This window comes from Vulpes vulpes, chromosome 9, assembly GCF_048418805.1.
Source record: "Vulpes vulpes isolate BD-2025 chromosome 9, VulVul3, whole genome shotgun sequence".
Lineage (NCBI taxonomy): Eukaryota > Metazoa > Chordata > Mammalia > Carnivora > Canidae > Vulpes > Vulpes vulpes.
Window position 1 is genome coordinate 8,904,497 of NC_132788.1, and position 144,179 is coordinate 9,048,675.

Consider the following 144,179-nt stretch of genomic DNA (forward strand, 5'->3'; position numbering starts at 1 on the left):
TGCTTTCTCAGAAGCACCTCGCGTGCTGTCCCAGGCTCCAGGGGCCCTCAGTTGTCGGTGTCCCCTCCGCGCGGCCCCCACACAGGCCGCTGAGCGCGAACTGGGCCTCCAGGAGCACCTCAACCTCCAAGCCAGGAGGCACCTGTGCTCCTGCCTCGTCTGCCCGCATTTAGGAGGGACGCAGAGATCCCTGCACCATGGGAGGCTTCCCCCGGCCAGACTCAGACACCCCGGGGCAGCTCTCGAACGTGCCCCCCTTGCCTGGTCCCTGGGCGGTCACGGGCCACGGGCAGAGGCCCCCTGGGAAGGTCCGATGAGAGGGTGGGCGCCCACCTGTCCTCCACCAGACCTGGGCCATCTTTAAGGCATCCCCGCCTGCACCTGCTCCCGGGGTTTGGTTGCTCGGCTCTGGGACCCAGGAAACCTCAGGTTCCCAGCCAGGGGTGGGCGGCCTCCTCCCTCTTCAGCCCCTGTGGGTCCTCTTCTTTTGGTCCATCACTGAGTGGCAGCCCTGATGGTGTTTTGTGGACATTCGTCCCTGAGATGCTTCCCTGCCATCTGCTGGGAAACTGTCAGATTACATAGACAAGCCGGAACGGACAGGAACGTGACGGTGCCCCGGGAGCGGTGTCCTGGGCTCCCTCGGCCTGGCTCCAGTGATGCCGGACCCCTGACCTCCCTGATGGCCTAGTGGGGGGCTAGGGACAGACCCAGAAACATAAGGTGTGATAGGTAGGAGAGGGATGGACAACAAACTGGGAGCCCAGCTCAGACCCACAGCCTCTCTGGGGGCCGCGTGGCTCAGGATCCCACCTCTGGGTGCTGGGTCCAGGCCTGATGCAATCCCCTGGTACCCAGGCTGGTCCACACCACGTGCCCCCCCCCCCCCCGGTCTCTCTGGTGGCCATGGTGGGTGGCCTTAGGGAGCTCTCTGAGGCCTGGCATCACAGCCACACCGCCCGGGCCCCCTGCCCACCCTCATCCTGGGGAGGCCCCTCCACCCCACACCCCAGCGCTTGCCTGGGGCTGCTCCTCATTCTTTGCGTGGAAGCCCAAAAACCTGGGCCGAGTCTGAGCCCCTGCAGCCCACGTCACCTGCCCACTCTGGCTTCCAGGTGTGGCCTCGGCCACTGCACCTCTGAGGAGAGTGAGCGCCAGGCCCACAGCCGCCCCTCTCGTGCATTTCATGTAAACAGTTGATCAGAGCGGGTGGGGTTCTGAGACCCCTTCGCCACCGTCCCTTGTGTCACTGAACCGCCATGAGTTTGCTCGTTGGTGAGTCACAGGTAGAAACGACAGCAGGCAGGGCTGTCACACAGAGGAAACTTGATTTGTAGGGAATGAAATGATCGAGGGGAGTCATTTCCAAAGCTGGGCCTCCCCAGCAAGAGTGAATGGGATTATTTAGGGTTAGGGTGACGCTTTAGAAAAGCGGAGTCTGGGGCAGCCTGGATGGCTCAGCGGTTTTAGCGCAGACTTTGGCCCAGGGCGCGATCCTGGAGACGTGGGATCGAGTCCCACATCGGGCTACCTGCACGGGGCCTGCTTCTCCCTCTGCCTATTCTCTGCCCCCCTCTCTCTCTCTGTGTGTCTCTCATGAATAAATAAATAAATAAAATCTTAAAAAATAAAGTAGAAAAGAAGAGCCTGGTCCTTGTATATAGAGGCAGGTGTAAGGTCATACACACGCCTTAGGCAAACTCGCCTATCTGCACCTTGTCTTCATATAAACGAGCCTCATGCTCCTCCTCGGGTGGGGATTTTAGTGCTATAATGAGGTAAAGGTGACTGGGTCACCCCCTGGGTCCCTGATCCGGCCTGTCTGCACAGGCATAGTCAATTGGGGGGTGGGCGGGCGGTGAGCACCACCTGCTCTGGGTGGTCTGGGCCCACAAGCTCTTTTTTTTTTTTTTTTTTTTTTAAGATTTTGAAATTTATTTATGAGAGCCACACACAGAGACAGAGGCAGAGACACAGGCAGAGGGAGAAGCAGGCTCCACGCAGGGAGCCCGACGTGGGACTCGATCCTGGGTTTCCAGGATCACGTCCTGGGCCAAAGGCGGGGCTAAACCGCTGAGCCCCGGGGCTGCCCCCACCCCCCACGAGTTCTTCTGGGCAGTTATTGCTTGCTGGGTAGTTTCGGTCCCGCCTGGTGATGCGATGCCCACCAGGGTTTGGCCTGAGTTTAGAGATTGGTGGGAAAGAAGAGTTCGAGGAACAATGTGGGATAAAGGCTGATGGGTGCAAACAAGCAGGTGAGCAGTAAAGGTTGGGTGTTGGGGTCTAGCTGGCGACGGTCGGGCCTCAATGATCTGCTTGTTGATGATTTTTGGAGGAAGACCAGGCAACTGGAAGAGGGTGTAGGGCGTCGGACTAAAGAAAAGAGATCCTGCCTGCGGGGTCCACTTCTGGCTCTGCTACCTACTGCCGTGTGGCCTTGGCCAAGTGGCTTACCCTCTCGGTGCCTCCGTTTCCTCATCTGTAAAGTCGGGATCCTAGACCACCTATCCATCTGGGTGTCATGAGGATTGAGTTAACCCTTGTAGAGCACTTGGTAATCACTCAGTCAATATTCTGAGGATGGTTGGCCATTAACCAAGAACCTTGAAAGAATGGGGTTCTGTTGACTTGGACGCTTTAGGAGGACTTAGGTGGAGAAGGTCCGCAAACATTTACCTGCCAGTTACCGCAAAATGTCCATTAAATCAATACTGACTCCGTATTGCATCCTCACACCACTGAATTTCTAAGTCCGTCTCCTAAGAGGGGGAGAGAGAGCTTTCTTAGGATTTTTAGAAGGCTTGTCATAATTTTTCCAAGGATGTTGGATTTGCAACCCTGAGACCAACACATTTCAAAGCAGAACAGAATTTGCCCCGGATGGGATGGGAGGAGGGGGTGGGAGGTGAGGCACCAACTCAGGATGGTTGTTGCCTTAGGGGAGCAGAGCCGAGGTGGGGGGCCCTGGCAGGTGGGCCCCCGTGTGTTCGGGCACGGGCCTGGTACCCCGGGATTGCTGCTGGACATCCACGTGGCGGTGGAGAGCGGACTCTGGAGCAGTGCTGTGCATGCGGCCCAGTCTCCCCCAGACACGTGGCGCTTCGCCTGGGGTTCAGCAGGATCTGCACTTGGGCATATAACATCCCTTTTTGGGTCATTTATTTTTGCTTCCACCCCATTTTATTTTATTTTATTTTTTAAAAGATTTTATTTATTTATTCATGAGAGACACACACAGAGAGAGGCAGAGACACAGGCAGAGGGAGAAGCAGGCTCCATGCAGGGAGCCCGACGTGGGACTCGATCCCAGGTCTCCAGGATCAGGCCCTGGGCCCAAGGCAGCGCCAAACCGCTGAGCCACCCAGGCGTTTCCCATTTTATAACGTCCACCCCACTTTATAACGAAACATTTCACATGGGAAGAAAATTCTACAAGGAAAGTTTATAGGGGAAAATGGACACAATGGGGAGAAGAGACAGATCTCTCATGCAGAAAAACTCCAACTAATCCATATAGACCCTTGCTACTTGCTCCCAAGGAAGCAGAGCCTGATCCCCCCTCCCGGAGTGGGGGCTGACACGGTGACTTCTTCCGAGGACAGACTCGAGAGAGCAGCTTCACAGAGAAACCCGACCACACCGTCTCCGCCAGGTGACCAAGGTCAACGGCAAGGGATAAGTCGTGGGGCTGCGTGCACCCTGATAAATGCGGCGAGGCTGGCACTCTATCTGGGTCGTCTCCCACCCCAAACCCCACAGTCTCATTCTAATCAGGAAAAAACACCCGACACGTGGCACCTGCGGGAGATCTTACAAGATGCCCATCGTGGCAAACAAGGGGAGTCTGAGAGGTTGCACCACCAGGAGGAGCCGAAGGAGACACGATGACCAAAACACGTCACGTAGGGTCCTGGGTGAGATCGGGCCACAGGGGAAGGACATTAAGGAAAAACTAAGGACATTAGAGGACAGCATGGACTTTAAATAGTAATAAAACTTTCGAGTATTAAAATGACACATCGATATCGGTCCGTGAATGATGACCAGTATGCCGCGTTAATTTACGATGTAATAGGATGGAAACTCTCTTTGCCATCTTTGCATTTTTTTTTCTGTAAATCTAAAATTCTCAAAAAAAAATAATAAAAATAAAAAAAATAAAAAAAAATCTAAAATTCTCCTAAACAATAAAGGTGCTTCAAAACAAAACAACCATATACCCATCCCCTAAATTCTATCCTTCATACTTGACTGTCCCTATCACATGCGACATCTGTATCTTGCATCTGTCCCTCCCCCTCGGGCACTTTGTTTACCTCTAGTCCTTGCCTGCCCTCTGGTTTTTTTTTTTTTTGGTTTTTGTTTGTTTTGCTCCGAAGGGCACTCGGGAGGCGGGACAGGTGGGCACTCAGGACCGCGGGGTCTGGGGGGGGGGGGGCCTGTATCCTCCTGGATGCCCGGGCTCCAGGCTCAGCTGCTGTTGGAAACCAGGAGCTCTACTGCCACCCGGTGGATCTTTTGAAAAATCTAGTTGCGCGCAGGGTGGGGGGAGCGGAGGAGGCCCTGCAGGCAGGGGGCCCCTCCGGGAGCAGCTCTGAGCCCAGCTTCGCCGCACCCTAGGCCCGGGGCTGATTTTTAGCTAAACCCAGACACTTGCTAATTCCGGCCCCAGTTCCCAACTGTGCAGTCATTTCGTAGGGTTATGCGTACCACACTTTTCAAGATTTTATTTATTTATTCATGAGAGACACAGAGAGGCAGAGACACGGGCAGAGGGAGAAGCAGGCTCCCTGCAGGGAGCCCGATGTGTGGACCCCAGGATCACACCCTGGGCCCAAGGCAGGCGCTCACCCTCGGGGCCACCCAGGTGCCCCTATACTACACTTTTCAAAAAAGTCCTTTTGGGAGGGACACAGAGCATGAGGGGATTGGGAGTTCTCGTCTCGCTAGTACTTTTGACGACCATGAAGAGTGATTTGGAGCAGCAGCAGGGCCTGCCTACCTGTTTTTGAAAGAGAAGTGTCTGGAGGCTTCAGCTGACTGGGGCCTGGGGCCTGGGGTCTGGCCGGACGGCAGGCCTGGGGCTGCAGCCTGTCCCGGGCCACGGGTACCTGGGGTCAGGCCTTGACACACACGCCGTGGCCACAGCCTCCCCTAAGTCCTGAGGCGGGAGGGACGGAAGGGCAGGCGGCTCTGCTTGGCTTCGCAGGCCCCACGCGTGACATGACAGACGACAGGGGAAGGAGAAGGAACAAAGGAGCGTGTCTTAATTCGGGTTTCTCCGGAAGCGGAGCCTGGGAGCAGGGTTCCAGTGCTAGTCACCATCTGGGCCTTGACCCCAGGAAGCCCTGGAGGGAAAGAATCAGGAGAGATGTGCCATGAAGCCATGAGCATTGTGCTTTTGGGGCTCACTCCTCCTGGGAAGCACCTGTCCCAGCTGAGGTCCGGGTGAGGAGGCTGGGGTGAGGGCTGCTTCTGGGGACAGTAACGGCCACCCTTCTGGTGCCCTGGGCCACAGTGGACAGCTTCTAGAGGGCAGAAGTGGGTGCTAAGGAGATGGCCTGGGCACTGCTAGGTCTTCTTAGTGTGTCCGTGTTGGGGGTTGGCACCCAATCCCACTCTACACCCCTGGGGAGAGGGCCAAGGTGGGGCAGCCTGAGGCCCGGGAGAGCACAGGAGCCCACGGAGATTCAGTTGAGCAAGAGAAGGTACTACTTGGGTTAGGAGAAGGGTCCACACGAGCGGACCCTCACGGCCTTCTCCACACAGGTGAGACTTTATAAAGTGGGGAGATGCAAATGTCTCTCAACATTGAGAGGGAGTATGCGGGGGTGGGGGGCGCCCACCAGGGAGGAAGGAGAGGGAGCCAGCGTCCTTGTCTGGAAGCTTCCCCTGGGCTGGCCCTGAGGCTCCTGCTGTAGCCTTGACCCGCACCCCTACCCCTGCTGAATGTCCACCCAATGGCAGACCCAGGTCCTGAAACACACAACAGGACCACGCTGTTTCCACAGAACACCAAGCACTTAGGGGATAAAAACCTATTAGCAAGGGGCTAAAGCTCATCTTGTGAGGAATGTTGAAAAACATGAACCTTCCCCCCAAATCTCTGGCGTCTGTGTTCCCGGGGTATGACCTAGAAAAAACTATTTCATTGATTACAGAGGACATGACCTCCTGCTCAGAAACCTGGTGGCCACTGTACTCGGTGACCAGGCCCTCGGGGCCTGTGCTCCACCTTCTGGTTGTCAAGTTCCCACCCGATGATCACACAGGCGACCTGTGTGAGGCCCCATCAGTGGGGCCTTAGAGGTCAGCGGGGACAAACACACCACCAAGGCCTCCTGCCAGCTGTGGAGCCACAGGCCGGCCTCGCTTTGGTCAGCGTGTGCTCCGGCAGGGACAAGTCTCCGTGAGAGGCTTGGAGGCCCGTGTCCCTGTTAGCCGCGTCCTGGGTCCTCAGGGCCTGGTGGGGGCAGGCGGAAGCCGATGGTCCTGTCACAGCAGAGCTGAGGGACGCGTTCAGACGGCTCCTGAGGGACGGCTGTCCGTGGGGGCGGCTGCTGGGAGCCAGCCGAGAGGGCTCTGAGGGGTGTGGGGCGTCTAACCGGGTCCTTCACACCTTCTAGAAACAGGACGGTCCGAGAGAGGGTGTCGGGCTCCGAAAGCTGCTGTAAAGGACACACGTGGCCGGTGGGGAGAACATTCCTTGGAAACCGAGCAGCAGCTGAGGCCAGTGTATGGGGGGTGGGGGGGGGCACTACTCCCTCATCACCTCAGAGCCTCTAGTCTCCTGAACGAACAGGCATGGAGCCCGCAGAAGCTCTTCCGGCCCCCGCCCTCTGGGGCTCCTTAGGATTCCGTAGCGAAAGAGCAACACGTTACCCCCGGGGCCGAGGCTCCGTCTTCCTCGCGTGGGAAGTGGCCCCCGTGGGTGCGGGGTGGGGAGCGGCATGTGCGCTAACGCCTGAGGCCAGCCCTCAGCGTGGCCACCTCCTCCTGCGTGGTCAGAGGAAGGGCAAGTCACAGGTCCTGCCCTTACGGGACCCTGTCATCTTTGGAGATGAGGGACTCCACTCCCCAGAAGAGAGAAGCAGGAGGTTGTTTGCGTCCCGTGCCATCGCCCCAGAGAGCGGGGTCCCACATAGACCAAGGTGGAGGGGAGGACGGACGGTCGCTCGGGCGCCTCTGTGGCGATCTCGCCTTCGCTGTAAGCCACCCCGACTTATAACCCTCCTGCCCAGGGGTCCACTCTTATCCTCGTACGTTCCCAAGAGGTCAACAGGGACGTGGGTGGAGGATCCGCTCCCCAAATGCGAAGGTCTAAAAAAGCCATCACACAAGGTGCGACAGTGCTGACCCGTGAGAGGCAGGGCCAGGGAGCTGGGAGCCCCAGCACATAAGGGGAAGTCGCATTTGACACCAAAAATAAGACCCTGAACAGGAAGAAAGACTTGGCAGAGGTGTGCGTGCGGTTTCCGGTTAGGCTGTGACACAATCTGTGCCGGTGTGTCTCCTGCCGGGGCTGCTCGCAGACACACAGAGGCAACTGTCTGTGAGACACCATAAACACGGACAATGCTGTTTCTCCAAAATTTTATTTTAATTTAAATTACAGGGCCAGCCAGATATTCTGATAAGAAATTTGTTTCCTCAGGAGAAAGGAAATGCTTTCACGGCATTGCTAACAATTGTATACATCTCCACCTTTTTTATTTTTAAGGGTTAAAAATCACATTGAGTAACTGTAACTGACATGTAAAATTAAACCTTTATAACACAAAAAGAAACCACTTCCAGTATAACAGTTTTGGTAATATGAATATATTAAATCATAACTTCAAATGCAACTTGTCAACTTTGAATGTTTTCACATTTTTGTTGAAAAATGAAAACAAAACGAGTCTTAACTCTGCCCGGATCCCAGTGCAACAGCAGCGTGTGGGTTTTGACAGGCTGCACCCTCACTGCCTTCCACGCGGAGGCGCTAGTGCTGCGAAGCCAACGCCCCAGCGGAAGCCTAGTTAGGTTCTAGTTTCAAGTTCGAAGAACGAGCCTGGCAAGGAAACCTTTTGTCCACTTGGTGAAACTAACGTTTTCACGCTAAACCCAGACTTGGAGCACTAGACCACGAGAACCGGAAGGCTGCATCACGGTCAAGTCCGCTGCTCCCTTCTTAAACATCTTGGATATTTTCACTTTGAGGAGCTTGGATCGCTTTCTGTACTTCCGATAGAAAAACGTCAATTATTCTACACAGATTATGGAAAAGACAGCCTCAGAAAAACCAATTGTAATGTAGACTGCCTTTTTAGTGAGATGGAATACAAACACAGCTATGTTTTCTGGATCTATTTTCCCCACTGGTATTCCTAGGAGGTCTGGAAACCTCACGCTTGAAACATCCACTGGGAGTCTCATTTTGCTGGCTGATAATTCAATTAGTGAGAGAGGCTAGCAAAGAGTAATTATATAAATTTCTTAATCAGCTACAGCCATGCTGAATTCAAACTGGCAAACTCTGATTTGTTAAGTTGTTAGTTGTGATCTTTGTATCACTAAGATGAACAGAGACCATTCTAGTAACTTTACACAGATATGTTCTAGGAGACGTTGTTCTGCTGTGGTCACAGTAACAAAAAGTGGTGCAAAATCAGTTACTTCATAAATACTGATCATTTGCAGCATTAAGGAACAGGACATTAAAAAAAATAAAATTTCCCCATAGGACACCTAGGACTAGGGACTCTTCTTTTCCTAAGAGAAGCCAAAGTTTTAATTATTCAGTTTCACAACTATTGTACTGGATTACTTAGTCTAAGAAGGAAAAGGTGCTCTACAGAGGCTTCCCCCACACACGGAGAATCAGCAGTAATTTAGCATAATCGGGATCATCCATATCTGGCAAAACTCACAACTCATTTAAATGAATAAGGCCAACATTGCGCAGGAATACGTAGCCGGACTGGCGGCTCCCCAGTAGGTAACTGAATACAAAGGATTGGTTTCCATTTTTTCTTTTAATGCTGTGATACTTAAATGTTAAATCAGCATTTTCATGTGATCGGAAGTATTTCAATTACATATGAGCATTCATTTTTTTTTTTTTGCAAAAACTCAATATTAGGTAATAGTTACATACTAATACAGTAACATTCCTCTGCTGTACAAATTAAATCATTTAAAAGAAATGAGCATTCTAAGAATTATATACAAAAGAAACCTGTAAGCATTGTTGAAATGAAATGCAAGGTGTCACTGTTAGCTCTACTGGTTTAAAATACCTTCCAAAAAGTAAAATTAACAAATACCCTTCAACATATCCAGGTTTACAAGTCTCAAGAAAATCAAATGTCAAAAAATTCTAGAAAGCTGTGAAAAGCATATATACATTTTTCCTTATGACCTTATGAAGCTTCACACCTTTGAGAAGTTGCTATCAATTTATTTGCACGTCAACTTTATCCACCCAAAAAGCTCATATCTTGGATACAGTTGCCCTCTGATTCCAAATACAGCTTTGCTCCATCTTCCTTTAGCGAAGGCGTATAACCTTCCCATGAATCCACGCTTGGATCTTTAACAGAAATCAATGCAAACACGCAGGCTTAATCTGATAACAGCAATCCCCTTCTTCCCTAAACCACACCACCATCTACACATCTGCCTTCAGGAACCTAGCCACGTTCAGAACTCCTACAGCGAACAGAGTCCTTGAACTCTGAAACGACACAAAGATCAAGAGAAAGTCCACGTGTGCTCTAGTGTGCAAGAAAGCAGCAGCTACGTTCTCCAACTCGGACTAAAAAAAAACAAAAAAGGTAAAATGAAAAACCGTTCACTTAACAGCAGGATAGCAGTATAGTTCCTCATGAACCGCTAAGAGCGCCTGATGCTGAATAGCTAACAGCAAATGCTGAATTTGGATTTAATATTTTAGATGTTGATTGGAAATTAGGCTTCTTGCTGAGCTGGTCTCTTCAAATCCCTGATCTGTTTCACTAAATAGGTCTTCTCATCGTTAAATTGTTCGTCCTCGGTCCTGTCATTCTGGAACTTGCTGAGGAACTCTATAAGTTTGGTCTGGTTCTTGAGGAGGATGTCTAGGATGGGCTGCGTCTTGTTGGGGTTGGCTACAAACACCTGTGTAGAGAGAAACTGGTGTGAGTCACATGGGAAGGACAAGTGCCCAGCGATGGCCCCGCAGTCAGCAGAGCTGCCCGCCGCCCGTTCACCTCATGGTCCAGAGGCTTCTGCTTTGGAAGACCTCGTTTTATAAGAGGGGTGTATGGTGGGTGGTGGGGAGGATTTTATGTTTTGGCACAAGAAGGACTGACGCATTCATTCATGCTCTGAAATTCAGTAGCTGGTATTAAACATAAACTGATTTTAGAAGAAAATGGCCAGATATTATTTCTGGGTACAAAAAGTTAGAATGGATTGTAAGTATTGAAACCTCCAAGAAAAGCAGTAAGAAATGGATTGATTATCCTTTACTTTGTGATTAATAATATTCTATGCCAAAGATAAATGACATTCCTCTCTAATATATAATTTTTCTGTCCCCAGCCCAGATGATATACCATTTCTGGGTCTATTTTTGTTTAAATGTTATACTGCACAAATATAAACATTGACTGAACTGTATCACTTAGATCACCAAAATGAGGTGAATATTCCAGTAACTGGTAAATGAAAGGAGATTAACAATTCTAGAGGAAAATATTGTTTATGGTTCTAGTACTCTACCTTAAAAACGTGGAAGGCCTCAAACTGGATGTTACGACTCTTGTCTCGTAGGAGATTCATCATTAATTTGAGGTTCTCTGGTTTACTGATGTATTTTGTCATAATTGTGAAGTTGTGTCTATCTAAGAGTAGTTCACCGAGAAGCTGAGAAGACATTTAAACAATTAACTCTTACATTATCATCAAGATTTCAAGTAAAATTAAAGTTTAAAAAAATAGTTCACTTTACAATCACCACTGTCAAACACAGAATATTAGTAGGCATTCAAAAGACTGATGAGCTAAGCGAAAACTATGACCTAACGTTACCGAGTGCCCGCTACTGGCCACTTAAACACACGGCCTTTCTTGTGGGGGTAAACCTACTGAGAGTCCAGTAGTGCTCTCTGGTCTTGACACATTTCAAGGCACATTCGGCCCAGAATCTGAAACTGTCAGAGCCTACTCTTTAAAATATGCATTTACATTATCTCGTTAAAAAACAAACAAACAAACAAACAAACAAAAAACCCAGCAAAGAAAATGGTCAGAAGTTGATAATTCTTTTTTTTTTATAAGTTGATAATTCTTGTTTAAATACAAATCTTAATTAAAAAATGATTTATCTGGACTTCCCAGGACAGAGGGTTCCAGGTCCAAAGCTTCCATACACTTATCCTTAAGCTTGCCAAAGTTATGCATTCATATCTGATTCAGGAAGGTTTATAAAAATGATATTTCTCTGTTCTTTCTTCAGCAAAGTATCCTGAAGATACTCCAATTTTGTCTTTATGACTCTTTATCATCTAATGACATCAATTAAGCTAAAAACAGTCTGTCTCCGGGATTTATTGGGTTCTAAAGAGTCTCTTATACCATATCAGTCTTTGATTTTCAAACTGTCACTGCTTGTTCTAGTTTTCTTTTTCTGAAACCAGCAGTCACCCCTTCATGTCCGCATGCCAACTTCTAGACTGCCTGCCATGGGTGCAGGGGTAGACTTGCAGTCCTTAGGGACAGAGGCAGAAGCAGAGTGGTAGACAGCTTGGCCCCGATCATCAGCCTGTCTGGGTTCAAATCCTGGCTCCCTGCTCCCTGTGAGCTATGCAACCTTGAACACATTATTTAATTTCCCTGCACCGCAGTTTCATCATCCACGGTGGGAATGGATAACAGACTTACATCTCACGAGAGTGTAGTGAGAAATGAAAGTGTGACTATGTGCCATGCATGTGCGACCTAAGTCTGAACAGAGACCAGAGTCTGACAGAGGTCTGAGGGCAGCAAAGGGCGTGAATACAGTTATTTTGGTAAATTCCTTTCTGGATTCCTGGCCATGTTTTAGATACTTGGAAGTTTCCAGACAACTGATCTCTAGATAAGCAACATGTCATCATATTAAATCAAGACTAACCTGACATGCAGGAGAACAAACCTATTCTACTTAGGATTTATAAAGAAATTATAGAAAGAATGCAAAGGTTAAGCTCAGGCTTCACATTAATCTGAATCACGAAATACACAACTTTCAAGGTAAAAGAAGCAACAAGTATTTACTCTTACGAAGACTCAAAAGTTATTATTCAGTATGTGAAAGTTACAGCTTTACTGGTGTTCATGTTCTATCATAGAAACCAAAGACATACCAAACATGGCTCATCTGGTTATCTGGAGAAGGATAATTGGTAATTTAAAAAATTTCTTTGGATATAAAAATAAAAGTCTGAGGTTTTGAACAGGGAATTCACATTTGCTGGTAAAATAAATATAGGGATAATAAATGCCAATGTAGCTACAGAAAAGGAAGTACAAATTAAAATCCATTTTTAAAGGACTACTGGTCCTTAAAATTGCTCCATGCATTCATGAGGTATTACGAAACTGTAGGAGCCGAAGCCTAGCTTCATGCCCACGACTAAGGTCTTGCAAACAGCAGTCTTAACTTTCCTTTTCATGCTGGCAATTCATAAGTGGCAGAAAGGTCTTGAAAGCCCTTCTCCTTATCTAAGCAGCCCAAATATTCAGAATTTGGTCAAAGTCTATTGATTTGCCAAATAAACTACCCTGCTCCCCCTTCCCGGGAAGAGATACTGGCCCTAGACGCTACTACCCTAGGCAATCCTGCCTGGCATCCTTGGCCTCAGAAGATACAGGCTCCATCCACCTGCTCACGTCCACGTGATGCTGGGAAGACAGGGCGTCATGGCCCTTGGACAGAAAGGGGGTGTTGGCAGAGGCTACTTTACTGTGTTTAGAATCACAGCGAAGCCTATACTAGATCACAAATCTTACAAATATATATTACACTGATGTACAGGAAAGAAAACGTCCTTAAACAGCTGCCAGAAGTACCGTAGCGCCCCCCCCTCCCCCCGATGAAAGGACTGACCTATCGCAGCCATCGCTAGCTAGCACACCTGGAGAAGGGAAGGCATTAAGGATCCTGGATGCTGGACTATGGGCCAGGCTGGGAGGCGAGGTCCGAACAGCAGCAATGAGTGGGATGTGCCCCAGCCTGACCGGACCATTTCAGCAGGGACACATTTCCAAACTGTGACTATGACTGGTCCCCACTGTAAGAGTTACAGCCTTAAGGGAAAGGAAGGAAGTAGCTGGCCATACGGAAAGGACTGCTTTGGAAATGTGGATGGTAGAGAGTGTTCTTATCAAAGGACACAAAATATAAAAGATGCTCCTGATGTCCTTTAGTCCATTCCCACAAAAAGACAAGGTCTTCAAGAGTGTTCTCTCCCTGGCAGGAAGGGAAGCAGGAATGCAGTCCTGATCAAATGAATTCAGACAGCTCTGACAGGAAGAACTCTGGGCAGAGTAGAATTTAAAGTGGACATGGCAAAAAGTATAAATGGAATTAGGATGTCCCCCCCAAATCCTCTGTGATTTCCTCTATAGTTCCTGTCAGGACCACTTACTGACAGAGTGAGGCGTATGCTTTTATTAACTGCAATGAGAATTTTCTAGAGCAGAGGTCAGCAAACTTTCTGTAAAGGGCCAGATAGGAAATGTTTTAGACTTTGGGGGTCATATAGTCTCTACGGCAACCATTCAAATCTGCATTATTCTCTGAAATAGCCTCATGTAAATAAATGAATATATCTGTGTTCCAATAAACCTTTATTAACAAAAACAGGCAGGGACCTGGATGTGGCCCATGAACTATAGTTTGCCAGACCCTGTTCCAGAGTTTTAAATCTTAAATTTAAATTTCAAATGGAACCATCCCTACCCTAGTTTGATACAAAGTGGCCAAAGTTCCCTGTGGGTCCCAAAGGTCAGCACCCCCTCACCCCCAACCACCCTCATGCTACAAGCCTGTGCTGTCCCACAGCTACTGGGCCTTCATCTGGTGGATGCAATTCTAAATTCCAAAAATAGGCTTCCAAATGTAAAATACTGCACTGCTAAGAGGTAGAGACCTCTTCAAAATTCTGTATATTCCATTCTGGTATCCCTACTTAACAGGCAGGTGGCCAGGTGGCCTGTGTGGACCACGGCTGAACTCCTTCCTTTCCACAAAAATCTTGACCATGAACAAATGTATTCTCCTCTCAAAGGTGTGGGACTCACACCAGCACATCTTCCTTTCCCCACATCAATTTCAGACACAGGGGAAGAAAAGTTAACTACGTAAAATAAATGAGTCATACCTTGAGTGACTGTCTTTTTGTCACGTAATTTTCTGAATGAAGTAACTTCTCATATTCACTGAAGAACTAAAAGATAAAAAAAAAAAAAACATATCAGTAGTTACTATTTTAAAGATTGGTAGAGAACATTAAAAAGCTTGAGCACACTTTTTTTTTTTTTTTTTAAGATTTTACTTATTTGAGAAGAGCAAGAGAGTGTGAGTAGGGGAGGGGCGGGGGGACAGGGAGAAGCAGGGGCTGAGCAATGTGGGGCTCGATCCCAGGACCCCAAGACCATGACCTGAACAGAAGTCAGGTGCTTAACCAACCGAGCCACCCAGGTGCCCCTGAACACAAACTTCTACCACACGAAGGCTACTTGCTGCTCATCTGTCTCATGCACTCACACAGCCTTCCTCAAGGGCACCCGAGGATGACCTCCAGGAGGACGGCTCCTGGGACCCACTCTTACCCAGTGCTAGCCAGGCCCATACAGCTTAAATCTGGTCCTCTTTTGTCATCCAAACTCCATATGCATAGAACATAACTCCTACCCTCCAACTGTTTCTCAAAGTGTCTCAAAATGTTTCTCTCATTTCTTGATTAGAAAATTCCTATTTTTTTTTTTAATACTTCAGTGAGTCCAAAGCACAACCACAAAGAGAAAAGTTACCGGGTCTGTCAATGCATCAAGCAAGAGGAGAAAATAATTAAAAACAGATGAGGAGAAATTTAGCACTGATGAACAGGCAGGGTAACCTAGGGAAATTGGGACTTGGGCCCAATCCTGAATAATGGCAAGGATTTCCTTTAGAAAGGGGAGGAGTATTCTTCAGAGATAAAAGGGGAAGGACACAGCATGAGTGAAGACCAGAGAAAGCACAACGTGACACACTTAGGAAGTGACACATGTCCACCAGATTTACAAAATGGTGCTCACTAACAAGCGTGGCGTCACTGGCATGGTAAGAAGCTGATCGAAGCAGGAGGTAGGGAATGGAAATGAGGGACACACAGGGGCCAAGACACACTTGCTAAAACTATTTGTACCTTTGCTTTACCAAGGGTCCTTATCAGCCATTCATCTGTGACTTAGAGCAGGTGTTGGCAAACTGCAGCTCCTGAACCAAATCTAGCCTGCCACCTGCTTTTATGAGTAAAGTTTTGTTGGAACACAGTTGTGCTCACTCACGTATTGTCAGTTTATGTACTGCTTATGGCTGCTTTCTCAACACAACAGACAGGAGAGCCTAGAGAGACTGCGTGGCCAGGAAGCCTCAAAGATCTACTATCCGGCCCATCACAGAAAGGGTCTTCTGACCCTTGCCTGAGAGCTAGCCTACAACTGCCTACGTATTCTTTCTTTTGCTTCTCTCTCGGCAGAGGTGGGATGGTAACTTCTTCTTCAGAGGATGTGAATGCTACCTTCTCCTCAAAGAATCATCAAACCAATGATTAAAACTAGAACTGCCTTTAGACAGTGACACAGAATATGGACCTCTCAAGTTCTTTTTTTTTTTTTTTTAAAGATTTTATTTCTTTATTCATAGAGACACAGAGAGAGAATGAGAGGCAGAGACCCAGGCAGAGGGAGAAGCAGGCTCCATGCAGAGAGCCCGACATGGGACTTGATCCAGGGTTTCCAGGATCACGCCCTGGGCTGCAGGTAGCGCTAAACCGCTGCGCCACGGGGGCTGCCCAGACCTCTGAAGTTCTTGACAGAAAATGCAGGATAAAATTTTCTGCTGCCTAATTCTTAGTAAGCTTAGGGGCGAGAGGTTCTCCTGACAGAGAAGCGCCTGAAGAGTACACATGTAATCCACGTGCTCTCCAGGGATGTGTGATTTTGTCCTTGGGTTAGGAGTCTGGGGCGAGGACAGGCACCGCTGGGGCTCCTTGAAGATCTGCTCAGGGAACTACACTGCAGTTCAGCCTTACAGTCACCCCGAAGGATGTGTCCACTACATGCCGTGCTGACTGAATTCCCCTGAGAGCGCCAATGGGAGAAATTTGTTTTATTTTATAGATATTGTGATTGTTTAACTAATTCTGTTTCCCTCTATGCTTTTGGTTATTAGGAAGCTCAAGGCCCAAGTATACAGGATTTCTGATCACATAGTTTTGTGTGATCACACTTCCTTGGCTCCTCACTCTCCTACCTTCCTCAGATCTTTTTTTTTTTTAATATTTATTTATTTATCTATTTATTTATTTAATTTTTTATTTTTCCTTCCTCAGATCTGACCACAAGGTCTACACACTTCTGTTAGCTGCCTCCCATAAATTTTCCTAAAATTCTTTTAACCAATGTCATTCATTAATAATATGTAGAAAAATATTTTACTACAAAACTGAACCACTGTCATTGTTAGTTGTATCTTTGATGGGCTTTAAAACTAAGACTCCAGTATATTAAGTCACAGAATCTTTGAGGCCAGTCAATAAAACAATCTGGCCAATGTTTTACTAACTGCTTACCGTGTTCAAGGCACTGCTGTCATGCACGCGACGCACCCATTCTTAAGTAATCCTCACAACCCACAACAACAGTTAGGGTGCTACTACAAGCCTTCTTTTAGGGCGGAGGATTCTGTAGGCAGCCGCCCAAGGTGGGGCTGGGACTTGAAGCCAGACTCTGGACAGTCTGGTGCCAAAGCCCACACTTCTGCTACAGAAAGGTACCCCTGAGATAACCATGCTAACATTTTAAACCAACATGCATGCAAAGAAACGTACTATATCCAAATGGAAAACTGAAAATATATGACCAGCAATGTTTAAGCCACTCATGAGGCTTTCTATGAGGAACTTCCTATGCACTCAGCATTACATGATGGATGTTACTGAGTGGGAGGGAAAGAGGAACAGAAAAGAGTTCAAAAGCACAGATTTTGCCTGCATAATCTTTGTGTGAACAATGAAGTATCAACAGTGTACACCTAGAATTTCCAAAATTCAAATGACTAAGTGGGAAGAATGAAAACCTAAGCCAAATCTCATGGGTTAGACGGGAATTTTAAGTGGATTGTCAGTGTCCTAACTTCTCTAAGAGCATCCACGAGACTGTGGACAGCACATCAGTAAAACCAGTCTGGCAGAAGGAAGCACCCATGGGCAGAGTGGGGGCGGGGGCAGAGCTGGCACGCAGTGGAGGAGAGCATGTGATACTATGGCCTGAAGGCTGTTGTGCGGATCAAGGGCACTCGGAATTGTTCATGAGCTTCCGGGAGTTTTAGTACCAGAAGTCTGACATCAACTCAGACTGGAAGGGACCTTCCTGCTGGGCTAGTCCAGTGTCCTCACTTTATACGGAGGATGGACTTCTGAGTCTCTGAGCCTAGTGTTCTTCTTACCCTCGCAGCTGCCACCCACCCTTCACTCTCCTGGAAGCAGGAGGAATGTAAGCAACTGATGGAAAGGAAGAGAAAGTTAAGTCTGATAATAAGTTTCTTTTTGTCTTAACTGTATATTGTCATTTGGCATCAAAGCACTTTTATTTCCTCCCCTAAAGCAAGAAAAGATGCAAAGGGTAGTGTGTCAATAAAAAAGATAAAATTCTGCTTCTGACCAAGTTAACACTCTATACCTTGTTTCAGTAGAGAAATGATCATAGCACCATTTAAAACCACCATATATGCAATATAAGTAAGTACCTGGCATAAAAATCTAATTTAAATCTTTCATTTCTGGTACAGAACTTACAATTTTATTTGAGAGAGACAGAGAGAGAGAGAGAGAGAGAGAATATCTTAAGCAGGATCCACGCTCAGCAAGGACTGAGCCCAACTCAGGTTCAATCTCACAACCCTGAGATCATGGTCTTAGCTGAAATCAAGAGCTGGACACTTAAACAATTGGGCCACCCAGGTGTCCCAAAACGTACAATTTTAAAATAGTACTTCATATACTTACTTTATCATAATGTTGTTCCAAAAATTCTGCACTGAGCAATTTATGTCTTGTAAGTAAATCCTAGAGAAAGAAAATACACTATTTTACAATTGTTTTGCATTCAACTTCTTTTAGAAATGAGAATCCTAAAACATGCCACGCCATTTTACCTGATAAAAACTGTTGTTAAAAATCACTATACTTAAAAACATTTGAACATAACTATATTGAAAATGCTGATTCTAGGTAAGAGCAAATAAAATCATTAATAATTTGAAACTGTGATTGTAATGAGTGCGATTAGTCACAGGTCTACAGTTCTTAGAAGGAAAAATATTAAAAAAAATTCAAAGAAAGGGAATAAAGCAATAAAGTGAAATAAAAGTAAACGATTGTGGTAAAATGTCAAATAGAGTACTGCTCCTGGTAGAGAAAGAGGAAATTTCTTTCATTAGAAAAAGTATTGGTGGTTCCCTTTTCTTCCTCCTAAATTCTGTTGTATTCAGTTTCATATCTAATGCAATCTTGTTTTCAGAGACAGAATGGTTTTTAAAAACCCCATCATGTTATAAACATTAGCTCCTAAGTAAGTAGACTAATGCTACAAAAACGTAGATTCAAACATCAGAATGTCCTTGAGTCCAATTCTGCATGACTACACACTAGAGCTGATGCCTCACCATATGGCTAGCCCAGGAAACCACTTAAGGGTCATTCATTCAGAAAATATCTACTATGTGCCGGGTAAAGTTCTGGGTGCTGGGGCTACAAAGACAAAAGGTGTGGTGGTCTCTGCCTTTCAGGACCTAGAAGTTAGCAACGAACTAGCCTTTGGTCTCACCAGGTGGGAAAGAGAATGGGAACATGTGGTCCATCCACTACTTGGTGAATTACTGAATACAACTCCTTTAGAGCCGCCTACTGGAAAGGTTAGTGCCAACGATCCCCTCTCTCTGAACCAATTCTCCCTGTTTCCTTAGCTGTTTATGTTTGAGGGTCCCAGGTGACAATGAACTAGTATTTCTTGAAATATGTCCAAGTGTAATGTTGGTCCTGAGAAATGCTCTAGGAAATGCTGCACAAACACATGTGGGAGGCACTAAAGTTTTGGTTCCCTCGTAGGGATCTGGCAGGTCTCAAGAGATCCTGCAGGGAGCTCTTCCGTCACCTACTTTGTGATTGCCCGTTCCTGAAAGCCTTTCCTCACACAGGCTTTCCCCTCAGCTGACCTAACTACCACCCTGGAATCTTTCTCCTACATCATTGTCATAGAGAAGCCTTCCAGACTGGTCACCAGCACCAAAGCATGGACAGAGTTGTCTCTACGTCTGCGGGATTATCTGATTACCATCTCTCTCATGCTAGACTGTAATATAAATATAACGGTCATGTCTATTTTTTACTAATCTTTGAATTCCCAGCACCCATGCAGGGCCCAGCACATAGTAAGAGCTTAATATTTAACAAATAAATGAATGAACCAACAAAATCAGGGAATAGGTTTGGGAAAACATCACAAGTCATCTTCAAAGTATGCTTTTAAGAAGGCTTCTAAATCCGCCCCAAAGATTTACAGGTGTTCAAACTGCTGGATAGTGTACAGACTGTATACCCAGGAAAGACCTATTTTTTTCCAAATCTCCCTTGGGGATTAAATCGACAATTAGATTTTCTGGAGTTTGAGCATCCTTAAGAAGCTGGAAAAGAAATGCCATGAAGCTTCCCTATGTGGGGTAGGAGATGGAGCAGAGAAGGGAAAGGAGACTTTATATTATCTTAGTACACTGGCCCACAGGGGTCAGCTATCAGGGGCAGAGGTACACAAGAACTCGAAGGGAATGTCAAGCAAGCCTGTGAAGGGCACTTCCTCCTTCTATATGTGACTGTAATCTGTGTGTGGTGATCTCCCCTGTGTAGGAGCCTCAAGGGCAGGGGTGTGCATGGTTCATTGCTGAATCCCACTGCCGAAAAGAATGGTGCCTGACATGGGGTCGGCACTCCGGCTTGTGGAGTAAGCAGAATGAACAAGTGAATAAGCGAATTAAGGGATTAGTGTGTCAGGATCCATGCAAAACTAAGTGTCATTTCTACTTTTTTTTGTGGCTAAATCACTCTGGAGACCAATATGAGGAAGTACTGCAAAAGGAACACAGTGTTCACTGTTCTACCATAATCTAACAGAAGAGAACACCAAAGACTGGAAGGGACCTTACTGCTGGGCTAGTCAATGGCTACAATGGCTCCTCAACTCGGGTTGATTTTAGGGACAGGCAGGTAGAAAATACTGCTCTAGAAAGCAAAGTCCTAAACCCGTGGTGCAACAGATTTTTACTAAAGTTTTGAGTAAGGAAACCACTCTGAAAGGTCTCAAGTAGGAGCAAGAGCCTCAAAGTTGGGCCACAGAGGAAATGGGGGGGGGAGGGCCTCTAACATCTCTCCATCTAGGAAAGATTCTATTACCATCTGGTTTCAAGAAACCAGGAAACTTCAGGAAACCACTGTCAATCTAGGAATCAAATCTGAACAGCCTTGAGTTAGGAGAGACCGAAGGGGTACTCTGAGACTGCTGAAGAAAGAGCTAGACTCCAATGCACAGCAGAATGAAAGCTCCTTGTCAAGATGGGCCACACCAGGGCCTGGAGAGGAGTGACATGCTGGCAGGAAAGGAGCAACTGCTGACAGTCAGTACCCAAAATGGCCAATTCTAAGCAGGGAAAGAGGAGGTGGGGACCTGGGCAGAGCCTCTACCTACTGAGAGATGAGAAGGAAACCTCACCCCACGGGTTAGAGCCAAGAGCTTCAGAGAGTTCAAACCATGGTGGGGGCAGAAATCAACAGAGCAAAGGGAAAAGGTCAGGCAGTCATTGGTCAGAAATGTGCAAAATTTCCAGGGTGCTATGTGTCCCAGAACACGAGGTGCTGGGTCAGCTAGCAGTGGAGAGGAACAAGATCTCTGCTTTCTCACCTATCTGAATTCTAGTATATCCAAGGCCTTGGGAGGACTGGGAGAAAGGTAGGGGTCATCTCCCGAGCCCAGCAGATTGAGCAGCCAACTTTTAGGGTACGATGAATTGAAAAGGATTCCTAAAAGTCAGTAAGTTGGGGCCTCAAACACCCTGTGGCAAAGATGGCCCTGGGGTTTTCAAAGAAATGCCACTGAGCTCAGGGCTCGATTTCACAGAGCCTTGGCAAGCTGTACGGCCCAATTTCATCCTTGATGCTTGACCATGTCCTAGGATAAGGGACTCAATTGTTCCAACTGTGTGGCTCACCTATGGAACTCTTAAGGGTTAGAAAGTTCTCCCTGTGCTAGAGTCAAACCTATCCCCAGATTATTTTCAGAAACTGTCAGAGCCGACAGAAATAGGTTCAACCCACTTTCTATAGGATCCCACTTCACATACATGTAGTGCTCTCACGGCAAGTCCCTACCGAGTCTTCTCTTCTCCAGGCTAAATACGTCCAAGTTCCTTTAACCACTCCTCGCATGACAGGTTCTGAGTCCCCCTCACCATCTACTGTCTTCTGAAAGTCATCTATTTGTCTATGTGCCTCTTAAAGTGTAGCGCCTGGAATGGAACACATTTATGTGTTGTTACCTTAATGGCTTATAGTGCGGTGAGACCATCATCAGCTCTTTAGGTCACACACTATGTGGTCACATGTAGCTTTGGGGCAGCAGCATCACACTATTTAATTTTACAGGACATATTTAGAATTTTGTTTCCTCAGAGTGGGCTCTGGAGGCAGACTGCCTGGGTTCAAATTCTGGGTTCCCCATTTTACAGCCTGACTTCACCCAATATTTCTAGACTCCTTATCTGTAAAGGAGATGGTTGAGTAGGATATGAAATTGCCTACATTAGTAATTATTATATTTGGTAATTACTGTATTTAATAATAACTGTATTACTATGCCTTATTCCCACATCCCTTATTTACAGTTAGGTCCTCAAGTGGAGGGACCTCAATCATCGTCCCATTCCATTCTGACCTCTCTGGATCTCTACGAAGCCTTATTTTAGGATCACCATTGTCTGCTATCTTTTCCTTCACAGCCATCACCTACACATTTGATAAGCAGGCTTTGTCACCCTTTATCTAAGTCATTAACAATGTTCAGCTGGGCTGAAACAAAGCCCAGTGGAAATCCACCAGAAAATTCTCTCCAGGGTGATGGCAATCCATTCCCTAGCACCTTATGGATGGCATTCAATTAGATGTAAATAACTACACTGAAACTCCAGCTCCTATCTTCACTGATTCCATGAAAATACAATTATTCAACATTCAGCATATCCTCATGGCCATAAAGGAATAATTCTAATAGCTACTGTTTGCTGCACACATATTGTGTGTAGACACAATAACCCTGACATACTAGCATTATCACCTCCATCTTAACAGATGAAGAACTTGAGATGAAATCCACAGCAGAGCTGGGAAATGAACCCAGGCAGCCACACACTCTTAGTCCCCTCATCTACTGGCATCTATGAGATTAATATGACTGAACTTACTCTCTTCGTGAATCCATGCTGGCTGTGGGTACACGGTTTCCTTTCCAAAATGCTCAGAAATCATCTCTTTAGAAATACTTTCTAGAACCTTACACAGGTATAACATCGAGCTCCAAGCTCCACCAGCCTCTCTGGGGAATCTACCTTCTTTTATTCTGGAAAAATTGGAAATATATTTGTTGGCCTTCTGATGCCCCTCCCCATCTCCTTAAGTCCTCAAAAAAGAAAACACGAACAACATTTGGCCACTGATTTACTGTCTTAGTACACATTCATTCAACCTACAAATCCTGGACACATTTACAGCAGGTAGTTTTTTTTTTATATATATTTATTTAAGTAGTCTCTGAACCCAATGTGGGGCTTGAACTCACGACCCCAAGATCAAGAGTCACACACTCTTCCAACTGAGCCAGTCAGGTACCCCTGGAGCAGGTAGTTTTAATTTCCTTTTGAGGCTCAGCACCTGTTCCACAGACTTTAAATTTGGGTTTGTGGGTGAGCTGCATCTGTCTGAAAGTATTTATGTGCAGAGACCGTTTTCTGGAGAGCGGGGTATGGTCATATTCTTTGAGGACAGTATGAGACACAGATCTATCCCCCTTTCCTACTGTCATCCTCTCTCTTCCCGAGTCCATCCTTCGAATCCTGCACTGTGTCTGCAAGTTTCCTTCCTTAGGTCGACACCACCTGCCTGGCACTGCCCCATTCTCCCCTTCTCTGGCTAATATGACCCGGCAGGGTTGCCTGACCCACAGTGATTCCATCACCACCACTTTCTCCTTAGCGAGGATGTAATTCAAAGCAGCAGCCCTAACCAAGGGCTGATAACGAAATTATCAGCAAGGCCAAGCAAGACTGTCCAACACTGTGAATCACATCTCTGGCAAGGCGTTAACACAACTTTCCCACCTGCTGGCTGGGTGTGCTACCTTGGCCAGAAGCGTGGCATGGAGCACGCCCCTCCCCGGGTCAGGGTCTGACTGTGCTCCCAACACTGTGGCCGCTCCTCTCCTCTTCCTCCACCTGCCTCTCCCCCAGAGAGAGCTCTTGGCTCATGGCTTGCTTTCCACACAGGAAGATCTCACCACAACACATGGTGCTACCATACTTCCCTCTGTTAATAGGCCTGCTGCTTTTGAATGGGGCATCCCCTTCCACCAATATATCCTAATTATGAGTCCTATTCCCAAAATGCAGATACAAAAGACACCATATTTGTTACTCTGCTATAACCTGGCATTCAGTTCATTTAGCTTTGTACATTGACACATAAACATCTGCGATCTTACCTAGGGCTTCCGATATCCTCTTTAATGGTTTCAGGAAAATAAATCCTTAGGCACCTCTCACACTATTACCATATTCTCGTTCCATGTGAAACCCTAATGGCCAAGTCCCCAGATTTTCATCCTGTTTCAAGGGTGTTCATTCACTGTAAGGAACGTATTTTACCCAGAGACCAAGGTGTGTGCTCATTATCTCAAGGGCTCTTTACCTTCATAAAACTGAACCCTCAGGAGAAAAGTGGCTACTTCTCACTAAAACAGTGTTCACGGTTTCCTAGCAAAGTAGTCTTCAGGTTAGTATATTAAATTCTGATTACAGTAAAGTAGCAGTTCTAAATATTTACTCATAAGGTCATTTTACATAAGAGAATGGAACATCTAAAGGCTTACTTTCATTGTGAAGAACACTAATAAATATTACTGCCTATATACCACAAACAGCATAGAACCTTACAATTCAAAGCAAAAATGTGCATGTTGTACAGCAGTATCATATGTGTATTTAATTTATACAAATACAGAACAGGAGATAAAGTATACAGGGAAGGGAGGCTACATAATAATTTGAATAGGGCAGGTGATTCTGCTCCCCTTTCCTGAAGTATTTGATAAATAAGTTTTGGCATGAGTATGAAGTAGGAGAGCTAAGTCCATTGTTCCTTTGGGCCTAACTACAACATAATCTCTTTGCCCTGACTGTGGTTCTAGTATTAAAAGACATGCCTCTTCCAAATCAGCATGGCTCTGAACAGATGACAACTTTGTCTGGTGTTTAACCAAAGAAATTGCTGTAGTATGTTCCAACACAGGAGAAAAACCTGTTTATTAGACGTACTGTTTATCAGTATACCACACTTGGTAAGTAATTTAACAGAAAAGTGTACTTTTGACCATACAGACCATACTTTTAGATAGAGGTTAGAATCTATCTCTGCCATCCTTTTTAAGCTGTGGCTCCACTGCATTAGCCTAAGTCACACGGACACACATAAAACATATCTTCTCTCTTCCCGCTAGAGGGCAGCCATGTATAGACTTAGAGGTTAGAAGTTTAGGGAAAAACCGCAAACCAGTTAACTGGACTTACAAGTATATTTAGAATTCTATAGTTTCATGTTACCTTGAATGTGGCAAATGCATCTGAAGCTATGTCAAATGTTGACATTTCGACATATCTGAAGAAATCATAAAATTGTTCTGACCACAAAATGATTTTTGCAAGTGGTTCATGTCTGATGCATTCTCTCAACATTATTCCACAATTTAGAGCTATTTCTGGAGATTCATACCTACAAAAAGAAAAAAATAAATCATGATTGCTGTTTTAAAACTCCTCTAATGCTGAACAGTTCAAATTTTTCAAATAGATGTCTCAGATGTGTCTTAATTAAGTGACTAGAGCAGGTTACAAAAGACCTCTCTCTCAGAGTAGGATATATGCTCAGGTGAATTTACTCTAGAATGCACACACACATTAGCTGGTGACAACTGCTGCAGCCCAAAGGAAAACAAAAATATAGAAATAATAATAATAAATAAACATTTATTACTTAAAGCTAAAAGATTTGAGAAGTATTTAGGGTCACACCTCCAAACAGGGGTTAGTTTTACATGTGGTGCTCTAAGACTTCAGAAATCAAAAACTATTATGAAACAAATAAAATCGTTTCCCAAACTCATGGTACCTAAATAGGTCTAACAAATATATAGCATTTAAACCTCATTGTTTCAATTCTATACTCAAAATAGAACCTTCAAGACTCTTGGCAACGTGAACCCCACAAAATTGAAAGCCTAATCCTGAGGAGGTTACCAGGTGCTTATCAAGGAGAGCCTGGAGAACTCTTGTGGTGGGTGTTGGGGACATCCTGGCATCAGTCACGCACACACGTCTGTGGCTCAGCTCGGTCAGAGAGGAGCCCCCACTCCCTCCACTCCCGTCTTCCCCTTAGCCCAGCCGCCTGCTCCTCTCTGAGGGGTGCAGACTGGCCTTGGCCCCTCCACTGCCTTTTGGGGCTGCAGGTGCCAGCTTTGTGTCTTTCGAACATAGAGTCTCCTCCAATCCTCCTGCTGCATTCTCTCTGCCTTTCCCAACATTCTACTTGCAAAACACCTCCTCTTGGCTAAGCCAAACTTCTCTCACAACATAAATTTTACTACTTAGTGTCCCAACAGTGCCGACCTTTGCATTTATGTCTTCGAAAAAGGAAAGAGAAAGCTCTCTCAGTTCTTCTTTCTACCCCTCGAACTGTTCTTATTTCTTGCAGGGCTGAGGGCATTCCTCCGGGGCTGCCAGCTTGCTAGTGAGCAGCCACAGCACTTCATGGCTCCCACCGGGACTCAATTCCCCTACTCTCATCTGCTCCTGGACTCTAGTTAGGCATTTTCTGTTGCCTCTGGACAACTTCAGTTAAAGGTCTACCATAAGCACTACCCTATCTAAATTCAAATCTTCTCTCCCTTTGCAAAACAGCCACCCTCCCCTGCTTCTCCATTTCTCTAATTTGGCACCATGATTTTGTTTCAGATGCCCAGGTTTAAAACAGGTCTTCCAGAACTTTCTCATCTGATAATGGAAGTGTTCTATACCTGTGCTGTCCACTTCGGTAGTTACTACTAGCCACATGTGGCTACTAAGCACTTGAAATTTGGCTAGTATGACTGAGGGATTGAATTTTAAATGTTATTTGATTTGGGATCCCTGGGTGACGCAGCGGTTTGGCGCCTGCCTTTGGCCCAGGGCGCGATCCTGGAGATCCAGGATCGAATCCCACATCGGGCTCCCGGTGCATGGAGCCTGCTTCTCCCTCTGCCTATGTCTCTGCCTCTCTCTCTCTCTCTCTCTCTCTGTGACTATCATAAATAAATAAAGATTAAAAAAAATAGATAAGTTTAAAAAAATGTTATTTGATTTAAACTCATTTAAAACGAAATGATAGAGTATGGTTAGTAGGTACTGCATTGGACAGAACAGTTTACATCTTCTCCCCTTCAGCACCTCCAACCTTCCCATCTTCGGTGTCCCCACCCATCCTTTTAAAGACTTCTCTGAAATATTTTAATTTCGTTTCCTTTCATCCATCCCCACTGCTGCATTAACTCACACTTAGAAAAGCAAGAGCTCCCTAACCAGCATCTTGGTTTAAGCTCGGTTTTAACCAATTTACCTAACACACCAGTGTATCAACAGCACTTCCAGCTTAGGAGTTCCTCTTGCCATCAAATAAAGACAAACTTCTGGGCTTAATATCCAGGCTTCTCCTCATGAGATATGTTCCTACCATACAACGTCCTTTCCCACTCTGCCATCAAGCACTCACTCCAATTATCTCCTTATTGCTTCCCATCACTATGTTCATTCCTGTCCCTGGACTGACTCTCCTTTTTCCTAACTATGCAAATCCCAGACCCTCTGGAACTTCAATCATTAGTCTCACCTCTTTTATCAACTCTTGCCTTATTGACTAAACCCACATTTTATTTCCTGAAATCCGGCAGTACTAATCATTCTCTAGCAGTGTTGCCCTTTTGTTGTATTTGGGTTCATCACAGAGCCTCAAGAAGATCCGAATGGCTCTTCTGTATCACTTATGGCACAGTAACTAGAGCGCTGACAGGCGCTTAGGTGATTACAATGTCTGTTCACAAAATGGCTGCTTGTACAATTCACCTTCACTGATCTTAATTCAATAAGCAGGAGACTAGAAAGACAAGACTAAGACAGTTTGGTACAACAAGTTGGGCAGGTTTTGATGGTGGTTTGTCAAGCTCGTCTTAAACGATTAAGCCATAAACCACCAAGTACAGGGCAAACAGTTATGCTGTACAACCTGTTAGCATTACAGTAGAAAGCACACGAACATTTAAGTCACCAGAGGAAAAACGACTGCCTCTGATGCATCTAACACTAGCTACAAGATTATGTTTGGACGCACATGGTCACCTGCAGCACAACATTCCCTAACAGCTGTCACTGAAGTGCTTACAGCCTACGTGGGTCGTCACACCACATGAGAGTCGTTGGATGGACTAAAGGTACAAAAATCTTAAAAGGCAGCGCACAAGGCTCCTTGAAGAGATGGCTGCTTCCAGGTCTGGAGCAGGAACCTGTACAATATAGTAAGGGACACCTTGTGCCAGAAAGCAAGGAAGCTATCAAAGACTAATGGGGTCTTGCCAAAAGGACATAGGAACCACTTGAAGGAGCTTCCCAATTGGCCAAGATGACACAATTTGGATATAAAAATTTGGACATAATGGCTACAATGGACTGAAACACGTCAAATATATTTTTAAAAAACCCCAAAACTTGAGTTCATAATGATTTACCAATTTAAAAGAACAGAGGACAAAGGAACATGTTAAATGAAACCACAGGGATGTAAAATCCAAAATATGTGATTTTTTCTATAGAACAAATGACCCAGTTGCTTCAACAAGTAAATGGTATTCAAAACAAAAGGCATAATAGTCTTATTAACCAAATGCAGTTTATGGGCCTTGCTTGCTTGGAACTGGATTTAAACAAATTAACTGAAAAATGACATTTTATGTGTGAAAGGGACATCTGAACAGTGAGTATAAGATAACATTGGGTTTGTAAATGATATCATGACTATGATAAGAAAAAAAAGGGTCCTCAAAGTGTTATGTACTAGGGATGCATACTGAAGCAATATTATGTGTGTGAGGGAAAGGAGGAGGCCAGGGGCATGAAGGAAGAGACACTGTCAGAGCTGAAGGATGAGTACAAAGGCTGGTTATTTTCTTCCCTCCAGTTTTCTGTATATTTCCCACTCTAAGGGCTAGAAAGGATGGGGAGATGGGCGCTGGTGGAGACCAACACCAGCTGCATTCTCCAGGCTTCTCCTCCTCTCCTTTCTCGCTGACTTTCCTGCTCTGGCCAACTCATGTGAGAGCTTTCATTTTTCTTTAAATCAGACCTTAAAATTCTGACTTTACGTGATGTTTAACAATGTTTATCATTCCTCTGGCTACTCTCAAGCCAAAACATAAGCAAAACTAATTTATGGATTTTAATAACCACTGCTTTTTATGGAAAAGGAAATAGTTTAAAAATACACAAAGGCATCTGGAAGGTGCTCTAAGAACACAAAATTTCAAACTACTCATTACATGTTTACACACGCAACTGTGGATTGGTAACAACAAAAAATTAGATGCCAAAAGTTCTGTATGGCAACGTCTGAAGAAGCAACATAGATATTTAGAAATAGAAAGAAGGAAATAGAATGCTGGCATCAAACACATGCACTGACTCATGCTTTGTCTAAACAAGTTTGAACTTGGGGGAAGTGTTAAACCACAGAGATATGAATCAGAGGGAGGCAAGCTATAAAGCAAAGGGGTAGGAGAGCAAGCTGATTCACGCCAATAGTCATGCTACTAAAACGCCTGTCCGCCAATTTAATAGAACAGCACCAATGCTGGGACAAACAGATGCACACCAGACCCAGAGCTGGCAAACAACTCTTGTGTGAAACGACAGGGGGTGACCTTGCCAATCAGGAAGGCTATTTTTTTTTTTTAAGATTTTATTTATTTATTCATGAGAGACAGAGACACAGGCAGAGGGAGAAGCAGGCTCCCTGTGGAGAGCCCCATGCAGGATTCAATCCCAGAATCACAACCTGAGCCAAAGGCAGACACTCAACCACTGAGCCACCCAGCTGCCCCAAGGGTAGGATCACTATTGAGGGAGGAAAGGATTTTTCTTTCGTTTTAAAGTTTTGAGTTTTTAGGCTTTTTTGGTTTTTGTTTTTTGATACCAACAGACTTGATACCAACAGACTACCAATAAATGCCTTCTCCTTAGTTCCTGGAAGATGCACTGTGAATTACCAACTAAGCAGGTTAATGAGTGGATACACACAGGTAAAAAGCAAAGGGTAGACTTCATAAATGTGTTCTTTGTTGATGGAATAAAGTAACGCTACATAGTACTCAAGATCCACCTCCTAGGCAGCTCCTACTGCCTCACAGTGTGCATGTCTCCCCGAACAAGAGGTCTTTTAACACATCACTTAACTGATAGTTCATATAAATAAACTTTTAAAATCCAGAGAATATGAATAAAACCACAGAAGACTTTTTTCCTTCTGTTATATAGGATCTGAGAATTTAATTAAGGGCTCACAATTCACCCACCTTGAAATTCCCATGGGCATTTTCGAATTCAATTTAGCTCACTGGCTGAATTTTAAGGAGGGAAATGTGTTTAAGATGTATGGAAAAATGGACTGACTGAACCATAGAGAAAACACATTCCCACATTTACCATCCTGTTTTTGTCCAAGACCTCTTTCCTTTTTATTTTTCAACTGAGAATATACATTTGTTACATTGTACATACCCTTTCAATAACATGAACAAAATATTCTGTTGAGTGCAGATGTATTCAACAGTAGGAGTTCTTGTACCAATTTGTCTTCTGAGAATATTGTTGAAAATTTGAGCCACGTCTTTTTTGCCCTATTAGGAATACAATCATTAAAATGTTTACCCGACTAACCACCAAAAAGCCCATCCACCCTCCCAGATAAACTCAAATTAAGGCACTGCATATTTTTAATTATGACTGAATATTTGACTTTAAAATGCTCAGATATTAAATTTTCTTTATTTACAAATCCGAATTCGAAGTTTTTAATAGTACACTATTTTTAACATGAGCAGAATGTTCACAGAATGAAATCTTACTACATATAAATTTCAACCATTTCTAACCCTTAGAATCATGTGGACTCAGATAGGAAAAATTAAACTTTGCTATATGCTTACAATGTTCAGGGATCCAATTCCCACCCATATGGAATAAGCAGCTTCAAATAAAATGCTCACGTTGTAAACAAGACATATAATTTCCTTTTATAGTGATGAAAGGAAGAGAAGCTGCATTCTACTAGTATACAAAAGAAGAAAGATTCTCTAAGAAGCTGAGCTTTCATGGCAAGTAGACATATCTCATTAAGCTAGGTCTACTTAGGAGAGATTTTATATAGATTAGTAATGAAGGCTCCAAGTACCACATGATGAAGCAGTTCAGACATCAGAATTATACAACTGTACTTTACTAAACAAAAATAGGACATTACTGCTATACAGTGAATTTTATAATCAGAAAACTGCACAAGAAATTACCAAATGGAAAACAGAACCCCATGAGATTTTTCAGAGTGGCTACCTGTTATGAGGCTGACAAGCCTGTAGGAAAGTGAGTGAAATGCTAGCTTTCCAGGGCTAGAGATCATCCTGGGGCCTGTGCTAGGTGAGGAGAAGCAATAGCAATCTTTAAGAACACATCTCAAGGACACACACTTCTTTTAAATTTAAGCCTCTAAAGTCCTGAATGAATATTAAATTCAGTGTTCAGGTCGGGGAATGAGAAGGGTGGACAAAGCTGAAGGAACTGGAGGTTCTAGTGCATTGCCAACTTTGCAGAGGAAATCAAGATTGTTGTTGGTGGAATCTGATACACTATTAAAAATACATAATCATCCATATAAAGGGAAATATTTTTATCTGTTCTATAGAAGTCAATTTTTACTGTCCTTTATTATCAATATTATTCTCAAGTAACCTAGGAACCACATCCTCCCATCACTCTCCAAAACTGAATCTGACTATACGTCTGCCATTCTCTCCCCTGGTTTTTCAAGCACCTGCACAGACATCTAATTGGTCACTCAGGAGGAAAAACACTGGGGCTTTAAAAACAAAGCCATGACAAAGACTCAGAGGAACCTGCTCATTCATAACCATGCTAGAGCCCTTCATTACCATATATACTTCATTACCATATACTTCTCAGTCTACCTTTCAGACTGGTATCAAAGACCATTATTCTCACTGCTAAATTCACTAAATATCTGATATGACATGATTCAGCTATATAAACTTGGGTAATAATATCAAATGCTCACCAGGGCCAGGCAAGAGACAGTATGCTGGGTAAAGCAGGCCCTGAGACAGAAAAGCAAGCTGCTCTCTGCAGCACACTGAAGTGTGCCCATGGGGTGGTAGCTGCTCTGTTCCAGCTGAGGGGCCATATAGGCACACTGACTCAATGCTGCCAGAATCAAAATTTTCAAGGGAAGCCAGAGAAATTCAAAACTGCATAAAAAATCTCCTGCTATTTAACCGTTATGCTAATTTAAACATTTAAAAGCAGAGCTAAGCACAAGCAAACAGAACATATCATCTCTGCTGTAATGAGTTCTCAGCAGGTTAAAAAAACAAAACAAAAAACCCTAAAACACAACTGGGTATCTCCTAAGATCTCTCTACCTCTAACATTCTATGGTCTTCTTTAGGTTGCTGGCTCCCTGAGAACCCAAGGCCAGTGAATTACGTAAAACAGCAGCTATTTATTAAGTATAATGTAAACAAAAGGGCACAACGAATACCTAAGAAACTTCATATACAGTGTGGTGAAACAGGAGGCGACCTGGCCTAAGCCTGAGGCGGCCCTGAGCTCCTGCCCGGCTCTGCTAATTAGGCAGGCAGCCTGGGCATGCTTACAGGTCAATAACCCCGGAGCCAAGAGCCTGGCAGGAATCTTAGGATCTTTCAGAGGAGAGAACACCTCTGAAAAGGACCATGAAGAAGGCACCATTTTTGAAAAAAAAAAAAAAAAAAGAAATTGATTTCTTACCTCAAAGTCAATGAGCTGTAAATCAGCTACCAGGGTGCTCAGGAGCCCACTGTTATATAGTTCCTGAGCGAGCTGTGCCACTGCTTCCGTCTGCGGCTCTTTTTCATTCGTGCCATACAGGATTTCTTTCATGGCAACCAGATTTTTGGAAACTTCTTCTGTGGCCTAATTTTGAGGGAGAGGAGAAAAACCATTCATTTAAAAAAAACATATGTAAGAAACCTACCTTTGTAAAATACCTTCCCTCTAGATTATATACCCACAGAGCTATGTAAAAGACACAAAGGTGGTCAAGCCCCGTCCCAGCCCTTGGAAGCTGAGCACTGTGCACATATGACACATGTGGAGACTGACATATGTGTTCAAGAGGAAAGGCCAGCAGATACACAACATGTATGCCTAAATGCTGCCAACAGTGTTATGGTAGAAACTGACCAGGGAGAGAAGGTTCGACTCTGCCTCCCATGGGAGAGCAATGTCACAGAAGAGGCCAGAGTGGAGCCTGAGAATGGAGAGACACTGAAGAGCAAGAACGAGGGAGGAGGAGATGGACAGGAATGGCATGAGCTGGAGATGAGGGAGGGGACAAGCACAGAGACTGCCTGAGGAAAGGTGCAGAGGGAACAAGGGAATGACAGAAGGTGGCTGTGAATGCAGAGTTGAGATATTAGCAATAAATTAAAAAAAAAAACAACACACACTGAAGAGTCTCCATGTCTGGCTAAGAGAGAGGAACAAGAGCCAGATTTACCCTCCTCCATGAAAAAGATGAAAAAACAGGAGAAGTGACATGAAACAATGCATCTTAAACACTGAACTTCAGACAGCACAGGATGGTGAGCCTTGAGAGAAGGGAAACAAATGAAGTCAATTCACAAGTGCCCCGGCTTACCACCTGGAGAGCTTCCAGGCCACAGCGCAGGGAGGGCACGTGGTCTCCAGGGGTTGAGACAGCACTGGGACTCGGCAGGGCAGAGTACCAGAGAGGAGAGAGGTGTGCAAACACACACTGTTTCTTCAGCAGGGTACTGAGAAGCCCGTGTGTGTGAGGAACACACCCAAGTCAGAGAGCAGCCGAGCTCTTTCAGGGTGACCTGCCCATCTCTTGTCTTTTCCAGAAAAACTTCCTCTCAGCTTCTTTATTCTTTTAAGAAAAGGAGGGCTAATGTTCCAATCCCATTAGGATGGAATGATGCACAAGACACTAGATCACGATTTCCCTATAAATGTCACAAATGTTAATGTAGCCCGACGGTACCATCAAGAATTTCTGTAATTAACTCATAGAATTCATTCGAAGCCAGGTCTTTGAGTGACCTGCAATGGAGGCTTTAACTCTTTTCATTATTTCATTTAACCTCATTAACAGCCCATCATTCAACACTGTGGCAGTATTTCTAGATTCTGAAGGACATCCAACATACCAGCTATCATTCTCATATCTGCATTTTCTGCAAATCTGAGAGTATACCTCCCACGGCCTCAATCATTAACCAAGATATCGAAAAGGAAATAACTCTAAATGGAACCTACCATTATGCCTTTGAATCATCATGCTTTTCATTAACGATCTACTAATAATCTTTGCATACGGTTCCTTAGCCACTTACATATAAACCTATTTCCAAATCAAATTCAAAAGGCTTTTTGTTAAATACTTGGATATAAGATAATTTAACATTTGACCCTCGAACAAGGTGCTAGCTCACTCATACGTATGTTTTTCATAGGTCAATACTATAAATATATTTTCTTCTCATGATTTTCTTAACATTTTCTTTCCTCTAGCTGACTTTATTGTAAGAACATAGTATACCGTATACGTAATGTACAAAATGTTAACTGTTTATGTTATCAGCAAGGCTTTTGATCAGCAGTAGGTAGGCTACTAGTATTAAGTTCTAAGGTAGTCGAGAGTTGTATGTGGATTCTGACCTGGTAGGGGGCTTGGTGCCTCTTACCCCTGTGTTGTTCAAGGGTCAGCTATATACTATTTCTTTCACATTTCCTGAATATAAGACAATGAAATAAAATTAATTTGGTAGCCCTTTTTCCTAAGCATATGCTTAGGATTATGACTTTCTTTTCTAAATGTTTAAAACCATCCCAATAATCTTATGGAGAACCTTCCATTATCAGTGTTCAGCAGAATCTTTACCTTCTCCGGTCAAGCTGTTACCACCCTATTCTTTCAACACCTTAGATTTCTTTCTTTCTTTCTTTTTTTTTTTAGATTTTATTTATTTATTCATAAGAGACAGAGAGAGAGGCAGAGACACAGACAGAAGGAGAGGGAGGCTCCATGCAGGGAGCCTGACGCGGGACTCGATCCCAGGTCTCCAGGATCACACCCTGGGCCGAAGGAGGCGCCAAACTGCTGAGCCACCGGGGCTGCCCAACACCTTAGATTTCTAACAGCAGTTCATCCCTTATACCAAGTTAAAGTACCCCAAAATGTACTTTTTGGGAGCCAGTAGATAAAATCATTTATCAACAGAAAATGTTCTCTTATAAACTATTACATATGTTACTTCTGTAATTTCATTTTATCAACTTTATTCTTAAGATGATTTTCTCTGACAAGGAAGAGCCTGGCATTTAGTGCGTTTCCTGTGTGTATTATCTGTTGATTTTATACCAGTGACCCTAAGTAGTAAGCCTCAGCCCCCTGTGCTTCTCTGACTAGATCACAGTTTTGAGTCTCTTGGCAACCTTTCATATGCCTCAGCTTTACATAGCCTCTTCTTTGAAATCATGATACAATTTTATTATTATTATTTTTAAAGATTTTATTTATTTATTCATGAGAGAGAGAGAGAGGCAGAGACACAGGCAGAGTGAGAAGCACTCCCTGCAGGGAGTCTGATGCAAGACTTGATCCCAGGACCCCGGGATCATGACCTGAGCCAAAGGCAGATGCTCAACCACTGAGCCACCCAGGTATCCCAAAATCATGATATGATTTTAGATCTGAATTCAGACCATATTCTGTGCTCTCTTCTGACAGCAAGATGAATAAGAAAGGAGGGAGGTGATAGGTAAAAGGCTTGAGGTTTCTTTTTGAAGTGATGAAATGTTCTAAAATTGACTGTGGTTATGGTTGCACATTATCTGTGAATAAACTAAAAACCACCGAAATGTACACTTTAAATGGATGAACTGTATGTGTGAGTTATCTCAATAAAGCTATTAAAAAAATAGGGAGGAGAGAAACAAGGAAACAGAAAGCAACTTATGGTATTTCTCAGATGAATGGCCACCTGGACCCCCATGTAAAGCCCTTTTCTTTCCTCTCAGAAGACAACACTGTCACCTATATTATGGGCTGGGGGGTTGGGACACCAATAGCATTCCCATATCTGCTAACCACTGTACTATGTCTGTTTTTGCTGATCCTCCTGGATTCCATTCACTTTCTGGCTTTCTTAGGACCTGACCTGTTTTCTCACCTCCTTCTCATATAGCCAACTCCCTCTCACTTAATTTTTCCCCCTTCAATCAGTTTTAAATATGGTCAAGACTCCCATTAACAAAATCAAATAAGCTCTCTCCCTTGATAGACCCCATGGCCCCCTTCTGGCTACTTCTCGCTTGTCATTAAACCGTTAAAAAGCATCTACCTGTGTGTGCTCTAGTCCACATCTCCTTCCCAGTCGCTCCCAGCCTAATCCCACGTGGTTTCTTCACCTAGTACTTTACAGCTGTTAGCAAGTCACCAATGACTTGCCCGCCAGGAAATACAATTCTCTGTCTTTAGTACATGTTAGCTCTTGGCAGCATCTGAAGGTGCTGATTACACCCTTCTTTTAAAACTGCTCCTCCCTCGTCCTCTGTGACTCACCACCATCCTCATTTTTCCTGCCTGTCTCCTTGGTTGCTCCTTTTGCCTCCTTCTTGGCTCATCCCTCTTGATGAGACCATTTAAATATTGGGAATTCCTCAAGGCAGGGTACAAGGCCTATTCTTCTCATTCTATCATCTCTCCCAAGTGATGTCATCCACACCCACAGCTTTAATTAACACCTCAATGCAGATGCCTCACAGATTCCTATCTCTAATCCAGTTCTCTTACTAGTACATTCAGCAGCCTACTTGAAATGTCTCCACTTGAATGTCTCAAGGTACCTCAAACCTAACGCAATCAAAAACAGAACTCATGATCTTGCCCTAATGCCTAATACTCTTCCCTTGGTCTCTATTTCAGGGAACGATACCACTACTGATGCTCTTATGCATGTCAGAAACTCAGAAGCCATCCTCAACCCTTCCCCCTCTTTCTCACTCCACCCCAATACCTAATTCATCACCATGTCTCCCAAATCCATTCATTTATCCGCACACCATGACGCCCCAAGTCAGAGTCCCCACAACTCTTGCCTGGACTACTGTAAGTAGTCCACTGACTGACTTCCTTGATTCCCTATAAGCCATTCTCCATATTAAGACCAAAATGATCCTTAACACAAATAGGATTGTTGTTACCTCTGCTTCAAAAATGCTCCAATTACTTATTGCTCTTGGGATAGAGAATATTTCTTAACACAGTCCGTAAAACCCTGCAATGTCTGACCTTCCCTGTCTGACCTTAGTCTGCACTACAATTCCTCCCCCACTATCTCTAAGCCACTACTCTGGTCACACTGGTATCCTTTCAGGATCCCTGCACATGTGGTTTCCTAGGCCCATGCCCTGCCTCCACCTCCTGGCCATTCACATTCTTCCTTCGTTGCTCAGGTCAATGATCACTTCCTCAGAGAAGTCTTTCTTGTTAAATTCTATAATACATTCGACACTACCACATACTTCTTTTCTCACAGTTGTAATTCTGCTTTTCCTTGTGATTTCTAGGTTAATGTATTTCCTCCTGTTCCATCAGGAGCCCAGTGCTTGCAGTGTCGCCATCCACGCTTGACGAATGGTTGAAAATCCGCATACTCAATCACTGAGATATTAAAAAAGGATCCAGATGAAAACTGGATGTAGAGAAATGTGATGTTATCACACCATGAAGGCAAGGAATTCCTAAAATACACAGTGTATCCAAGCAAGGCAATTTACGTGACAGCTACAGCAGCAAGCAATGAACATAAATCCTGGTGTTCTTACAGAGAATAATCTGGAAGACGACACCCCAAACTGAGCATAGTCTTCCTATTGTAGACAGGTAAGAAGAATATTTTGTTTTCACTTGCTCTACTTCAGATGTTATGTTTCACAATTCACATTTTACTTTTACATCCATGGTTAGTTGTCATCTACAGAAGATAATCAGCAGCATGATATAAATATCTAAAACTCATCAACCTTATTACTTATTAGCAGTCCTGATATACAGGAGATTAAGCTCATATTTCAAATGATGACTTTTAATTTTATGCATATTTCAACTACTTCTGTGCTTTCTGTTCCCCATTACATGGATAATTATAAGCTGATTAAATAAAATCATCAAAAAATAAAAAAGAAACATGTCCAAATTTTACTAAAAGATGATCAGAAAACCTTAAGAAGTATTTTACCAGAAAAGGTGATGTGGCAAGTGTCTACTGAATGAAGATAGCCGAGAAAACAAATAAACTTGTCTGTTCTTGTGTAGGTCTGGGTTGGCATCCTTCTTCGACATTCACAGCAGGGAGGCTGCCTCGTCCCTGGTCTCTGGCCTGCTGGCATTAAGTCAACACGTTCTCTGCCTTTCTGACCACATCCCCTGATTGCACCTCCCCGTCTGTCCCCTCACACCTAATGAATAAGCGAGTCACACTTACCGCTTCTCTAAGCACTATGCCTTCTCAAGATGCTGAGCCCATCATGTCACCTAGTCCACTGGGCTCCTTAACGAACACATCACCTCTCCTGCTAAGACACCAGGTTTCAGTGCTACCCATGCCCACAGCAACAGTCTCTTGTTCCCCTATATGTTGGATGTCCTTCATTGAAACGTTCTCTACTTCAGCTCCCAGGGTTCTGAGCACTGTAGAGAAAGTGCTGGAAACTTGTGCACACTTAGTTTGCTAAAATCCATGCTGTTCGACAGCCTTCAATCCAGTCAGAAACATTTCTTCAAATTGGATTATATCCAGCCAGTAACTCCTAGCAGCAGAGCTTTCAAAATTACTCTTATTTTCCTCAAGAGACTTCAGTCTCTATCTCTGCTCCCTAACTGAACATCTAGCTTCACTCCTTCCATGTTGTGACAAGATTTCATAATGAAATCATCCTCAACTTCCTCCATCTCAACCCTGGACACAGACCAGAATAACTTGGGGGTACTTTTTAAAAAGATGCCAAACCCCCTCAAGAGACTCATTAATGACAAAAGTAAAAATAGTACTTTCACATGCAGATACCACTGTAACCATGGGATCAGAGTAAATGGTAATGGGACCAATGACCTCACAAGCCTCCTGGCACAGCAAAGGGTATAGATAGCATTACTTCTGTGATTTTCTCACCGAAAAGGCATTACCTGCATTTAATCATGAGAAAACATCAGCCAAACCCAAACTAAGGAACAGTCTACAGAATTAACTGGACAGTACTTTCCAAAAGCGTCAAGGTCATGGGTGCCAATGGAAGACTGGGACACTGTTTCGGATTAAAGGAGAGTAAGGAGATGTGACAGCTAAACACAGTGTGTCATCCTGACCTGGATCCTGGGCCAGAAAAAGGACATGAGTAGGACAACTGATGAAATTTGAAAAAGACCCATGGATTAGTTAATATTATCATAAACATGTCAGTTTCCTGATTCTGATCATTAGACTGGTTATGAAAAATGTTAACATCTGGGGAAACTGGGTGAAAGGTATTCTTTTTGCAATCATTTTATAAGTCTAAAAAGTTCACCTACTCTCTCATTTAGCTTTTTCTTCACAGGTGAGAGGCAACCCTTCCTAGTTCCAAGGCTCATGGCTCTATACATGTGTGCTGGAGGAAAGGGCCCCTTGCTTCCAGGTCTCCCACATGCAATTCTGCTAGTTGTGTGGCCTTGTGAAGGTACAGATTCCACACCTTGAGATCTCAAATTCCAAATAAAGGCTCTCCTAATTCTCTACTGGACCATCCTCTCTCCTCTCTCGCTGGCTCTCCTCAAGCAAACCTGAATGCTCATGCTACTCCTCTCTACCTGGGAGCCCCTGCACCCACAAAGCCTTCCCTCACTCTCCCCACTCTCCTCTGATGCCACAGCAGCTTCTACCCTGGCCTTGCAGGGTCAGATCTTCCCATTTTTACCGCTCATTTCCCTGCCTTATTCCAGAGCTTTGGAAAAGGCTTGCTTATACTCTTTTATTCCCTCCTCACTCCACTAAGATGGTGACTTACACGTGGTTCAACCTTCATGATTTCGTTAATGGACTAAACTGTCCAAGACATTTCATCAGTTGAACATGGTGTTCTGGGACACAGATGCTTCCCTTAGGTGGCCAGTGAGCTGGTCATATTAAGTTTCATGGACACAGATTACTAACAGCAGCCAATTGTTTTACAAATACATGGTCATGAAGAGAAACACATCAAAGAATTAGCCCCCCTCATGTGCCTGGGAAGCCATGTGGATCATGCCTCACTCATCACATTGTTGCAAATCCTGCTGTTGCCCTGTCTAGGTAAGAAGCACAGAACTCTCAGTTCTTAGTTGTTTTCTTGAGGCATTTGAGCCACACACAGTGGGAATTTGGGGATACCCAACAGAGCAAAGTCACAAAGAAAAGAATGTGGGGCTTGGCAGAGCTTCTCAGGGTCAAGGATTCAAGGTGAGAAGCTCTGTCGCTAACTGCTGAGGACCAGGCATATTGATCCTATGTCGGAAGCCTCGCTGACTTCCACATACAACTGACTGGTAACAAACCTTATTTTCAATTAATATCTTTAAGAGATATGTATTTTTAAAATATTTTATTTATTTATTCATGAGAGGGGGGTGGGCAGAGACAGGCAGAGGGAGAAGCAGGCTCCATCCCAGGACTCCAGGATCATGCCCTGAGCCGAAGGCAGACGCTTAATGGCTGAGCCACCCAGGCGTCCCTTACCCTCAAGTTTTAATAAGGTTACTAGGTAAGCCTAGCTTTAAATATAAAGCACACTTAAGGATAAACACAGCAAAACTAGTATGTTTAAAGTACAGATGTGCCTGATTTAGAAATTAAAAGGCAAAAAACCCTTTAAAAAAAGATATTCTATTTCATAATAACAATAAAGTTAAAAATGATACAATATTTTTTCCCTCCCACCAGAGGCAAAGACTTCTAAAGGAAGTCTGGTGAGTGAAAAGTGAATTGGTACAACACACTAGATGGCAATTTGGTGAAAGGTATCAAAAATCTTTAAAAGGTGAAATCTCTATAAATCACACGTTATACTTCTAGGAATTTATCTTAGGGAAATGGATAATTATACAAAGATATAAGTATGAGCAGTATGATTTGTAAGAGCAAAGAATTAGATGAAAAGTTATCCCACTGAACCGGTTAAATTACAATGTGCCCATAAAATGGAAGACCATGGCAAGCTTTAAATATAATTAAGTAGATCTCTACTGACATGCAAAGATGTTAACATTAAAACTGCAAGACCAACAAGGTTACAGAAGAGTATGATCCCACATTCATTTACTTATTTGCCCCGGAGTGAGGGAGAACACTGGAGTATGAATGAGAATCTGTATGGATATCCTACCAAATCAACAGTAATCATAGAGAAATCAATTACAATTTTAGGCATAATGGAAGGAGCATAGTTTTCTCACACACCTCCCCTGATGCCTTGCACCTCTGTGTGATCTACAAAGTGTTTAGGAAAAGAGAGAGAGAGAAGTTACAGGTATCAGCCTCCTTTTCCCCCACCAAACGACTTCAGATGAACACGGCTTTGGCAAACAGACGCTGAAGTAAGGAGAAAGAATATGACGACTAAGCTTGTGAGCCAGGAATATAAAGACAACACTTTTTTCTTTCTTTCTTTCTTTTAAAAGATTTTATTTTTAAGTAATTTCTACGCTCAACATGGGGCTAACTTACAACCCTAAGATCAGGAGCTGCATGATCTCCCGACTGAGCCAGCCAGAAGCCCCAAGACAACATTTATTTCTTAAACTGGTCCTGAGGAGAGAGACCAACCAATTCTCTTCAGAGAAAATGAATTAGGAATTGAAATGCTACGTTTGAAGCAATGTTGCAGTACGGAATGAGAGCATCTTAAGTATTGAAAGGAACGTCAGAGGTCATCCAAGTAAGTGGGTTTTTAAAAAAGATTTGTTTGAGAGAGAGAGAGAGAAAAGGAGCATGTGGGAGTTGGGTTGAGGGGAAAGGGAGACAGACTTTTGAGCAGACTCCATCACCATTTTTCAAAATGAAAATCTTATGTAGAATCTCAATATACAAATGAGGATAAAAGTAAAACTTAAAAAAAAAAAAAAAGACAAAGGAAGAAGAAGCACCTGAAACCATGGCCGGCTTCTCTAGAGCACACCTTTGGAACATTAGGTTTAAAAGCAAACAAACACATATACAAAACACACACTTTCCTTGGCCTCCATTTCTAACCAAAATAAGAATCCGTGCTTTAATCTACCTCATCGGAAATATCAAAGTTCCTCTAGATAAGTAGGCAGCAAACATGGGTCATACAGTCTCTGTCACAACTACTTAACTGCCACTGTAGCAGGAAAGCAGCCACAGACCACATGCCAATGAATGTGCATGGCTGTGTTCCAATAAAGCTTTATTTACTAAACCAGGTAATGGGCTGACCTGGGCCACAGTTTATTGACTCATGCACTGGAAAATATTTGGTGAGTAGAAAATAGGCCAAAGGGTATGTGACCCTAGAGTTAGCTGTATACAACCATCAAATCCTCTCAATCCTCCCTCAGAAATCTAGTCTCATATCTTGCTTCTCTTTCTTATCCTTTAGCTTTCCTTGTCATCAGAGTTCTCTCACCAAGTTCATCTGCCATTACATCCATCTCCAACACACTTCCAGTCTCACCCCATCGCGGACTTGAAATATTGCTAGTGGGAATGAAAAATGGAACAGCAACTCTGGAAAAGAGTTTGGTGGTTTCTTGCAAACTAAACACACAGTTACCTTATGACCTAAGGATTGTACTCTTGGGCATTTATCCCAGAGGAATGAAAAACCTACGTTCACACAAAACCTGTACAAGAATGTTCACAATAGCTTCTTTTGTAATAGTCAAAAACTGTAAACAGTCTAGATATCCTTCAGTAGGTGACTGATTAAACACAACAGTAGGGTACATCCACAGAGTGGACTACTAAAACTCAACAGTCAAAAGGAATTATCACCACTCAAAACTACATGCATTGATCTCGTGGGAATTAAGCTAAGTGAAAAAAAGTCAGTCTCAAAAGGTTATACATTGTATGATTCTATTTATAAAATATTCTTGAAATAACAAAATTATAGACTTGGAGAACAGATTTGTGGTTGCCAGCAAGGGTTAGGGAAAGGGGAGAGGAGATGGGTGTGGTTATAAAGGGACAGCAAGGGTGATGGATTCTGTGTCTTGATTGTGGTGGTGGTTAGAAAGAAACCACACAGCTACACATAAGTACGCACACACGTAATAGAAATGTGAACAAGGCCTGTGGACCAGACCAACATGAATTTCCTGGTCTTGAAAACTGGATATAGTTATGTGCCATGTTACCACTGGAGGAAAATGGGGGAAAGGCCCATGGGCTCTCTCTGTATACTTTTTTTGCAACTTCTTGTGAATTTATAATTATTTAAAAATGGATTTAAAACAAAACAAAGCGAAACAATAACAACAAAGATTTCTGCAGCTCCCTCAGTGTGTATCATTAGGTCGTGTATAAGGCCTTTTTCAAACTACCACAGCCTACAGTGGTAGCCTTACTTTCCACCACTTCCCTCTAGTCAGTCACCCCGATAACGTCACCCTGAACTTATCACCATGTTCTGGACAGACATACCATAAACTGTTTCACAGTCCATTCCCTCTCATTCTTTGCCTAGCAACACCTTAAAATCCAGTTCAAATGTCACTTCAAACTTAATTCTGTACCTGTATTTGTATCTATCTCTGACAGAGGTAGTACTGTTTTATCCTCTTGGCTCCCACAGAATTTCATTCATGAACTCCAAGTCTCTCTACATTACATTATTTATATACCTATATTCTCTAGTAGATTATAAACTCCTTAAAAACAGGGATAGAATTTGATATATGTGTCCATGTATCTTCCCACAGAGATGAGAGCACTAAAATGTCTGTGGATTCACTCCAGTTGGGAATCTTTTTTTTTACCAAGATGACAATGGAAGTAACAATTCCACTGTAAGAGCCTGCCCTTTCAACCACCATGTACATGAAACTTGGCATAAGGAAACATAATTCAGATGGGAATCATTGTTATAAGGCCATCTTTTTTAGAAACAATTTTGAAGTGATCTATTAAGCAGAATTTTCCATGCTTCTGTTCACCACCTCTAGTTTATATAATTGAATTTATTATAATTTACACGTGACTAGTTATTATTGAGAAGTACCTCAAAGAGCTTGGATTTTTTGGTGGGGGGAGAAGGAGGCTTAAATCATTTATTATTTTGTCTTATGTTTTAAAGAATTTTTTATTTCATTTTACTTTATTTTTAAGATTTTATTTATTTGAAAGACAGAGAGAGAGTATGCATGAACAGTGGGGGAGGAGCAAAGGGAGAAGCAGACTCCCCACTGAGCAGGGAGCCCAACGCAGGGCTCTATTCTCAGGACTGTAGGTCATGACACGAGTGGAGGCAGTCGCTTAACCAACTGAGCCACCCAGGCGCCCCAAGATTTATTTATTTTTAGAGAGAGAACAAGAGAGCAAGAACACATGCAGGGGGAGGGGTAGAGGGAGACAAAGGGAAGGGAAGCAGACTCCCCACTGAGCATGGAGCCCGATGTGGGGCTCAATCTCAGGATCCTGAGATCATGACCTGAGCCAAAACCAACAGTCAGATACTTAACTGACTGAGCCACCCAGGTGCCCCTTATGTTATATTTTTCTTTTTTTGAATTTCTTTATACCCATTCTTTAGCAAAAGAATCATTTTAAACAAGGGTCCTCTAAATATGTACCGATCTATATTTAATGCCTTAAATATCAATTCATTCTCAAAAAGGGACCTAGTAAATGACCTCATTGAAAATAAGGAAGTTCTTAAATCAAAGTAACTTAAGATAAAGGATGTGAGATGGAATCTAAAAGTGAACTGAAAAATACTGTTGGTGCCAAACATTTGACAAAAGTAATTCTATTTTTACATTAATCCTTGTGTTAATTAAAAAAAAAAAAAAACTCCTACGAACATACACACACACACACACACACACACACACCTCTCTACTAAAGAAAATGTCTGAGTAGTCTAAGCTGAAAGATCATGGACTAAGAATAACCTATTAATAACCTCCTGGTGTCAAAGATTACTCTAAACAAGTTGAGTAACCATGAGTCACTGTTAAATGGCTATGCTAGTAAAGGCTACTCCCTTCACCCCTCTTAAATATGCCAAGATAGAGCAAACTAATTCCTCTCATGAAATGAGTGAATATAGCCATTCAACACTATGAACACATGCATTCACAGTGATGAAGAGAACCAAGTATAAGCTGAACAAGGCAGTCCTACCTTCTTTATATAGCATGCAGTGGGCAAAGAGTGTGTAAACAGTTATTACATACACAGATTTATGTGGCTGTTAGCAATGAAAGAACAAATTTCACCCCATCCCACTCCACCTCCATGCCCCAGTCACCTAAAAATAAGAGTGGTAAGATAAACCATTTTTTCCCCTAAAAGTATATGGAAAGTCGTTTTCAAATACTTTTAAAATGGTGTGGCATGGTTCCTAAGGGACTAATCTTTTTTTTTTTTTTCTAAGGGACTAATCTATTTGTATTTTATACAATTCTTAATATGGCAACTGTGTACCATATAAAATGAGTAAAAATACCAACATATATTACAAATAAGGGAATAAGCATTCAAATATTGTATTTATCATTTCATCTACAAAATCACAAGAAATGAATGAGAAAATGCTCATGGATATAATTAGTAAGGCATTAATAGGCATAATTCACCCTGGGTTTGGCAGAGCTGGGAGTGAATTTCACCCGACTCCAATACAATGGGTTATACTAGAAACAACAGCTTTCTTTATATGGATTATGGGAATAATGACAGGAAACTATTATAACTTAAAATAAGATGGATGCCTATTCTCTATGAAGGCACCTTGCAAAATGTTGTCTCAATGTAAGGATGTGTCAACCATGTAAAGCTTGTATTCCAACTACAAGACCTAAGTGGGCTCTTAGGCTGTGCCAAATACATATTCAGAGAAAGAAATCTGCTCTCTTGCAGGGAAGCCAATTTCCACCTATTATTTTTCCAAACAGCAAGATGAAATTGGACTCCCTGTTTTACTTCCACTTACAGGTCTTAATTCTATCTCCTGCCACTATCTGGAACCTTCTCCTTCCTCATATTAGACGATCCTCTAAAAACATTTTACTAAGAACCTAGGGCTCACATTTTGTTCTTTCTCTACTTCACATCTCTGGTTCATTCAATTATTCCTCATGGTAGAGTTCTTAGTTTCTGTGCCAACTGGTCATTCCTCTCAACACATTCTAGTTTCTCTAGATCCTCAACTATGGACTCTACAGAGAAGTCTATACAGTCTATACAGAACAAAAGATGATCACTTTGATTTAAATAGAAATATTTCTATTATTCCTACCTAGGCTTTCAATGGTCTTTCTGGGTGCTTTACTACATGATATATAGTCTCAGGGCAAATATATATGGTTTGTAAGCCACTTCTAACTCAGTTGGTTTATGGATAGTCTTTTCTTACTCTCTTTAATGAATTATAATCGACATACAAGAAACCACACAGATTTAAAGTGTACAATTTTATAAGTATGGACTTATGTATACACCCATGAAACCATCAAGACATTAAACACACCCATCGCCACTAACAGTCCTCCGCAGTCCCCTACTTTGCCAACCCTACCCTGACTATTCACATCCCTGTCAATCCCAAAGCAACTGCTCATCTGCTTCTGCCATTATGGCTGTCCATAGAGTTTTGTAGAAATAGAACCATACATTATGTACTCTATAGTCTGGTTTCTTTTAGTCAACATAATTATTTTGAGATTCATTCATTTTGTTGTGTACACAAAAGTTTCTTCTTTTTTTTTAATTGCTGAGTAGTATTCCATTCTATGGATGTTTATTCACACACCTGGACTATTTCCTATTTTACACTATTACAGATAACATCGTTATGAACAGTTATGTACAAGTCTTTGTGTGGACATATATTTCTTGTTCTCTTGGTAAGTACCTAGGAATGGGATGGCTAGAAGTAAACTTAGCTTTTTAAGAAACCAATAAACTGTTTCTGGTAGTGGTTTATCATCTTACATTGCCACCAACGCTGCTCTGCATAATCATCAACATTTGGCATAGCCTGTTATCCATTTTTGCCATTCTAATAGGTATGTAGTGGTATCTCCTCATGCCTTTACTTTGCAATTCCCTAATGATTAACATCTTTTCAAGTGCTTACCTGAAAGCTGTGTATTTTCTTTGGTGAAGTATACATTCATATTTCTTGCCCATTTTTTACTGGATTGTTTCCATATTGTTACATTTTCAAAGTTCTTTATATATTGTGGATGCAATCTTTTTTTTTTTTTTTAATTTTATTTATTTATGATAGTCATACAGAGAGAAAGAGAGAGAGGCAGAGACACAGGCAGAGGGAGAAGCAGGCTCCATGCACCGGGAGCCTGATGTGGGATTCGATCCCGGGTCTCCAGGATCGCGCCCTGGGCCAAAGGCAGGCGCCAAACCGCTGCGCCACCCAGGGATCCCTGGATGCAATCTTTTATCAGATACATACTTTGCAAAGATTTTCTCTCATTTTGTGGATTGTCTTTTCATTCTTTTAACAGTACCTTCTGAAGAGCAAAAAGTTTTAGTGTTGATGAATCCCAACTATCATTATCTAAGAATTCTTTGCCTAGTCCAAGGTCACAAAGATTTCCTGTTTTCTTTTAGAAGGTTTTTTTTTTTTTTTTAAGATTTTATTTATTTATTCATGAGAGAGACAGAGGGAGGCAGAGACACAGGCAAAGGGAGAAGCAGGATCCTCACAGAGAGCCCGAAACGGGACTCAATCCCGGGACCCAGATCATGCCCTGAGCCAAAAGCAGACGCTCAACCGCTGAGCCACCCAGGCAGCCCATAATCTTAGGTTTTCATTAAGTTTTGTGATCTATTTTGAGTTAATTTTTGTATAGGGCGTGAGTTATGGATCCAATTTTTTTTTTTTGCATATGTGGCTATCAAATTGTTTTAGCACCAATTGTTTAAACAACTACTCTTTCTCCATCGAATTGCATTTGCTTCTTTGTCAAAAATTTTTCATACACAGGTAGAATAGTTTATTTCTAATTCTGTTCTGTTCCACTAGCCTGTCTTCTTTATGTTGATGCCACACTGGATTACTGTTACCTTTATAGTTCTTAAAATCAGACAGCATGAACCCTCCAACTTTGTTTCTTATTCCAATTCGCTTTGATTATTCTAGGTCCTTTGCACAGGTCCACACAAATTTTAGAGCAAGCTCATCAATTGCTATAAAAAAGCTTGCTAGGATTGCAATGAATCTATATAAATCAATTTGGGGAGAACTGACATTTAACAATATTGAGTCTTCCAATCCTTGAACGGGGGTATTTCTCATTTTATTTAAGTCTTTCATCTCTTAGCAAGATTTTGTAGTTTTCAGCGTACAGGTCTTTCATTTGTGAAATGTTTCATATTTTTTGATATTACTCCAAGTGATTTTTATTATTTCAATTTTGGGTTTTTCATTGCTACTATACAGAAATACAATTGTTCTCTGTATATTGATGTAGTAACCTGTAACCTTGCTGAACCTATGTATTAGTTCTACTAGCTTTTTTGTAAAGTCCTTCAGCTTTTTTATGTAGATGATCATATCATCCACAAAGACTGTTTTACTTCCTCCTTTCCATGCCGTTTTTTTTCTTGCCTGACTGCACAGGCTAGAAATTCCAAGAGCAAAGTTGAACAGAAGTGGTAAAGGTGAACAGACTTCCTTTTTCTCCTTTCTTATTCTCGATCTTGGAGATAAATGATTCAACCTTTTACCATTATGTATATAGTGCTAGCTGTAGGGTTTTTTGTAGATACCCTTGTTAGGTTGTGGAAGTTCTATTCCTAATTTGCAGAGGGTTTTTTATCAGGATTGTGTTTTTTTCCCCTTTCTTTCTTTTCACCTACTGACATGTAGTTTGTCAATACAATGAATTGATTGACTTTTGAATGTTAAGCCAGCCATGGGTTCTAGAAATAATACATCACTTGGTCATGATGTACTGTCCTACTGTTAGATTCAGTTTGCTAAAATTAAGTTTATAATTTGTGCATCTATGTTCATAAGGGATATTAGTCTAGTTTCCTTATAATGTCTTTGGTTTTGGTATCAGGATAATCCTAGCCTCAAAGGATGAGTTAAGAACTATTTTTTCTTAAATTTTCTAGAAAACTTATGTAGAAATTGTGTTATTTCTTCCACAAATGTTTGGTAGAAATCTTTAGTGAAACCATCTGTGCCTAGATTTTTCTTTGGGAGAAAATTACTAACTAAATTTGGAATTACTTTAATGGATATAGGGCTATTAAGTTATCCATTTTTTTCTGGAGTGAGCTTGGGCAAGTTATGTCTTTCAAAGAATATGCCCATTTCATCAAAGTTGTCAAACTTAGTGGCATGAAGTCGTTCCAATAATATCCCTTTATTATCCTTTTAATATCTGTAGAATCTGTAGTGATGTCAACTCTTTCATTCCAGATACTGGTGATTTGTGTTTTCTCCTTGTTAGTCCTAGCTAGAGTTTACCAATTTTATTCATCTTTTCAAATAACAAGTTTTTGGTTTTAATTTTTTTCTGATTTTTACTTATTAGATTTCTGTTTTGATCTTTATTTCCTTTCTTCTTACTCTGTTTAATTTGCTCTTTTTTTTTTTTTTTTTTTTTTTGGTTTCTTAAGGTGGAGACTAAGACCTTTCTTTCCTTTCTTTCGTTTTTTTTTTTTTTTTTTTTGAAGATTTTATTTATTTATTCATGAGAGACACAGAAAGAGAGGCAGAGACACAGGCAGAGGGAGGAGAAGCAGGCTCCATGCAAGGAGCCCGAAGTCCTTTCTTCTAATATTTGCATTTAGTGCTGTAAAATTTCCCCAACCAATGCTTTAACAACATCACACTAATCCTGGTATTATGCTTTAACAACATCACACTAATCCTGGTATTATGTTTTTATTTTTATACCACTCAAATAGCTTTCTAATTTCTTTGAGTTACTCAGAAGTATGTTTAGTTTCCAAATATTGTCGAATTTTTCAAAGGCTGTTATTGATGTCCAATTTAATTCTACTGTAGTCACTGAACATAAGTTATATAAATTTATCCTTTTAAAAGTTTTGGAACTTCTTTTAAGGCCCAAAGTATGGTCTACATTTACTAAAAATATGCCTCATGTCAAAAGGATGTAGGAGTGTTCTGCTGTGGTTGGAAGGAGCATTCTATAAATATCAAATCAGGTCAAGTGGGTTGATAATATCTTTCTGGTCTACTGGAAAATCCTTGCTGATTTTCTACTTACTTGTTCTACCAAGTATTGAGATTGGGGTACTGAAATCTTCAATTATAATTCTGGATTTGACGGATTCACCTTGCAGTTTTATCAGTTCTTGCTTTATATTAAGGCTCTGTCACGAGGTGCATAAATATTTAGGATTGTTACGATCCTTGGATTAACTGACCTCTATTTTATCATGAAATGATTTTACCCCTGGTATTACTCTTTGCTCTGAAATCTACCTTTAGCTGATAATAATAGAGACACTCAAGCTTTTTTTTTTTTTACACAAATATTAACATGGTATATCTTTTTCCATCCTTGTAACCTAATTGTGGCATTATCTTTATTTATTTAGTAACTGAGTGCATGAGCCAGTGAGCTCAAGTTGGGGAGAGGAAGGGAGCATCCCAAGTAGACTCCATGCTGAGCACAGAGCCTGATGCAGGGCTCAATCCCATGACTCTGAGATCACGACCTGAGCTGAAATCAAGAGTCTGACCCTCATCTGACTGAGCCACCCAGGCTCCCCTGTGTTATTATCTTTAAAGTTCATGTCTTATAGGCACATAAAATTAGGACTTTTTCATTCAATCTGACAATCTCTGCCTTTTAAATGAGGTATTTGGACCATTTATATTTAATGTGGTTATTGACATGGTATATTTGAGTCTATAATCTTGCTGTTTGTTTTCCATTTGTCACATCTGTTCTTTAATCCCCACTTTTCCTCTTTTTCTGTCTTCTTTCATTTAATCAAACATTTTTAGTGATTCTATTTTCTCCTTTGGCAGGTAGTTTTTTTTTTTTTTTTTTTAAGATTTTAGTACGAAGCTATACTTTTATCTGTATTGCATTTTATCAGTTAAGACCATGCCTTTCCTTCAACCCCTGCTGCACCACCTCTAGCTAACTAACGCTCCTCTGGTATTTGATTCAGTTACTTATAGACTCTATTATCCTTCTACAATATTTGTCACTCACAAACTCTGCTAACAATCCCTTTCTCTTCATATAAATCAATAATAACAAATCAACAGCTTAGAGTTTAGGACCGTATCCTTTTTTTTTTTTTTGAAAGATTTTATTTATTCATGAGAGACACAGAGAGAAGGCAGAGACATAGGCAGAGGGAGAAACAGGCTCCTCGCAGGGGGCCCAATATGGGACTCAACCCTGGAACTCTGGGATCACACCCTGAGCCGAAGGCAACCACTAAGCCACGAAGGCATCCCTGAGGACAGTATCTTATAAGAGATCACTAGAACCTTGCCTAGAAGCTTTGAGTGATCCACTAATCATGTCCACTGGATATAATTATTCATCCAATCATTAAAAATGTCCTCTGAACATCCTGAACTACAGAGAAAGATAATTAATGAATATAAAATTATATAGAAGATACTAGGACCAACAGGGTAGATCTCTTGAGAAGTCATTTATCTCACTACTTCTGTGTTTGGTAGCACTAAAAGGGAATGTGATATTTGGCCAACATCATACAATCTAGAAGATACCTATTATACCCTCTTACTAGTCACAAACTCAAAATACAAACTTACATATTCTCAGTAATACCTGTTTTATCCCATTCAGTAGGAATTAAGAGTTCAGAAGAGTCACAAGGTGACAGCATTTCAAGTTAACTGTGCTTTGTATTCCACTTTTAATAAATGTAAATAGTCACTGAGCTCTCTTTGGAAGGTTTATAGTCTAACATGGGGAAGAAAGAACAAACATCATTAGTATATTAGCATATATTCAGTGCTAAAAAGGAAAATAGAGTAAGATCAAGGGGAACAGGAATGCCATAGAGGAGAGTTGCATTTTAAATAGGGGGTTGGGTGCAAAGTGACATTTGAGCAAAGACTTGAAGGTGATAAGGGAATAAGCCAAGCAGAAAGCTGGGGGGGAAGAACATTCCAGGCAAAAGAAACAGCCAAATGTGAAGGCTTAAAGGCAAAAGCATGACTGGAGCATACGAAGAAAGGAAGTCAAAGTGGGGGGAGTACTCGGAGAAGGGATCATTGAAGCCACAGGCCTGACTGCCCAGGGCAAGGGTCATCGTGTATTTTTATGCTAAAGGGCAGACGGTAAATATTTTAAGCCTCACATGCCATATAAGGTCTGTTGCATATTCTTCTTGGCTTTTTAAATCAATCCTTTCAAAACATAAAAAACCATTCTTAGCTCACGAGCCTTACAAAAACAGGCCTAGGCAAGGATCTGGCCTGTAGAACTTGGTTCAGATCTTTGTAAGAACTCTTTTATTCTAAGGTAATATTGTTTGACTCATGTTTTGAAAGAACCACTATGCTTGTAGGGAGGCAAGAGAGACCAGTTAAAAGGATACTGTAGTAATCCAGAGCAAAGATAACAGTAGCTCAGATGAGAGTTGGAACTAGCAAAATGGGAGACATGGTTAGATTCTGGCTTTTAATTTTTTCCCCCCAGATAAAGGGAATTGATTTGCTTATGAACTGGATTTGGGAAATGTGAAAGGAGTCATGGATGACGCAAGACTTTTGGCCTAAAAAAACAAGGACAGAGTTTCATTAACTATGGTTGGAAAGACTGTGAGTGGATGTGTGAAGTGTGTGTTTTGTTTCAAAACAAAGTAGAATTTATATTCCTTCAATCCTGCTACAACTTTGTAGTTATTTTATTTATTCTTCTAGAACTTCAGAATAATTTTTTGTCAAGTTACAAAAAGATCCTACGGTAATTTAAATTAAATTGCTGTAGTTTTGTTGTTAATGTAAATGAAATATTTTCTTAAAAGAAAATTTCTAGATAGTTCTGACTGGTATTTAGGGATATTAATATAGCTACTGATATAGCTGCCCTGTGAATTCACATTTTCACACTGGTTCATTTGTGTTTTATACAGACATACAAGTATTTTTCTGTATATTTTATACAGACAACAATATAATTTTTCCTGTTTATTTACAGTCGCTGTATTTTTTCACCTCTAAACCATTTCTTTATGCACTGGCTAGATTTCCAGAACACTGCTAAATAAGTCACAGTAAGCACTCTGGTTTCAATGGGACTATCTCCAAGTTTTCAGTCTTAAATATAAGGTCAGTTGTTTTTCATGGTTTTTAATCGAGTGATCCAATTTTCATCTTTCCTTTGTTTTAAAGTCTCAGTTCCCTCCTTCACCATCTGCATCAGTTGCTACTTGCTTGTGAATCATGCTAACAAGGTACATCAGAAAATTCAGGGTCCTCCCTCTTCTTAAAATCTATTTTAGAATAAGTAATTTTTATGGATTGCTTCTCAGAGTTGTCCCTTTCCTTTGAAGTAAAATTTATTTTTCATAAATTCAACTATTTTTCTTTGCTTTGTTTATCCTAATAGCAGGAGGTCTATGCCTGTGAAGGTTTAAAGCAGGAGTTCTTAACCTCAGTGTTACCTTTTGGCCCAGATAATTCCTTGCTGTGGGGAGCTGTCCCATGTTTAGTAGCATCTCTGGCATTTACTAAGTAAGTAGATGCCAGTTGCAAAGCCCTCTTTCCAGCGTTAAAAGCAACAATGTCTCTAGACATTGTCAAACATCCCTTAGAGGGGAAAATTGCCCCTAGTTGAAAACCACTGATTCAGTAAAGTAGATGATATGGATTCCAATAGAAACTAAACTCAGTTTCTAAAGATTTATTTATTTATTTGAGCAAGAGTGTGCACGAGAGAGCAGGGCTTGATCCCACAACCCTGAGATCATGACCTGAGCTGAAACTGAGTCAGACATTTAACCTGAGCCACCCAGAAGCCCATAAACTTGCTTTCTATAATTACAGAATTCATCTCCAATGCCACCTCCTTAATAAGGGTTCATCATATAACCATTTAAATTAGGACACTCCCCCTACCTGATGCCACCCACATATACACATATACATCTTCCATTAACTCCACAGATTTCAAAGCATGGGTTTTTGGGGATCCTTGAGACCCTTTTAAGGGGACCATAAGGTCAAAACTATTTTCAATCAATACTACCATTATTTGCCCTTTTTTACTATATTGCCATTTGAACTGATGGCACTGACCTCCTAGCCTGAGTCAAGGCAAGAACAACAAACTGTACTAGCCATCATTGTAGTTTTCATCACCAAGCACTCAGTTAAAATTAAAAAAAAAAAAAAAAAAAAAAAAGTCAGTTTCACTTAAGAATGTCATGAGGAAGCAGGAAAAAAATATTCGTTTTGTTAAATTTTGATCTTTGAGTACACATATATCTTTTTTAACATTTGGTGTGATAAATGCAGAGTATGCATAAGACACTTTCTGCCCCTTACTGAAGTATAACTGGCCATCTTGAGGAAAATACTTGTATGATTGAGCTATGAGCTGAACAAGCCACTTTGTAAGTGGAAAATCATTTCTACTTGAAAGAAAAACTGACAAATCATTCAGCCTTGGATATTGGACAGGCGTTTTCTTGAAAATGAATGAAGTAAACCTGTCACTTTAGGAAAAACATCCAATGGTATTTGTTACCAAATTTGAATTTTGAATATAACACGTGTAATAAGTCTGACCACTTCCCAATACTTCGACTTTTCTGATGGGATTAGTGGTAATACTTTAAAATGTCAATTTCTGATATACTGTGTCAGCATTTGAAAGATGTGTATATGTCAGTGATCCAATACTTTCTAAATGACCAATAAATATTACAATATCATGCGTAGATAAAAAATGTTTTCAAAATGCAGAGTATGAAGTTTATTCATATGCTCCCAGGTTCTATTACAACCAAGAAACAATCAGTAGTTGAATTTTGGTTTGGTATAAAAAAATGTTCAGAATTATCTGAAAGGCTTCTCTTCAAATACACCTCCCTTTTTCACCTATACATCTGTATAAGGCTAGATTTTCTTTATATACTTTAACCAAAACATATAACAGCAGACTGAATGCAAACACAAATATGAGAATTGAGCTATCATCTGTTACATCAGACTTTTTTTAAAAAAAGTTTAATCATGTCATTAATATTTATCTATATCTTACTATAGGAATGTGAGACTCTATCTAGAATGTCCATGGAAGATCTAAAGTTGAATCATAAAAAATGTTACTAATTTTAGATTGCTTCCAGTGACAGAAAGATATACTAACTGAATAGCCTGTAACAAATCTTAATCCCATAAATGTGAACTTTTCATAGGAACACAGGTAAAGCACAGCCTTCCACCTACAAAGATGGTAGTAGCTAAGTAGTCTAATATTCAACAACCCAAGGAGACATGAAACAACCTTCTAAAATAAACACAGGGTGGAAAATGCCATTCCAATGAATGTTTGAAACATTCATTCAAAAAATAGTAGATGTCCAGCCCATGGGAGTCAGGTACTGTGGAGGGCACACGTGGACCAGAAATAACACATAGGTCAGAGAGCTCATGTTCTAATAAGGGAGCCAAAAACCTGACACAAATAAAATTATATTCAATATGACAGCAGTGTTGGAGTTTCCAAGGAAGTACCCAAAAGGTAGAGATTTGTTTTAGGGGGCAAGGATGAGGTAGGAAAAGGAGTATTCTGGGAAGCCACCTAGGAAAAAGAAAGGTATAGGGTGGTACTGAAAGATGAATGGGGGCTGAGGTGGAAATGGAAGGGGTGGACAATAAAAACAGAATAGCTGATTATCTGCTCTAACGAAGAGGCAAGCTGAGATTGCTAGAGCACACAGGATAAGGGGGAGGAGGGTTGAAAATCACCTAGAGAGGCAGAGACCAGGTCATGAAAGGTCTTGTGTGCTACGGGAAAAGTCTGCACTGAAGGTTTAAAGCAGGGGAAGTATTTTAGAGAGAGCATTAAGGAGGCTACTGCTAAGGTCCTTAAGAAAGGTCATGAGAGTCTTCATCAAGTGGAAATGGAAGTCAGGATCAGTTCATAAAACCCTTAGGAAATAGGCGTTCATACTATTTCATGAAAGATCACATTTTAAAGAAGGAGACAACTGGGATGAAAGCCAGGTTTTGGACTATGGTGACAGGGTAGAGGGAGACACTGGTCATGGCTACAAAGAACACAGGAGACATGCCTCTCCAAGACTACCAGTGGAAACAATGATTTCAGGAATCAGATAAACCACTTCAACAATGAAAAAAAAAGTCCCCAAATTTAAACAAACTTGAAGACCTGAAATGAAAAACTGAGAAAAAAGTTAGAAATCAATCTGTTAGATGGCAGTACAAAAGAAAACATGTGGTGTTTAAGCAGCAGTAAATGCCACTTTAGGAGTCTATTTTAAAAGCACCAAATAAACCCAAATTGGGATTTATCGATCTTTTAAAATCACCTCACAATCTTACATTCGCTTTAATCAAAAGATTGAAAATATAAAATAAAGCCAAATACATACCTTTTCTGCTTTTTTGTCAGAAATGTCTTGCTTTTCCAGAACGGCCATGCTCTCCTTCAGGTTCTTCACAATGTCTGCTGGAGATTTGTGAGACTTCCCAAATGGGAACGGCATGGCGGCAGCGACAGACGCCTCGCTGCGCTCTGCCTGCTTTACCTGTGGACACAGCACAAGGCACAGGTGAGAAGAAGTGAAATCTGTAGAAGACATACTTTCTGAATTCTAACTTGGGAAGAAAATCAGTGTTTGAGAAAGTCTTTTTATGACAAGACTTTCAAAATGAGCAGGAACTGGGAAACCCACAAATATAAAAGGGAAAATACCAGGGAAATGATAAAGCAGAGATATCTTAGAATTATAGAACACTTTGGACTTTTTAAAATACCTTTTTTATCACCTGCTCTCCTAACCACCCATTTGAAGAGGAACATGCTGGTGCTGATGAGCAGGGCAACTAGTACTGCCAGGCCCCACACTAAGCACTTTAATTCATCATCTTATAGGACCTTTTAAAACAATTCCCTGAGGGACATATTAGTCCCATTTACAAGTAAACTTAAATGGGGTCAAGAAACTGATTCAAGGTACTAAGCAGTAAAACCAGCTCAGGTCTGTCTTGATCCAAAGGGTCCTTATAATCACTGCACTATACCTCTAATTAATAGACATCTCTATACTACATTGAGGAAACTGAGGCAAAAAGCTAGGTAAGGAGCTCAGCCAAACACTACTAGCAACAGGCTCACTCTCTATGTCTCTCCAGTTGCGCCTTGGCCAGTGTTTATAGTTTCCTCCTAAGCACCCAGTGGGCACACACCTCCTTCTCCTCACTCAGTCAGGGTCTCAGAGTTGGAGAGAATCTTGGAGGAGCCTTGGGCAAATCTCCCAGCAGATCCTTAAATCCCTGAAGTGACAGTTTCAACGTGTATTCTTTCTGCCTGGATAAGACCATTTCCTATGAAGAAACTCATTGGTAACGCTGGGGATAATGAACTTCTGGAAGTTCTTAATTTTTTTGTGGGTAGCAGAAAACAGTACTTCAACCACATAAACCACAATATTACATCATATAAAGGGAGCACATCAACTATTTCAAGAAGTCACCACAAAAAAACAAAGTTAAGACAAACAATGGAAGTTAACTTGGGAATGTGTCAGAACTTGTAATTACTTTTACTAAATAAACTGAAAGAAGTTACAATCACAGATATTAAACAACCTCATATAAAGATACCAAAAGAGAACATTTTTAGAAGAACCTTACAGATCACTTAGGTCAGTGGTTTTCAAACTGAATTCTAAACTCCTGTATTTAACTAGCCCCACTGTGGGGAGTGGGGAGTGCCCACTGCCCATCTCCACTGAAGTTTTTTTCCCCTATGTCAACATAAAGTATCTCCACTGCACAGCATCATTAACACTTCTTTTGGACTTTGCCTAAAACTTCACTTGAATAAAGTATTTGAATGCTTTTTCTCTAAAGGTTGAGGTACAGTGACCTGCATACCTGTTTACAAACACACTCGAGGAAAGAGCATGCAAAGTAGCACTAACATTAAGCCTACAATTAAATCATCAACAGGTGTTATTTCCGACATGTTTTGATATGATCTATTTGGACCAATCTTTACACCCAAATATCACCCATATAGCTCACCTTCTTTCTATCAGCTTGTAAATCTGCTTGATCACAGGACCAAAGAGAATTGTCCTCAAACACAGGTTCTCAAAATCCAAAGATGCATAAATTTATCAATTATAAGTGAGTTATCCTAAGTGGCTCTTACATTATCTGATTACCTGGCTAGATGGTACACAAATCCTGGATTATTCTTTCTTACTACTTTTTTTCTTTTTGACCTTTTTTTTTTGGAGGGAGTAGAGGGTAATACAGGTTGATTTCCATAAACATAGTGGATTCACAATCACAATAAATCCTTTGAAAAATACAATCTTTCCTATTTGTATTCTGCAAATAATAGGAACGATGCTATAAGCCAATGCTGGGTGGAGGGTGGGAATGTTTAATGGTATTTTGCAGGAAGTGCCATGGTGCTATGCAACAGAGATATTTTCAGCTCTAGCTCAATGGTGGAAGAAGTGACTTTCCAGGGCAAAGGGGGTTCTAAAAGGTTCTACCATAAACCAAATACTCGTCATAGCAGGAGTACAGCTGCCGAAGAGAACCCATACAAAGTGTTTCTGTGAGGGAAAGAGGAAGCATGACACAATCATTCCTTTTAGTTAATATACTATGCAGCCAAGATTTTGCAGAACATATAACTAGTAAGACTGAGGAAATACAGTTAGTCACAAGTACTCAAAACAAGAAGAGGACATTCCTGAGCATGATCCTTTAAGAATGTGAAACACACAGGCACATGTCTGAGTTTTGGAACTGGCAATCCCAAGAGTATGGAGATACCCGAGCTGGAAGTCACAATTGTAAACAAGGATTAAGATGGTGAAAAGACGCCTTTTACCATAACAACCTGTTTGCCTTTCCCAGTCTCCCCCTTCTTTTTTACCATCAGCAGTATTTCATTACAAGTATTTGAGGGAGTTTTAGGAATCAGTAACAAGAGCCCACTGAAGAAGGCTCTTCAATAATTCTGAAACTGCCGGGACACCGGCTCAGTGGTTGAGCATCTACCTTTGGCTCAGGTTGTGATCCTGGGGTCCTGGGATCAAGTCCCGCATCCCTCTGCCTATGTCTCTACCTCTGTGTGTGTCTCTCATGAACAAATAAATAAAAATCTCTATAAAAAAATAATTCTGAACTGCCCTTATTATAAAATCTAAATTCCTACCATGGCCTCCTAGGCTTTACCCACTTCCAAGTCATGGCCCAGTGCACTGGCCTTTATCACAGAGGTCCAGCCACACTGACGTCCTTTCTGTTCCCATAATAGGCCAACTACTTCTAAGCCAGAGTATCACGTTTGCAAATAGGGTAAAAACCTTACTTTTTACATTTAGATGGTGGGTTTTTGGGCTTTCATGGTTACTCAACTTTTCTGTATTCAAACTCTTTCTTGGGCAGCCCGGGTGGCTCAGTGGTTTAGCGCCACCTTCAGTCCAGGGCATGATCCTGGAGACCTGGGATGGAGTCCCATGTCGGGCTCCCTGCATGGAGCCTGCTTCTCCCTCTGCCTGTGTCTCTGCCTCTCTCTCTCTCTCTCTCTCTCTCTGTGTGTGTGTCTCTCAGGAATGAATAAATAAAATCTTTAAAAAACAAACAAACAAACCCTCTTTCTTAATACTGTTTTAAAACTGCCTAAACTATGTTTTGGATGTAACTGGAGTTCATGAAGAAAATGGACAAAAATATATATAATAGAAAAATCTAGTTAGCTTTCAAATACAACCAATTTCCTCTATCCCTTCAAAAAAAGGTTTGTTTTGCTTTTTTTTTTGGTTCATAATATATCTTAGCAGGATTCCTCGGGCTGTACCAAAATTATTAATGCAATTGGGAGAAACTACCCACTGTTAGGATTCTAAAGAGGGCTGCTGAAACAGCCCTACAATTCTCAAACTGGAGGTAAGCGTGTTCCTGATGGTAAACCATGGTATATGCTTGAATCCAAGATAAGCCTTGGATGGGAAATTTAACTTGAAAGTCTGAGGGACTGGGGTGGGGGGGGGGGGAAGGTGGGGATAGGAAATAATTAAACATACTAGTTTCATATTAAAATCAACATTTATAGAATTGCAAGCTAAAAATGCATGGAAGGCATCTGTGTGAACACTGAGTCCTGCACACCCTTAGCTCCTGTGCACTGCTCTCCCTTAGCTGTTTCCCTTTTTTCCAAAAGCCCTTTCTTTCTGCATTTAATTTAATGACTCATCTTTACTCCAACGTTGATGTCCTTCTGGGCTCCACCCTTGGCTGTGTTCTTACTCTATATTCTCTGATTGATCTCATCTACCCATGGTTTCAATAACTTGGAATCCACCTCCTGCCCCAAGCGAGTGGCCTACATTTCCAACTACTGCTCTCTATAAATGTCCTCCAGGCAATTCAAACCTCATCCTTAAGTCCTGCTTCTTTTTTAAAGATCCCCTTCACAGTGAATGCTTCCATTGTTCATCCAATCACAAACCCTGGTCATCATACCAAACCCTTTCCACTTGTTAGCTCTTCCATATATAATTAGTTCGCAATTTCAGCCAATTCTATTTTCTCAAACTCTTTATCCTTCAGACACCAAATGTAGACTTTCACTATCCTCCACATAGGGCAGTGGTTGTCAATGGGGGCAATATCACCCTTAGGAGATTTGGTTCACATAATCATTGGGACCACTGAAATTACCAAAAACACTGGTTGTGCTGTTATTCACATAAGCATAGCCTTTAGCGAGCTTCTATATACTTTGAGGGGAAGCGGGGAGGCTGGGCTGGGGGTCAGAATAATGAAAGTCTTTCTATTTACTTCTGCATCTACTTCCATCACGGAGAGTTAAACTTCTAGTTTTTAAGAAATGGTGACATTGCTCACTATGCAAAATTCAAATATTAAAGGATGACACAAGGTCGACAGTGAAAACCATGGGCAAAGCCTACAGAGATAACAGGTATTAACAGTTATCTGTTAATTACAGATAATTTAACAGTTATCTGTTAAAGTTGTATATATATTCTTTTTATGCTCTGTATCTGTGGTCTTTTGTACTGGGAGTCTCCTCTATTCTTTAAAAGAGACCAGATGATACTCGAAGTGGTCACTTAATATCTTACAAAGAACAAAAACTGCAAATTGCTGCTCTGTTACGTGAATACTCTCAAGAGCACAAAGCTCCACTGCAAGAAAGGGCTGGAGAACATACAGAACACCCACTGCGAAAATAAAAGCCTAACATCATTAGAGTCCGCATTGGTAGGCACTGCCTTTCTTAGGCAATCTAGCTGCTTCTGGCTTGCGCGATCCCCTCCTAACTGCAACTAACTCTATTCACCTCTGTACTGACAAATACTGAAAAGTAGTCAAGTGGTCCATAAGCCACTCATTAGGACATTCAACCATTCACATCCAACTATGCACTCACCATACGCCATAAACTAAAGGCATCAGGGCACCTGCTCTTAGGAAGACAACACTCTGGTGTGCATGGATGTGGGCGTATGTGTGTAGACACAATAAAGAAAAGCTGCCGAATGACAACACATTCCTGGACAGTTGATTTCATAGGACTCTACACTAACATATCTGTTAGATCTGACTCATAAACTTGGTGGTCAAAAGCAAAAACTGGAAACAAAAACCCCCACATACAAAAATAAGATTGAAGTACTTAATTAAAAGCAGTCACGGAATGTGTGAAATCTTCTAGGCTAATGTTCCTCAATTCGAATAAATAAATATCTACAACATGCCAGATATTGTGCTAGGTACAAAACTATCCATATAGTTGGTGCAGGGCAATTACTTAAAGCACAGTGGTTAATTACACAGCTTTAGGGGCACCTGGGTGGCTCAGTGGTTGAGTGTCTGCCTTTAGCTCAGGGCATGATTCTGGGGTCCTGGGATTAAGTCCTGTATTGGGCTCCCTGCAGGGAGCCTGCTTCCTCCTTTGCCTTTGTCTCTGCCTCCCTCTGTGTCTCTCATGAATAAATAATTAAAATCTTAAAAAAAAAAGATACAAAGCTGCAAATACATATACACATTGTGTGTGTGTATAAAGTAATCCCATGTGTGATCTATATGTGCAGATACATACGCTAAGAGAAAAAAATATCAAAGGTTAGTAACAAAGGTAGTGAAAATGAGTTGTATATCAAATTTTTAAGGTTAAGTACCTATAATGTGCTGTAATACTGTTTTTTCTTGATAAAAGTGCTATTTTAAAAAAATAATACAAGATCATTCCTCATGAAAGGAACCAGGTCTCCACGAAGGAGCAGGAAATATACAAACAAGATGAGCCTGGGGCATGTTAATTACTTCAGTAAGCAAAGATGAATGGGTACATGACAAAAAAGGAGTCAATTTGAAAGGCTCCCACAGGCCTAAAATTATACAATCTGGGCATAAAAAAGAAAAATGATCACAATGAACTGACATACAAATTAAACATTTGCATACATATAATATGTAAATTATTACATATATTTAATAATAATATAAGTACATTTAATATAGGCAGTATAAGTAAAACATTAAAATTCATGAATATTACAGTAGTAAAAAAATTCATTGGTAACCTTGGAGTTTGTGTGAACAACAACTCAATACTCTCAAAACTGGTACATAAAAGGAAAGGAACAGCACATTCACCTTGTCTTTTCTGTATAGCCTGTGTTTGAGGGTAACCAAATAGCTGACAAGGAAAAGTTCTTTATATAAGATTTACATACTAATAAACACAGGAAGAAAAACAGAAAATTATCATTTTGCAATCCCTGATGAATCTAAGGATCTAGGCAACAATTATTAATGGCCATTAAAATCCTAGGTGAAAGGATGATCGAGAACTTCACACTGGAGCTGACAACTTGGAAGACACTGATCTATGGCTAAAAATAGGGCAACCAGACATCAATCTATCTCATATAATGCGATAGGAAATACAAAGCTCTATCTATAAATATTTGATCTCCTTTCCCCCACTATAACAAAATTTCTAAATCTAAGAACAATTTGAACATGACTAGGGAGTAGTAAGTCAACCCCAGAACAAGAGACAAATCAAATAACTAGGTTTCTCCAACAGGTTAAATAGCACAAGGCAGGGTGGGGTGGGGTGGGGAGCAGAAAATACTAAGAGACTCCCAAGTCATAGTCATATGTATGGATTTTCTTCTGGACTTGGATTCAAATAAACCAACTGTCAGAAAGACATCTTGGCAATCAGAAAAATTATACAATAGATATGATAATCACTCTTGATTCTGTTAGGTATTATAACGAACTAGAAAAGATATGAAAAAAAATATTCTTAGACATACATAACAAAGTATGACTAATCTGGGATTTGCCTTAAAATATTCCAGTACCCCTCCCTAAAAGTAAGGTGGAGGGGGCCAGATGAAACAAGGCTAGCAAAACATTAACAACTGTTACTGAAAATTCATTATACTGGAGTCTATTTGTATATGCTTGAACATTTTCATAATTTAAAAAAATCAGTAATAAGGAAAAGTTCCTATTCTGAAGAATTGGTAGGTTTCTTTTAATTGGTATGTCTACTGTGCTTTGCTTTGTCCCTTTATTTGCCAAAATGTACAAAGTTAAAATTTATGTGTAACTACAAAACCACCATAACCCATGTTTCTGACATAAAAATGACCCATTCTCCTCTACCGAGCCTCATAGCTCTCTTACTTCACTGTTCCAATCTACATATATTCATTTTGCTCACTGCAGTTGAATCAACTTTTCTGTTGACAGCAGATAGGAAGAGCATCTACAGAGGCATAAGTACATGGGCAAGGCCATTAACCGCTGAGGTACAGTGTCCCTCCTTGAAATAATTCTTCGAAAACTACACCAATACCACCATGGACAGCCCTTCCTTGGGACCACCTTCTCTACTTGTCCAAAACCTGGTCCACCACCTCCCCCCCACCAATGTCTAAATGCTAGCCCCTCCAGGAAGACCCCACAATGGAAGTTGCCCCTCCCCCCTCACACTCCTAAGCTTTTAAAACCTTGATGATGCTATTGTTATTTATGTATGTATCACCCCCAAAGAGTCAGGAAGCCCTGTGGGGGCAAAAGTAAGTATTAGCCATCATGTTACACGCTTCGTACAAGACTCCAGGTACATTTATTGACCGGGACTGAAAAACACTTGTCAAAACAAATACAAAGAAGGACACAGGTATGACTGATACATAAATAAACAGGAATTAACTAGAAAGTTTTAATTTGAAACCCAACCAGAAAGGGGTCAGGGGCCATCACCTGAATGGTTTTATAAGTGAAGTGAGCAGGAAATCTTAGGAAAGCACCTATAATTTACCTCTTGCTATGCACAAGGCTGCACCCCTATTTGCTAACAACTCTAATCTGTCCATCTGCATGCTGTCTGTGCCAAGAGTATAAATATGAAGAATTCTGACTAAAGTGTGATGGATTCAGGGAGCTGACCAACATGGAATACTGCAGGGGTCCCAAGACCATGGCACAATTTGTAGAAATATCCTCTTTTGGGTCTTCACAACTTTTTTCACATGGGCTGCTTCTATTATTGTTAAATTAGAATGAACTTATCAGCACTGGTCACTTGTATACTGTGATAAATATTCTCTAATCCAATGTCTACGGACTTTTTTTTTTTTTTTAGTTAACATGCAGTTATTTTAGTTTCAGGTGTACAATATAACAATTCAATTCTGTGTACTTCTCAAGATAAGTGTCCTCTTAATCCCCTTCACGTATTTCATTCATCCCCTCCACCCACCACCCCATTGGTAACCATCAGTTTGTTCTCTATAGTTAAGAGTCTGTTTTTTGGTTTGTTCTCTTTGTTCATTTGTTTAGCTTCTTAAATTCCACACGGTATTTGTCTTTCTTTGGCTTATTTCACTTAGCATTATACTCTCTAGCTCCATCCACATTGTTGCAAATGGCAAGATTTCATTCTTTTTTATGGCTGAACAATATTCCACTGCATATATACCACATCTTATCCATTCATCTACTGATGGAGACTTGGGCTGTTTCCATAATTTGGTCAATATAAATAATATTGCCATAAACATGAGGGTGTATATATTCCTTAAAACTAGTGTTTTTGTATTTTTACTCTGAACACTTTCTATCTCTGAAATTATTCCTTCCCACCTTCTCAAACTCGTATGGTAAATACTTCCTATACACATCTTTAGATTCACAGAAAATGCTGGCCCTGAGGTCCCATGAGTGTGGATGTTACAAAGATTCAAGACAAGTCTACTGACTCCAAATTCTCTTTGTATTTATCTGTCCCTTCATCTTACATACAGATCAAGTATTACAAAAATGTACAACAGTATTAAATTATCAGAGTATCCAGAATAAATGTTTACCAAGTGACTTTTTAAAAAATATTGGTTTTTAAAATTCTGAGCAAATAGGCAAAAGCCAATTTCTAAGATTCCTGAGTTAAATAAATATGAAAAGAATAGCCCTGAATGTCCCGTATCCCACACAAACCAAACACACTAAACACACCCTAACACACAAAACAAAAACTGGCCTATACCTCTGTTTCACACACTTTGGAAAGGATTTTTACTGCTCATTACTGACAACCCAAGTTCCTTTTCTATTAACATCAGAAATGCACTGCATAGAGAACTAGGCTATGAAAACTGTATACTCCTTTCTAGTTTCAACTAAGTCTAAACACATGCAGAGTTCTGAGTGACCATCAACTTCTCCAACCATTCATCCTTTTAAGTGAATTACAGAATGAGTACTTAATGAAATGGGCTTAGTGAAAGTGATGTTTAGAAATAATTTCACTGTTTTGTTCTTCTAAAACAGGCTTTCTGTTAATCCTTGAGAGTTTCTTTCACTCACACTAAACACGGGAATGTCAAATTATGAATGCCTATGAAATACTCTCTATTGGTAAAGTTCATTCTATATATGAGCAACAAAGCAAGAGATGCATACTTAAAGGAGAGGGCTTTGCTTTAGTAGCTGATTTTTAGATAAAAGTAATTTTACAAGAAGTTGTTTTAAAGCATCAGTTCATGTAAAAAAAAAAAGGCTGTGTTAGCTTCACAAACAGGAACTTCATGTTAAACTTCAAACACTAATTGAGAGAATCTACTACTAGTGTCAGGTTTTACTGCGATAATTTCAGCGTACCATGCAGTCATTACAGACTTTCAAGATTGAAGTTAAGATAATTAGGTACAAAGGAATATTTCCAGCTACCTTAAATCCTTTCTGGAACAAGGCAGGGCATATTTAAACATCCACTCAAACAGTTCTACAATTCACTTTAAGGACACAGTTGGAAGTATTTTAACTGAACACACAGCTAAGTAACTCTTAGGAATTAAGAATATATCATGGATTAGAGCTCCATGACTTCAATACACACACACACACACACACACACACACACACGTACTAATTTCACTTCTGCAGAAAAAAGTGTGCTCTTTATATACATATTTGCTCTTTACAATCCTCTTTTGAGGGTTGGGCCCAGAAGCAGTTTTCAAATGTCTTTTGTTGTTCAAAAGAAAAATAGTTTGCTGGAGACTAAAGCAAGAAGCCCTGAATGGGAGTACTCTTAAAAATGTTTTTTCTTCTAGTTGTGATTAAATGAATATTAAATTCTAAATCAGCTTAGTAATATTACAAGTAAAGTTGTTTTTTTTATTTATTTATTTATTTATTTATTTATTTATTTATTTATTTATTTATTTTTTTGGTAAAGTTGTTTTAAAAACCAAGGTCTGTGTCTTTATGTTTCAACATTCTGCATGAACACAGTTTGGCAAAACTTAATATTTTATATCAATAATTCCATGCACACTTCAGAGCTGAAATTGTTGGATCTACACAGCTCTTTTCTGAGTCAGCAAGGGGTCACTGTAGCATTTCTCCAAAGGACGTGCTGTTTTGCAATGTCTTCAGCAGAAATACTCAGGTCACAGGCTTTGGGTCTTATTTCTAATGGATGACCCTTCCCTTCTGTGCAGGATCTGCCCAGTTTTATTTTGTATTGAGGTACCACGCCAGTTGTCCCTGGAAGTTATATAAAATGATTGAAGGTAAAGAAACTCTTTGTCTTCTCTTGACTAGCCGGATGTATCTGATTCAGGATCATTACTGAAGATAACTATCGGTTTTTTATAAACACCATAGAAATGATCCTTGACCTGCCCACCTTAGAGAGCAATTTCTCATAAAGAATGACTAAATAATGGGCTGCTCTGGCCACAAAAAGACCACACGATGTTCTGTGTGGTTCTGGATGCCAGGTACCAGAATAAAAGAAGCCAAGGAGATTCTGAGAGACTCAGGTAAGGCAGCAGTCTGAGACTTGAAATGTGAAGATTCTTAATTTGTACCAAAAGCTTAGGCCAATTTACATTGCCATCAACAGTGCACCAGCTAACCAATAAGAGGCTCCATTAATCCTTTTTGAGTTCTGCCAATCTGTTAGATTTTAAAATGCTATTTTCTTGACCTCCTCTCCCTACCCCTCTCATCCTTACAATTCATATTTGATCATTGATAACAACGAACATATTTTCATGCCTAGTGTCCGTCTGCATTTCCTTAGTAAAACTGTACATCTCTACTGCCCATTAGTTAACTGGGTTTAGAGTATGTCTTCTTATTGACTTGTAGGATACTATATAATTATGAATATTATCTCTTTAGCTGGTTTGGGTTTTTTTTTTTTTTCAAATGTCCTACTTTGCCATTTGCATTTCAACTTCTTAAACTTGCTGTACAAAAATTATTTTTTATAGCTTTATCTATAACCTTTTTCTTTATGAATTCCAGATTTTTCTATTGGGCTTATAATTGCATGCTGAATATGAATGCAAGATTTCATACTTACAGGTATCAGATATTATTTACAATTAAGCAATGAGTATCCTTTTCTGAAATAATGTTCTAGGAGAATCTAATTTAACAAACCTCACTATATTATCCAGTTTGACAAAGTAAGTCAACTTTTACATTACTGCTGCTTAGTTGTGGGAAAGTCAATCAAGAAATTCACTGTAACACAAATGCATGACCTTTCTTCAGTTAACCACCAACTAAGTTATCTGGGAGGGGGGCAGCACAAAATACATTCTTTATTTATAACTATACTAAAAATACATGTTAAATAAGTACAATATTAAATAAACACTAAATTTGATACTTCCCAAAATTACAGGTGTATGACTTGAGAATATTTTTAAGATGACTCTATAGACATGCCTTTTAGACATGGATTCCAACATGATGTGACCAATTCCTCATTCCTAGACTTTATCCCAATCTAAGCAAGCCAGAGGTAAATACTAGAAGTAAACTGATAATATGCCATCAAACTTCAGTAGCAATTTCAGTGAGCATCAGGTAGGAATATTTTACAGTAGACACGTATCTTCATGCCCTAAGCACTGACACATCTAGGACAAGGGTAAAAGGAAAGAGAGATTCGTGAAGAAGAAACTCAAAGCTTTATGAGCAGCCTTATTAGACATGCTGTTACGTAAATTACCATTACCACACTAGCCTGTGAGCTGCGTGTGCAAAAGCCATGGGTCTACCTTCAATGTGCACTACACCGAGTTGGTAACCAAATTCCTATACAATTTATCCAGTTTGGGTTCTGTTACAGATAAAGATGAGCCATGGAAGAGCCAACTTAGAGGATCCCTGTTATTCTCCAGGCATTTCTTCTTAAGAGTATAGCATTTCAAACTGAACCCTAATTCTCATATGTGACCTGACCAGCCAAGACTACCTACACATATATTTCATAAATGTAGTCACAGACTCCATCCAGAGCTTTGATAGTCACATACATGGCTGCTTTCTATTGAGCGGTTTAATTGACCTAAGTCTTCTCCAGTGTTCTACAGGGAGCCACATCTTCATCTACTGTTTACGTCTGCATTTTGGGAAATGTCTGTAGGACTGAATAAGTATTCCTATTAAATTGCTTCTACTTTAGAATCAGTATATACTTGGACAATTCAAATTCTTTTTTTTTTAATTTTTATTTATGATAGTCACACACAGAGAGAGAGAGAGAGAGAGAGAGAGAGAGAGAGGGGGGGGCAGAGACACAGGCAGAGGGAGAAGCAGGCTCCATGCACCGGGAGCCCGACGTGGGACTCGATCCCGGGTCTTCAGGATCGTGCCCTGGGCCAAAGGCAGGCGCCAAACCGCTGCACCACCCAGGGATCCCAACAATTCAAATTCTTTCTTGGTTCTTGAGTCTGTTATCTTAGCTTTCCCTACCAGATTCCTATCAACTATTAATCTGATCAGGAAATCATACAGGTCTTCCTCTACTCCCTGTTAAAAGTACAAATACCGGGAGCACCTGCGTGGCTCAGTGGTTAAGCATCTGCCTTCAGCTCAGGTTGTGATCCTGAGATCCTGGTATTGAGTCCCATATCGGGCTCCCCATAGGGAACCTACTTTCTCTATGTCTCTCATAAATAAATAAATAAAATCTTAAAAAAACAAAAAACACTGAAGCTTTCCAATTAAAGCACGCCATCCATCTGTATTGTGTATACAGCCATTTAAACAACCACAAGGCCACCAGGCCACCTAACTGCATTACCACTAGCAGTGATGGCTTAGATTTCTCTGACCTTATGACATACATATATCCATACATAAAAAATAAGTATCACACACATGCAGTACCACCAAACAGTACTTATCCTTACCAACTAAAATTACAGTGATATTCTCTGTTCTATTCCCATTCCCTTCCTCCTTTTTTTTTTTATTTATTTTTTCATTTATTTGTGATAGTCACACACACACAGAGAGAGAGAGAGAGAGAGAGAGAGAGAGGCAGAGACACAGGCAGAGGGAGAAGCAGGCTCCATGCACCGGGAGCCCAATGTGGGACTCGATCCTGGGTCTCCAGGATCGCGCCCTGGGCCAAAGGCAGGCGCCAAACCGCTGCGCCACCCAGGGATCCCCCCTTCCTCCTTCTTAAAATGCTACTCAGAATCCACTAAGCTGATTTCACAAACAACTAATAGGATGGAACCTACAGTTTGTAAAACAGATGTAGAATCAATCTGAGTAGCTCTTTTACTAATGACAGCTAATTTATTCACAATGCTGAACTTTTCCGATTATCATGAGGCAAAACGATTTCACAACTTGGTTTAAGGTCTGAAATTACAGTTACATACTACAAAGCCTTACTTAGAAACACCTGTAATACATGCTAATTATCTGATTTCATGAATATGTTAAAGGCCTTTTATCATTATGATGTGCCATCTTTAATTTTACCTACATTGATTAATTTACAGATGGTCCCCAGGAATTAAGAGTGACACTGTTACAGTTTTAGAATTAGTTCCAGAAAATGTGAACTCCACAACTATTTCCTTACAAATTAGTAAGGTACTTTAATACAAAAGGTTAATCAATGTCCACATTTTAAAATGTGAAACCATCAGTCTTCATAAATTCATTTTTCTTCTAGTTAAATTTACTGCTCACTTTGCTGCAGGGTTGTGTAAACATAGTCCATATGATCATGGGCAAACATCATGATTTCACCCACATTTTGGTAAATAAGAAAAGCAAACAGCTAACTCTGCTCTCTTAAAAAAGATGGTAATTCCTTTAAAAGGATGTGTAATTCAAAACTGAACTGTAAACAATTGAGAAAATTTGAAACAAAGTTCAAATATGAAAAAAAAAGTCAGAAAGTTATTTTTGTGTCAAAGATTAAGATAGGGGATCCCTGGGTGGTGCAGCGGTTTGGTGCCTGCCTTTGGCCCAGGGCACGATCCTGGAGACCTCAGATCGAATCCCACATCAGGCTCCCGGTGCATGGAGCCTGCTTCTCCCTCTGCGACTATCATAAAATAAAATAAAAAAAATTAAAAAAAAAAAAAAGATTAAGATAGATGGAAAAGCAAAAGAAACAAAAAAGTTCAAAAAAGGTACACCTAAGAGTGGTGAAATGATTCTTATTTTTTCTTTTTAGTCATTCTAATGAAGAACTGTGTTTTAAAAGAACAATTTCCTTTTGAAAATTTACAACCTTCAAGGTGACTCAGTCAGTTGAGGGACCTGTTCTTTATTTCGGCTCAGGTCATGACCTCAGGGTCATGGGATCCACGCTCAGCAAGGAGTCTGCTTGGGATTCCCTCTCTCCCTCTGCCTTGCCTCCCTCCCTCCAACAAGCGTCTGTGTGTGCACTCTCAAATAAAATCTTAAAATAAAGAAAAAGAAAATTTACAACCTTCAAACTTCTATCTAAAGGATCAGATATAAACCTGGAAAATCACTTTCCTTCAAGGTCCAGCATTGCTATTTTTGTTCTGGCCAAATGCCCATGAAAGCACAAACATGCCACAAAACCAGCCTGAGTTGAAGCACCATAGTTGGAGATTTGAAGTTTGTTTCCTTTTAAACTGCTCAAAGGCCACCATACAGTGGTATTTAATGTAAATGGGCTTTTTCTAGCAGAAGCATTTAGAGTCATAGAATACACAGTTCTAGGGCTTCCTAGAGGACTGTGTAGAACATCTCACTCAAAGAGGATTTCTGTGAACGAGTCAGCACCTCATTTCCACCTGTCATCCTGTGGTACCCATTCATTAAGAGTTGTTCAAGGACTGGGGAGACAAGGCACGCACAGAGAAAGACTGAAACCTATGGAAGACTACTGCATGCCCCCAGACCCCGTTTAAAACACCCAAATAAGTGACAGGGACAGCAAATTCAGAGGACAGACACAGTACTGGGGGCTGAAGATCTCAGACTTCAACTAAGGAGATGCTTCTTGAGCTGCATTTTGTAGACAGGATAAATTTGAGTAAGAGTCAGAAAATGTATTACAATTGACTGGAGAGCTTTATGCAACAATCTGAATTAAGAAAACAAAAATTATTTTGTAATTTTATCCAGGGCTGGTGTATAATAAAGTATCAAGTGACAAGGAAGGCAGAACTTAAAAAAACTTACTGTAAACTCAAGGGCTGTTTACAGAATAATCACATGCCTTCTTTTATTGCCCAAAGAACATTCCACACTTGATGGAGTGGTGCTTTCCAGGTGAGTGTTGACATCACAATACAGTCACAATGGAAAACTTGCTTTTTAATCTGAAAGCTGTATCTAAAATACACAACAAAAAAACATCTTATATCCATGGGAGTCCAAAAAGTTAAGGTTTAGGTAGAGGCCCCAAAAATTCAAGAAGAGCTCAGATGGAGCAATTACTTAACACTTAAAATGTATTTCCTTCTACAAAAGTTTTGAATAGGAGATTCCGTTTCCTTTACTATTTTGGAAAAATAATCTACTAACTCAAGTGAATGTGGTAACTATATTATTTGTGAAAGTGCTCTATAAATCTGAAAAAAAACCAAAACCAACAAACACCATACAGAGATTATTATTTCTGTGCAGGCCTCGAAAATCTATCTTCTTAGTTTTTTTTTTTTTTTTTTAATTTTAATTTATTTATGTATTATAGTCACACAGAGAGAGAGAGAGGCAGAGACACAGGCAGAGGGAGAAGCAGGCTCCATGCACAGGCATCAGGGAGCCTGATGTGGGATTCGATCCCGGGTCTCCAGGATCGCACCCTGGGCCAGAGGCAGGCGCTAAACCGCTGCGCCACCCAGGGATCCCCTATCTTCTTAGTTTTTAATTTATCTTCCAAATGCTTGGATTCTTGCTAACTATATTGCTAACCTGTCAAATCTTGGTGGTTCAAACAGGAAGTTCATGTTAATTAAAACTAGGCTGTCTACAGCTGTTCTTGTGGGGAGGGGGATGCACAGGGTGAGCTCGTTCCAGTGGGAGACAGATGATGCAGGCTTTGAAATTTTTCCAGACTACAGTGACATTAGCTATGCAAATGACAGTGGCCTTTAAACCTTGTTCTAAGGTCCAAGGAAGGTGAGTGAGGGTCCATCTCTCCTTGAGCCTAAACATCTCATTCCTATTAGTTTTTTATACTGCACTTCAGTGTCAGAAATTTAATGAAAAATTTTAAACTACTACTTTATGACATTAAATACATCTGCATGTTAAATACAGAAACTATTTTCCAAGGAAAACACTGACCTGGCCTCCAAGTCAATTTATACAACCAGATTTGAAATCAAGTTCTTTAATCTTCAAAGGCCAATATCGGTGCTGTTGGCCAGCTAAGCCAGCTGTTAAAGCGGAGCGGTTACTAGAAAACTATAACCTTGGACTTCTCTGGTATCCAATTTTAATAAAAAGTTCAGTGGTATGAACAATTACAGAGGGCTACTTCCAAAGCTCCAGAGCATCAGAAAGTAATGATTTAACTGAACTGTACTCTGGCCTAATAGTATTCCTTATGTTTCTATACTAAAATAGCTTAAACTTGAACTCAGGTACTTCACTTTTACAGGCACCATACAGAACTGAGAGAAATGTACGAAGGACTCAGATCCCGTATTAATGGATCCACAGGGTCTCAGTTCCTGGAAAGATTTTATTTTATTTAAGTGACTGATTTGTTTTTGTTTTTTAAGATTTTGTTTATTTATTCATGAGAGACACACAGAGAGAGAGGCAGAGAACACAAGCAGAGGGAAAAGCAGGCTCCATGCAGGGAGCCCGACGCGCGGCGAGACTCGATCCCAGGTCTCCAGGATCACGCCCTGGGCCGAAGGCAGCGCTAAACCGCTGAGCCACCCGGGCTGCCCTGATGTGTTTTTTATCTCATGAACAGTTTTGCAACCAATCTTGTTTTCTTCTTTGTTCTGGCCACTAAAACTCTGAGCCACAGGTGTGGTCCCCAACCAGCTAGTGTCAAAGACATGCACTGATTTGTGTACTCACCCTGCCCCAGGAATCATTCTATTTGCCTTTCATTATTTTTTCCTTTGCTCCTTAAGAAATTCTTTGGGGGTAGGGAGGTAGAGGGGGAGGGGACATAAGAGCAAAGCAAAGAAAAGGAAACATACCCCTAACTTGTTTTATTTCCTTCAACTGGAAAGCAAGGAACATGAAAGAACAACTATTTCTGGCATGAAGGTGTGGCTTTTAACCTTACCACCATGATAAAATTGTTAAATACTGTATGACCTAGTGTGTTAATTCTCCTGTTCAGGTAAAAATACATGACCCTGCAAGGGGACATCCTGTCTGGGAGAGATTACTAAATTAAGTCAAACAGGACAGTGTACCAGGGCAATCAACATGTATGGAGTACAGTAAAATAAGGCTTCTACCATTTTTCTTCAGTCAAATAATTCCTACCTGTGGTAACAATGGCCTCAGCCTCCCCTGTAATGTTGAGGGGTGTCAAGCACGACTCTGGCTCAAGAGCAGCTCCTACTCCAGTGCACAAGACCTATTTAATCCCTGCCATTGGCCCTTTTATTAAGTAAGAATGAATAAAAGTATTTCCAAGTGTATTCAACATATTTTTCAAGCCTCTATTATGTGTGAGGCCTTGCGGACATTAAGATCTAAATGGCTGCCTTTAGAGAAAAATATTTTTAAACTAGTTATATAAAGTGTATTCAACTAGTGTTAAACATACCATTCTTAAGTTAAAAGAGCTGAGCTGTACTTTCAAACTTCTATATTCTATCCTAATCTTTCTCAGAAATCAGGAAAACAATAAGAATATGAGTCGGGGTGAGGGTGGGTGGAAGGGTGACTGGCAAAGGGCACAAAGTAAATGTAAACAAACTGCACATGATGAGAAACCAAAATGCTACCCAATCAAATCCTGGTACTTTAGACTAAAAGCAGATTAACAAGGGAGCACATTCCACCCTTGGGTAGCAAACATTCCAATCCCTTCTTGTGTATTTCTGGGATTGCTGAGGGACTATCAGTGCAATAGCTTTTAGGCAGGGATGGAATTCCTTTGGGGTTCTGGGATCCAGTCCTTTTAGAGACTCCTCTGGGCCTTGAGGATATCTATGTGCAGAGCTGAAAAAGAGCATGCTTTTCAGGGCAAAATGAGATAAAGGACAAAATGAGAAGAGGAAGGAATATGTGGCCTGAGGGCAGACAGTAATCAAGAAGTTCATCTGAACTTATTTTTGGACACCTCAACAAACCAGAGAGGAGGATAAGAACCCCAATAATCTTCACAGTTGGGAAAACACCATCTCCTTCTGGCAACTGCCCGGCCCTACTAACCACTAACATCGCTACCATAGGAGGTGCAGTAGTCCCTGTTAGAACCAGAGTCCTGTGGGCCCAAACAAAGGAACCTAGAGGGGAAGAGAGACTTTTCCTTAAAGTCTCTATGGCAGGGCTGACGCTACATGAAAAACATTTACAAAATGTCGCTGGCCAGGCTTTCTGTCAGGTGGAGAAGGCTGGTCTGCACAGAGAAGATGAGTAAGCAGAGAAACGGAGTAGCAAATGGATAGTCATAATGGAGTTTGTGTTCCTGGTCCTGACTGCTGGTGAAGACCTGGGTGCATTGCTGCCTTTTCCCACACTTCCAGTGTTTGACTCCTGAGATAAGCTTTCACTAAATCCCTACCTTGTTGGAACAAACAAGAGTTCCAAGTAACACGGGGGCTACCTGTAAGCTATCAGTGCTCCTGTCCTATGCCCCAGAAGGGCAGCTCTAACAAGGGCAGGACTCAGACATTTCTCTCTTAACCTTTCAGAGGGCCAACACCCGACTTGTGAACACTGAGACCGGCAATGTCTTTTATTCTTGCATGTAGTCTGCATACCTGCATTCAGAGTTGAAGATCTGAAATGTGTCATTAAATGACAGAGGAAGAAATATGGGAAAAAAATAACAATGTAAAAACACGTGTATCTGTTTATTCTCACAAATTGAGAATAATGTTCAAGATTATTCAATGAAATACAAACTAAATGCATTTTTTCCCTAGCCATCCTAAACTGAACTCTCAGGATGATTTTGTGTAACTCTTGATCTTTCCCTTTGGATATTGCTGCTCTAAGACTTAGAAAATTACATAAATGTAAATGTATGAAGAGTGGTGTATCACTTCCCTGAGCAGTTAAATGGCACCCAAGAACCACCATTTAACAACTAGAACTCCGTAACTTCTCTTCTGTAGTAGTTCCTGAGCAGTGGAGGGAGAGTGAAGAGGGCATCTGGGCGAAAACAAGGTGTTTACATTCAGACAGTCTCAGTGTCTGACTTGAGGCAAAGCAGAACATTTTAGAGTTAGAACATCATAGCTCTCATTCAGACAGAAAAGTCAAGGCAAGCTAATGAAAAATCCTCCTGGTTCCAGAGGGACCAGATAACTGCCATGGCTCCAGAACTAGGGCCTCAAAATGAAGCTACTTGAGGATCTGACAGATTTGTGCTCTAAAACGTCAAAAAAAAGGGGGGGGGGGGAATGTGTGTATCAAGAATCAGGTAGTTTGGCAACTGTTAAATGTTAGATGATGTAATTCTAACCAGGACAATTTGGGGAATGAAGGGGGATGCACTGAAGAATTACGTAGGGACAAGAGGCATAAACCTGGACTTTCCCTGCCAAACAGGGCTTTTGATCACCTATACTAAACTGTGGCTATCTTCCCTCCTCTAGAACCAGCCAATTTTTCTATTTCACTTCCCCTGATCAAGGGCAAAGCACCCTCCCTCCAGCAGAGTCACCCGCACACAAATATTTATTAGTGGTGATGAAAATAAGTCTCTGTTGGCAATACTTGGTATTTCAAATCAGTTAACATCTACAATTCACTGGGTTTATAGAGGAATATGGCCATGTCACAAGAATAACCTTAACTCTTCACTTCCCACCAAATATTCTTTGCTCCAGGCCAGGTGGTCAACAAGTTGCCAATTCCCCTACAGGTGAAATACTATCTTGACTCATCCCACCATGCTCTTGTTGCTGAAAGGATCAGAACAGGCTGATTTAACTGATCTAACTTCTGCAAGAGCCCAGTACACCTCAATAGGAGCGCAACACACTCCCTGCTCCGTATCCCTGCCCCAAACTCTGAGCTATTTTACCCTGACTTATGTAACCCTGCATTTGAAAATTACAAAAAGCACATTTCATGTATATCCCTAGAGATCAAGGGCAATCTTCATATAATCTTCACAAGGTAGGATACTACAGGAAAACTGACAGTGAGATAGTGTGTTTGTGTGCACATATGACTTTTAAATAAAAATGAGGTGTAAAGTGTTTCCTAAAATCCAAGCATGTGATCTTAAGGCTGACTTTGAGAAACTTGAAACCATAAAAGTTCTGAGCTTCCTGCTAAAAGATGACTTCACTGGACTACCAAGGTTTCTCTACTTTGACCACTAGGGTATCCTCAACACTAATTTCACCTTCTTCAGGTTTATCATGTTGCATCAAACAAGGCATTCCAATAAAATCAGTGCAGCAAAAAAAAAAAAAAAAAAAAAAAAAAAATCAGTGCAGCATCAATTGGAAGAATCTAATTTGTCTGAACATCTTTCACAATTCAGTGATTCAGAGAAGCAAACTCCATTTTCTTCTACGCAATAGCTAAAATAGCTAATTTAAAATCACAGCTTTACTGACATATAATTTACATACCATTCACTTAAAGTATATAATTCAATAGTTTCAACAGTTTACAGAATTGTGCAGCCATCACCATAATCAATAAAACAGCTGGATTTTTTTTTTTTTTTAAAACACATTGGAGGGGCGCCTGGGTAAGCTCAGTGGTTGAGTGTCTGCCTTTGGCTCAGGGCATGATCCCGGGTCCTGGTATCAAGTCATCAAGTCCTGCATCAGGTTCCCTATGAGGAGCCCGCTTCTCCCTCTGTCTATAACTCTGCCTCTCTGTGTCTATGAATAAATAAATAAAATCTTAAAAAATAAAAGACACTGGAGATTCCCTGTAGTAAGGATAAAATATAAATACCTGTTATTTTATTTTCTCCTGGCTTACATGAAAGAAACATCTTAAGAATCTGGACATATATTGGACCAAAATATTTCCCAGAAAGGCCAAATGGGCAGTATATGAAATTGCCTTATCTCCCTTTCACTGCACCTCTATTTCACTGCACCTATTACCACCTCTATTTCACTGCACCTATTACCACCTAAAAAAACACTTTAAGATCCCCCTTGTTACTTGTCTTTTATTTAGCCACTACCTGAGCTCACTGTTCATTTACCCAGTTTTAGCATCTGACATGTTTGAAAAACAGCATGTTTCAAGGGCTAAGAGGATAAGCTCTCAGCAGACCCAAGTGTGAACCCCAGTTTTGCCATTGGAAGAGATATATACTAAAACCTTTGAGCAAAACACTTTCTACGTAAAATGACAGCAGGACTTAAAATTTTAACAAACTAAAACATCCAGGGTAGCATTTACTAATAAACAGCGGTTGCCAGTTTGTATGAGCTTTTGCTGTACTGAACTAAATATTAACCCTTGGTCTATCATCATGCAAAATTTTTTTCATATCTTTATCTCAGGTTTTTTTTTCCCTTTTGATCACTTGATAGCAATGAAAATAAGCATATTTCCTCATCCAAAGGTCTGACAAATATTCATATAAATGTTCTTCTAATTTATGTTTTTATTTTTTTTATTTTTTTTAAAATTTTTTTATTTATTTATGATAGTCACAGAGAGATAGAGAGAGAGAGGCAGAGACACAGGCAGAGGGAGAAGCAGGCTCCATGCACCGGGAGCCCGACGTAGGATTCGATCCCGGGTCTCCAGGATCGCGCCCTGGGCCAAAGGCAGGCGCCAAACCGCTGCGCCACCCAGGGATCCCTAATTTATGTTTTTAAACTCATTCTTCCATCAAATTAATTTTCATAAAGTGCAGCTTGCTTATCAAAATTGATTTTCCCAAAGAACAGATAACCAATTATCTAAAAATCTTATGCCAAATAACCCCTCTTCTTTCCTCAGTGTAAGATCATGTAGTAGTCACATACATACTTTTTACTGAGCTTCTTAAGTTAACTTTTAAGAAATCTGACTTTACTTTCTGGCTAACAATATGCTAACTTTGGAAATTTTCTTGCTTCCTACCATTCATTCAGTCTTAACATTCAAGAATATGGTATCTCTCCATTATTACTCAGATCTTTATGCCAATTAAGTTTATAGTTTTCTTTATAGAGATCCCAAACTATTTCATATAGATCTCCCTTACTTACCTTAGGTGTTTCATTTTTTGTATAGTAAGATCTTTCATTTTTATAACTGGATATGGCTAGAAAGAAAAATGCTACCAATTTTTAAATATGTAGCATATGGCTATCTTACTGAACTCTTATTTTCAGTTCATTCCGTTGGTTTTCCTAGGTTTAAGACTGTAACATCTGCACATATTGCTATTTTCTGCCATTTCTTCCTACCAGTTTTACATTTGAGGTTTTCTTGCATTGGCCAGGATGGTATCAAACATCAGACATGTTACTGGGCATGCTTATTTCACTTTCTATTCTACCAGTTTTTCCATTGGTAGGCTGTTTGATGTTGGTTTAAGACAGATATTCTTTTATCTCCTACCAGCTCTTAAAGACCTCATAATCAAGAACTGGTATATTAGCATTGTTATCTTGGCAAATTCTGAGATGATACAGCACAAAGGGGCAATATACCCTGGTGCCAGACCCCAGGGGTTCGAAACCCCAGGCTCTGTGATTTACTACCAATTTATCCTTGGGCAGATTATTTTACCTCTTGATCTAAATTCCTTCATCTGTAAAATGAGGGTAATAATAATACTAATAACAACCTCTTTGTTGGGTTGTTGGGAGGATTAACTGAGATAGTCAGAATGCCTGGCACACAGTAAATACCAAGTGCTACATGTTATTTGCCTTCTTGAATTAAGAGAATTTCCTATTCAATCATTTGCTGATGTTTTGCTTAGGATTTTCATGACTACTTCCATAAATGAAACTGAGACATCGTATTTTTCCTTTGTAATGTCTTATATCAGGTTGCCAATCTTATATTCTATCAGGTTTTTAAGAGTTTTTGCTAGTTTTGAAATAAATATGATTTTGTTATCTTTTTCTATTCTTCTAAGATCTAGAATAAATGAGGTCGTGTACTGAAAAGACTTTTTAAATTTTTAAAGAGAACTTAGACTTTCTGTATCATCCAGGTCCAGAGCTCCACTCACTTTTTTGGTTGGGAGGCCATGGCACTTAATCTGTATCTAATACATTCCATGATTAGTAATCTATTCAAGTGCTCCACTTCTTTAAAAAACTTAGTTATTTGGGGGATTCCGGGGTGGCTCAGTGGTTGAGTCTGCCTTTGGCTCAGGGTGTGATCCTGGAGTCAGGCTCTCTGCATGGAGCTTGCTTCTCCCTCTGCCCCCTGCCTGTGTCTCTGCCTCTCTCTCTGTGTCTCTAATGAATAAATAAATAAAATCTTTAAAAAAATTTATTTGGGGGGGGGAAGAGTGAGTATAGGGGGGAGGGGCAGGGGAGAGGGAAGGAGAGAAAGAGAAGCAGACTGTCCATTGAGCTTGGAGCCCCACAAAGGTCTTGATCTCATGACCCTGAGATCATGACCCGAGCTGAGGCCAAGAGTCAGACGCTTACTCAACTGAGCCACCCAGGTGCCCCTCAAGTGCTCCATTTCTTAAGACAGTTCTGAAAAGCAACGAGTTCCACTGTCATCATTAGATCTTTCAAAGTTGTTCATGACACACTCAGACCCAATGTTTCTCTGGTCAATTCCTTCTGGATGTTCTCTTCTGTCTTGCTCCTTCTATGCCTTATTCCTTCCTCCTTTCAACAACAAAAAAAGCCTCTGTAAAAGACAGTTTTGCCCTTTCCACACACCTATGGGGTGTTTATATACAATAGCCTAAGCTAAGCAGACTCATCTCTCTGTCTTTTCACTATATTTATTAATTTAAAAGATTTAATTTATTCATGAGAGACACAGAGAGAGAGAGAGAGAGAGGCAGAGAGAGAAGCAGGCTCCATGAAGGAAGCCCGAAACGGGACTCGATCCCAGCACTCCAGGATCACACCCTGAGCCAAAGGCAGACACCCAACCAGTGAGTCACCCATGAGTCCCACCTTTCACTATATTTAAAAGTGGGGCAGCTTTTATAAGCTAAACAAGAAAAAACGAATATGCCTCACCCTCACCACCATCCCCCTGAGGTTTTACCTTGTGTGAAGAAGGAATGCAGTCTATTGTCCAGCCCTCTTCCCATCAACGCAGCTTCCAATCACACACTACGTAGTGTTCGGGAATAAGAGAGCAAAACTAGCTCTTGAGTAAACAAATGGGTTATGACCAATTGTAAAGAATAAGGATGAATAATTTTAACAGTATAAAGCTAGAAAGTATTTATTGTGCTGTGTGTACATACCAGGAAGATGTTACCAGTTCTAGTTCCTTCCTGCCTACTTGAGAAGGCAAGGCACGGGGATGTGGGCCACTGAATCTGTGACTAATGTGCTTGCTATATAGCACTTAGGAAAAACATATTATACGGTTTATATTCTAATGCAATGAAAATAAGTAAAATAATCTTGTAAAAACAAGTCCTAGAAAATATATTTCAAGTCCTAGAAAATATATTCTGACATATGCTTTAACATTTTTTAGGTAATCTCAAATATGAATGAAATTATGAATCCTTACAGATATCTGTATCCTGCCTACATCCTTATCTAAGACACTTAGAATTCTATTACAAAAGGAAATAGTTAATAAACTGTATTTGGTAGCTTCTAGAAATCAACACTTTGCTAAGAACTCACTCCCTTCTGGAATATGCCCAGCAATCAACATCAATTTCAGTCTCTATGATTTGTGGATTACACCGTTCCCTTTTTTGGAAAAACAGTACATTAGCATCTCTTATCTTCCTGCACAGCTCCCTCTCTTCACAGCTCCTCAAAGGTCACAGACAGCAAATCAGTAATATGAACATTCTCTCAGTGTCCTAGGATCTCACACATCTTGACCAGAAAACTTGCCGTCGTGTTTCTGTAACAGAAATTCCCTATGTTCCAGGATGATTCTACATCCCAGTATTTTGTGGTGGAGGCAACAGAGTTTAGTGGGTTTCAAGTGTACACTCTGGGACCAGGGTTTCCAATCTAGCTATATGACTTCAGACTAATTACCTGGCTTCTTTCTTCTCCATTTACTCACCTAGAAATATGGAGATGAAAAAAGGGTTACTATAGGATTAAATGAGGTTAAGCTAGAGAGGTCTTCAAATTTATACCAGCAGGTAACATATAGATGCTATGTTAGCAATTATTCTTTTTACTTCAGTTTTTTTTTGCTTACACAAGTAGAAAATCTCTGCTACCTTAACACTGAACTGGTATACCTCAATGATGCCATCAAAACCTCTCATTTCAGCAACTCCAGGCCCTAGTGAGGGACACTTGGGCAATAAAAGAAACCGACAGAAACATTTAATCAGGGACAGACAACGTCAATGCCTCAGGAGGTGACATAAATGTAGGAGGTGGCCAGCTATGTTCAGAACAATAGTTAACAGTCTACAAACTAGATCTGGCCCCCACCATTGTCCATCCCCTCTAAATGTCCTTTTCTCAGGTCAGGACACAAAATTAAACTCCCAATTGCAATATAAAATATCGAGGATAGGGGAATTTTAAAAACTGCAGAAATGAGCATAAAACAAGAAAATAGCAACTTTTACTTTGCCGCTTTCTTTTAATGAATTAAACTATAAAATGCTAAGTTAATCACTGACATAGGTATGTACATATTTACATTTGATGACATGTTATAATGCAAGATTATTCTAAATTTAAGATATTGTTAAAAAAAGAATGGTTTAAAAAATATACAATAACATAGCATAAAGCTCAGCAAATGTGAGTCCACTCGCAAATATGAGGCAAAACAACTTTAAGTGGGTCCTTTTGACTATAAAACTATCCCAGAAAGCTGGTATCAGAAAAAATGATACATCTAGCTACAGATCAAAAGAGTCCAGGTTCACTAAAGGCTGCTTTAACACTTTCAAAGGCTTAAAATACTTTTTGAATATAAGTATGGCGCAGTAGAGAGTCTTAGAACTTCAGTTATCACAAAAGCTAAAATGGACTGGGCACTTAGAGCATATCAGGCATGTTATGTAAAGCATTTCTCACTGAAGTCTCACAACTACTCTGCGCAGGTTCTACTTTTGTTATTTTACAGATGAGAAAGCCGAGGCAGAAGAGGCATTAAACATTCGCCCAACAAAATACCACCAGAATCTAAATACAGGAATTCCAAGGCTAGAGCCTCTCTTCTTATCTCTATGCTGAGCTTTAGTTTTCTAACAGTCTCTCCAGGGCCTTTTCCCAACATCACTTTAGACATTTATAAACTCATGTAATCTGTGTGTTTCTCAAATTACATGATGCATTGGTTTAGTTGCTCATAACATGTTAAAAAATATAGCAGGATGAAAAGTATTTGAACGCATCGTACACAGGAAGGCTTAACTAAGTATTGTTTCGTGAAAGTTCTTTCTCAGTTTTGACAGTGTGTTTATGTACGGTGCTGGGTCACTGATCAAAAATGTAATTTCTCACTGTGGGTTGAAGTTGAAAAAAAAAAAAAGGCTTGAAAAGCCACTTAGCTAAAGTACTCATTCTTTTACTTAACAAAACTGAAAATAGATTATTCCAACCTTAGTTGGATCCAAACCTGATATAAGTAATCATCCCAATCAACAAGCAAATGCTTTGAATTCCATACTACATATGGATATGTAAAACATATGTAAATAAGGTTTCTCAAACTGTATTCCAGTAGAATCCTCCTTCAAGACTTTGGGGGGACTATTTCCTGGGGAAGGAGGTGTTCTTGTGACCAAATAAACTTAGCAAATTGGGAAATGCTGCATATTATATTTCCTTCCTGGACAGCCACAATGTACATTATTAAAAACTGACAAACTCTGCAGAAAAACAGTAACACAATCACTACCAAAAGCTAAAATGTAATTAACTGTTTTTAACCCAGTGTTTTCCCCAACTTAAATTTTATCATGAAACTTCTCTAACAGTTAACCTCTCATAAGACTAATATTCTACAAAACAGAATTTGTAAAACACAGTTTTAAGCGATATCCGGAAAAGGGAGATCCTAATAAACTTCAGCTACTATAGTATGTAAACCTTCAAATAAGCACAAATATAGCAGAGATAAATAAAATATACAGAAAAAAGATATCTTGGTTAATATCTCTGCTGAGCAGTTTTGTCAGAATATTACATAGCTCTGTCATTTAATGAACATTTACAGGAACAATAATATTAGAGTCTAAAAACACAAAGTGTGGGAAAGAGGGAAGAGCAGAGATACAAAAAAAAAAGATTTAAAAAATCTGCAATTCAAATAAATTACAGTTTATTGCACAAAACATACATATAAGAAAAACCTAAAACTCACACATACTGTAAACAGCCAAAATATCTGGAAAGGTCATCCTGGTGACCTGAGTTTCTGTCCCTTGCCTGGAGAATTCAGAAGTAAATGAACTAACTGGCTGATAACATGCCAGCAGAGGGGCAGAGTTGTTTACCTAGACTAGGAACTCTTTGCAACTGGCATATGGAACAGGACTCAGCATAATGGGCTGTAAAAACTGCCTGTGGAACAAATTAATTCATAATAGATGTTTAGGAGTTATGAACGCTCAGGGGTGGCGCATAGCTGCCCTCTTATCAGTGACAGAACGCTGGGCTGGAAATAATCCTATGATCTAAGCCAGCACACCACCTTTCTTAGAGGATTAGTATCAATTACAGCCAAAGAATACTATCTTAAGCATGTTCCTCACATCTTCACATTTGATTCTACATTTTAGTCCTTTCCACTTTTCTACTCTCCTTGCCTTTGGTTAATATGTTTCCTCTTCCCAAAACAAAGAGCTTATAGAACTTCACAGCAAACATACTTAAAAGTTGACAATGAAACTCATGTAAAGCTTGAGGATTTGTTAATCATTAACTTGACTAAGCTTGTACTTTACAAGCAGATGACATTTAGTTCTTAACCATTTATTCGTTAAGTACATTAGAAATTCTGAAAATACATATTGTGATACTACATTACGAGAAGCAGAGAACTAACATGCTGCTGTGAAATAGGAAGACCAGGTACCTGACCAACCAGAAGACAATGATGTTAAAGCATGGTCACATGCCATATCTAGAGCCCTCATAAAGAAACTAACTTAAAGACCACAAGCAAAAGGAGAGGTACCTAATATAAGGGGGCAGAGGGTGGGGGTCAGAAAGCAAATCAGAAAGTCTATAAACAGGATCACTGAGAAGAAGAACAAAAGAGACCAGGGATTTTCAGCCTGGTTCCCTTAGCATGATAATGGCATGACTGAAGAAGCCCCAAGAGGTGGAGTGACCTGCCCAGTCACTGAGTCAGAACCCAGCCCAGGCCTTCCAATTCCCAGGCTTCTGTGTTGCACAGGGTAACAAAGGCCCCCCATTTCTCTACAGGACTACTATGAGAAGTAAATACTACCCACTGGCCTAACTAAAACTAGAAACCACCAATCAAATGAGGACTCTATACAACCAAAGCATGTAGAACAAACTATTTCATTTTGTACTATCACGTGGTTATAGTCTGGAAACCTATTAAAATCCACATTAAGCTTTATTTACAAACCTTAATTCTGAAGTACTAAATCAAAAACGGTCAGCAAAAAAACCAAGACCCTATAGAGGAATATATTTGTCTTATTTTTGTCTATCTCCCTTGGTTCTTTGTCTATTTCAACTTTTAACTTTATACTACCACCCCTAAGAAACTTGCCAGCTACATCACAATTACAAACATGAATAAACACCTTTAAAAAAGGATTACGTGCCAAAGAGCATATAATATGTGAATACAATCTTCGTAAATGTTAGCGAAAAGTTTCAAAGAAGACATTACTGCATAAAGTACAAAACAATTTCTTTCAAGCAAGCTAAAGAATGAAGAGAGGCAGGCTCTAGACTCAGTCCTGTGGCTAATAAGTCACACAACTCTGGGCAGGCGACTCCACTTTGTAGAAAGCCCCACCAGTTATAGCTCAAAGTTAGCCACTCACTGCTCTAGTTCAGGTGGGCCTGTGTCCCCATCTGCAGAAAGAACCATCCGACCAGAGCATTTCTAAAATTCTCACGTTTCTTCCCCTTGAACCAGTCAGTGTGGCGTCACCATCATCAGAGAACTTAACCATCAGCATTCGGTATGAGCACCTTAGTAGTAAAGTACTAACTTATTTAATCTCCCTACAGTTTTCTCAGATGTGGTCTATATCACACCTGTCCAAGAAATCTAGACTACAGAGAAGTGGAGGAACTTGCCTAATGTTATAGAGCCCACAGGACAGGTGAGGATTCAACAATCCAGGTAATCTGGTTACAGGGAGTCTGTTACTGCTTGTAAGCACTGTAATACTGCCTCTCAGAAGTAAGTCCTAGAGTGGGTCTTAACTGGAGACATGTAAAAAGAAATGTGTTCATGCTATTTCTTCTTGGAGCCCAAATACAGTGGATACAGAATCCACTGTGGAGCTAGAGAACCATGAGTAACATGTGAACACTACCCTGTAGGAGACAAGTTATAGTTCATTAGACAATGTTATAAAGTAGCAACTTAATTCAAAATCAAGCTACAAAAGGTATATTTTGTTTCTTGAGTATTTTATCAAAATAAAGTCTTGTGATGTTTCAACTTTATCATACTTCCTTAGTCATCAACAAGTGATCCTCTGGATAATGTTCCCAAGGAATAATTGTCATATAAAACCACATTGCTACTAAATATTGATTAGCGAGACGTTCTTAGTCTCTTTAACTATGTGAAAATATGTATATACATAAAAATAAGCAAACTCAAACCAACACCACTGTACTTTGAGTATCAAAATCTCAAGCTAGACACACTGTATTATGGTACATGCCTACATAAATAGCTAGGGCAGTCTTTACCTCCCTCTTTTGGGGCCACTTCACACCTGACCAACCTCTTGCAATTCTCTGCATGCCATTCTTCCTTCCTCTGCCAGCTTAACATCACAGTTGCTAATAAATCACAATTCCACCATCCCCTCACTCCTAAAAGCACAGTGGAGCCAGGAAGCTCAGGAAGGTAGAGAATGATACCTACACACATGCACACACAAGTACACACACAAATCCCAAAACAAAATGCTAATGGCAACAATCTGTTAACCTTCCTTTCATCACGATCAGTCTAGTGTCTTGTCACTGGTCCTGTAATAACTCTTCTCATGATTCTGGAAAGGCCTGAGAAGCAGAAGCAGAATATTTAACGTTTACTGCCTCAACTGCTGGTAGTAGATGTCTGCCTCACTCTGCTCTGCCATCAATACTCTGGACTGATAAAGGCAGTGATGGGGTCCAGTAGGAGAGCATTAGAATGATGACACACACAAAGGAAGAACTCTCATTCAGCTCAGTTCCTTCTTCAATTAAGGGTGGCCCTTGGGTAGCCCCAACAGCAGCCTTCTTTCCAGTAAAAACCAAACTACAGGCTGATGACTAACTTGTTACACAAGTCTTAGGCTACTTGGCTTGATCTGCATTCACACAAATACAAGATCCTTAACCTTAGTAATAATAAAGCAAAAGTCCCAATCTAACCTACAGGTTCAGAGACTTGATCTTCTTTCCTACAATTTTATAACACAACAAAGTTTTACCAACATTTTGCTGTTATCCATGCTAATCCACCTATCATCACTACCAGACAACAACCATAAAATCAAATTCCTAATTAAAAGGAGCCATGGAAAAGGAGAAAGTAGATTTGTAAAATAGAAACACCATCAAAAAGGTAACCAGAAGACACTACCTGAAGTGAAAGTCTACCATATACTGGATTTAATATTTTGTGTGCTGAAGGTGGATGTGGGTTTATGTCTGTATTTTTATGGTATATGGCAAAACTACGAATGATCAATAATCAATCCCTCCTGGAAAAAACTCTAGGAATGCATGGCAGTAATTACAGAAATCCATAAACTATGAAAGTTGATCAAAGAAAAAATATTTAGTAAATATTCAAAAGCAATAAATGATGCTTTGTGGTATATACATTTGCAATGTAAAAATAAAGATTCAAATAAAACCAAATTATAAAAGCAAACTACATACCTATTAAACTTTCTTAACTATTATTTTTTTTAAAGATTTCATGTACTTAATTTCATTTATTTATTCATGAGAGACGCACAGAGAGAGAAGCAGGGACATAGAGGGAGAAGCAGGCTCCATGCAGTAAGCCAGATGTGGGACTTGATCCTAGGACTCCAGGATCATGCCCTGGGCCAAAGGCAGGCACTCAACCGCTGAGCCACACAGGCATCCCAACTATTCTTTTATATTAGCTTTATGAAAGTTTATACAATCTAACTCAACATCTCTTCATATGCGATTAGAAACCGAAACCAAGGGATCCCTGGGTGGCGCAGCGGTTTGGCGCCTGCCTTTGGCCCAGGGCGCGATCCTGGAGACCCGGGATCGAGTCCCACGTCGGGCTCCCGGTGCATGGAGCCTGCTTCTCCCTCCGCCTGTGTCTCTGCCTCTCTCTCTCTCTCTGTGACTATCATAAATAAATAAAAAATTAAAAAAAAAAAAAAAGAAACAGAAACCAAGATCCCACTCATAGATTTTAGAATGTAAAGCAAAGGGAAAAAAACTGGTTTAAACAAGAACCTGTAGTCTGAAATGCTAATGAACTAAAGTGAACTGTCTTGAAATGAGAAACAAAACAAAGTCCCTTTTGTTATAGCAGCAAATTATTTCACCAAATTCTATATTTTACTAAAGAAACGCCAACAGAAAAACTACATATAGAATCTTTGTAATGTCATGATCAAAAAGTAGTTAATCTACAAAGACTGTTTTTTAGAAGAGGAGGGTTAGGGGAGACGGGGAGATATATCACTCTGTATGGGAGATATAGCAGCTAAGAAAATCTTTTTAGAAAGTACATGTTTTTTTAAAAAGTATATCCACTCATATAAGCAGAAATGTGTAATCTCTTCCATATCTGATGCTGACACCCCCCCCAATAAAACCTTTCTTCAATAAGTAATAAGACCTAAATCCTACAAAGAGGTTAATAAATATACTTCAAACAAGACACCTTTAGAAGTTCTGCCCACCATTGCAGTTATTAAGCGTGACTACTGCATTTTATCTGAGATAAATAAATGCAACCCTGTCCAAAAAAAAAAAAGAATATGCTTAAGACTTTCCTTACTTGGGTAAAAATGTTTTTATATAAAGATATTCAACGAACAAAAATGTTAATATTTATACATACATGCAGTTTTTATTTCATCATGCAAGAAAAAAATAAGCATAAAAAGACTGAAAAGGAAGTATGCAAAAATGTTAAAAGCAACCAAATCTAAGCGGTAAGATTACAGAAGATCTTTTAAAAAATGTTTTCCAGGACCTCTTGCATTTTACAAGGTTCTCTTGACTGAAAAAAGTTGACATTCACGTATCATAGAAACAAAACAACAAACAAGTGTTTAAGAAACTAACATGAGTTCTAAGCTGCTTCCACAAACCATCTATTCTAGACTTCAAATACAGCTAATTATCTGCTAGTAATTTTTTTGGGGGGGGGAAATGTACAGAAATCAAGCTAGATTTTCATTTCTCACTCTCCTACACTTTCATAACTAAAAACTAATAAAGAAATGTTTACCTTTCCTTAAAACGGTTCTATGTCCCAACTTGCCGCCCCGGAATATTAGTAACAACCTGATTTTTTTTCTTTTTAAAGTCATCAATTCAGATTGCCCTTACAAAATGCCCTTTCAAAGAAGTCAGGCTTAGCTCAGTAATTCCAAAGCGTAGCCACCTAACACACTAACACAGTGGAAGAAGTTTTGATGCGTTGTGTTGTTGTTTTTTTGTTTTTGTTTTGTTTTTTCCAGTGAACCGCACCAACAGAAACGCCTTCTGTGCAGACGAGCTTATTTCATGCGCATCTTTCCATTACCTCTTAAGAGCCCGGTATCTAATGAAGCTTTTTTTTTTTTTTTTTTTTTTTGCAAAAGGTTCTTCGCTTCGCCTGGACGTGAATTTATTTGTAGCTGTCAAAATCGATCTGGAGCTGCATTATGCTCAGGGCACGGAACGTCGACTGTCTACTGGGCCTCCCTCCTTGTCTCCCCCTTTCCCAACAGCGCCTTTAAGACCTCCCAGCTCACATTTCCGGGGCTCATGAGTCACTGAGCCATGAGCGCGGAGTTTACCTTAGAACCACCCCAACAGCCCCCTACACAGGGGCCGAGGATCTGGCCCCGCAGCACCTCGGGAGCCCTACCCCTTCGCTCCCCGACTGGCCACAGGCAACTGAACTAACACCCACTGTTTCTAGACCACGCCTTTTATTTATTTATTTATTTATTTTTTAAAAAAATCTTTGGGTTCGCTGCCGCCCGGTCCCCACCCGCCCTCTTGCAAACCGCATCGGGCCTTCAACGCCCGTCCCGGCACCGCCTCGCCCAGGAAGCCTTCCAGATTTCTGCCGGGCGGAAGGAAGTGATCGATCGATCGGGTCCGGTCCGGTCCTTCCCTGGGTGCCTTTCTAGCACTCTGTAGCTCTTTCACGGGACTTATCGCCTCGTCGCCGGTTCCGAGGCTATTTGTGTGCTGGGCTTATCTCCCCCACGGCAGAGCCTAAGCTCCTCGGGGCGGGGGGGGGGGGGGCGGTGTTACCTTCGAATCCCTCCGGCGCGGACCGGCCTCGGCGCCCGCCCACCCGCCCGCCCGCCGCGCAGCGCTCGGCTTTTGGCTCCACGGCACCCGGGGAGGCTCCGGCCGCGCGATTCCCAGCCAGAAGTCAGTCAGGCATTTCCACCCCCCACCCCGAAAGGAAGATCACAAAAGGTGCTGGCCGCGTCCCCGCGTCCCCCGGGAAGCGGAGCGGGGGTCAGGAGCGAGGGGCCGCGGCTGCGGCGGGAGTGACAGCTGGCCCGGCCCGCCCTCCCCGCCCACCCGCCCCCGCCCGCCAGCCCCGCCAGCCCCCCGCGGAGGGAGGCCGGGGAGCCCCGGGCCGCAGGCCGCTGGGCGCCGCGCGGGCGAGCGGGGAGAGCGGGGAGAGCGGGGACGGCGGGGAGGGCGGGCCGCCGCCGCCACCCGAGAAAATGGAGGCAGCCCCGGGGCCGGTGACGGGCCGGCGCCGCGGGCAGGGCAGGGCCGGGCAGGGCCGGGCCGGGCCGGGGGGTCACTCACGGGGCTGGGCCGGGCGGCTCCCTCTCCGCCTCCGCGTCGTCGCCGTCCCCGTCCTCGGCCGCCGCCGCCTCGGGCTGCTCGCTCGGTCCCCGCGGCGCGGCTCGGGCGCTCGGCCCCTCCGTTGTCTTCCGCCCGCTCCTGCTCCCGGCCACGGGCTCCCGCGGCGGCGGCGGCGGCGGCGGCGGCTGCGCGGGCGGACGGCGGCCCAGGGGCTCCCGCGGCGGCCGCCGCACTGCTGCGCTCGCTCGCTCGCTCGCTCGCCCGGGCTGCGGCTGCGGCTGCTGCTGCGGGGCCCCGCGCCGCCTTCGCCTTCGCCTTCGCCTTCGCCGGCTCCCGCAGGCTCGCTCGCTCCCAGGCCGCGCCGCTCCCCGCTCCCCGCTCCCCGCTCCCGGCCCGAGCCCGGCTTTGACGTACGCACTGCGCAGCCGCCGGAGGCGCGACGTCGGGCGGTGCCGCAACGCCCCCTTCCGCCTCGGGCGCCCCCCAGCGGCCGGGCGGACTCGGGACAGCGGGGTCCCCGCCCGCGGCCGGAGCGGGAGCGGGAGCGGGAGCGGGGGGAGGCCCGCGGTGCTACCACCTGCCGCTCACGTGCTGGTGCTCCGCGCGCTTCCCGGAGGAACCCTGGGTCCGCCTTCTGCCGCCGCTTCCTCAGCTGTGAGCAAAGCTTTTTTTTTTTTTTTTTTCCTAAAAAAGCAAGGGCCGACTTTGTGTAGATGGATTCTTTCATGCTGGGGAGGGACAGATCAATTCATTTAGCATCCTCTGAGAGGGCGCGCAGAAAGTGATGGAATGATCCAGATGAATAGGATTTAAACTCCAGCCCCACTCTGTGGATTATTTCCTGTCCCAATGCCTGGGTTCCTTTACACACACACACACACACACACACACACACACACACACACTACCATAGGCTTATGAGAATGAAAGAGCTAATGCATTGCAAAGCTCTGACAGCAGAGTCTTCTACTTAGAAATGCCAGGCATGTACGGTTTTTGTTTCATTTTGTGGCTTTGTTCTTAACTTGTGATTGAATGGATCGTTTTTGAGCATCCCCTGTGTGCCAGCCCGTGTGTCCTAGGTGGTGGGGAAGTGAACAAAACAGGCCCTGCTCCTGCAACAAATAAACCACTGTATGCAAGTGGCATGGGATGGTTTCCAGGGCTATGGAGACAAACAACACAGGCCAAGGAGGGGAGAGAAGGGAAGATACTGTTACTTACTGCGCTCCTGCAGGGAGCAGCTACAAGAAGAAAGAGCTCTGTGTATGGAAAGGCAGAGGGAACAGCAAGGAGGAAGGCACTGAGATGGGACACCAGGGAGCCCAACAAGGCACTTGCACGGAAGGAGGGGAGGGGAGAAAGAGGACAAATGGAACAAACTGAGGACTTTGGTTCTCACTCTGCATGAGATGGGAAGCTATTTGGACGGTTTTGAGCAGAGAAAGGGCTTGGGCTAAACTTTCAAAGGCTGTAATGCCCCGCCTGAAGGACCTGATGGTTTCAGCCAAGAGACTGCTTGGAAGGCTTTTGAAATAGTCAAGAGGGACACCTGGGCAGGTCAGTGGTTGAGCATCTGCCTTCAGCTCAGGGCGTGATCCCGGGGTCCTGGGATCAAGTCCTGCCTTGGGCTCCCTGCAGGGAGCCTGCTTCTCTCTCTATGTCTCTGCCTTTCTCTCTGTGTCTCTCATGAATAAATGAATAAAATCTAAAATAATAATAATAATAATAATAATCCAGTCAAGAGAAGACAGGCTCAGTCCTGGATGGTAGCAGTGGAAGAGTAAAGAAATGGTCAGGTTCTAGACACATTTAAAAGGTAGAGCTGACAGGTTTCTGCTGGTTTTTTAAGTTTTTGGTTTTTGTTTTCTCAGGCAACTGGAAGATACAGTTGGTAAACTGAGGATGATTTAAACAGAAGTAGACAGGAAGGGAGGAACCCAGGAATACATCTGGGGGCATATTAAGTTTGAACCCAAGTAGGAAGCCAGATACAGAAGTCTTGGGGTTTAGGGGAGAGGTCCAGGCTGGAGATAGAATTTTGGGAGTCTTCAGAATAGGTAAAAATCTCAGGACTCAATGAGATCATTTAGGGAGTGAGTGTTAATGAAATGCAAGGCCAGGTATGAGCCTGAGACCCCATGATAATGAGAAGTCAGTCATGGAGATAACAAAGAACCAGCAAAGGATGCTGAAGAAATGATCCAGGGTGGCAGGGGAGACTTAGGAAAGCATCATGTGCTGGTAGACTAGGGATGGAGGAGGGATTCATGCTACCAAAGGCAGCTAATAGTTCAAATAAGGTTGGTGTTGGTGATTAGACATTGGTATCAGCACCACAGAGGTAGCTAGTGGCCTTGGTAAGCGCCATTGAAGCAGAAGCCAGCGGGAAAGCCTGATTGGAGTGGTCTCTAGAAAGAATGAGACCTAGAAAGAATTGGGGCTCTAGAAAGTGATCATGACAACTATTTCATGAAGTTTCACTCTAAAGGGGAGTAGAGAATTAGGGTGATAGTTGGAGGGGAACGGAGGGTCAAAGCAAAGATTTTTGTTTTGTTTTCTTTCATTTTGTTTTGTTTCTAGAATAGAAGTCTGTCTGTGTGCTGATGGGAATGATTTAGTGGTGAGGAAAAATTCGATAATGCAGGTATGTGGAGGGGGTGGGGGGGGCATTTTCTGGAGAGCTGTCCTTGAGCGAGCAAGTGGAGAAGGTCTGGCCTTGGATACCAGCAAGGCAGGTGCTCACTGACAGCAACAGAGGGCGGGCACAGTGTGGGCATAGAAGCAGGAACCGGATGGACGAGGTGCCTGAATGTGTGGACTTGTCCTTCTTTTTTTTTTTTCTTAAGATTTTATTTATTTATTCATGAGAGACACAGAGAGAAGCAGAGACATGGCAGAGGGAGAAGCAGGCTCCCTGCGGGAAGCCTGATGCAGGACTCGATCCCAGGACCCTGGGATCCTGCCCTGAGCCAAAGGCAGCCGCTCAGCCACTGAACTACCCAGGAGTCCCTGTACTTGTCCCTCTGAGAGCTTCTATTTTCTCAGGGAAACAAGAAGCAAGGTCATCAGCTTGGGGTGTGGAGAGGGAGGAGGTGTTAAAAACTTGAAGGAGGAGAAGAAGATGGAAAGAAAGATCCATCAGCGGGGCTCTCCTGTGTTTTCACTGGCCACATTTTGCTGGGGAGGTGTGGGAAGTAGGGAAGGTGGGGAGTAGGTTTCCACCAGGGTTATTTTTGTGAGATAACTCTGTGGAAAGAGAAAGGGAAAGGAAGGAGAGGTATGTATACGCAAGAAAGTAATAATGATAATGACCAGCTGTTGAATCCAAGCCAGATAAGAAGGGAGTGAGCAAATCGGGGTGGTGGTGGTGGTGGTGGAAGCAATGGTGGAGGACAGACTGTGCAAGTGGTGGAATCAATTGAGTGAAGGGCAGAAGGAATCAGCACAGGAAGGGGAGGGAGCTGGAAAGAGGGGCTGCTGGTGGGAGAACCAGGTTGCACGCCCTGAGATTCTGTAAGGAACAGTTTTCAGTAAATGCAAGGCCTGGGGCAGCTTCTCAAACTGGAAGGACCCCCCCCCCCCTTGCATTCCCTTGGAGATCTTGCTGAAATGCAGATACTGATGCCATTGGCCTAGGGTGGGGGCAGTGATCCCACATTTCAAGCAAGTTGGGGGTGGGAGGAGGGGGATGCTGATTAATCTTACTCTGGTTAATAGCCTTGATACCAAAACCTCAGTAAAGGCAACACTTGGGCACACAAAACCAGATGAATCTTGTTAGTGAATATATACGAAAAATGGAAAAAAAAAAAAAAAAGGGCAGCCCGGGTCGCTCAGCGGTTCAGTGCCACCTTTGGTCTGGGATGTGATCCTGGAGACCCGGGATCAAGTCCCATGTCGGGCTTCCTGCATGGAGCCTGTTTCTCTGCCTCTCTCTCTCTCTCATGAATAAATAAATAAAATCTTTAAAAAATAAAAGAAAAAGAAAAATGATAGCATGTTAAAAGTAAAGCCCTCCACCCCCAACCTAGGACAACTTAGGCCAAGCATTAGAAGCCATTAGAAAAACCATAGCTGTCTAAGGGCTGTCTCTGCTCAGAGAGAAGGAATAAGCCGACAAAAGGTCCAGAGCAAGCCCTGGATTTGGGGAGTGGCTAGTTCGTGGAGCTGTCTCTTTGCTTTTCTCTGGTCACGGTGGAAGGGAGGTGCCCGGCAGTCTCAAGTGTATGAACTGCAAGTTTTATCTAATTTTGAAACTTTGTTCAGTAAGGACTTTACCCCACAGCGATTTGTGTGTGTGTGTGTGTGTGTGTGTGTGTGTGTGTGTGTGTGTTAAGCCAAGAGTTTTTTTTAAATTGTGGTCCCAGAGGGAGAGGGAGACTTTTAGCGTGTTCACATTCTACAAAAACAACTCAGGACCCAATTTCCCACAAAAGACAAGAATGCATGGGGGTGGATAATCCCATATGTAGGGGGTTTGATTCCTTTGTTTTAAGGGTCAGATCAGGATTTCAGATTAATCTCTTAACTGGGATAAAACCGCTGCAGCAGCAAGACAGGAGAAATTTCTGGAGCCAGGGTTTGTAACAAATTCTGAAGCCCAAGGGGAAGGAGTCATGTCATTTGACTGCTTGAATTTATGCCGGGAGACACCTTCTCAGCCCTTCCACAGGGCCTTCTGGAAAGCCCTTTCTATTAATATATTTCTTTGTAGATACAACCTCTTTCTGGGAAATCCCTCTACCCCTTCATCTTGAAACCCCCGTCACAAAGCCCTCCGCCCCCGCCATACTTCTTCTGTAGCATCCACAGATCTCAGGATCATAGATGGGTTCTCATGTTCCAGGAAAACCAATCAGTGATGGTCCTGGGTAGTGATGGTAGATGTCTTGTCGCTTTCATTTCCTTTCCTCTCCTCCGTTGAAGTTGGGCCATCAGATGAAGTCACCTCCCTACCTTCATCACACCATCTGTGAAAGGACTTTGAAGTCTAACTCACAGCTTCCTCCCCAACCCACCCAGTGCCTAACTTCTGGGCAACGTAAGGGCCGCTCATCCACTATGCTGGATCCTTGTTCCCTTGTATTGTCCTCCCTGGTGACCTTCACTTCTCTTCCACTTCAACAACCACTTGGTTGGCCCTACCCTGGTCTCTGCAGTGGCTGGATTCTACCTCTGAAGCTTGAACTCTAACTTTCCTGCATAACTGCTGCTCCTCCCATCTACCCACCCTCTCCACACCCTCATACCCACTAAACCTGCTTTAAATGTCATCGAAACCTTATTTATTTCACAAATACTTTTTGAAAGCACGTAATTCCTGAGCATAAGCAATGAGACGTTGAACAATACATGGTCCCTGCTCTCAATGAGCTTGTAGTCCAGGAGAGACACACAAACAGGTAATTACAGAAGGCTGAGGCATGGAGCATGAATAAGATTTAGGCAGTTGAAGATGGGGATAAATGTTCAGGAAAGCCATGCAAATACCAAGAGAGCAGGAGAGCATGGTGAATTTGAAGAAGTACATAGGAATAGCTCAGGATATAAAGCTTAGAGTTTTAGAAGAGACATCTTCTTATTGCTATTTTTTCCTCAACTTTATTGAGAAATTATTGACATATAACACATGTGGGTTTAAGGTGTACAATGTGATGATTAGATTCATGTGCATATTGCAAAATGATTGCCACAGTACAGTTAATTAATACATCTTTTACCTCACCTAATGATTTGTGTGTGTGTGTGTGTGTGTGTGTGTGTTGATAACATTTAAGACCTAGGCTCTTAAAGACTTGCAAGTATATAATACAGTACTGTTTTTTTGTTTTTTGTTTTTTTTTTTTTTTATAATACAGTACTGTTAATTACAGTCACCATGCTGCACATTAGATCCTCCGATCTTATTTGTCTTAAACCTGGGAGTTTGTATCCTTTGACCAACATCTCCCCATTTCCGTCATCCAAAGCCCTTGGCAACCATCATTCTACTCTCTATTCCTATGGGTTCGTCTTTTTTAGATTCTGTCTGTAAGTGAGAACATACAGTATTTGCCTTTCTCTGACTATTTAACTTAGCGGAGCGCCCTTAAGGTCCACCCATGTTGTTGCAAATGACAGGATTTGAGGAGGGGAGCTGACACCAGATAAGGTTGGAAAGAAAAGCAAAAGGTCCAATGACAAAGAGTGATACCATCCATGCTCAGTAGGCTGGGTTTCAACAGGAAGGCGGTGGGGGTAAGTTGGGAGGAGTGGGCATTGAGGCTCTAAGCCATGGAATGATGAGCTCAGATGTGTATTTTAGATTCAGAAACAGCACTCTGACCCTCTGTGTGTTGTGGGTGGGAAGAAGGCCAGGGTGGAGGTAGTGGAATTATAGGAGGCTGTTCTCATCCTGGCAAGGGAAAATGGGACCTCAGCTAGGATGGTGGCAGCGGCCCTGGAGAAGAATGAATCAGTTAGGAAAAAAGTTCTTAGAAGGTGGTACTTGGTGACTTGATGGATATAGATGGGGAGATCACAGAATGAAAAGCAGGCTTTTGACATGAGCACCTGGCTAGGCAGTAGGGCTAGTTGCTTAGAGGGACACCATCTAGTTGCACTCAAAGGACAGGAAGAAATCCACAAGCACATTTCAAGAGAGAAGCTGGGTGACAGACAGCCCAGTGCTACAGTAGGATCAGATAATATAGGACTGGAAGATACTGGTTGGATGTGGCAACAGGAGGCCCTGGTGGTGACCTTGGAGAGAGCTGTACGAGTGGAGAGATGGGTGAAGAGGCCTGCAGATGGCAGTGGGTTTAGGGTGTGAATGGGAGGTTAAGGAATGGAAGTAATAAGCATAAGTAGCACTTTGAAGACAGGAAGGTGGAGAGGAAGGCCTAGTCAAGAAAGGGCCTGAGGGGAGCAGAGATGACCGTGTTTAAAAGCTGGTGAGAAGGATCTGCTAAAGAAGAAGCTAAAGGTGCAGGAAGGAGAAGGTATCACAGGGGGTCCTTACATTGAGAAGAGGCTTTATGGGAGCACAGAAGGAGGCCTCCCTCTTTGTGATAGAGAAAGAAGAAGAGAGAGGTCCAGGGAAAGGATGGCTGAGTGAAACAGTATGTTCTTTGTTAAGGAAAAAGAGTGGTTTTGTCCTAAAGTAAAATGGCTGGTTGTTCCAGAATGAGGAAGAAGAAAGCCTAAGACATAACCAGAATGGATACAGAAAGTTATAGAAGGTTCTAGAAAAGAGAATTTTGTCATGATTAAAGCTGGCTAAGGTTTAATGGATTTATTTGGAAGTTTTTCAAAAAGAGCGTTAGCATAAATACATGGCCGGGCAAACTAGAATTTGGTTTCCTCTCTGTTCAAATGAGAAAATTATTGGTCTGCCATTCCTAAGAGGTTTGTGGTAGATCGAACAATGGCCCCCTAACAATGGCCACAGCCCAATCCCGGGAACTGTGAATACGCTACTTTACATGGCAAAAGGAATTTTGCAGATTAAGTTAAGGACCTTGAGATGGGGGAGATTATCCTGGATCACCTGGTGGGCTCAGGGTAATTATAAGGGTCCTTATACGAGGGAGGCAGGAGAGTCAGAATGAGAAAAAGGCCATATAACAAAGGAAGCAAAAGGAGATTGGAATAAAGCACCGATGACTTTGAAGGTGGAGGAAGGGGCCAGGAGCCAGGAGTGAAAAGGGCCTCTCGATGGTGGAAAAGGCGAGGAAACAGACTGTCTCCTAAAGACTCCAAAAGGAAGCAGCTTTGCTGACATCTTAACTTTGAGACTGATTGTGGACTTCTGACCTCCAGAACTAGAAGATAATAAATTTATGTTGTTTTAAGCCCTTTAATTTGCAGTAATGTGTTAGAGCAGCAATAGGAAATGAATAGGAGGGATCTCTGGGTGGCGCAGCGGTTTGGCGCCTGCCTTTGGCCCAGGGCGCGATCCTGGACGACCCGGGATCGAATCCCACGTCAGGCTCCCGGTGCATGGAGCCTGCTTCTCCCTCTGCCTGTGTCTCTGCCTCTCTCTCTCTGACTATCATGAATAAATAAATAAAATCTTAAAAAAAAAAAAAAAAAAAAAAAAAAAGGAAATGAATAGGAGGTTGTTAGATTATTCTTTACCTTCTGGGTAGTTTGCCTAGATAACAAAGATTGTGCGCTTTACCAGAATAACTGTCTATGGTTTATGCTGACTTGCTTATGTCTCTGATTATTTAAGAGAACATTTTTTTCACTTAAGAAAGAGCTACGATAATTACAATCGTGTTACCCTTTATGTTGATTTCTTTTTAATCCTTTATTGTCACTTTGAGTACATAGCCAAGTATTATTTCTCAGGAATTCAGGATCCTGCCTTATTCAGATATTTAAGTCTCCTGACAACTTTTAATGTTTTGCCTTCCCCAAATTGATCCTCAGTGATACCTTTTGCACCTAAAACTGTCTTTTTTAAAAAATATATATATTTTATTTATTTATTTATGAAAGACACAGAGAGGGAGGCAGAGACACAGGCAGAGGGAGAAGCAGGCTCCCCTCAGGGAGCCTGATGTGGGACTCGATCCCAGGACCCTGGGATCACGCCCTGAGCTGAAGGCAGACGCTCAACCACCGAGCCACCAAGGCGTCCCCTAAAACTGTCCTTGAGATTTCCCAAAGGAAAAGCCACAAATGATCTGTTCTTTCATTTTGTAAGAAGAGAGATGCTAGGAAATAATTGGGTTTATCTAATGGTTGCCATTCATGAGTTGCATAGGAAGAGACGCTGCTTAGCCTGCCCCCAGGTTAAATCGGTGCTATGTAGTTACGTCCAGATTTCCAGAACTGTGTGTTGTGTGGGAAATTCCCAGAGCTTTACGAATGCCCTCACTGGCCCTGATGTTTTTTTTGGTGCTCTTGTAGTGATAGTAGCCAACCACAGTAGATGTTGTCAGTCAGAACATACCATTTCTCCAAACGGTAACTCACAACTTCCTTGATTTGCATCTAGCATCTTCTAGGGTGGCAGTTTTCCACTAGAACTCATATCACTTAAGTGTGGAGTTACATTCATACGCAAATGTTTTTTTTAAGACTCTACTAGAGTCTCTGGGTTTTCTTTTTTTTTTTAATTTTTATTTATTTATGATAGTCACAGAGAGAGAGAGAGAGAGAGAGAGAGAGGCAGAGACACAGGCAGAGGGAGAAGCGGGCTCCATGCACTGGGAGCCCGATGTGGGATTCGATCCCGGGTCTCCAGGATCACGCCCTGGGCCAAAGGCAGGCACCAAACCGTTGCGCCACCCAGGGATCACCATACGCAAATGTTTAGAACTTACTCCAGATTTCCAGAATCTCTTTACTTGATATTCTTTAGATATTCCTAGCATATTCTATCTCTATGTTCAGTAAATTCATGGGATACTATGTCAGGATTATTCAATGTTATATTTGAAGATTTTTTTCCTCCGTGAAGATTATGTCCCTCCATTTTTATAAATTAAATATAATAGCTGCTCTCCCTTTGAAAAAAAGAGTCATTGTGTTAATAGATATTTTGTCTACAGGGTTTTCTGGATCAAGTTTATTATTTGGTTTTGTATGCCACATAAATGATCAAATGCCCTTGTCAGTTGTACTGTTCCTATTACGAACTCCCAAGAGCTCTTACACTTGAGAAAATTGTCAGTGAGGCACCTGGGTTGCCCGGCTGGTTAAAACGTCCGCATTCAGCTCAGGTCATGATCCCGGGGTCCTGGGATCAAGCCCTGTGTCAGGCTCCCTGCTCAGTGAGGAGTCTGCTTCTCCCTCTCCTTCTGCTCTTAGCCCCCTGCTTGTGCTCTCTCTCTTTCTCTCTCAAATAAATAAATAAAATCTCCCCCCCCCCCAAAATTTAAAAGAATAGAAAATTGTCAGTAATGGGTTAACCACTGCCATTTTATTTTGTTATCTGCATATAGTTGTTTTGTTTTTCTCTGATGCTTCTCTGAAAGCACTTGCAATCCGCTGCGGATTGTCACCGAGCGATTGTCACTGAGGCATGCCAGATTGCCTTGCAGCTGGCCTTCCCCCCAGAAACTGAAGAAGCTCTGCAAGCTGAAGCCCCATAACTTGACATAAATCTCAAGGGACCCAGCAGAGCAGCAGACTGTGCAGGAGCTGGAATTCTTCTGGAACAAGATGCTGCTGGGCTGCTAAAGGAGTCTGACAAAATGCTTGGTTCACACATGGTTTTGAAGACTACGGACAATACCACGAAGAGCAGGGCCAACTTAGCTTCAAGCAACTCAGAAAGTAATAATTGCTAGATTTTCTTCTACAGACCTCTGGAATCCACTGGACTAGTTAATTCTCAAGATTCAACTCTTGGCTCCTTACATGAATACAACTTTTATAGTATTGTCTATTTTAGGCATCTCTCTTTTTAAGGTGTCTGATCTCTAAGACCTTAAAACCACTAATCTTTGCCCCACCCTTCAAGAGATGGCTCACCAATTTTGCAGGAACAGCACCAGCAAAAATCCTGAAGGAACTATTTGTCAGGCCTTGTGTTATACCACTTGGGAGATTTAGGACTACCTCTGAGTTATTCGGTGACAAATGATATCCGTCTTTTTTTTTTTAAGATTTTATTTATTTATTCATGAGAGACACACAGAGAGAGACAGAGACATAAGACAGAGGAGGAAGATGATGCAGGACTTGATCCTAGTTCTCCGGGATCATGACCTGAGCCTAAGGCAGGTCACTCAACCACTGAGCCATCCAAGTGCCCCAAATGATATCCATCTTGAACAAAAGGTGGTTCTGACAATGCTGAACTCCATCTAACCCCTGTACAGCCTCAACCATGATGCTTAAGAAATGCTCCTCCACCCACCTGCGTCCCGCCACTTTTGTGTTTTGGAAATGGAAAGCCAGCTAACCACAAAGGACCACATGGCCCTGAGTGTTTCCAAGAGATATCTTATCTCCATCCTTTCTTGTGACCCCCATGAGACTCCAAGATGACCTCCTCGTTTACTTGCCTCTACAAAATCCCAGACCTCTTCTTTTTCTTTGAGGTGTTCCTCACTAGCATGCTTTTTACCACAATAGCCAGACTAAAAGTATCTTCTTAATTATCAGGTGAATTTTGTCTGTCACAGCTCCAGTGAGGACCTCCCTTTGGTGGCAGCCAGTGCATCACCCCTGACTGTCCTGCTAAAGCAACACCACCTGTGCCCTGAGGCTCTGGTAAGCCCCTTGTGACTTACCCCTGTGGGCCACCACACTTTCAACAGCTCAAGACATGAGTAAATTGAGAGGAGGATATGTGGCCCTGGATACCTTGGGTCCTAGTGCGGTTGTGCAAGGGGACAGAAAGAAATTGGTTTGACATGCTTCTGGGCTGAGCCAGGGGTAGACACACGCAGTTATGCCTTCAAAGGAAAAAGAGATAATATTGAGGCAGCTGAGGTCCCAGTCCAGACAGGTGCCAGATAGATCGTAGGTGCCTCTCAGGTCTCAGGAGCTGACAGTGTGGCCAGTATGAAGGCCAAGAGTGAGCCTGAAAGTCAGAAATGCCAGGAGGAAGCTCTAGAAGCGGGGAGGGGCAGAGATCCCTCAAAGAAGGAAAATCTAGGGCATAAGATTGGCCAAAAAATAAAAAGAATACAATAATGTAAGCCTTCAGCCAGCCCTGACCCCTCTCATTCTTCTTCTTGTTGGGGGCAGGAATGGGGGCAGATGGGGATGGCTCCACTTCCCTGGGTAGAATGTACACAGTCAGGGGTGTTTGAAGGCAGCGTGTGACAGCAATCGCCACCTCTGCAACTTTACAGAAATCAGAAAGTGCCCTTCTCAATTTCAGCAGGGGCACATGGCAGAGAAAGGTGAGAAGTCCAGATGATGCCACCGTTCTGGAACTATCTCTCTTGTAGCCTGAAGGCTCTAGACATCTGTGGTAGGTTTTTCTCTGATGTGTCGGATATCTGATTCCCTTAGTGAAGTGAGCACATCTGGAGCGAGGTCCCCAGGGCCATGGATAACCAGGGAGCCCTGAGAATTCTCAGGGCCCTTGCATATTCTCTGTGCTGTCTTTGGGCCTAGCACAGTGCCTGGGACTGAGGAGGCGTTTCACAGTGCTGGAGAATCTGTACTTACTGTGTGTGCAAAGTGTGTTCTGAGTCACATAAAGACTGGCAAAGCCAGAAAACTCATCAGAGGCAGGGTAAGAGACTAAGTCATGCTTGACTGACACGTAGCCAGTGGTCATATTAAAAATATTTAACCACTAAAACTATGCAAGCACATACTGAGCAGAATGGATTGTGGCTGAAAATCAGCCCTACGCACAATGATGGTAGGACCTCTGTGGGCTCTGGCTCACTTAGTCTTTTAACAAAAGCAAGGGACAGAGAAATGGATTGGGCACATATTCATCTTTGAACTATGCCTCCAGAATTGGGATGACAACTGAGACCCCTTGGATTGGAACCCAACCTTGATGAGCAGGGCTATGATGACTGGAAGCAGGACCCTGGTCTGGGAGATCATGCTCATTGTCTTGATGAGGCCATCCATAATACCAGCTATTCAAGAGGTCAAGACCATTATAGAGTCCAGTTTTTCGGGGGCCTCTGGCCTCTGAGACCAATAAAGGAGGCTTCGGGGTCTTTCTGGGCCTCACCTTGACTTTTAAGCATGTTCTTTCAAAAGACCTGATATCTGGGTCCTTCTGGGTTGGTGTTCTGGCAGCAATATGTACCTGTGCTCTGGCTTTTCCCCAAGGAACATGCTGGAGGGGTCGCAATGGCAAAGCAAGCCTCCTTTATCCTCTGCACCCTGGAAGTCTCTGCAGACTGGTCCAGGGGCTGCTTAATGCAGCAATCTGTTGCTAGTGTCTGATCACGCTGGTGGTTCTAAGAATGCTTAGCTACATTTTTTTTTTCAGACTAGAGGATCTTTCTCATGTCAGCTGGCGCCTATTGTTTGGGATGGTATGACCAGGTTTTCATTGAGTGGTTACCTAGGCTAGCTGTTTGAAAATGTCGATCATTTATAGTCAAGTGCCCACTTCAAGTGGCCAGGGCTAAGCCTGTCTGTCTCTTAGAGTTGTTTCAAGCCACAGTGGTCAGCCTTTAAGGCCCACCAATGCCTGTTTCCACTGAGTTCATTTCTCTAAGCCTTAGAGCCCTGGGAAATGAATTGGCTTCATATGGAACCAGAGTCTATGAAAAATAAGAGTAAGAGCAAAAGTTCCCTAGCAACATAGTGGCACCATATACATGGTTGGGAGTCCTCTACGTCAGGCAGACATGGGTGGGCTGAGTTAGGATAGTTTTGGATGAGGGCAGAAGAGAGCAAGTCCATGGTTTCCTGAGGAATTTTTGCTCACTTTGGGGTCCAAATAACATTCCTCTCATTTTGAGGAGGTCTGTTGACAAGGTGGTAATGGCAATGTGAGTTTTGGGACACCTATAGTAAAGAGAGAATTTCTATTATTCCTGATGTTATAAAAGTTGGCTATTTGACTACAGAAACCTGGTCAAGTTAACCTCAAGTATTTTGAATATATATTTTTGGGGGAGGTGGCCCTGACCAAGGGTTTGTTGTTAGCTGGGGCTTCCAGCAGGAGTTATGGATAGCGGTTGAGAAGCTCGTGCGTACACTCTTGGCAGCAGTGGGGCACCCCAGTAGTAGGGACTCATCTGTGCTGTCTGTCTGTCCAGAATGGTGTGGACCCAAATTCAGAAGGTTCTTTGACACCCTGCAATCTGTCATGACAAAGATGATAGATAGTTCTCTGCAATCCCACCGGTAACCAGATCCTCTCTGCCCTGGGTTTTAGGGCGGACGGTTGGGTCTTAATTCCTGGTGAATGATATTATCCTTGGGGAGTTGGCAGGGGATAGATGCAAGGAGCATCTATTAAGCTGAGGAATGTGCCGTGCATGGTTCCCTTGGATGGTTTGCCCATTGGCAGTGAGGGTGTGTGAGTGTGAAATGTGTACAGGTGAATGAGCATGTGTGAGAGTAAGCACCAATGTGTGACATGAGAGAGAGGCACAGCAGGAGTCAGCCTGTAATACTTACGTAGGAAACCACTGACCCACCCCAGGCAGTGCATGCTGGGCTGGTCAGGAAGGCAAGAAGATGTAGCGTTCTATTAACCTGCTGTCTTCTGAGGTGGGAGTGCCAGATGGGACAAGCCCCAGTAGAAGCATCCCTGACCTTCCATGGAAGGGTGACCAGTGACCTCTGCCAGTGTGAGCAGTGACTTACCTTCTGGAAGAAGAAGAAGAAGGATCCAGGGATCAGGACCATCCAGGCCGACACTCAAGCAGCAGCCTTGGCTGGAGTTCAGCCTTCTTGAGATTCTGCTACAGTGGAAGAGAGCCTGGGGCAGCTGCCAGCCGCTGTGGGTTAGTCCTACTCCTTCCAGAAAGGATTGTTGAGACCTAGAGTGGTGCAGAAGACAGGCTCTTCCAGGCGTAGTCTGGGTGACAGCACTCCACGGCGCATGCCCGACTGGTGCGGCTAGGATGCAGCTGATGGACTTGGCACTTGGCCTCCACTTGACAGCAGGACCCCCAAGAAAGAGCTGCAATATCTCCAGCTATTTTAGGATCACGCAGAAGATGTTACTTGTACTGCCACAGTGTCTGAGGAACAGTACATAAGGTACATAAAATGTGCTGGAGATGGCCCAGATCAAATTCACCAAACTGCAGCTTGGTTTCTTCCAGCCTGAGGATCCACGTGTATCATCACAATCTCAGCGCTGCTTCTGCAGATCCCTGCGCACCCAGCTCTACCAATTCCAAATTCCCTGCACACTCTCCCAGCCACCCCCAACATCATGCAAATTCATTTCCAGAACCAGCAGAGGGATGGGTACTGACGAAGCAGCAAACAAGTTTCAAATGAAAAGAGATAAAAATTACTTTCAAAAAAATATAAAGTATCAACAGAGGAACATCTTCATTAAAAAAGTGTCTATTTTCTGTTTGGAAGCCTGCGTTGGTCCCAAGGGTCCAGTTAGCCAGACCCGTTTTATGGTGATTTCACCACAAACCACCCCAAAACACAAGCCAGGTTATTGGCAGATGAGATACTGCTAAAAACCTCAAGTCCCAATGAGTTCACTGATAATCATTGTGTGCCCCCATCAAAATGACCCAGCAAATTGACCCTAATACTATGGAAGTTTTCAATGAAAAATTACATTGAAATGGCTCAATTTCCACCTCAGCATTTCAAATGTAAGTTCTGTCACTGACTGTTTGGACAAAAAAGTATCTCTAAAGAAAAGGCATCTTGATTAAATTAAAGGACAAATTACATCATAGGCATTATTTATAAACATGTTGTTACTTGCCAAGCTATCGTGTGATCAAAAACTGATTTCTGCATTTTTGTATGATCTGTATTTTCTGAATATAACTCTGTCATACAAGTTTATACTTTTCCTTGAGCAGAATTGGCCACACTTATATAATCGGATGATGAATTATGTACAAGACCGAGCAGTTTTCAAATAAGTTCTATTCAGCCATAAAAGGAACATAACAATTGGCAATTCTACCTCTAGAATAACTCATTTATAGTTGCCTCCCCCTCCCCCTTTATGATCATCCTGAGTCAGTACTTACACAAATTTCTTGCTAAGCTTATTTATCTTGATGTTTTAATGTCCTTCCCTGATTCTTATAACTGGGACCTGCAAAACGCATTTGACATCCTGAGAACTTTTCCAGATCAATACAGATCAAACCTTGATTTTACTGTAAATTATACCCCACTCCATTAAGTAATGAAATCCTTTCACAAAAAAGCATTTCAAAAAGCAATCTAAACATTCAAGTATTAAACTCAAGTACAAACACTCAGATATTTACACACTAACAAAATTTTAGCAAAATTGATATGGTCCAAATTGAGTGAATCACTTGAGTGTGTGTGTGGTGGGAGGGGGCCATAGGTGGGGGAGGCAACTGGATTCTGAGCCAAAGGGAAATTCAGGCATTCTTTCCAGACCTACTGCCAGGTATCTAACAGTGTTCTTGCATTTCTTTAAAAATCAATAGGGATCTTTGCATCAAGCAACGGTCTCTATATTTCCACAGAAAAAGTAAGAAGAAAAGAAAAAGGGGTATGTTTTCAACTTACAACTTTGCAATAATCAAAGTTGGTGGTTTCTTGATTCTTTCAGGTCTGGGTCTCTGAGGCTAAGGATTATTTGTTCTGGATGTTCCTTGCTCCTTGCTGAGTCACTCATTAGGCTTCATCATTTGCCTTTCCCAGGCTTGGAACCAACATCTCCTACATTTCAGTTGCTTTTGTAAGGTTCCAATGAGGTGATCAATTTTAAGATATTTTTAAAAGATATTTCATCTTTCATTTTTCCTCTTGCTAAATCCCCTCTGCCCTTCCCCTCCCCCAGTCTCCTAGCCTTTAATTCTGGTCACACCTGCAAAGTCAGAGCACATTATCCAAGCCTTGCAAGGACACCTCCTAAGGCCCATGCAGAGTCTGAGACTAGGAGTCAAACAATTCACGGAGACTTTGAAGACCTTTTCTTTTTTCTTTTAACATCTTGAAGTAACAGCTTTAAAATAGCAATTTTTTTCCTGAGTCTTTATTTTTTTCAAATCCTGTGCAGAGGCTTTACCTACATGATTGTTGATCCCACAATAGAAGGCAAATACCATAGTTCATCAAATCCAGCACACCTTGGTTGTAAGACTCATCACTACTTCATGTAACATTAAAAAAAAAAAAATCACGATCAACTATATAGTAACCTGTCACCGATTGCAAGTTGCCCTCTTATTTCAGAGGTGTTAAAAGGTGAAGAAAACAAAGAAAAAGGTAAGTGATAGAACTGATGACAATTTTATAGAGAAGCTGGGTAATGTGGCCAGAACCACAGAGCTAATAAGAGGCAGAGCCGAGTTTAGATTGTTCTAGAGTCCACTGCTTCTCTGGAGGGTTTGCAGGTTTTATTTATTTTTTTAATTAATTAATTAATTAATTAATTAATTAATTTATTTTGCAGGCTGTATTTTCTTGAGCAAGTTTCATCTTCTGGGTCGGCCAGTTGTCAGCAACTAGTGTCTAAGCCATCTGTCCAGGAGCACAGAGCCTCCCCTTTAAGTCAGCCAGACTGCTAACTGAGCTGAAACAACTGCCTTTTTTGCAACCGCTTCCCCTCTGCACGGCGCCTAATTATAGAGACTACTCATTCCGCCGCATTATTCTTGGTGGTAGTAGGTCAGAGGGGAAGGAGTGGGTGTTCCTGAAGGCTAGGCGGCCTTCCCCTGTCTCCCACAGCTCCTTGCTTCTCTGCTCCTCGCCCCAGGCAGCCAGGGGCCACAGCCCCGCCAGCAGATTAACAGAATCGGATTTAGGGAGCTGGAAGATGCTGGGATAATCCACTCACGCCTCTCCTTATCAGATCTTCTTGCTCTTTGTCAAAATGAGCTGCTGCTCTCAACTCGACTCAACTTCTGCTGCGCCCATTGCCTGTTTGATCCATTGGTTTGTTCCTATTGAGTGAACAGCTGGGACGTCCAGGTAGTCTGAAGACCAACGATAAGCCGACCCCCCTCCCCCAGTGCCTGCCTTCATGGGGTCCACAGCCTAGCAAGAGACACAGGTGTCATCCAAGAAACTTGCAGGCAGATGTAAAATGACAACCGCAGTGGAAGGTTCTCGGGAAAAGCTGTGCAGAGACAGTGCTCTGCAAATATTCTGCAGATCCCCCTACTGTTTCCAGCCCCTTTACCGTTTATTAATTCAGGTCAAGGACCTTGAACTGGTGTGCTGTGGGGGCCTCCACAGAGAGACTTTTAACATGTCTCTTCCAACTCTCTTTGCTCTGCTTTTGATGACCTCCGGCACCACGTGTTCCAAATGGTATAGCGACAGTGTCAAGGAGGGCGACCCACCCCATCTTGAACTTCACAGTTAGGGGAAATGCACCTCTGTCGTGCTTGCTCAATGAGACCCCAGGTTTGACTGAGTAGCTGGCGGAAACTGCCTTAAACCAATACAGAGTCACATGTTCCTATGAGGGAAGACAGGGAAATAACTGATCAGGCAAAGGGTCAGGAGAGACATTCTTAGGGAAGTGATATTTAAGCTGGGGTCAAGGAAGAGTGGGAGTTAACTTGGGAAACAGTGTGGGGAAGAGCAGTCCAGGCAGACTGACAGCTTGTGCAAAGGTCCTGTGGCTAGGGGACACAGGACACATTTGATGAAATGGATACAGGGCCCAGGGACAGGGGGAGCTCGGTATGAGGAGCTCATCTCCTTGCTGTCAGGCTGATCTGAGGCAAAGCCTGACATCCAGGCCACACACTGGGATGCTACTGCTTCCCAAATCCCCTGGACTGCCATGGGCTGCAGGATGGGTCACCCATGTTCGATGGGGTCAGCTTTGCCCTCCCCACCCTTCTTGGCGCCTCACAGCCAGTGTCCTGCCCATAGTCTATCCCTGTGTTGCTATGTCTGTTTTTCTAGAGGGACCAGAGGGCCCTGGGGAGGGGGTGGTGGGGGCCGGAGTCCTGGGAAGCTCATACTCAGCATTGCTGGGGCACGGAACCTGAATGCTGTGACAGGAGCCTCAGGGTAGCTGGGCAAGAGGCCTGGCGTCAAATGGGAGGACCATGGTGAGGACCACAGGGCGTGCATGAGAGGCCAGAGGGACAGGACTGTGGGGTCTACCGAGGGCTGCTCTGACCTCAGCCTCCTCTCACCACATGCCACAGGGCCTTGACTTCCTCTTGTGAACAGAGCAGTAGAACACATCTGCCTGGGTTGCCCGGTTCACATCTCTGTGGTACCCCAAGGCCTAAAGGGGGTAAGGGAGGTGGGCAACCACTGCCCCCACCTGAACTGGTGCCATGGTGCCCCCCTGCCTCCCCACTGCATCTGACCAAGCCTGGCTCTTCCAACTCCCTGAGTGCAGCTTTACCTGTCCCGCACCTGCTCAAAATCCTGCTGAGAGCTCCCCTTGGAGCACAGTGAAAACTCGGGCCTGGAGTCCACAGACCCCGAAGCTCTGGCCTCTGACCGCCTCCCGGTTACTCTCCTCCCAATCCCATCCCTCGTCGGCCTGAGTTCTCTAGAGCAGGATAAGACCCGTGGCAATGGGTTTCCTGTTTGCTGACCAATAGCCAGTCCCTGCTTCTTCCTTGATTTTAGTTCCATGTGTGCCCAGCCTCAGGATGTCAGTCTATCATGACAGTCTCATTCCCCAGTTCTGGCTCTCTCACAGCTGGGGAAGGCCATGTGACTCCTTTAGCTCAAAAAGAGGTCGGAGGGCATCTCCTGGGGGTGAGGCAGTGGTTTCCAGAAGTGGTTTTGGTTTCCTAATAACTGGGAACATCTGTTATTGTTATGCTTGGTACCACCTGTTCTCCTTCTTCCCTCTTTGACTGCAAATGTGATGGCTGGAGCAGGAGCAGCCATCTTTGAACCATGAGGAAATGGATGATGGAGGTTGCCCTATCATCAAAAGGTTATGGAACTAGCATCAACACCTCTCAATTTCTGGACATCGTATTATGTACACCCCCTTGTTCCTGTAAGCCACTGTAGTCATTTTCTCTTGCTTGCCTCTGAATGTCATTACCACCTGATAACACCTATTCAGGAGCTTAGCCTCAGATTTCCTTCATCTCCTCAAGATGACTCTAACCTCTGCTCCATTTCAGCACCAGACCACATCCAAACCCTTGTTATCACCTAGAACTACTCCATGTCCAAAATATCTGATACAAACTGCCCATTTTCTGAGCCAAACTCTGATCCTCCCTTAATCCCAAGGTGTTGATGAAAGGGTACCGTTGATTTGGAATTGGAAAGGTATTTTGGACTCCCTGTGGAAAGAGTCAGGATCCTCAGGTAAGTTCTTATTGCTACTTCTCTCCAATGTTCACCCTGGATGAAGTGTAGCTACAGCTTGGACATCCTTCTTTCCTTCTCACCCTCCATTAGTTGTCCCTCCTCATGATCAAGTCCAGCCCCTCCACCATCGCGCTCAATTCTGTTTCCTCTGGTGCCTCCAGAACTTGCTCCTTCCACTCCTATCGGCCTCTGATGCCTTCAACCTCAACCCGTTTACTTTCCACTTAGAAACATGCTCAAGCTTTCCCCACCCCCAAAGCACCTTCCTTTGACCTTGTACTCTCTCTTTGCTTTCCCTTTGCCCTGAGCTTGGCGAATGAGCCATCCTTACTGGGTGGAAAGGCCCCCACCACTCAGTCACTCCCCATCCGTGCGCTCTGCTTCTACAACTGTTTCCAGAAGCCTCCGGTGAGTTCCAGATTATCAAGCTCACTGGATACATTTCATTCCTTATCTTTCTAGACTGCTCTGTTGATTCCATCTGCTGACTACGATCTCATTCCTGGGACTTCCCACTTCCTTGGCTTCCAAGATCTCCCTCTCCCACCTTGTGTTCCCCCCACTCATTAACCGGTTCTTCTGAGACTCCTTAACAGAGACTCATGGTCTGGAGACTCACGTCTTACCCCTCAGAGTTCTGTGCTCAGCATAGCACTGTTTTCTTCCACACTCTGCTCTATTTCTCCTTCACGTTAGATTTTCTATGACTTTTTTGCTGCCAGTGCCTTGGTGTCTATCTTCAGCCCTCATACTGCTTCTAAGGTTTAAGAAAACATCCTATCATCTATGGATTATATCTCTGGCTTGCTCCATGAACATTGATTGCCACATGGCTGGCCACCAAGGTCAAGTTCCCCAGGATGACATATGTGCCCTGGGGTCTTAGTTCCTGCTCTTTCTTCATTATTACTCCCAGCCTAGTCATTCCAGACTCACTGGGCTTCCCAGTACACACCATGATGCCTTATACCTCTGAATTTTAATATACATGACCTGAAACTCCCTTTTCTACTTCTTTCTTCCCTTCCTCATGCTTACTCATCCTCAGTGCTCACCTTGGGCATTGCCTCTCTGCCAGGAGGATTTACCTGTCTGGTGTCCTCAGGCAGAGCCATGTGCCCCTTTTCTGAGCGTGCCTCTACCGCTCTTGTATCACAGCACATTGTGGCAGATGATCAGACTCAGCCTCTCTCTCTCTCTCTCTCTCTCTCTCTCCCCCACCCCCACTTCTCCATCTCTTTGTCTCTGTCTCACTCTCACAGGCTCTATCCCTCTGCACACTTTCACCATGGTCTTCTTGTGGAGCTTTACTTTACATGTGGCACTGACACAAACTCTATGTCACTTCCCAGCTGCACTGTCCACGAATTAGCTTCCAAAAAAAGCAGCAGCACCCATGGGCCTCGGGACTCCCTTTCACATCCCTAGGAGAAAGTGATTAGGCCACCTTGGGTGGGTCAGGGATGACCCATGGGAAAATTGGGGGTAGGGGTTGCAGAGGCATTTCCTGAAATGCAGGCTGCCTATCTGAGCTGCAGCCTGGAAGGAAATGATTCCCATTTCCAACATAACGGATTAAAAAAATAAACCCTGAAAAAGAAACTTCTAGAAAACAGCATTAAAGCTGGTTTCTTTTCCCCATGTCCAGAACCAGCGTCTCCTATGGTTCCTATGAAGTTATCTGGGCAGAGCTGTCTGCTGGTCATCTTGCTGTTAATACTGCATTGTGATTCATATGTTGTTGAAAATCAGAATTTCAATTGATTCTTTGCCTGAAGTCCTCTTCTTTAAGGGTTCACAGAAATGACATTGGCTCAATCCCTAGCATTGGTTTCAAGAAGGCCTGAGTTGGCAGAGCTTCCTTGGGTGGTCCTGGGATCCTGTGGAAACCCTGCTTTGACTTTTTTGGGCCTTCACTCCTTGGACATCAGTTGGGTGATCTGGGGAAGGGAAGGCACAGGTTCAGACACCTAGGGATCTCTGGGCTCTCAAAGGGTAAATGGCCATGCATGTGGCAGGCCTGGTTGAGAGAACCACTTCATAGGGTGCCTGGCAAGCCAGAAGGGAAACACAACCAAATGCCTATCCTCTGGGACCATGCAGTGAGAGAGAGACACACACATAGAGGCATGATCTCTCCATGCCTCATCCCCTTTGCTGCTTCGTTTATCTTCACAGAACTTCAAATCTGACATGCCACGTGGTTTACTTATTTATTTTTCTGTCTCCCTCCCACACACTTTAGAATGTAGCCTCCATTAGGGCAGGGATTTTTTTTTTTTTCTGGCTCTTTTGTTCATTGCTGCATCCTCAGGGTTTAGGACAGGTGCCTGGTAGGTAGTTAAGTATTTGTAGAGGAATGAATGAAACACTAGGAGCAAGGTCTGTGTAGGGCACTGGAGAAGTGTAATCCATTCTTGGGATTTGGAGAGGGCTTTCTGCAGCCAGCGTGCCTAAGCTGCATCTCTAAGCAGTTGCCAGGCGAATCTGGGTAGGAGGAGGGAAGAGGGCATCACAGGCAAAGGATACAAAGAAGAAACAGCCTGGTGTATGCTTGGCCTGCCTGCCTTCAGTGTGGGAAGGCTTCTGGATGTAGGTGTGGCTGCAGTGGCTGTGAGCAAAGGCCTTGGGGGCTGAAGATACTGATTGGGTGAAAGAAGAGCTGAGGCTACAGGTGTCCCTCTTTGAGGTGGGTAAGGCTGGGTGACACACAGGTGCTCATTCCTTCCTGTGTTGGGACTAAGTAGGAGATCAGGAGAGGGGCCGTTGGCACGAGGTGGCCTCTCCCAGTAGCTGGATAGCCAAGCCCCTCTGGAGTTGGTCACACTGGACCGCAGAGCTATGGGCCCGAGTCTCACTATGGGATTTCAGCTTATAACAAGAGCGAAGCTCAGGATCTTGGTCAGCAGAGGGACAGAAGGGGCTGGGACCTGGAGATGAGCACTCTACATGGCACAGGATTCCCAAGGCTGGGGGGACAGTAAGTAGATAGAGACTTTAATCCAACTCCTCATTTTGGCTGCCGCTGCCCCTACCCCTGCCACGGGAGAGTTGCTGCTGGGAAAAGACCCGGTGCAGGAGAAGGCCTCCTTTTTCTTGCTTGGGACGATGCCTTTGCTCCACTTTTAGCTCAGATGGGAGAAGAGCTCCACCCTTGGCTTCCCGAATGGTCTGTTCACAGTCTCGTGCTCAGCTGTGGCCTCTGAAGGCCACGCCAGGGGGAATTGGGCTCACTAATCCCTTGTGTGTAGACGTTGGGCCCTGTCACCACCTGTCCTCATGGTGAGTGTCCCTCTGAGGTCCTGTGTGCACGGACCCTCATTTGGGACAGCCTCTGTTCATCAGAGGTGCTCTTGTGGTGCTGAAGGTCAAAAGCCCTGGGGCCCTGGGTCTGGAGGCTCCCCGGGCCCTCTGCGAGTATGCCCACCTGTCCCCAGGCCAGCTCTGCAGAGCAAGGAGCGATGACATTGAACACAGGCTGCTGCATCCTCAGAGACCATTTTGGGGGGGATCCCCGGGTGGCTCAGCGTTTTGGCACCTGCCTTTGGCCCAGAGCGTGATCCTGGTGTCCCGTGATTGAGTCCCACATCGGGCTCCCCGCACGGAGCCTGCTTCTCCCTCTGCCTGTGTCTCTGCCTCTCTCTCTCTCTCTGTGTGTGTGTGTCTCTCATGAATAAATAAGTAAAATCTTTAAAAAAAATGTTTTTAAAAAAAGAGACCATTTTGGGGTCCTGCAATGCTCCCAGCGGCATCACCCCTTTGACTTGTCCTACCTGGCCCCCACTGGGCCCCTCTGTGGTCAGCCTGGAGCTTGCACTTGGTTCCACTAGCAATTCACTTGAGCCCTAACTGCCTTGCTATGTTAGCCTCCTCTGGGAAGCTCCCCATATAGACTGCAGTTCCTTCGAAGTCCAGCCCCTGTCCCCAGGATCCAAGCGTGGCTTGGAAGAGCTCAAATGTGAATTGATCTTTGCCTGACCCTCAGGTTGACCCAGATGTGGCTGCACCCCAGGCAGGTACAGAGGCCTGCGCAGGAAGTAGGGAGCAGGGGCCAGGTAGGGCTGCTGGTGGTGAAGGGTTCCCCTCTCCCCCCACCTTGCTCCTGTTTATAGCGACATACACTTGGTTGCTTTGTATCGCCCTCCTTGCTCAGCTTAGGCTCACTGCTTTTTCCTGAGCTGGGGGTGGAGGTGGGGGGCAGCCCTTCCCCGGCTTCTATACAGGTTAGGGAGAACCATTTTGTTAAAAGCTAGGTTGGAGGTAGGGCAGGGGGAGATCAAGTCATCTAGATTATCTTTCTTAAGACAATAGCGTGGCTTGTGAGGCTCTGTTTTCCTCTATAGAAGTTGAATGGCACCTAGATATTTTTCTTAATTTAACTTCTGAAACAAATCCTAAAATTCCCCCCAGGCAGATGGAGCACAGACTAAGGCGAAAGTTCAAGTTCTCATTAATAGTTTTTAAACGAATCATATACTTTGCTACTCATCCATCCGTCATGTGCAAATACAAAATTCTTGCTCAGAAGAAAAAGAAAGGTTTTGTTTGGCTTTCTTTGTTTCTGTCTTCCTGTTTTCTGAATCTTGAATGAGTCAAACAATGGTGGAATATATTGGGGCAGCCTTTTCTTCTCCTCCCGAGTGCCACCATCTCTCCTCCCTTTCCAGCCTCCTTTGTAACCCACACAGCTGTCCTACATGTTACAGAAGAATGTGAGGTATCTTCCTGTGGTCATCTGCTGTGGAGAAAGCATCCCCCCGCCCCACCCCGGACCTACGCCAGGATCTCAGGACACAACCTGAACACACTCCCTTGCAGTTGTCAAGGGGAAGCAAATAGGTGGGTGGAGGCATTCCCCTGCGTTCTGCCATCTGGACATTTGCTTGGGGAGATGATAAAGGAGAAATAAGTTGCATTTCTTCATACCTGCAAGTGTTGTCTGAGTGTTTATGGAGAGAAGCCTCACAGAGGAACCGGGTCCCTTGCTCCGTAGGATTCTCTGTAGGATGCAAGACTTTCACTCGGAACAGAGAACCATAGTGATGGTGACACAGCAGCTTCACCCACCCAAGTCTCAGTAGTCTGCCCTCACCCCCACCCCCACTCATCTGCATTGGAACCCCCACAGTCCCCTTTGGCCTACATCCTATCTCTGGAGCCTGGGGCTAAAAATCTGGGACTTGGCTCCTGAGCAGCCAGTTCAGATCCTGCCTCTGCTCCTCACTGGTTGTGTGACTTCTGTTCATCTCTCTGAGCCTCAATTTCCTTATCTATAAATCAGGGATTATACTAGGACTCAGCCATAGGGTTCTGTGAGGATTCAGTGAGATCGTGTCTGGAAGGGATTAAGCACAGAACCTGGCATGCCAGGACTCAGGGACTCTGGTTATGCTGATCTTTACTTGCCTGGAGTCCATAACCAATTCTGGCTAAAGAGCTCTGAGCTGCAGCAGAAAGAGGAGAGGACATTTAGGCTCTGGTTGGGGAGATAAGATTAACCCGTGGTGAGAAAAGAGAGGACAAATGAGAGCTAACTTGTGATACTGGCCATGGATAAATTAGGGATGAGATAAGAAGAAAAGAGGACTGGGGTGTAACTAAGGAGGTCTTAGAGCTGCTGTATACAGCTGGTGTCCAGTGGGACCGGAAAGATCCTCTTTGGGTAAATAGAGGCCATTCTATGACACCCAGTTTGGGGCCAACTGAGGCTGAGCCAACCCCCAGCAGACCCAAGTGGTGGGCTTGGAAGATCTGGTACTGCCCCAACACGGTTTGCACTTGGACTCATTAAGCACCTACTGTGTGATCGGGATATATTTGTAGAATAGTCCCAGTTTCACAAAACATTATTCCGGGAAGTATAAATACACGACTTGCAGGCTTGCTGTTAAATATATACCTAAAGGTTTCCTGGGTAGATGTTTGGCAGAGCTGAAAAGCTCCCTTGTTCTTCTGTGATGAGAACCCAATTTAGAAGTTTTTGAGGACAAATCCAAGCTTGGGTTGGTATGATTTTACTCTATAATCACTGACCCTCCCTTATTTTTCTAGCCACGAAGAGTTTCTTTACTTAGAAAAAATATTAGTTACAAGTTGTTTTTTTTTTTTAATATATTTATCTCTGAGAGAGAAAGAGAGAGAGAGTGTGCAAGCGTGTGCGTGTGGGGGAGGGGCAGAGGGAGAAGGAGAGAGAATCTTTTTTTTTTAGGAGAGAGAATCTTAATTTTTTTTTTAATTTTTATTTATTTATGATAGTCACACAGGCAGAGACACAGGCAGAGGGAGAAGCAGGCTCCATGCACCGGGAGCCCGACGTGGGATTCGATCCCGGGTCTCCAGGATCGCACCCTGGGCCAAAGGCAGGCGCTAAACCGCTGCGCCACCCAGGGATCCCTAGGAGAGAGAATCTTAAGCAGACTCTGTGCTGAGTATGGAGCCCGATGCAGGGGACCTTGAGATCACTATCTGACCTGGAGCTAAGAGTCAGATGTTTAACTGCCTGAGCCACCCAGGCACCCCGAGTTGTTTGTTTGTTTGATTTGTTTATTTATTTATTAAAATCTTTTATTTATTTATGAGAGACACACAGAGAGAGGCAGAGACACAGGCAGAGGGAGAAGCAGGCTCCCTGCAGGGAGCCCGATGTGGGACTCAATCCCAGGACCCTGGGATCACCACCTGAGCCAAAGGCAGACGCTCTACCACTGAGCCACCCGGGTGTCCCACCAAGTTGTTTTAATTCAAATACCCATTACACTAGGTTTTGCGGTTATGCAGGAGAATGGATAATTCTTTGGAGATGCCACTAAAGCAATTAGGGCCACTCTGTCTCCTTGTCTACAGCTCACTATCAAGTATTTCCAATACAGGTAGGTAGATGGAGACTTGGGCAGTAGATTAACAATTGTTGCATCTACGCGGAGGCTTCATGGGTGGCTGTACACTCTTTCCATTTTTCTCTGTGTTTCGAAATTGTCAAATAAAAAGGTGGGGAGAATCCACTGGACTCTGGGGGAAAGATGAGGTAAGGGGAACAGCTGTCTTCTCCTGGCTGATAGCTTTGGGCTCTAGCCTAGGGCACTTCCCTTTTCATGCTTGAACTCCGAGGGTTTCCCCTTTACTTCAGGGTTCCTTAAAACTTGGGCGTACTGGCTGTTCATTACAGGCTTCCAGTCTCTACTGTCTCTATGCTTTTTTTTTTTTTTTTTTTTGTCTCTATGCTTTTCACTGGCTTCCTCCTCAGCCTGCTGGTCCTTCTGAGGCGCTACCGGGCCCTGCCCCGGCTGCCACAGCAACAGAGGAGCAGCCCCTGGAGGAGAATGAGAGCGGATGGAGAGCCTCTTAATTTTTTTAAGATTTAGAGATGTGGGTTCTTTGGGGGACCTATTGCATAAAGCCCGAGAATCCCTGCAAAGCACCTGTCAGCCCTAAGTCTTGGGCAGACACCTGGGAGTCCAGGGGTGGGGGTGTCGGAGGGGAGGGAGAAGGACTAGATCCCTCTCCTTAGGTTTTGTTGGGGGGGGGGGGTATCTGAGGAGACAGGTCTTGTGGAAGAAATATGGTCCCATTGGACTTGTTGAGAGATTTACGCCTTCCTGATGGAGTTTCAAGGCTGATTTCAACTTTAAGCTCTTTAGACCTTACTTGCTAACTTTAGATCTAACCTCTCTGAGGCACCCGATGCCACTTTGTAATAAAGTGGTCATTCATTCATTCATTCATTCCAACCATACTTAACCTAGTGCTTATTTTGGGCGCAGTACCACGCCAGCGCTGGGAACACAGGGCTCACTGTGCTTTGGGTCTGTAGGTGCCCCAGGCACTGGGGGGAGGAGAGCTCTCTTGGGGAGGTGGTGGTCAGGGCAGCTTTCTCTGGAGGGGTGGGATGGGGGCAGGTAAAAGAGGGGTTGAAATGAGATAGAAGGAGGGGCTCTCTTGCAGGGTGGGTGTGGGGGACACCGTGAGTGAAGGCACCATCTGATCAATGTGCATTCTCTGGCTGGATGGAGATTAGTGGGCCTCGGTCAGGCTGGGGAAAAACCTAAAATTAGCCCGGCCAGCTGGGCCTGGGCTGTGCAGGACCCCCCCTCCCCACCCTCCTGGCCTCCTCGAATTTCAGAAAGCCTGAGTGTGGGTAGGAACAGCGTGCTTTGCCCGGGTCACCGCAGGCAGAACAGGTCACCTGGGGCTAGCCTGGGCAAGGGCGTGTAGCTCCCAGGAGGGATGTGGGCTCCCCAGTCCTGCAGGACCAGGCAAGAGGGAAGGGGGAGCCCCTACCTGCCCCCTCTCTCCTTCTTGAGAACTGCTTCCTCTTTGGCTTCCTCATTCCCCTTGCAGATCTGCAGGCTCCGGCAGCGTGGCCAGTGGCAGATCAGAAGGGTGCCTGGGCCAGCAGAGTGACAGCGGCCCAGCGAACCCAACCCGGGCAGAGGCCTGGACAGGCACCTTCCTGGAGCCTCGGGGGAGGAGCGACCAGCGAACCCTACCTTCACCCACCGAACCCTGTGCCAGCCTCCTTTCTGACCTTGCCTCAAGTTCTCCCATGAGTCACCACGGGCAAAGAGCAGGTGCTGTCATCAAGGCTTAGAAGTTGTTTGAAAAGCTAATCTTGCCTTAGAAGGCGCTGGGGCTGGTCGGAGAAGTAAGGAGCCATGTGGCACTGGGGAAGTTGTGGGCGGGGAGGCGGGAGGACATGGCCCAGCCTGGTGGTAGCAGTTGTGGGGGCTGGGGACCTGCTAGCTGTCATGGGGGCTGGGGACCTACCAGCCTCTTCAGTGTCCCGCACCCACATCAGATGACCCCAGCAGGTTTTCTGGTGGGCTGAACTGTGTCCCCTCCCCACTTAATTTCATGTGGAAGTTCTAACTCCCAGGACCTTGGAATGTGACTGTTTTTGGAGACAGGATCTTTAAAGAGGTAATTATGTTAAAATGAGGGTGGGCCCTCCTGCGTTATGACTGGAGTCCTCATGAGAAGAGGAGACTGGGACACAGACACCCACAGATGGAAGATCATGTGGGGACACGGGGAGAAGATGGCTAGCTATGAGCCAAGGAGAGAGGCCTCCGAAGCAACCGACTCTGCCAACTTGATCTTGGACTTGGAGCCTCCAGAACTGTGGGAAAATAAATTTGCGTTATTCAAGCTGCCCAGTCTGTGATGCTTATCATGGTGGCCCTGGCCCACTAACACAGCCCCTCTCCCTGGAATGCCCTGTCCGGTGTCCTGTCTTTTCATCTCTCTCCACTCTGGTGGGCCACCAACTTCCCTCCTGGGCCACCAACTCTGGCTTTCACAGTCTCTGAGACAGTTACAAATGTAAGCCCTGGTGCTCATGACATTTCCTGAGTTGCTGGAACTTTCTAGATAATGAAGCACAACCGAACATGGGCAGGAGGGCCCTGGAGGGCTGCCATAAGGAAGTGTGGTGAGGGCGAGCCCCTGATGCCCTGTCATAAATGGCTCAGCCTGAGCTAACAGCAACAAGAGCCGCCCTTCCCAGAGCCAGGAGAGCCTTGCTGTATTCCCCGCAGCCTCCTGGGCAGCCCACAGGCCCAGCACCATCATCTACTGAAATAAGAATTTGGGGTTCCTCTCTCTACATAACCACCTTCACCCCCCTTTCCAGCACAACCCCTTGCTTGTGTGTTCCAGCCTTGGGAATTGGCAGGCCTAGAATGGCCCGTCTCCTAAAGACCTCAGCAAGTGCAGGCTGGTCACCGGCCCCCTGACAATAAAACTAGCATATACACCCCCACACACACCTCCACTCCTCAGCTTCGCATTCCTTCTCTGGCAGAGTGGAGGGGGACAATCTTCCAGAAGCAGAGCTGAGGGGCGGTCTCCATCCCCCGCCCATTAGGACGATGCTCACAGCATCAGGGAGACCCCATGGCAAGTGTGTGTGAGAGATAAGAGAGCGCTGCTCTGTAGGATGGGGGCTGTGGACGCTGGCTCACGGGGCGGAGTGGGGGGGGGGGGCGTGTGTAGACGAGAGGGCAAGGAAAAATCTTCCTAGCCCTGGCCTGTCCATGCCACGCAGGCGCTCCAGACCTGCAGCCCCAGTCTCTGACCTCTCCTGGAGCTGTGGCTGCTGGTGGGGGTGGTCCTGGGCTGGGCTCTTGGCTCCAGCTCTGGCCTCACCAGGGCTCTGATGCATCACCCACCTTGGCTCTACTGAGCCCTACGGAGAGCAGCGTGCTAGACACCTACCCTAATGCCTACTTTCCCCTTCTTCCTACCAGCAGGGCCCTGACCCGGTGGGGGTGGGGGTGGGGGTGGCTGTGTATCCAGGTAAAATACTTGCCAGGATCTTTTCTAGCCAGTGGTGACCACGTTGACCTAGTTCTGCCCAATGGAATGAGAGGGGAAGTCAGTGGGGAGATATTTAAAAAAGGAAATGACTCATCTGGCATGCTTGTCCGCCCTTTACCTCTAACTGCTGACTTCACCGATCCCCTTTCTACCTTCCTAGAAGACAGATTAGATGCCTGGAGGCACAGCAGCCATCTTTCAACCATGAGGATAAGAGCCAGGTGCTAAGTGTCCTGGAAGAGGTGGGGAGATGGTGTCTGGCTGACCCCCCCCAAAGATGTAGCACCAACTCTGGACTCCCAACTCAAACTTATTTTTTCTGTACAAGATAAAAAAAAAATCCCTTCTTCGTGTAAGCCCACGTGACTCTAGTTTTCAGTGCCCTGCAGCCAAACATGGTCCTAACTGACACACAGCTCTTCCTACACAAAATCTGGTGGGTCCTTCTGAAATCTCAGCACCTACCCCAGCCCCGGAGCCGCCTCACCCAGGGATGGCTGGGCCTCCACCCTGGCCCCACCACACAGCGGGGATGGTCCAGAGGAGGGCAGGGCGTGAGGTCACAGCTTCAGAGAAGGTGACTTGCCCTTACAGCTTGTAAGGAGCAGAGTCCAGCATCAGAGTCAGATCTTTTGTTCCAAGGGCACCTTTTCTTCTCTGATACTAGAGCCAGAGCTAGAGCAGCGATGAAGGGGTTCACAGCCCAATACATCTGATATGACTTCCTAGGAATAATAATAATAATAATAATAATAATAATAATAATAATAAATAATAGGGACTCCTGGGTGGCTCAGTGGTTGAGTATCTGCCTTCGGCTCAGGGTGTGATCCCGGGGTCCTGGGATCGAGTCCCCCATCCCGTTCCCTGCATGGAGCCTGCTTCTCCCTCTGCCTGTGTCTCTGCCTCTCTCTGTGTGTATGTCTCATGAATAAATAAAATCTTTAAAAAAAATAGATCAAATTCATTGAAGGTTTTGTCAAATATGCCTAAGTGAGGCCTACCCTAATCACCAATAAATCTGTGTGGCTTAAGCCACCCTGTCTGTGGCCCCTCGCTCTGGCAACCCTAGCACATGAACAGGGCAACCATGCCTGGCACAGTCTGGAGGGTTCTCTACCCATTGTCTCCTCTGATCTTAACCACAACCTGAAGAGACAGTACCAGCTTCACAGATGTGAAAACTAAGGCCGGGAAGTGCTGACGTGGGGGCTCGAGGAAGGCTACACCTTGGGGTGCTGGGCCTCATGGGCTGGGGAGCCCCAGTCACTGATCCATCAGGGCCCTCTCCTTATCTGGGGTTCCTTGGGCACTCAGGCCCACCCTCTACCTGCCCCACTCCTGCACCCACCCCTAAACAGGCCTGGGCCGGACCCTCGCACCCGATCTGCTCTCCCAGGGGTTTTCTGCAGGGTCCTGCCATCTGAGGAGCTGCCCGGCACTCGAGGGTGCAATTCCAACGCTAAGGCCAATGGGGGGAGGAGAAGTCAGCTTCGGGGAAGCAGCCTTCCCTGTGGTCCCCAGCGCAGCTGCTGCTGGGGTGCAGGCCGCGGGCCTGTCCAGAGAGGCGGGCTCTCCAACGCCTAGCCGGATCGACGGCTGTGGCTAAGGTGCAGTGAGGTCCCAGCAGGTGCTGCGCCTTGTCTCAAGTGCACCATCTAGAGCTCCTCATTCAATCCCCTGACCAGCCCTGCAAAGTGGTCGCCCATATTGTCACCATCCTACAGATAAGGAAACTGAGGCTTACAGAGCTCAAGTGACTTGACCCCTCGGCCAGTAGGCGGCTGGCTGGCATCCCGTCTGACAGCATTAGCTGCCATCAGCTGTATACCCCGCTGTTGCGCTGGCTTGGGCTGTAGTCGGTGGGGAATGTTCCCCAAACCCCTGTACCGGGCAGAGAATTAGGAAGGAAGCCTGTGGGGGAGAGGATGGAAAGTGAGCCAGCTAGTGTGACAAAGGTCTGAGCTCCCGAGCATGTGGCCTCTCCTGCTCGTCCTCCCCACCCCCAACAACCTCTCCCTGGGAGCCGAGACCATCCCCTCTGTCCGATCCCCCCTGATTAAAGGCCACTCTGTGCTCATCTCAGCCGGCCTCCCAGGGAAGGCCGAGGTGTCCCCTGCCACCAGCTCTCGGTCCTCCGTGGATTGGCCGTGGAGTCTCTGGTTGTGAGACACCACGGCCAGTCCACAGCAGGGCAGTGGGGAGGGAATTGCCCCAATCTTGGGGCCAGGATTGTCCAGACCCTTCCCAGAGGAACAAGGACGGCCTGGAGACGGTCGGAAGTGAGTACCAGGGGGTGAAGCGCCTGCGCTCTAGGACATTGTGGGGTGATACCCTCTGTGCTTGAAAGAGCCTTCTGAGGGCAGCCCGGGTGCCTCAGCGGTTTAGTGCCCGCCTTCAGCCCAGGGTGTGATCCTGGGGACCTGGGATCGAGTCCCACGTCGGGCTCCCTGCAGGGAGCCTGCTTCTCCCTCTGCCTGTGTCTCTGCCTCTCTGTGTGTCTCTCATGAATAAATAAAAAATAAATAAATAAACAAACAAACAAACAAATAAATAAATAAATGAGCCTTCTGAGGCTTTGACCCTCTGCTCTGTAAGCATGGCTTCAGGCTTCACAGCCTGGGACACTGAGGGTCAGAATGTCGGTGAAGGTGAATCGGGACAGTCCCTTCTCTGACTCCTTAGAGAAGGCAGCTCCGGGGATCCCTGGGTGGCTCAGTGAATTAGCGCCTGCCTTCCGCCCAGGCTGTGATCCTGGGGACCCGGGATCCAATCCCACATCGGGCTCCAATCCCACATCGGGCTCCCTGCGTGGGGCCTGCTTCTCCCTCTGCCTGTGTCTCTGCCTCTCTCTCTCTGTGTCTTTCATGACTAAATAAATAAAATCTTAAAAAAAAAAAAAAAAGGAAGGCAGCTCCCCGGGACCTCGCTGCTTCTCCCAGGGGCGGGTGCAGAAGAGTCGGGAGGGGGAGGTGTACCCCCCACATCTGATGTGCTTCTGTGTGTTAGGGGGGCATAGGGATGGAGTGCATGTGCCCAGGAGCGTGACCCTCTCTGTTGGTGGGCCTGCCCCTGCCAGCAGACCCAGGGGCCCACGGGAGGTGGCGTGGGGCGAGGGGGTGTGTGTGGCCTGGATGGCCTTGGTGGGAAGCCAGGGGGCATACGGGGCTGCACTGGGCCACGCCCGCTTGCCTGAGTGTGAGGAAGTGGCCTGGGCCCAGCTCTGGGTGCCCGCGGGCCTTGGCAGGGCAAAGGCCTAGGGCTGCGTCCGGGGCCTCTCAAGGGGCGCCTACAGGGAGGGGCTGGGCCGGGTGCCGGCTGCCGCAGGAGAGCCTCGAGGGAGGGGGTGATCCCATGTGTCCCGGCGGGGGGGCTCTCTTGGCAGGGCTCTCACCTCCCAGCCACACTTATCCTACCGTACAGGCTGGCTTCTGGGCTCTTCGTTAGAAAAAAATCGTCTAACTGCCATCCTTCTGACCCCCTTCCCCCATAACCTGCAGCCCCTCTAAAGGCCTATCTTCACTATCAGACGCCCAGCACCCTGTGTCTCATTTCCCTAATGACTCTGCAGTTCTCGAAATTAGGAGCTGCTGTGTTCTGACAAGGGGCTTTCTGTCTCCCCTGGAAAGTAGGCAACACGTGCGTTGTGGCTCCTCAGGACGCCCCACGGCTGCTGAGGCAGAAAGTGGGGGATGAGAGGACCCAGGGCCTGAACTAGGGCTGGCTCAGCAGGAGGCAGCAGCAGGTGCTCTGCACAGACAGCTGGGGGGGTCGGGGTGGGGCTCGCAGGGGCACTGGGAGGGGGGCTGGGAGGGGGCTGGGAGTGCTGGGAGCGCTGGGAGGGGGCTGGGAGGGAAGTACTTCTGGTTGGGGGCGGGGAACAGGAGCAGGTGGAGAGGGGGATATCCAGGGCTGGCAGCAGAGGCCTGGCCTTGCAGAGGGGTTCTCAGTGCGAGCTGGAGGGGGTGGCTATGGGGGGGGCTGCGGTCGCCAGAGCTGAGGCAGAGGGCCCCAGGGGCATTCCTGAGGCTCCTTAAGAACTGCTTGGGGCGGGCATTGTTTGCTCCTCAGCCAGACTGCTGCATTGCTGGAGGCCTAGGAGGGGGCAGGTGAGGTATTCAGGGCAGGATGGGGTCGGACACAGGAGGACAAAGAACTTTCTCCTGGAAGAGCCTGAAGAGTGCACAGTCGCTGCCGGGGTCCTGAGGCTGTGATGGCATCTACACCCAGAGGGGGGGTTAGTGGGCGGGGAGGGATGCCCAGCATGTGCCATCCGGTCACTGCAGGACTGTGGCAGAGGCCTGTGGTTTGGACAGAACAGCCGCTGAGGGGTCAGCTGCCACAGCTCCCTTCTGGGGACCCCTACTCGGCCGAAGGGCTAGTTTCTTCCCTTCGTGAAACAGAGCTTTCCAGATGCCCATGGAGAGTCTGATGTGTGCAGGGCACCATGGGAGAGAAAGGGGAACAAGGCAGAGCCGTGTTTCCAACCCCCAGAAGAACCAAAAAGGCCCAGGCACCCAAAAGAATCTTTTTTTTTTAAGACTCAGAATGTGGGCTCCAGGGTGGGGCCACCTGGGTGTGGGGCACCGAACAGGTGACGGTGAACTGGGCCCCGAGGACGGGACGGGCTGCAGACAGGGAGGCCGGGTGGCCAGGGTGGTGGGGGGTGCATGGGATGGCCTGAGGAGTCACAGTGAAAATGACAACAGCTCATAGTACTTAGGGATCAGTGATTGTGGCTGCAGTCACTCCGGGCGTGACACCAGGGGCCCTGAAGTGCTGGCTCGGGGTCTGGCAAACAGTCCTGGCTATTATCACACAGAAGCGGGCCCCCCAGATGGAAGGGCAGCCTAAGTGGGATCCGGGGTGTCCTTTCTGCTCCTCCAAGGGCCCAAGTGTGGTTCTGAGGCACTTTGCAGTGTGTTCCAATACCCAGATGAGGAAACTTCACCCCAACCCCACCCACGGAAGCCGGGGCATCATTTGGATGACTGTCTGTGCCTCAAAATCTGCTTCCCATTACCCACCCGGGGGTTGCTCTTCCCGCCCCCTTTCTGACTCCTTTCTCCCATGTATCCAACTGACTTTTTCTTCGGAACCTTCCAGATGCTCTCAGATCTTCCCTCATCTCCTCCCCAGGCCCTGTCTTCTCCTGCCTGTCATTACATTAACCTCTCCGTGTCTGGCTCCCCTCCAGGCTCTCCTCTTCTGGGCCATTCTCCAAAGAGCTAAAAAAGAATCTTTTAGAAAGGCAACCCCCACGCCAGAGTTCCCCTCAATGATTCTCGATAATCTAGATAAAACTCAAATTCCTCAGCAAACCAGGCCCTCTGGCCCGCGGCCCCTCTCTCTCTCCCACCTGCCCACCCCTCGGACTTCTAGGCCCAGGCCCGCTGAAGTCCACCTGAAACCCCTCGACCTCACTTTTTTGGAATTCTCACACCTTTGATCCCTCCTGCCTGAAACACCCATGCACCTCAAGCTGTTCTTTCCCCTAACTCTTGCTCAATGTTTTCATCACTGTCTCTCTTCTGATGATGATGATGATGATGATGATGATGATGATTTGACTGGAAATGTCTATTGTTTGCTTGCTAGAGGCATGACATATGATGGCTCTGCGCAGGGGTCACTGCCTCTTCAGGTGGGCTCCCTGGCGCCTATGATGAGCACACAGGTAGTAGTAAGTGTGTAATTGTTCCTTCTCCAGGTTTCTCATGTTTTATCCTCATACCCAGCAGTTCCTGAATGGTATCAGGTGCTTAACAAAGACATTGATGAAAATATCTAACATAGAGCAGCGAACTCTGTGTCAAAGCTCAGATCCAAGGGTGAGAATTTACAAGAAAGTGGTCTACTCCTCAGCTTTGTCCTCAGCCCCCTCCCTGCCTCACGGCAGATACTTAAGCCAATTCCAGAAACCCAGCACCTCTGTGACCATCCTCCCTCATAGTCCAGTTATGCTCCACGTATTCCATTTTCTCCTCTTCACTTCTATAGCAGGATCCGTATGGGGGTGCCTCCCTGACATGTCCAGATACTGGGAGGGGGGCAGAGGTGGGTCCTTGGGGGGGGGGCATTCTGAAGCCTCCCTGGCATCAGCCCTGTCCTTTGTTTTGCAGTTGGCATCTGTTTCTCAGCCTTTGCTGAGATGAATTCTCAGCATGTTTCAGAAGACTGAGGGAACAACCACTGAGTGGGGGGGGGGGGGGGGCTCCTGGCTTTGTTTATATCAAAGAGCCCCTTCCCCCTGCAAGTCCCAAACCTCAAGACCCTACCTGGAAAAAAACACCTTAGGGAAAGAGGCGGTGGGTGTGCAGCAATGTATCCACCCACTTCCCACCTCCTTTCTCAAAAGTGGGCAGGGGGGGATCCCTGGGTGGCACAACGGTTTAGCGCCTGCCTTTGGCTCGGGTGCGATCCTGGAGACCCGGGATCGAATCCCACGACAGGCTCCCAGTGCATGGAGCCTGCTTCTCCCTCTGCCTATGTCTCTGCCTCTCTCTCTCTCTCTCTCTCTCTCTCTGTGACTATCATAAAAAAAAAAAAAAAAAAAGCATCCAAAAGTGGGCAGGGATCCGAAAAGAGGGTAGACTTGGGAGAGGTGTCCCATTATTCAGAAAAGCACATTATCTGGAATGAGTCTTTGAATGTGAAAAAAAAAAAAAAAAAAGCCCTGTGTGGTCCAGGTTGGTGGCAGGAAGTCCTGAGCATGTTGTTCTTTATACTAAACTTGGGAGGAATGTTTTTGGAGTTGGAGTCAGGTGGTGTTCTGGGGAACAACAAAGGGGGTGAGGGGTGAGGGTCAAGTGAACTGCTGACAGAATGGTCCAGGGACTATTCTCTGTCACTTTGGTGGGGTAGGCCCTGTTTGCAAGCTAACTTTCTTTCTTTCTTTCTTTCTTTCTTTCTTTCTTTCTTTCTTTCTTTCTTTTTTTTTTTTGATTTTGCTTATTTATTCATTCACACAGAGAGAGGCAGAGACCTAGGCAGAGGGAGGAGCAGGCTCTCTGTGGGGAACCTGATGTGGGACACAATCCCAGGACCCAGGATCACGACCTGAGCCAAAGGCAGAAGCTCAATCACTGGAGCCACCCAGGGTCCCTCCCCAAACTTTCAATATAGTAGGCTGCTCCCTGGAAAAGGAAGGGAGGCTCTTTCCATTCCATGTTCAAACTCCCTTCTGCAACTTCACCCCTGGGGAGGCCCTGGGGGAGGCAGCCACATTTACCCAGAGCCTGTCTCTGGTGTGACCGGCAGCCAAGTGTTCAGTGCCTGGTGCAGCAGTTTTGAAAAGGGTCACCTTTGAGGAACCGGGTCCCTTCGACAAACCTGGGGTAGGGAAGAGTCAATTCCCCACCCTTCTCTATGAGTGCATTTGGCCCTTCAAGTAGCACTTGGGTGATCTTTATCCCAAAAGATGGAAAAAGAAAAGTTGTTCCTAAACTGGTCTGGGACAGAACTTTTTTGAGTGTGTTGAGATTTGTAATTCTCTTCAGGGAAGAAATCAGCATTTCTGATGAAATGCATAAGCAAATTTCTGATGAACTTCAACTGAACTAAGACTGGTGGGAAACCAGTGCCCTGCCTGCCCAGCTGCCTTGAAGAAGGAAGGGGGCTGTGGATGGGGCGGCACAGAGGAGGAGACATGGAAATAGTTCTTTCCCAGCTCCTCCCCCAAAGAGAAGCTATCACACAAACAAATGCCCTAAAATAATAATAAAATACATGGTAGAGGGTCCACTTGAGTCTAAACAGACTCAGACAGAAACAGGCTCCCGGTGACTGTGTGGCGAGGTGGGTCTTGGGAGCGAATGGGCATCCTGAGGGGTGATGGAGCCAGGTGCCACGAGTGTGACCCTGGGTTTCTTTGTCCAGACAGATGGTAGTTGCTCGGCCTCCATCCCTCAAAGGTTGTGATGATCGAATGAGACAAGGATTAGGTGGGAACATACTTGGAAGAGTAGAAGGCAACTTTGAAATCAGGGACTTCTTATTACGACCATCTGATTCAGAGATAATCTGCCCCACGCCAATAAAGCCCAAGATGGAGGATCTACATTGGTCTTCCTGAAATAGGCCTTCTTTTTTTTTAAAAAAAGAAAAGATTTTAAAAAGATTTCATTTATTTATTCATGAGACACACAGAGAGAGGCGGAGGCAGAAGCAGACTCCCCACACAGCAGGGAGCCTGATGCAGGACTCCGTCCCAGGACCCTGGGATCACGACCTGAGCCAAAGCAGACCCTTAATCAACTGAGCCACCCAGGTGCCCCAAAATAGGCCTTCTTTTCAATGACAACCAATTCCCCAACCACCCACCTTGAAGCATGTCTTGCCCTGTGCATTTTCTCTATGATTGCTCCAGCTTTGAAGCCTCTGAGTGCATGACTTCCTTCCTCCCTGCAACAGCTTCCTGACTCTCCTCCTGAGAGTCCTCCTCCCCCTCCCCTGGCTCCCCAACACTCAGACTGCACAGCCACTCCCCAGCCCGCCACCACTGCTTCATTTTCAGCAAAGCCAAGGCCACTGGAGCTGAATTTGGGAGAACAGGGCGAGTCACCTTCCCAGCCCACAGCAGTCCCTGCCCGGCTTCTCCCCACCCCCAGCACAGGCGCAGCGAGCTCTGTCTCCCTGCTGATTATGAGATAGCTCATGGCTGTTAGGTCTGCTTGAATAAGCTCTTTTGTCCCAGAGAATTTTCCCATGTCAAACATTTAGTCTGTTGTGTTATGGGTCAGTGAGCAAGGAGATAAGTCTGCATTCTTAAACAACCTTGTGAACGCAAGACATCTGTCTGAAAGGCAATCAAGCAACATCTGTCACACTGTCCCCAACTTTCAAGACACTTTCTTAAAAAACAAATCATTATTTCATGTTTTAATTTTTAAAGAAATATATTTTCTTTTAAACATCCAAATAGTCTCGAAATACTACATACTGTAGAAGATGAAAGTCCCTCGTATATCTGTACCTCCTCCCTTCCCTCCCTCTCCTCATGCCAGAAAACTATTGTTAATACTTTTATGTATGTTGCTAGGATTTTTTCTCCCCTGCACCTACTAACATAGATAATATTATTATTTTCACCCTCCTCTCTGCCACTGGACCACGGATATTGTTTGGCAACTTGCTTTTTAGACTTAACGCATTTTAAATTTCTTTTGGTATTAGGATCTCTCTAACGTAACAATTGCGTAATGTTCCATTGTTGCTATGAATAATCATTTATTTCAAAAGATTCTTACTGACAGATATTTGAAATTCTACGCCTTCTAATGCAGTTTTTCCTTTATATGAACAACACCGCATATATGTTTTTGTACAGTTGTGAAAGTGTTTCTATGAGTTAAGAAAGCAGACATGCTGGGTCAAAGGTATAAACACTTGAAATTTAGTAGGCATTGCCAAACGGACAAAGCAAGCATTGTTGTTCAGTCTGTTGATTTCTGGAAGGTGGAGAATGCCACTGGGCACCTAGAAGAGTCAGTGCCAACAACAAGAAGTGGTCGTTCATCTTGGGTGCACTCATGAGAGTTTCCCAGCTGCTTACAAGGCTTAAGGCATCTTTTGAGTGTGAAGATTAACCCAGGAGAGATCAGAGGCATGAACTATCAGTCTGGAAAGTACAGAAATCATCAGTTGAGTGAATTCCAGGAAAGGTGAAGCCAGAATGACACAGACATATATATTTTTTGAAGATGTGATTGGGTTTATTAATATATCCCGTATAACAAGTAGAGAGATGTTCCCCTGAATGACAAGAACATTTATGAAATTGTCTGTTTGGCACCATTCTGTCTTTTGGGACAGCACATCCCTTTGGGAGTGACCTCTTTGCAATGCCCAACTCCAGAAATTGGGTTCCAGTAGGATCTACCTAGGTTACTGTTTGCCAACCTAGGCAGGGGTCCTTAAATAGAATCTGTGGCTAATGAGAAGCCTTCCCTAGAATTTTTTGAATGGAAAGTAAGTGGAAGAGAGGTATTGTTCCAGGTGAAGGGGCTGGAAATATATGTGTCCAGGGGGCCCAGGGGCCATGGTTGCTGCTCTGCAGAGAAACATATTTGCAGAGACTGGAGCTGAATTCCTAATAGAAACTCAGTCTAGGGATGCCTGGGTGGCTCAGCGGTTGGGCGCCTGCCTTCAGCTCTGGTTGTGATCCCGGGATCCGGGATTGATTCCTGCATTGAGCTCCATGAAAGGAGCCTGCTTCTCCCTCTGCCTGTGTCTCTGCCTCTCTCTCTCTCTCTCTCTCTCTCTCTCTCTCTGTGTGTGTCTCTCATGAATAAATAAAGAAAAAGAGAAAAGAAAAAGAAAAAAAAAAAAGAAAGTCAAGAGGTAAAGAGAGCTCCAGAGCTGAAGCGTTGAGTGAGGCTCTGATTCTTGTTACCCCCAAGGCCCGAAGGCTTCTAGCCTCTTCCCATATTTTTGATATGGGCCAAAAATTAGTTTTGCATGTTTTTGACTGTTGTATAAATGGAGTCGTAAAATTTGTACTTATTTGTCCTGGTTTCTTTGACACAGCAGTACGTGAGTGAGACTCATCGTTGTTATTGCCCGTGGCAGTTTTTCACTTCAACTGCTTTATGCTATTACAATGATCTTGAGTGTATACCCATAATTAAGATTGTTGGGCCATATGGTAACTCCATCTAACTCTTTGATGAACTGCCAAATAGTTCCCCAAAGCAATCATGCCATTTTTAAGCTCCCACCTGAAAATACAAGGTTCCGATTTTTCCACATGCACACCTGTACTTGATATTGTCTGTTATTTTGGATTATAGCTATCCTAGAGGAGGTGAAGTGGTTTTCCACCATGGATTTTATTTGCATTTTCCTAATGGCTAATGACGCAGAGCAAGCTTTCATGTGCTCACCAGGCATTTGTATATCTTCTTTGGAGAAAAGCCTATTCAAATTCTTTGCCCATTTAAAAATTGGGTTATTTGCCTTTTAGATAGATGGTAAGAGTTCTTTAAATATTCTGGATACCAGACTCTTATTGCATATATGATTTATAGATATTTTCCTCCTATTCTGGGGCTGATTTGTGTTTTCGAAAAATCACTCTGGTTATTATTTTGACAGGAGACTCTGGGTAAGAGGCAGAGCTGGGAGCTGGGATAACAGATAGGAGGCTGATGCAGTCATCCAGACAGAGATGATGGTGGTCAAAATAAATTCTGACTCCCTAAGTCATAGGGCAGATTCTTGAGTCTGCTCGAAAATCTCTGTCTGCTTCTGGCCTTGGCATTGTTTTTGACTTTCCTGGGCTCTGACCTATTTATTTTTTGCCTATAGTTTTGCTCACATCTGCTTGATTTCATTTTATGTCCATGTCCCCATTTTTCTTCCATTTCTTTATATATTAATTTCATCTTGCCAAACTGTAGCAGTTCTGTGAATCACCTCATATTCCCTTTGCAATGGATACAAAGGATGGGAAAATAAAGATAACAAGGCGGTAGGTCGGAAGATGGGTGGACAAATTCCTAGCTTCTGTGGCCTTACAGAAATGGGCCTTCTCCTGGTACTTGCTCTTCTGCAATTATATATCTGGCTCTGATTTCCTGTTCCACTTCCTGGATTTCCAGTTGCCCATGATACCCTGAGAGCCTGGTAAGTGACTCAGAAGTGGAGGGGACAGCCTATAGATCCCTGAAAACACAGATACTCCATTCTTTTTTAGTCTATGGGGCAGCCCCTTCTGAATCTTCACGTCACTAAGCTTTGATAGGCAGGAGTCAAGTCACAGTCCTGGGTGGCTCAGTTGGTTAAGTATCCAAGTCAGCTTCAGTTCGGGTTATGATATCAGGGTCATGAGTTCAAGCCCCACGTTGGGTTCCATGCCCAGTGGGGTACCTGCTTGAAAGATTTTCTCCCTTTGTCCTTGCCCTCCTCAAATAAATAAATAAATACTAAAAAAAGAAAGTATGGGAAAATATCAAATAGTCATGAATAAATCTTTTTTTTAAAAAGATTTTATTTATTTATTCATAGAGACAGAGAGAGAGAGGCAGAGACACAGGCAGAGGGAGAAGCAGGCTCCATGCAGAGAGCCCGATGTGGGACTCGATCCAGGGTCTCCAGGATCATGCCCTGGGCTGCAGGCGGCGCTAAACCGCTGAGCCACTGGGGCTGCCCAGTCATGAATAAATCTTATGAAAGATGTTCAATATTTCTGTAGCAAATACTTTGTTTTTTTTTAATATAAATTTATTTTTTATTGGTGTTCAATTTGCCAACATATAGAATAACACCCAGTGCTCATTCCATCAAGTGCCCCCCTCAGTGCCGTCACCCAGTCACACCCACCCCTGCCCACCTCCCCTTCCACCACCCCTAGTTCGTTTCCCAGAGTTAGGAGTGTTTCATGTTCTGTCTCCCTTTCTGATATTTCCCACTCATTTTTTCTCCTTTCCCCTTTATTCCCTTTCACTATTTTTTATATTCCCCAATTGAATGAGACCATATAATGTTTGTCCTTCTCCGATTGACTTATTTCACTCAGCATAATACCCTCCAGTTCCATCCACATCGAAGCAAATGGTGGGTATTTGTCGTTTCTAATGGCTCAGGAATATTCCATTGTATACATAGACCACATCTTCTTTATCCATTCATCTTTTGATGGACATGGAGGCTCCTTCCACAGTGTTGCTATTGTGGACACTGCTGTAGCAAATACTTTGAACATTACTGAGAGAATTTTAAAAAGGATAAAATAGGGGTACTTGAGTGGCTCAGTTGGTTGGACATCTGTCTTCAGCTCTGGTCATGATCTCTGGGTCCTAGGATCAAGACCTCCCCACTGAGCAAGGAGGTCCCTGCTCAGTGGGGAGTCTGCTTCTCTCACCCACACATTCCCTCTCTCACCATGAATAAATAAAGTCTTAAAAAAAAAAGGACAAAATAAGTGAAGATCTCTACCTCGTTTATGGATTAAAAGATTAAGTATTATCAAGAACTTAATTTGCCAGTTCTTCCTAAACTCACCTACCAATTTAGGGCAATTCCAGTAAAAATACTAGCTGGTTGCTTTGTGGTAATTGGTAATTGAGAAAATGATTCTGAAATTCATATGGAGATTCAAATAATTTAGAATAACCAAAGCAATTCTGAATACAAACAAAGCTGGAGGACTTAGACTGCCTGATTTTGAGACTTACTCTAAAGGTACAGTAATTACAATATAATATTGGATGTAAGAACGGGCAAATAGGCTGATGGAATAGCAAAGAGTCAAGAAACTTCCCTGACATATATGGTACCTGGACTCACTCCATGGCAAGTCAGAAAGGAAACGATGTTTTTTTTTTCAATAAGTGATACAGATCAATTAAACATCCGTATGTAACAAAGTAATCTTGACCCCTTCCTCACACCCTATACAATAATAAATTGTCATCCTAAATGTGAAGGTTAAAACAATAAGTGTGATCGTATATCTTGATGTTGGTAGTAGTTATATGAACTTGTGTCCACTTTGTGGCAGTTTATCTAGCTCTATATTTATGTTTTATACTCTTTTAATCTATGAATTATACTTCACAACAAAATTTATTTAAAAAACAAAAAAAGAAGCATCAGAACTATAGATGAAACTGTTTGAATTTTACTGCATGTAAATTACACTTTGATAAGAAGATGGAAGAACAAAGTAAGGCTATTGGGCTGTTGGGAGCTAGCTACCCTGACATAAATCAGCCACCAACCGCAACTTGATGAACCTGTGCATCATAGGAGCTCTGCCCCCATGAACAACTCATCTCACTCCGAGGGCACCATGGGAGGAAGTGGAAAATTCACCAGGCAGGAAGAAGTCAGAAGAGCTATGTGATTAGCATCTGACTCTATGCAGATTCAGTTTCAAGAGTGATGAGTATGTAGAGGAGAATGGAAAACCCCACTGCCTCCTGTCCCCAGGTTTTAGGCAGGAAACTTCATGATGAATCACACCCCAAATACCGGTGTGATTGATCTGTTGAATGGACAAGCAGCAAGAAACCAATCTTTTTGTTTCCCAATGTCAACTCCAACCTGCTTTTTGAAATCACCGTATCTTTTCTTGGTGTTTTGATTTGGGTGTCCCTAGAAGCAGACATGAATTTGAGATCAAGTAATTTTTATGGAGGCAATCCCATGAGTAGGAGTAGTGAGAAAGTGAGATAGAAAAGTGAACCAGCCAATGAAGAGGGAGTTTTCAGGCCATATAGTGCAGGAAGCTGCGTCCTGACCCTACAGACACCTGCTTCTCATTGGTTGAGGATGGCTTCCAGGCCCTGAGCTCTGTAGCATTTCTAGTTTGCCTTGCTTTGAGGTTTGGGTGCCCTCCTCTGCCAGATAGAAGCGCTCAGCCAGAACTTCAGGTATTAGCAATACGTGGCCTCCCTGCCTAGAGTTAAGGCCACATGGGGTGGGTATGACTGTGTCTGTTAAAACTACTTAAAATCTGAGGAGGGCTCATATTTTTTCCGAGCCCTTTAGTCACTAGAAAAGACTTTTTAATAATCAAATAGGTCTCATCTGCTCTAATATTTGATATTTTATTGCACTTAAATCCTCTCCCTGACATTAGCTGGGGCCTTACTTAGTCTGAGGACCAACAGGAAAGTGATCTGATTGCTTTTCTTTCCTAATCACTCATTTTCCTCTTTTACTATCTGTTCTTTTCAGTTTCTGCAGAGCTGCAGTGGCAGGGCCGGAGAGGAAGGGGCAGGAGAGGCTTTGCCTGACCTGTTCCTTTGTAATTGCACCCTGGTGTTTTGTCTGCATGTGGCAGATGCCCAGGTACTAGATTATTTTCTCAGGGAGCATTTCTGGCGGACTTGGGAGGGGTCCTACTATTTTGGGATATCTTGCTCCTGCAGTTCCCTTGAAGTGGGTGATGTCTCCTCTTGCCAGCCAACTGATTACCAATGAAAGACTCCCTTCTGTGCTTTCTAATTCATCCCTCTGCTGTCCTTCCATATGGGTCTCTTGGGCAAAGCCTCCCTCGAGAAGACCTGTTAGGGCTCCCTACAGCAAGCCCACCTCTAGCCATTGGGAGATGAACATCCATCCTTGTCCATCAGGCTCTCTAAGTGCAGGCATTCCCATCATAGAGATAGCTACTTTTTTTTTTTTTTTTTTCTGTCAGCTGCTAGCTTCCTACAACTCACAGGGTGAGTTTTAGACACAGCCCCCAGCCTTTAGACTCTGCAAGTATGATTCCAGCCCTGTGTCCTTCATGTCTAGCTCTCCAAGAAGTCCTTTGAAAGCCCCTTGCACTGGTTGGAAGTGGTGTATATGCCTTGCAATGCCAGCTTGAAAGCTAGGAAGCCTTGGGTTGCAAGGAATGCAAAATCCAAGGCTTAAACTATAAAGCCTTTAACTGTAAGGCTGGTATATTTCAGGGCAGACTGAACCAGGGCGTTAAAGATATCTCCAAGAACCCAGGGTGTTTGCCTTTCTCAGCTCTGCTGCTTCTGAAGGTGGCGGGTATCAGCTGCAGTTCAGGTTGCATGGTTTTTGGTTCACATCTAGTAGTTCACATCCTTCTCTGGAGATCCCTCTGTCCCACCATTTTAAGGGGAAGTTCTGAAAAGTCACTCTGGCCCAATTTAAGACACAACCCCCCCTCCCTTAACAGTGTCTCACGGGTGAGGTAATGGAAGATGCTGATTGGCTAAGCCAACCAGGGTCTGACCTGGCATTGGAGTAGGTCCCGTCCCCTGCAGTATGCAGTTAGTGGCAGAAATGAAAATCTGGGTGTTGTTAGGAAAAGAGGAATGGATGATGAGTCAACAACCATATTAATTCCTGGGGCAGCTGTAACAAAGTTCCCCAGACTGGGTGGCTTGAAACAATAGAAATTTATTGTCTGACAGTTCTGGAAACTAGATGTTTAGAATCAAGATGTTGGCAGGGTGCTGGTCTCTCTGACAGCTCTAAGGGAGATTCCTTGCCTGCATCTTCTAGCTTCTGGGGTTTGCTGGACGTCCTTGGCGTTCCTTGACTTGGAAATGCACCACTCTAGTCACATGGCTGTCTGCACCCTGTGTGTCTTCACATCATTTCCTCTGTGTGTGTCTCTGTTCATAAGATGTTCCCTTTCCTCACAAAGATGCCATATTGGATTAAGAGCCCACCCTACTAGAGTATGATCTCATTTTAACTAATCTGTGATGACCCTATTTCCAAATAAAGTCACATTCTGAGATACTAGGGATTAGGACTTCAATATATCTTTTGGGGGAGACACATAAACAACAATAACATCTACTTGAAACTATTCTCACAGCTTATTTTTGCACGAAATTGTTTAATTTGATGATATAACTTATTCATCACACTTAAATCCAAAATTAAATCTGTCTAGTTCTTATAAGCAGCTTTGCTTAAAAAAAAAAGAAATATTGACCCTCTCTGAAATTATTAAAAGATATATGTTATCTATTTTGAAGGTAAATTCCAAAAGGATGTATCAAAAATATTTTTATCCTGGCAGCATCATTGTGAATATACGCAAAGCCTCCAAAGGATAGTATTGTGGGCACTTGCTCATTCAGTGCATACCTTCTGGTGAGTTTGGGGAACAGTTACTCATGCTATCCCTGTCTTAGAGGAACCTAGAAAAAGGCCAGAAGAAAATCTCAGTGGAGTGGTCTCTTCAGTGCTTCAGGGGCTCTGCAACTGATCTGCCTCCCAATGGTCATACTGTGTGCTTTCTATACGTCCCATGCTTTCTCTCCTATCTGTCTATCTATCTATCCTACCTACATATCTCTATCATTATCTATTATCTACCTATGATATATATATTTTTATCCAATCTATATATATTTAATTTTTTGACTGCATAAATAAATCATGTTTACTGTTAATTTAGTGTTTGGGGCTAGGGGTCATGATTTTGTTCCCCCGAAGACATTTGGCCATGTCTACAGATATCTTGTTTGTCACAGTTGGAGGATGCCATTGACATCTAGTAGGTAGAGGCCAATGATATTGCAAAGCATCCGAAAAGACACCCGATGGGACACGCAATAAAAAATAATCTGGCCCCAAATGTAACTAGTGTCACTAGGGCTAAGATTGAGAAATCTTGTTGTAAAACAATAGAAAATTCAAAGAAGCAAATGGAAAATCATTGCCTCTGGGCATTCTCCCAATCAACATTTTGGTCACATTCATCCAGATGGCTTTTTACACACAGATATATATGGGAATAATTACAGATGTGTAGGGAAAAATGTGATTATAATTATGCATGCTGTTTTATAACCTGATTTTTTCACTTAATAGTAATATTGCTCCATGTCAGTAATTTTTTCTCATTGAAAATGAGTTGTTTAAAAACAAAAGCATTACATTTATGTGGTTAAAAATAAGAATTGCAAAAGGGTATGCAAGAAAAACATGTTATTTCACAAGTAGGTATGTATACTTCAGTAAATGCAATTCTTAAAAAGCCACAAATTACATTATGCAATAAAATGTTGTATACTTTGCTTTAATTACTTATTAATATATCTTAGGGCAATTTCCATAATTGACACAGAGATCCACCCCATTCTTAGACTGGTGCATAGCATTACCTATTACCCTATTGGTGAATACTTACCTGTTTCCATATTTTTACTCTTCTAATCGGTGATGCAGGAACATTTCCACACCGCCTCTCAGTAGACTCTGGGGGGTACACCCAAGAATTGGGACAGGTGAATCAAAAGATATGCACTGACATTTTTGGCACCTCTTGCAAAATTACTCTACAAAGAACTTGTCTCATTTACCTCTCCACTGTCTTCTTCCCCATAGCCTCAGTCATAAAATAAATTTTGCAAATTTGATTTAATAAAAATGATATATAGTTGTTTTCGTTCATATTTCTTTAGTTATTAATAAAGTGGTGCATTTTTTAATGCTTTTTTCCTATCAACTGTTCATTTTCTCTGTCCGTTTCTTTTTCTCTATAGGGTTATTTTTTATGTTGTTGACTATTGTGACCTCAGTGGATTTAAGGAAAGTAGTCATACACCTATAAATACTCTCTCCTGGTTTGTCTATTCCCTTGTGGAAATTTACATTTTTTATTTATACAAAAAATTTTAAAAATTTCCCATTTATGGTGTTTGGATATGCTATACTACAAAGGCCTTTTTCTTTGCTTTCTTTCTTTCTTTCTTTCTTTCTTTCTTTCTTTCTTTCTTTCTTAGATTTCATTTTTAGGTAATCTCTACACCCAATTTGGGGCTCAAACTCACAACCCTGAGATCAAGAGTCACATATTCTTCCAACCAAGCCAGATAGGCACCCCATACAAAGGACTTTTTCATGACAAGATATAACTAAATTCACCTATGTTTCCTTCTTTTATGGTTTATTTTTTTTATTTAAAAAAACTGTCCTAAATTTATTTTAGCAGTAAGGACAAAAGAAGCTACTCTCACCCTGAGACCATTCATCAAATCATCTATTTCACCCCACTAATCTGAAATGCACCCTCACCATGGTCTCTATTCCTTAGGCAATTAGGAGCCATTTCTGAACGTTCTGTTCTGTTTCAGGGATCGGTCCATTTCTGCCCTGACACCAAACTGTTTCAAATTACTGGTGCTTTGTAATGTGTTTTTAGATATAGTAAGTCTGATCTCATTATTCTTCTTTTTAAAAAATGTCCTGAATAATTTATATATTTATTTTTAAGACATACTTATGTAATAATTCAACTGTATAAAGGAAAATGTATAAGGGAAAATACAATGAACAATCAACTAAAAAAATTGAATGCTGCTAGTAAGTTGAAACTCCTGGATTACCTTCCTCTCTTCCAGTTACTTCTGACTATTCTAACTATTTTGACTCTAGAGTTTATTTAGCATTTCATGAGCTTATAATACTTAACTTCTTTCTCTATTTATCCCTATAATTATATGCAGTATTATAATTCATGTTTTTTAAAGATTTTATTTATTTATTCATGAGAGACACACAGAGAGAGAGGCAGAGACACAGGCAGCGGGTAAAGCAGGCTTCATGTAGGGAGCCCAATGTGGGGCTCGATCCTGGAGGATCAGGCCCTGGGCTGAAGATGGCGCTAAACCACTGAGCCACCCAGGCTGCCCTATAATTCATGTTTTACATGCACTTATTTGTTTTAGAAAATATGCACATTCCCAAACAAACCAACCAGCCAACTAGTCTACCCAGGTATAATGATTAATTTTATGTGTTAATTTGGCTGGGCTATGTGCCTAGGTGTTTGGTCAAACATTATTCTGGATGTTTCCATGAAGATATTTCTGGATGAGATTAACATTTAAATTGTTAGACTTTGAGAAAAGAAGATTGCCTAAGGTAATGTGGGTGGGCTTCATCTAAGCAGTTGAAGGTCTGACTAGAACGTGGGATTGATTTTTAACTCCAAGCAAGAAGGAATTTTCCAGCAGACAGCCTTTGAACTTGAAATGGCAGCACCACTCTTCTCTGGGTCTTCAGACTGCCAATGAACCCTGCAGAGTTTAGACTTGCCAGTCTCCATAATTACATAGGAATTCCTTAAACTTTCTCTGTCTCTGTCTCTCTCTCAATCCTATTGTCTCTGTTTCTCTGAAGAACTCTGCTAATATATCAGGTCTCTGTCCTTGGCAGCACCAAGAACTGATGGAAAGTTTGAATTCTATTCTCTACCCCCTCATCATGGCCCCAATATCATATTTTAAGAAAGAGCTCTTCCTTCGCCAAGGGAAGGAGGGAAGCAGAAAGATATCTTGGTCAAGCCTTCAAGAGTAACTGGGTAGGAGAGGATTTTCTTGCTGACCAAATAGTGCTTTGGCACAGGGTTCATCCAGTATATAGTCAGCAAAGATATGCCTTTCTAGAAGGACCATGTCACAGAGGTAAGGCTCTTGCCACACTTTCAGTGACATTTTTCACCATCACAGTTAGATCCATAGAGCCACAGTTTTACAAAAATCTCCTCCTTATAACTGTCTAATTGGAGGCATAGTGTTTGTCTCCCATTGCTGCTATAACAAATTACCACAAATTTTTATTTTTTATCTTTATTTGTTTTATTTTTTTAACAAATTACCATAAATTTAGCAGCTTTAAACAAACCCAATTATTATTGCATAGTCCTTTTGGTCAGAAGGACCAGAGGGAGAAGGTCATGGGGGTCAAAATTCTCCCTACCACAAAGACCATAAAGGTTGTTTTTCCCAAATGAAAGGACTGGCCTGGTTCAAAAATATGTTCATACCTCACCTCTTGGGAGATAGAAAATTGCTTTCAATGGACAGTTTTTCCCACTTGGAGGAATTGAAGATTGTAATATCACCATTATGCAGGCACAGTGTATTCTAGGCAGTGAATATAGCAGGGAGCACCCCCATGAGGAGCAGAGCTTATGCATCTCAGAAGGCAAAAATGACTTCGGTGAAGCTATTTTCTTATCTGTAAAAAAAAAAAAAAGGCTTTTCTTACAAGAAGAAACAGTCTAAATGGGAAGAGAGACAATTATAAAAGATAAATGTAAAAAAGGAATCATACTGAAATGGTTCTGTAGCTTTGAGTGCTGTGCCTGCTGGTATCTCTGGTCAACAAGACTGTCTTTGGTATCACCCAGAGGATTCTCCAACTCCAGACTTCAGAAAGACAACAAAAGAATTATGGCTGTGGAAGAGGCCCAAAGATGCCTTTGGATTCCTCTTCTTGAGTGAAAACTCACCTGAGCAGGGCTCTGAAATGTAATGTCACTTTTCGGGTCCCACCAAGATTTCTCTTTGGTCGTGTCCTGGTTGAGCTAATACTATTCGTGTGTTAAATGCAGATACTATCCTGCCCTGAGTAGCTGCTTCCTGGTGCTGGAGGCTCCACTACTCTTTGGGAGGAGTGTGTCAGCTTCTGTACCTGCAGTTGCTCCAAGTGAAATCAAACTGCTCCAGCTGGGATGAAGAGCGTTTTGCTCCAGTGCTCTCTGCAAAATGACCTGTTGCCCATTATTTATAAATCTGGGAATGATTTTTCCCCCCTATTTGCATGGTTCTCTGCCTCTCTTTGGCATTCTTTGCTAGCTGCCTTTGCATTTTCCCATTTTGTTAATTGTTTGCCTGGGCAGTGGCAGCAAGGGTTTTAAAAGGGTGTTCCTTTCTTGTGATGAGTTTTCATTATACAACAGTATGAAGGCCACTCAATTTCCTGTGTGACTCTCTTAGGCCTCTTGCCTAAGGTTAGCAGAACTTCTGTTTTATCCTTTATAGCAAGCTATTAAAACCCTTTGACAACTTTACGAGCTGCTTAAACATTCTTCAACTTTTCATTTCTTCTCCAAACAACAATGGAAATGAAAATAGTGACAAAAAATACTTACTGTTTATTGAGTACTTCCCATAGGCCAAGGATTCTGCTCTTTTCGCATATTTTTAAATTTAATTCTCAGAGAAACCCTAGAATGATTTCTATTTTAATATAAGGAAACAAACATAGAAAGGAATGTGCCCTAGGTCTCTGAAAGTAAATGACAGATCTAGAAATCAAATCCAGGGCTGGCTGACACTAAACTCCTTGCTGGTAACCTTTGCACTAAATTTTGAGATCTGTCTCTTCCAGGGTCCACTGGGGCCAAATTGTCCTCTGGGCTGGAGCACCAATGATAGAGCCACATTCACGTCAGTGGTGATGAAATTAACTCAAGGGCTAAGTCCTACTCAAGGATATGGATATCTCTACCTTTAGACCTCTTGTGCTATAACTTCTATCTCATTGATCAGTGCCTATTGAGATTGCTTCTTTAAAGATTATTTACATGGAGGAGCCCCTGGGTGGCGCAGTTGGTTAAGTGTCCACCTCTTGGTTTCCACTCAGGTCGTGATCTCAAGGTTAGGAGATCCAGCCCTGCTTAGTGTAGGAGTTTGCTTAATACTCTTTCCCTCTCCCTCTGTCCCTCGCCCCACTTGCTCTCTCTCTCAAATAAATAAATATATCTTTAAGAAAATTCTTTAGACGGAGGCTAAAGAGATACTCAGCAAATGGAATGTATTTATTGTCCTGCATTAGGTGATCCAGGATAGTCCAAGATGACCAACTTTAGGGAAATGTACTTGAGATTCACCATGATGATGGTGGTGGTGGTAATGGTGGAGGTGTTGGTAATGGTGTTGTTATTGTTTGTATTGTTAATGGTGTAGGTGGTGGTGGCAATGCTATTGTGGTTTCTGGCGGTGGTGGTGATGTCAGTGTTGGTATTAGTGGTGGTGGTGGTGTAGTGGTGGTGG

General features: G+C 43.5%; 1 protein-coding gene across 2 annotated transcripts; it reads right to left on the bottom strand.

The window, feature by feature from the left end:
* Positions 1-7,576: 7,576 nt before the first annotated feature.
* CAB39 (calcium binding protein 39) lies at positions 7,577-92,112 on the bottom strand. Of its 2 annotated transcripts, none has more exons than XM_072719194.1 (9): positions 91,726-92,112; positions 56,845-57,000; positions 32,744-32,908; positions 30,443-30,561; positions 25,190-25,358; positions 18,282-18,341; positions 14,391-14,456; positions 10,747-10,890; positions 7,577-10,140 (listed from the first exon to the last, which is right to left on the bottom strand). In XM_072719194.1, exons 2-9 carry the CDS (start codon positions 56,956-56,958, stop codon positions 9,952-9,954), a joined length of 1,026 nt encoding a protein of 341 aa, XP_072575295.1. In that variant the 5' UTR covers positions 56,959-57,000; positions 91,726-92,112; the 3' UTR covers positions 7,577-9,951. The 2 variants fall into 2 exon arrangements, with proteins under 2 accessions (XP_072575295.1, XP_072575294.1); XM_072719193.1 differs by lacking the exon at positions 91,726-92,112 and adding an exon at positions 57,662-57,782.
* Positions 92,113-144,179: the final 52,067 nt, after the last annotated feature.

Excerpts from the sequence above, each read along its gene's own strand:
- CAB39 (XM_072719194.1), bottom strand. The coding sequence starts at position 56,958 with ATGCCGTTCCCATTTGGGAAGTCTCACAAATCTCCAGCAGACATTGTG. Across the intron at positions 25,359-30,442 it reads TTGTTCATGTTATTGAAAGG|GTATGAATCTCCAGAAATAG; the intron begins GTATGTACAATG and ends TTCTTTTTGTAG. Across the intron at positions 18,342-25,189 it reads ATGCATTTGCCACATTCAAG|GATTTACTTACAAGACATAA; the intron begins GTAACATGAAAC and ends TTCTTTCTCTAG.